This window comes from Enhydra lutris, unplaced genomic scaffold, assembly GCF_002288905.1.
Source record: "Enhydra lutris kenyoni isolate GAN:26980312 unplaced genomic scaffold, ASM228890v2 scaffoldscaffold93, whole genome shotgun sequence".
NCBI lineage: Eukaryota > Metazoa > Chordata > Mammalia > Carnivora > Mustelidae > Enhydra > Enhydra lutris.
In genome coordinates, this window is record NW_019154177.1 from 3,943,160 (window position 1) to 4,065,055 (window position 121,896).

Genomic DNA, 121,896 nt, shown 5'->3' on the forward strand with positions numbered 1-121,896 from the left:
GAACATGACACCGAAGCAGCGTGAGAAAGTTACGGCTCCCAGCTGCACTTCCCAGCACGAGAGCTCACCTTTCCCACGGGACAGTTTCTGCAGCCGGTTATGATCTCACTGCTGACCTGAGCAACAAATGCCAACTACTCCGAGAACAAACATTACAACAACATTAAAGATGTAATTTAGATTATAGACCAGTCAATAGCCTCCAGACAAACAGAAGAAAAACCGAACTCTGGACCCTCAAGAATAGGAGGTGTTAATTCATTTAAATGCTTGCTGCTAAATAATGGCCACAGAAGCCAGATAAATCACTGCCACACACACAGAAATGACCATTTCAAGATCAACTTTCATGCGTGTAAGCTTGAAGCACCCAGCCCCCACGAGGGAATATGGCTATTATCATTTTCTTTATATAGATCATGCGCTGGAAAAACAGACTCCTTAGAGCCAAGACGTTCAGGTTCTTTTTCTTTTTTTAAAGATTTTATTTATTTATTGGACAGACCGAGATCACAAGTAGGCAGAGAGCCAGGCAGAGAGAGAGGAGGAAGCAGGCTCCCCTCTGAGCAGAGAGCCCGATGCAGGGCTCGATCCCAAGACCCTGAGATTGTGACCTGAGCCGAAGGCAGAGGCTTTAACAAACTGAGCCACCCAGGTGCCCCAAGATGTTCAGGTTCTTAGATATTAATAGGTCTTAATCTTTTTAGAAAACCATAGAGGATTCCAGAAAAAAAAGATTAACACAAGAGCAGTACTCACACGGAATTTTGCATAATTGGTAGGAAATCCATAAACTCCTATAATTCACTCTTACAGATCTGGTTTTAGTCCCAATTCCTTCTTTTACAGAGACATAAGCTTAGGCTGGGATGCTCAATAATTCACCCAACATCACAGTTTTGGAGGTTAAATCAAGAACCACACAGAACCCAGTCCTTTTATATCCAAGATAGCTGTACTCTAGCTAAGTAAACATTAGATTTTTCTTCAGATATAAGGATCTGCTGAAATGATATAAACTGTCTGGGATCTGTCTCAATTAATTAGGCAACTTAAGGAGGAGTGAATGACAATGGAGATGAAACAAGATTAGCCATATACTTTTAACTGTTGAAAATTGGGAAGTTGAGATTATTATACTATTGACTATTTTTGAATATTTGAAAATTTTCCTAACAAAAAGTCTAAGCCACTACACAAAGATCAGTGGGAAGATAATATCATCCTAAATGGCAAGGGATGGACTCAAATTATCAATGCAGAGTGTTATTTAAGAAAAACAATGTAAGGACACCAAGGCAAGGTAAGCCATCTATCAGAAAGCAACTGCTATCACTTATCACTTTTATTTACTCTATTTAAATCTGAAAAATGATAGTTTTCCTGAAGATGTGGTCTCATTCCCTTACCCTCTAAATTGTGTGGCAGAACCTCATTAAGTTGTAAACTCACTTAGAACTTTAAGAGCAAAGTCAGTCAAAGTTACAAATTGAAAATTAAACTCTGTTATTATTATACAAATAAAGATTTCCAGTGATGGCATCACAATGGGATTCAAGAAGCACAGCAAACAAGCGGGTTCAATGGGAGTAAGTATGATGTTGTCTGGTCACACGTGCATTATGATGTAGAATGTGTCTCTGTGGACAAAGACACCAATTCTCAAGATACAGAGGATTTTAATAAAGTCATTTTATAAAATGGAGGAGTGGAAAGAAAGCAACCACAATCTTATTTACAGAGAATCCTAAGGAATCTCTAAAAAAAACTACCAGATCTAATAAACAAGTTCAGCAAGTTATAGGATTTAAGATCAAACTCAAAATGCAAAAATCAACTGTTTTCCATATACTAGCAATGAACACACAGAAAATTTAATTCATGAAACGACTCTATCTACAGTAGCATTAAAAATAAAATACTTAAGAAAAAATTAAACAAAAGGAGTATAAAACTCAATACTCTGAAAACTACCAAAACATTGTTGAAAGAAATTAAAGACCTAAACAAATAGAAAGAGATCGCATGTAATGGGATCACAAAACTCACTGTTCAACCATAATTAATTTTTTTAAAGTTTTCTACTGTTACCTGTCCTCCGGCCCAAAAGTTCGGCACTTCAAAGTTTATAGAAACGACGGCCAGATTAAATTTAGTTAAATTACGTTAAAATGCTTCTAAACCACATGCTCTAACAAATGACGGTGAATCTGTCACATACCTTTACATTCTCTTTGCTTCCCTCTTGTTTCTGCTTCATACTCGGATTCATTATGCACCTGGTAAAGTACAAAAAACTAGTAATTTATATCATAAACAGAAAGCGGTTTGCACCTGAAGGTGGAGTTTAGATTCTTCTGATGTTGAAAGTATTTACAATCACAGAAATCATTACTACTGTACAGTAGAACTACTATCTTCTCTCACTGTACCCACACTCAGCCCTATCAATGACTACAGCTGACTAAAGTCAGTGACTCTTACTATCCATACTCAACACACACACACCCCCACACACGTGCAGTAATTCTGGTTGGAAACACCCTGTCACAACAGGAAAAGTCGGTGTTCTAAACATTGTTATTTACAAAACACTGTGGGGTCCTGATTAAACAGAGGGTTCAAAAAAAAAATCTGAGAAATGGTCACCAGGTACGTGGGTATATTCAAGAATAACATTCTAGGGGCGCCTGTGGGACTCAGTCGGTTCAGCATCTGCCTTTGATTTAGGGTATGATCTCAGGGTTCTAGGATCCAGCCCCACAATGGGCTCCTGCTCAGCAGGGGGTCTACATCCACCCCCCCCCCCCCTTTCCCCCCTCTCCCCAATACATAAATAAAATCTTTTTTTTTTTTTTTAAAGAATAGCATCCTAACTTTGCTGGTTTTTTTTTTTTTTTTTAAGATTTTATTTATTTATTTGACAGTCAGAGATCACAGGCGGGCAGAAAGTAAAGAGAGAGGGAAGCAGGCTCCCTGCTGAGCAGAGAGCCCAACACAGGTCTTTATCCCAGGACCCTGGGACCATGACCTAAGCCAAAGGCAGAGGCTTTAACCCACTGAGCCACGCAGGCGCCCCTAACGTTGCCATTTCAAAGGCAGTTTTAAGCTATAATAAAATTGGCTCTGATAACCAGCAATACGTTAGTAGTGATTTAATATCCGATCTAATGAGATTATGTATTCACATTGGTAGGGAATGTTTAATCATCACTGTGAACTGAGGGCGGGAAGCAAGGCAGAGCGGGCAGAAGATAAAGGAATTATGCAATGTGGTTAACCAGACCGCAGGGCCAGACTCGCTGCAAACCCAAACTCGGAACCTCCCGGACAGGTCTGTGCCTGCCAAACCCACCTCCCTCATGGCTGTAGATTACACCTTTACTGGGTGCAGCGACTTTCAAACTCGGGACTATGACTCACCTCCTGTTCATGCATTTATACGGTACCTTAGCACAGGCACAGCCGAGAAAGCTTTAGTTAACCAAAAACCCCCTAACTGTCTGATGCATCCTATTTTCCCTTCTATCTCATGTTAAGCAAATGCTGGCGGGAACCCACTGAACTGAGCAATGTTTTCTCAAACTGCAGGTCGCAGGCCGGGATCCCCAAATCGTTTACTTGGGTCACGAACAGTATTTAGAAAAATTGAACTGAAGAGGTGAGAAAACACCGAGCGCATAGCATGCGAGGCGCCAGGACTGCTTCGTGAAACTTCTCCCCTCGCCCGGCTGCGTCCCGAACTGCGATGTACAGCGAGTTCCGTAAGCGTCACGGCCCAAACCGGTGCCAGCCCCGACCAAGGTTAGTCTTTCGTAGGTTTATCATACTCCGGTCGGCAGCCCTGCACCTTCCCTCTCTGCACAGGGCCGGGTCCCCAGGGAACGCAGACGAACGGGAGACACCAGGGTCACCAGCCCCGGGTCGTTTTCAACGGGCGACACAGGACCCAGCGACCTTCCCCCCGGGGCCCAGGCTACGGAACCCTCGGACCCCGGCCAGCTGGAGGCCCGGAGGGTGGAGGTTCCCCCTCACCGGGACAGCCGGGCACAGCCAGCCCCCCGAAGCCGCCGGCCGGAGCTCCCTCCCCAGGCCTGTGGTCCGCCGGGGGTCCGCCCGCTGCCGGGGGGTCCGCCCGCTGCCGGGAAGTCCGCCGGCTGCCGGGGAGTCCGCCGGCTGCCGGGGGGTCCGCCGGATACCGCCGCCGCGCACGAGTCTGGGACGCGCCCGCCAGCCAATCGGGAGCGCGGACGGGAGAGCGCGCCAAAACCGACCCAGCCAATGGGGCAACCCCTCGGCCGCGGGGCCCTGCCTCGCCCGCGCTCCCCGCAACGTCCACCCCAACCCAGGCCGCGGCCCGGCAGCCGTCCCGAGAGCGGCCCCCGCGGACCCACCTCCCTCACGCTTATCGGACGGGAGCGCTCAATCCTCGCAGCCGATGCAGGTCGTTGCGGCGGGAGAACCTCGCTCACGGCCCACAGCTCCTGGAAAAGCTTGCGGACTGCGCTCGCCTGGCGCGACGGCCACGTGACCAGGGGGACGCCCAACGGATCCCGCCAATCGCCTCCAGCCCCGCCCCTTCGGCCCCGCCTCCTTCCGCGCCTGCGCGGTGGGTGCTGCGCGAAGTTGGGCGGGGACGTCCGGGCGCGACTGCCGGCGGGGAGGTAGCTGGCTTCTGGCCTTTCGTCGGAATTCTCTCCTCAGTGCGGTGCTTTCTTCTGTCCTCGCCCTTTGCGAGGGCAGAGGGCGGGGCAAGCTCTCCCAGGAGGCGCCAAGTCGGGGAGAACAAACTGTTGTGTAAAAAGCCCCCGACGTACCTGTGGCAGAGCGGTGGTTGGGCGGATCCCCGACTGTGTCCCGGGTCCCGAGTGCGCTGCGGTTCGGGGGGAGCCACGCGGGCCTGCCCTGGCCCTCGGTCCGACCCGCAGCCGCGCCCCGAGAGCCGGGCAAGCACCCAGGACTGGGCTGGCGCCGGGAACACAGCGCTCACCGCAGTTTTAAGGAGCGGGGTCCCCTGCGAACACCCCTAGCTTTGCTTTCTCTTGACTCTGCAAAATCCTCAGCTCCGCTGCGGACAGGACGTTTGGAGTCACCGGAGTCTGGTCCTTTGTGTACACGGACCTTAACGCGAACCTGTCTTCCCATCCCGTAACTTCCCGAGCTGTCTCCCCTGTGCGCCCACCTGCTTACCTGCTGTCTCTCACCGGTTTCTCTCCCCACGACCTCACAATGTGCAGAGCACAGTCCCGTGGTCCTGGCTTTGTTTGGGCGAAACACGTAAAATCTAAATTCAAAAAAGAAACAACCCGATGACTGGGAAACTATCAGTAGACCGGATTTCCAAGGTGGGAATTCTGATTACCGGTGCCAAGTACAAGCACAGTGTCCTTTGGTTTTGAGACACCAGACTGTCAAAATAGTCCCTCCGACCTCCAATTTCTTCATTCAGCCCCGGGGTACAAAGGGATCATTGAAAAGATCCAAAATGGGTAAGTATATAAAAGTCCTATTCAGGGGCGCCTGGGTGGCTCAGTGGGTTAAAGCCTCTGCCTTCAGCTCAGGTCATGATCCCAGGGTCCTGGGATCGAGCCCCGCATCGGGCTCCCTGCTCAGCAGGGAGCCTGCATCCTCCTCTCTCTCTGACTGCCTCTCTGCCTACTTGTGATCTCTCTCTCTCTCTCTCTCTGTCAAATAAATAAATAAAATCTTAAAAAAAAAAAAGTCCTGTTCAGGTAGCCTGTACTAGGTAGGGTATAAGGCAAAGTTCATAACGTTGTTTCTTAACAGAACTAAAAAGCTGGAAAAGACAAATCTCTTCCATGTGAAAATGGTGAGCAAACCAACAAGGTAGAATCATGAGGTCACGGAGTTAAAAACTAAGGAGCAATAGGGGAATTGATGATTTTCCAGAAGTATCACAAACCCCACTTACCCAAATGTTACCTATAGTTGCTAATAGTATTGCTTAGTTTTGGAACGGCGTGGGGAAGATTTTACTTTATTTATTTCAGTATTGTTTGACTTTTTTCTTCCAATTCAACATACCAAAGGAGATGATGCCTGCTTTAGGAAAAATCATGAGGCTCCCAGAGTCTGAAACACCTGTTTTACCAGCTCAGGTTAGATCCTTTTTGCTTTGCCCGCTAGATGGTCAACTACTTACTGTGACTCAGATCTGTACCTGCGCTCTCCCAGTTCGGTGGCCACTAGTGACAGTGACTACTGAGTACTTGAGATGGGGTTAGTGTTCATTGAAATATGCTGTAATGTAACATACACACTGGATTTCAAAGATTTAGTGAGAAAAGAAGAATGTAAACCATTTCCATAATTGTATTGATCACATGTTGAAATGATACTTTGGATATACTGAGTTAAATGCAAGTGTTGTTAAAATTCATTTCACTGGTTTCCTTTTACTTTTTAAAATACGGCTACCTGAAAAAAAAATTAATGATAGATGTGGCTCACGTTTGTGGCTCACATTGTATTTCAGTGAGACACGACTGTGCTAAAATACCACACCATACGTTATCCCACGGAATTTCCTTAGTAGCCCTGTAGGTAGATGTTTTCTACTCGCTTCTTGACAAGACTGAGAGGCTAAATTACAAGCCCAAGATCTCAGACCACTAGCCATTGACAGACTGAGACTTCAGATCTTCTGACTCAAAATCCACAAAAGGAAAGAGGGAGGTTCTGAAAACATTCCTCTGTCCAGAAGCAGAAGATCCTCAAACCCTGGAACTACTGGGAATGTCTCTACCATGTACGCTTTCATACTGTTTTTGAAGAACAAATTTATAGGGAAAACAGTTTTGTAGGGATCTGGGAAAAAGGGACAAGTGGTTGTCGTCTTATCAGAATTTGGCTCTAGACATCCAAATATCCTGTAGTCTTATCTGCACTTAGGAAACCAAGGGTATTGAACGAATTAAGATTATGCAGTAACATTGGGTCATGTATAATCCTTCAGTTGATGGCAATGTTACGCTGCACAAGTTAAAGAAAAATCATGGATATTTTTCTGTAATCTTTCTATGAGCCACTTCTAGTCGAGCGCGGACTCCGTTGCTATGCATTATAGAGCTGTTTGTTCGTATCTTGCCTAAGAACATTTATAATCAGTTTGTGGGAAGAGAATGAGGGAAAGAAGAACAATAATGTACTGTGCTAGAAAAAACAAAACCAAGTCATCTAACATGGTATAAAGAAAAACGAAAAATTAAAACGTTACTGAAAGGCAGTAAGTCCAACCGAGATGTACGTACCTTTTTAAAATCTATCATTTATTTATTTATTTAAAGATTTTATTTATTTATTTGACAGAGAGAGACCACAAGTAGACAGAGAGGCAGGCAGAGAGAGAGAGAGTGAGAGAGAGGGAAGCAGGCTCCCTGCTGAGCAGAGAGCCCGACGCGGGACTCGATCCCAGGACCCTGAGATCATGACCTGAGCCGAAGGCAGCGGCTTAACCCACTGAGCCACCCAGGCGCCCTAAAATCTATCATTTATTAAGGCTTAACTAAATTGCCACGGTTTTCAGCCAGAGTTCAGAAATTGCTATTACATGATAATCCCTATTTTTCTGAAAGCTGCCCTCGGGGAAACACATAACAAGTTATTACATTCTTTTTAAAAAGCTCATATAGGATCATTTGGAGAGTGATTCAATTCCTCTACTCTGGATTACACAAATAGTTGTATTTATGTTTTAGGTTACCTGAAATGGGCACAAAGTTGAAAAAAAATGAGGGCAGAAAAGAAATTCAGACTCAAGCAGTTTATCAGAATTTGGGTTTTTATTTTTTAATTTTTAAATTTTTCTAAATAGGCTCTATGCCCGACATGGGGCTTGACTGAACTCACAACCTGGAGATCAAGAGTCACATCTTCTACCAACTGAGCCAATCAGGTACCCTAGTGTTTTTGTTTTTAAGGTAACATTTTAATAATAACATGAGATACGTACTAGTTTTAATGATGATAAATCAACTTTAAGATAAAAGGTAGTGGGGCGCCTGGGTGGCTCAGTGGGTTAAAGCCTCTGCCTTCGGCTCAGGTCATGATCCCAGGGTCCTGGGATCAAGCCCCACATGCGGCTCTCTGCTCAGCGGGGAGCCTGCTTCCTCCTCTCTCTCTATCTGCCTCTACTTGTGACTTCTGTTAAATAAATAAATAAATATATATTTAAAAAAAAAAGATAAAAGGTAGTAAACAAATGATTGTAAAGGACCAAGGAAATGAAAAAAACACATAGTAAATGCAGTCCACGATGAACATACACCTTGTAGTTAAGCCATTATATGTAATTTTTCTTCTCATTGTATTTGTATTTTATTTTTAAAAAATTTTTTAAAGCTTTTTTCTTTCTCACTTTCTCCCTTTCATTTTATTTAAGTAATCTCTACACCCAACATGGAGCTCAAACTCACGACCCTAAGATCAGGAGTCCTATGCTTCCCCAACTGAGGCAGACAGGTGCCCCATAAAATTTATTATTTCTTAGTAATCTCTACACCAGTATGGGGCTCAAACTCAGGACCCCAAGATCAAACGTTGCATGCTTTTCCTCCTGAGCCAGCCAGGCACCCCAGTGTCTTTGTATTTTCAAAGGGTTTTTTAATTTTCACTTTTCAGAACCAATATTGATTCTGAGAAGTTCATTATTTACAAAAGACATATCTGGGTCAGCTGGTTGTCGCTTGTGTAAGAAACTGCTGAAATTTCCAATGGGCTCTCAGTGTTCCCTTTTCAAAACAAGTGCATTCAAAGCAGAAATTTTCTTATTAATTTCTCTTTCCTTTGATATTTATTTATATTTTATTTTTTAAACCCAGGCCATGTCTGAAAGGATTTGGGCATGGAGAAAATTTTCACAAAATTCACAGAGTTAATTTTACAAAAGTTAACTTGTTGAGTCAGCTTATGTGTTGAGAATGACCTGCTAAGCTACATAAGGTGGGGACGGGTGTATTAGGTATTTGTTCAAGAGAAACAAAACCAATAGGATAGATATAGATTTGAGGAATTTGCCCACATGATTATGTCAGCCGGCAAGTCCAGAATCTGCAGGGCCAGTGTCCCAGTTTTGACTCTGAAGGCCTGAAGCTGCTGTAGAGCCTGCGTCCCAGTTCAGCTGTCGGGCAGGAGAATTCGTGCTCATTGAGGGGAAGAGGGGATTGAGGGCATGGGGTTGGGGGAGGGTCGGTCTTTCGTTTGATTGAGTGAGGCCCACTCACATTACAGAAGACTATTTGCTTTACTTGGTTTACTTATTTAAACATTAGTCTCATCCAAAAACACCCTCAGAGAAACACCTAGAATAGTGTTTGACCAAGTATCAGGACACACCATGGCTCAGTCAAGTTGACCTAAAATTGGGCATCACAATGGGAAAGAAAGCCTTGCCTGTACCTTGACCTAGGGTGTCCTTCAAGTTCCCTTTGGACTGGGAAGGTCTGGAAGTGCACTACAGCCCATGCTCAGCTGATGGGTTAGTAGGACATCTATGAAGCAGCGAGCAAATTATGCCTTTTGTCTTACTAGTTTCAAAGGAACCAAAAACCATGAAGCGTTGTGTCCAGTCTGCCGCTCTGTTCTCTAGTGGCAGACGTTGGTTCCTTGTGAGGTCTATAAAGGGAGGATCTGTTCCAAGCCTGTCTCCTGGTGTTGGAGATGGTTGCCTTCTCCCTGCTCTTCCTCCCATCCTCCTCCCCCTGCATGGGTCTCTGTGTCCAAATTTCCCCATTTGTAAGGACATCAGTTATATTGGGTTAGGATCTGCTATAGACTGAATGTTCGTGTCCCTCTAAAGTTTTGAAGCCTAATCCCCGACCTGATACTATGGGGAACTGGGGGCCTTTGGGCAGTAGTTATAAGTGGAATCAGCACCCTTATGAAAGAGACCCCAAGGAACTCCCTCAGTCCTTCCACCATGTAAGGACACAGTGAAAAGTGGCCAAGAAGCACAAGGAAGCAGGCCCTCCCCAGACACCACCTGCAGGCACCTTGATCTTGGACTTCCCAGCCTCCAGAACTGTGAGAAATCAGTGTTTATTGTATAAGTCACCCATTCTCTGGTATTTTTGCCATAATAGCCCAAACGAGTAGGGTTGTACCCTATCGTGTTCACTTGATTGCCTCTGTAAAGACCCTATCTTCAAATAAGGTCACGTTGTGAGATACTGTGAGTTAGGACTTCAACCTATGAGGGGGTGGGGCACACAGTTTAACCCATAACAGAAAGCATTCAGCTTTCCCAGTCTGCCCTACTCTGCGGCTTGTCCTCACGTCAAAGCGGGAATACCCAGCACACACTCCAGGACTGTTTGGAGCAAGTACCAGAGCAGTCCGGCGGTATGTGTGCGCTTTTCCTTTTTTGTGCTCATGTTGTTTCAACTGTATTGCATTAGAAGCAGAGCTAAGCGGTTCCTACATTTCAAAAGGGCTCTCATGCGGCTCTCGATCCTAAGGTCCCAAGTTCTAGCCCCATATTGGGCACAGAGCTTACTTCCAAAAAGTTTGAAAAGGCTCTCAAGAGGAGAAAAACCCTTTTCCTTGAAAATCTGTTCATCTTGTTCTTAATGAAAGCAATACATTCTTTTAGTTTTTTTACTGTAATATTTATTTTTTAATTGTTATGATTATTTCTTTTTTAAAATTAACATATAATGTATGATTGGTTTCAAAGGTAGAGGTCAGTGATTCATCCATCTTATATAATGTCCAGTGCTCATTACATCACACACCCTCCTTAATGCCCATCCCCCAGTTGCCCCATCCCCCCATCCCCCCACCCCCCCCCCCCCCGCAACCCCCCGTTTGGTTCCCTATGATTAGAGTCTCATAGTTTATCTCCCTCTCTGATTTCATCTTGTTTTATTCTTTTTCTCTCTTCCCCTATGCTCCTCTGTTTTGTTTCTTAAATTCCACATATCAGTGAAATCATTTGATAATTGTCCTTCTCTAACTTATTTTACTTAGCATAATACCCTCTAATTCCATCTACGTTATTGAAAATGGGAAGATTTCATTTTTGACGGCTGAGTAGTATTCTATTGTATATCTATACCACATCTTTTTTTTTTTTTTAAAGATTTTATTTATTTGAGAGAAAGAGAAAGAGAGAAAGCATGGGGGTGCGGGGAGGTCAGAGGGAGAAGCAGACCGCTGAGCAAGAAGCCAGATACGGGACTCAATTCTGGGATCATGACCTGAGCCAACGGAAGACCTGAGCCACTCAGACACCCTATACCACATCTTATTTATCCATTCATCTGTTGATGGATATCTGGGCTCTTTCCATAGTTTGGCTATTGTGGACATTGCTGCTATGAACATTGGGGCGTGTGTGCCCCTTCAGATCACTACGTTTGTATCTTTGGGGTAAATACCCAGTAGTGCGATTGCTGGGTCATAGGTTAGCTCTCTTTTCAACTTAAGGGTTGAAATAAGGAATAAGGAGCCTCCATAGTTTCCCAGAGTGGTTACACCAGTTTGCTTTTCCACCAACAGTGTAGGAGGGTTCCCCTTTCTCCACATCCTTGCCAACATCTGTGGTTTCTTGACTTGTTAATTTTAGCCATTCAGACTGGTGTGAGGTGGGATCTCATTGTGGTTTTGATTTGTATTTCCCTGATGCCACATGATGTGGAGCATTTTTTCATGTCTCTGTTGACCATTTTATGTCTTCTTTGGAGAAACGTCTCTTCATGCCTTTGCCCATTTCTTGACTGAATTTTTTTGGTTTTGGGTGTTGATATTTGCAAATATCTTCTCCCATTCTGTTGGTTGTCTTTTGGTTTTGTCTACTGTTTCCTTAGTGGTGCAAAAGCTTTCTATCTTGATGAAATCCCAATAGTTCATTTTTGCCTTTGTTTCCCTTGCCTTTGGAGACGTGTCTAGCAAGAAGTTGCTACAGCCAAGGTGGAAGAGGTTGCTGCCTGTGTGCTCCTCTAGGGTTTTGATGGATTCCTATCTCATATTTAGCTCTTTCATCCATTTTGAGTCTGTCTTTGTGTGTGGTGTAAGATAGTGGTTCAGTTTCATTCTTCTGCAGGTGGCTGTCCAATTTTTACACCACCATTTGTTGAAGAGACTGTCCTTCTTTTTTTAAATATTTGGAAGAATTCCCCTGGGAAGGCATCTGGCCCTGGACTGTTGTTTGTTGGGACATTTTTGATTACTGCTTCGATTTCCTTGCTGGTGATGGGTCTGTTCAGGTTTTCTATTTTGGTATTTTCTTGTTTTGGTAGTTTATATGTCCCTAGGAATGTGTCCATTTCTTCCAGATTGTCAAATTTGTTAGCATATAGTTACTCATTATATGTTCTTATAATTGTATTTCTTTGGTGTTGGCCGTGATCTCTCCACTTTCATTCATGATTTTATTTATTTGGGTCCTTTCTCTTTTATTTTTGATAAGTCTGGCCAGGGGTTTATCAGTCTTACTAATTTTTTCAAAGAACTATTGCCTGGTTTTGTTAATCTGTTCTACTGCCCTTTTGATTTCTGTTTCATTGATATCTGCTCTGATGTTTGTTATTTCTCTTCTCCTCCTTGGTGTAGGCTTTATTTGCTATTCTTTTTCCAGTTCCTATAGTGCAAGATTAGGTTGTGAATTTGAGACCCTTGTTGTTTCTTGAGAAGAGCTTGTATTGCTATACACTTCCCTTTTAGGATTACCTTTGTTGCATTGCAAAGGTTTTGAACAGTTGTGTTTTCATTTTCATTTGTTTCCATAAATTTTTAAAATTCTTCCTTAATTTCCTGGTTGACCCATTCATTCTTTAGTAGGATGCTCTTTAGTCTCCATGTATTTGAGTTCTTTCCAAATTTCCTCTTGTGATTGAGTTCTAGTTTCAAAGCGTCATGGTCTGAAAATATGCAGGGAATAATCTCAGACTTTTGGTACCAGTTGAGACCTGATTTGTGACCCAGCATGTGATCTATTCTGGAGAATAGTTCCGTGTAAGAAGGATAATAGTTCCAACAGAGAAGAATATATATATACAAAAATAAAATTAAAGACAATGAAAGGATAGATTGTAATGGTAAAAATGAAAATTGAAAGACAAGAAAAACCAAAGAGGAAAAAAACAACAACAAAAGGGAAGGGATATAAACAGACAGGTGACTAGAACAGAGCAATACACTAATTCCTGAGTGTATTTGGGTCAGCTTCTTAGAGAAGACTACATCTCAAAATTGTAAAGAAAGAAAAACTTACATACATACGAAAATAAAACTAAACCCATTGAAAAAGTAGGATGTAACTCTAAAGATGAAAATTAAAAGACTTTAACCAAAAAAAAAGGAAGAAGAAAAAAGAAAAAAAGAATATGATCAGACAGGTGAATAGAACAGAGCCATAGATTTTGGGTGTATTTTGGTCTGCTAGAAGAAACTGTATCCCAAAATCGTAAAGAACGAAAAGCTTTTGTATATACAAAAATAAAATCAAATACAATGAAGGGATAGAATGTAACTATAAAAATGAAAATTAAAAAGGATTTTAAAAAAGAGTTGATAAGAAATTGGTTGAAAAAGAAAAGAGAAAAAAAGTTTTGAAAATTAACTTGGAAAGACAAAAATCATGGGAAAAAAACCATGAATTCTATGTATTGCTTTCCTCTAGCTCTGGAGTTCTGCAGTTCTCATTAATCAGTGAACTTGATCTTGGTTGTTCTTGCTGATCTTCTGGGGGAGGGGCCTGTTGCAGTGATTCTCAAATGTCTTTGCCCGAGGCAGAATTACGCTGCCCTCGCCAGGGGCTAGGCTGGGAGCTTTTGTTCCCTGAACGCTTTCTGTAGAGCTTTGGAGGACGGGAATGAAAATGGTGGCCTCCCAGTCTCCAGTCCAGAGGAGCTGAGAACTCGGGGCCCCACTCCCCCGTGTGCCCTTGGAGAAAGGCCGTCAATCCCTCCCATCTTCCTGGTCTCCAGCTACATTCTGAGCTCACCCGGCCTGTGACTAAGCGTTTCTGTCTCTGGCACTCGGCCCCATTTGGAGTCTCCAAACCCAGCAGATTCCTGCTGTGTGTTCCCATGCCACTCCTCCCAGAGGCGGAAGGTGAGTCTCCCGGATCTGCCACTTGTGGGGTCCCTGCTCTTCGAGCAGGGACCCTCCTATGCCGGGGATCATGGTTTAAGGTAACCCTGAGCGGAGAGCCCCTGCCTCAGCTCCCTGATTACAGCCGGCTTCCCCCTGCTGCAATCAGGCACCCCCAGTCTTCCTGTGACCCTGGGGATCCTGAGACTACCCTGAACCACCTAGGATTCCACCCAGCTTCGCCCCCTGAGCAATATCCCTCACTGGAGCAGGCTTCTAAGAGTTCTGGTTTTGTGCTCCGCAGCTCTCTCACCTGCTGGGAGCCGGCTGACAGAGCCCCCCGCCACCTCCCTGTGATTTATCTTCCCATATACGGCCTCCGATTCACTTCTCCGCACGCCCTAGCTTACAGAAAGTGGTCACTTGTCTGTTCGCAGAGTCGAAGCTGTTCTTTCTTCGATCTCCGGTTGAGCTCACAGGTGTTCAGAATGATCCGGCAGTGATCTAGTGGAATTCCTGGGACCCGGCGAAACTAAGGTCTCCTCCTCCCCCACCATCTTGGACTCTTCCGTCAATGTTTATTTATTTGCTTATTTTAGCAATCTCTGCACCCAACATGGGGCATGAACTCTCGACCCCGAGATCAAGAGTTGCATGCCCTTCTAAGTGAGCCAGCCAGTGCCCCAAAAGAATAATTTTTGAGCGAGTTTTGAAGATGAGGTCAGAATTTCAGCTTTTGACATCCTACCTCACCAGTCTCAGGAAGTTCTGACTCCTTGGTAACATGTTTATGAACACACAACACGTGTCTCCATAACAGACCTGTCAGGAAATTTGGGGTAAATAAATGTAAACATAATACAGGAGGTACAGGATTTATTCATGGACACTAGGAACAAGTGGGAGGCTTATGAAAATAATAGCATATATGAAAAAAAAAAGCAATAAAAATTTTGAGGGAAAGCTTAGGACTAGCTCAAAGGGAAATGGCCATACTTGAGTTTGGAAGAGGGAAGGAGACCTTCTGGGTGTACAGCTTTCCCAGTGCAGGAACAGGTGTGGTCAGTAAACCAGATTACATTTCCCAGTTTCCGTAGCTCTTGGGAATAGGCTTCCAGCAGCAGTGAGAGAACAATTCTAGTCTGTTTGGAGAATTACATCTGTTATTATAGGTTTTAACTTAGAAGAACATCTCAGGCTGCACGTAGCAGACATAAACTGGTTAACTTCAGGATAAGGGGGAGGTGCCTGAGATGAGAAGGGAAGAAACTATGGCGGGGGGGGGGGACAACTTTAGGGACTGGACAGCAGGAGTCCTTACCTGTGTCTCCAGGATCCTGCCGTCCATGTGGTGATAGACTCTGCGTCCCGGTGAGGGCTGCTTCAGGTGTTAAGAAATAAAGCACGATCACGAAACCTCACCACCCTTATGGGCCGGAGGGGAAATGGCTATGAATAAACTTAGAGTGCACCTTTTAGTTGAGCCAGGGAAAGGTTCTTCAGTCACTGAGCACTAAACCTGCCCATTCCTTCTCGTCTGCAAAGTAGGATGAGAATAGAGCTGTTTCTCAGGAAGGTGAAACATGGTGACCAGCCCAGAAAGTGAGCCCAGAGTACTGAAAGCGGAAAATGCAGGGATATAATTCAGGTTCTCAAAAGTAGTTGAGGCCAAGGACACTTTTTGAGGGTCAAGGAAACGTTCTGTGTCTTGACCGTGGTGGTGGTTACGCAACTCTGTGTAATTACCCAAACTCATAAACTGTGCACTTGAAAAGGTGATTCTATCGTATGTAAGTTATATTGCAGTAAAGCCAGAAGATGAAGACGCTGCGGTAATGTAGGCAGGTCCCTAGAGACCCCGCCTGGATGCTGGGGAGAGTGTGGATAGAAGGCCCGCACCCAGGGAAGGTTAGGGCCCACCTTGTCCGCCGCTGAGTGTCCGTGCGTCGGAGGATAACAGCCTGGAAGGCAAACAGAGCTTGGCTGAAGGGACGGTCAGGTGGCCCAGAGCCCGGGAAAAGTCAGCAAAGTTGATGTCAGAACAGCTGAAATCCTTAAAGGCGTCCTTAAAGCCATGTCATCTCATTCCGCGGCCGTATAACTTCAATCCTATCTTAACGTCTGTCTCTTATGACACATTCCACATATGCCATTTCACAAAACCTGCGAGGTGAACAGTGCACCTGCGACCAGAGGGACCGAGAGCAGGGGGGCTGCTGTCAGGACACGTGCCGGGCACCAACCGATCACCTCGTGGCTCCAGATTCACTGACGGTCCCGGAGGGAAGATTTCCAAGTTCCTCGGTGACTTTTGCTAATGTCACTCCCCTGCCGGTGAGGTCTGGATCCCAGAGAGGAGGAAATTCCGGAGGCGCTCTTCCTCGGCACCCACGGAAGCAAAGAGAACGCCAGGGCTGCAGCAGGAGCGGCTCTCGTCCCGCTCGCCGAAACACGTTCAGGGCAGACCCGCCTGTGCTGAGATCTGGACCTTGCTGGAGAGGGCATGCCAGAGGCGGGGAAGTCCTGTGGTGCTTCGCCCAAGGAACTTGCTGGAAATCTCTGTGGGCTTGCCTGAAAGCCACCCTCAAGGGCACCACATGAAGCTGCCCACTGGAAGGTGTCTCCCCGAGGCCAGAGCCATTGTATTGCAATAGTGCCCTGGGGGCGGCCGGGAGGGGACAGGGAACCTTTGGCTGCTGGGTGCCGAGCAGCTCTGTCTGCAGCCGTCCCTCACCAGCACCACCGGTTTTAGCAGGAAAACTGGGAATGTAGTATGTAGTTTACTCAGCAAAATTTCCTTCTACTTATCAACTACCAGGACCACTGCTGTGCTGATGAGTTACCTCTTCCAGTGACCTCGGGGAGTGCCGGAGTCTGTGCACCTGTGCGCTCATGCAGAGATACTTTATCTCCTTTAGATCTCGGTTCTGACCAAGCCCTTCCCTCCAAGAAGTAGGATGAGTAGCTCGTTTTAAATCAGATTGTCTTTTCGGTCTCCCTAGAGTGGAGTTTATTGTGTATTACTTATTATGCCCGAGAGACTAGATCCACATGGCCCAGAGGCTGTCAGGAAACTAGAATTCCTTCGTCTCAGTGCCCAGTCATCTCACTTAGGCACTGGGCAGCTAGTAGGGAAACTGCGTGCGACTCCCTAGGCTTGGGGAAGCTCCCAAAGGTCATCACCCTCGGTGAAACTGCCATCTGAGAAAACGGTGGGGAGTGTGGACTCGTCACACTCTCTCTGCTCCTAAATTTCCTAATATGAGAATGTCAGGAGTTCAGAGTTCATTTTCCAGATCGCCAGGGTTATACTTTAGAAATGAAGACTCACTGGGTTGGTCCTGGAAATCTCTTTAAAGGTAAAGGTACCACCTATGAAGTATTCTTGTTCTGAAATTGAATCTGAATTGGAAATCTATTGCCAGTTTAAGGAAATACTGAAGATAGAGAATTATGTTAAACACCACGGGGATGCCATCCACAAAATCCAAAGTGTAGGAAATTCTACAGGACACATAACCTATGTTTTCCCAACAATTAAATAGCAAGATTAAAAAAAAAAAGTAGCAGGAAGGATTTGTAGAGTATAAGAAAAAATATTAACAAATGCAACTTGTGGATCTTGTTTGAATTAACCAACTATAAAAAAATAATAAGGGAAATCGGAACTCTCTGATGACGTTAAGATATTAGGTATAACAGTGGTATTGTGGGGTATCACTCTAATGGTTTTTTATCTGTAAATAGTACTTAGAGATTAATGGTCTGATACTTGCTTTGACATAAATCAATGTAGGCAGGAAGGATAAATGTATAAATCAGGTATTCTTAACATGGATACCATGGACATTTGGGGCCAGATAACCCTTACTGTGGAGCGGCTCTGGCCTCTACCCACTTGATGCCAGGAGCTCCCCTCAGTGGCGAGGGGCAGAAATGCAGACACTGAGCGGCACCTCGCCGGCTCCCTCTATGGAGTGTGCGACTCTTGATCTCGGGTCTGTAAGTTCTAGCCTGTGTTGAGTATAGAGATTACTTAAAAATTTAAAAAAAAAATCTTTATTTTTTAAAAGATTTTGTTTATTTTGGGGCACCCGGGTGGCTCAGTCGTTAAGCATCTGCCTTCGGCTCAGGTCATGATCCCAGGGTCCTGGGATCGAGCCCTGCATCGGGCTCCCTGCTTAGCATGAAGCCTGCTTCTCCCTCTCCCTCTCCCCCTGCTTGTGTTCCCTCTCTCGCTTTCTGTCTCTTTGTTAAATAAATAAATAAAATCTTTAAAAATTTTATATTTTTATTTGAGAGAGAGAGCACAAGGTGGGGGGAGAGGGAGAAGGAGAAGCAGGCTCCCTCCTGACCCCACCTCAGGGCTCAATCCCAGGACCCCAAGATCATGACCTGAGCTGAAGGCAGATGCTCAGCCAGCTGAGTCACCCAGGCAGGCCCAAAATAAAAAATCTTAAAAAAAAAAATGCAGACATTGACAAATAACCCCTATGGGGAAAATCACAGTTAAGAGCCGTCAGTCTAAATAAAACAGTATTGACCTTGTGTTGATAACCATTGAGTAAATTATGGTTTATCTACACAATATTACACACAAAGAATTAGGGAGATCTCTGAAATGGAGAATTCCCATGATATGCCATTAAATGAAAAGAGTGGAATGAGAGTATATATAGCATTCTACCTTTATTGAAGAAAGCAATGAGAATATACGTCTGTACTTTTATCTTCATAAAAAAGAAACACAGAGAAGCTCAATCAGAAGCTAATGGAAATGGAATATGGTTATTTAATGGGAGCAGGAAGGGATGTCTGGGTGGCTCAGTCATGTTAAGTGTCTGCCTTGGCTCAGGTCATGATCCCAGGGTCCTGGGATCAAGTCCCACGTCGGGCTCAGTGGGGAGCCAGCTTCTTCTGCCTGCCACTCCCTCCGCTTGGGCACTCGAGCTCTCTCTCTATCTGACAGATAAAAATAAAATGTTAAAAAAAAAATAATAATGGGGGAGCGGGGGAGGAGTGAGACTTTTGAACATCTATTTCTGTACTCTTGAACTATGTAAATATTTCACAAATGGAAAAAATAAACAAAAACTGTATTAATGATATGGATATTGAAGCTTTTAGAGGGAAATAAGCCAATATCTGCAGTTTATTTAAAAAATTCTCTCTGCTCAGTGGGGAGCCTGCTTCTCCCTCTCTTTCTCCGCATGCCGGCTGCTCTGCCTGCTGTTTGTGCTCTCTCTCTCTCTCTCTGTCAAATAAATAAAATATTTTAAAAATGCTTCAAAAACATAAAATAGGTGGATGGATATGGGGATGTTTAGATGAATGTGGTGAAGCAAATAGAGTAAAATGCTAATGGTGGACTCTAGGGAATGGGTGTACAGATGCTTCCTGTAAACCCTTTTTCAGCTTACCTGTTTGAAAATTTTATAATAAAATGTTGGAAAAAATTAAGTGAAAAAGAAGGAACAAAAGCAAACCCTGAAACAATCCTGTGTATTAAGTTGGTAACTTAACCACAGAAAAAAGAATTAATTCAATTACATTTTGAACACAGTATTCTGTGGACTCAATGTTTTGTTTTGTTTTGTTTTGTTTTGTTTTGTTTTGTTTTGTTTGAGAGAGAATGAGCAGTGGGGAGGGGCCGAGGGAGAGAGAGAAGCAAACACCCTGAGCAGGGAGTCCAGTGTGGAGCGTGATCCCAGGACCCAGAGAACATGAGCCAAAGGCAGTCGCTTTGAGCCACCCAGATACCCGAGTGGAATGTATTTTAAAGACAAAAAGTTTCAAAAAAGTCTTGAACTTTCTGTATTAGAAATTTCCATTGACTTCATGATAATCAGATCAGTCAGCTCTCCTGAGTCACGACAAATACCAGGCCAACGGAATTCTTCCTGAAAGAGCGGTTTGGGTTCAGTTTCACAATGTTAATAACCTTATTCTCAATAATTTACTCAGTAGTCCTGGCATGTAGTTCTGGAAAGAATTCTTATATTGCCCACTAGGTGGCAGTACTGTCTAACATAACTGAAGGAGAAACACTCCTTCTGACAAGCTGAATACTGTATTGTAATTTTCTCACCTATTGACGAACTATACTTTCATTAATATCTCTGTACTGTTCTTTAGAATTTGAGCAACAAAAGTAATAGATCCTACTTCCGAATTCAGAATCACTGGATGGGTAGGGACCTCCAGAGTTCAGCCCATCCTTTTATCTACCTCCAAATTTACCCTCCTACTCTATTTTTTCTCTGCCCCAGAAATAGGACGTTTCTCAAAGTTCTGTTCCAACATTTAGCATAAAGTCAAGTGGTTCATTCAGTGATGTTTCCATTCATTCTTCAAAGAGCAAACACTTTCAGAGTAATGACCGTATGCTCGTAGCACTCAATGTCAAGGCTGTGACGGCTCCTGCAGACACAGTCCTGCTGGCCTCGAGGAGCTTATTGTCCCTCGCCCAAAACAGGAGTTGCTGTGGCTCCTATAGCATGGCTCGCTCTGTTCTGCTCCGCTCAAGCAGAGGAACGACCTTACAACCATTAGACGTGGAGGCCCCAGTTGGGGAGAAAAGACAAGGGAGCATCACGAGGCGTAGTGAGAAATGCATGGTAGTCAGTAGAGGGCGCTGTGAGGCCCACTACTAGCCGGTCAGAGTAGTCCAGGAAGATGTCTCAGATGAAGGGACACTGTAAACTGAGACCTGAAGCTCAGGGAACCAGTGGAATGGGGCAGCGGAGGGGATGGAGTGGGGTGAGAAGGGAGGGACTCTGCAGGTTGCACAAGTTGGAGGGGGAGGGATACCATCCTACTCTGATCCGTGTCACCAACACACTCTGGCACAGTTGACTTAGATTACACCTCCCTCAATCTAATGTTGTCACACGATGTGGCCTTGAATCTTCCCACTTCTTTGAGTCTAGGTGTCCTCACTCTGAAGGTAACTGAGATCCCTCAGGGACATTGTGGGGCGGGAGATGTAAGGGTCTCAGTGTCTCAGTCTGAGGACCTCTGATTTGTAAGACACAGACCAAGAAGAGAGCAACCCAAGAGGCAGGATAAAGCAGGCGAGCACGGGCTCTTAGAGATGGGTACAGCGGTCACGCTGCAGTGGCTTGAGGACAGAGGAGCAGGTGAACCTGTGGAACCAGCAAGCACAGAAAACTCTAGAGGAATCTGGCAGGGGAGGGAAGACAAGACAGGGAGAGGCCTGAGCATGTTTACCTGCTGCTAGAGAGGAGCGAGGAGACAGGGAGAGGGTGCAGGGGTCAAAGAAGCCAGTGCGGCAGCTGGGACGGCCGGAGAGCCTGGGAGCTGAACACAGGGACTGGTAGGGGGATGCCCAAAGGTGCACTGAGCTCATTAAACACCCAGACTGGATTTTTTTTTAAGTTTTTTTGTTTTTTGTTTTGTTTTGTTTTTTGAGAGAGAGAGAAAGAACAGAGGGAGAGGGAGAAGCACACTTCTCCCTGAACACAGATCCAGATGCAGGGCTCGATCCCAGGATCCTGAGATCGTGACCTGAGCCGAAGGCAGACACTCAACCAAATGAGCCACCCAGATGCCCTTGGATTTTTTTTTTTTTAAGACTTTATTTTTTTAGAGCAATTTTGAGTTCACAGCAAAATTGGCCACAGGTACAGACTTTTCCCAAATGCCCTCTGCCCCCATCCCCCGTTGTCAGCATCCAGGGTGGGAGTGGTACGTTTGTTACGATTCATGAGTCTACTTTGGTGCATCTTTATCACCCAAAGTCCATAGTTTGTTCACCTGGGGCTTTCCTCTTGGTGGCGCACATTCTCGGATTTGGACCAGTGGGCAGTGATGTGTGTACGTCACACCAGACAGAGTATTTTCACTGCCCTAAAAGGCGTCTGTGCCCCGCCTGTTCATCACTCCCTTTCCACACCCCCTGGCAACCACTCATCCTTTTGCTGTCTCCATAGTTTGGCCTTTTCCACAGCGTCATTCAGTTGGAAGCAAACAATACGTAGCCTTTTCAGATTGGCTTCTTTCAGTTAGTAATAAACATTTAAGTTTCCTCCCTGTCTTTCCATGACTCATTTCTTCTCAGTCCTGAATAATATTCCATTGTCTGGATGTACCAGTTTACTTAGAGTGGATCTTTTCTAACGAATGTTATTTTTAGGAATCATGAAATGAAGCAAATAGTAAAATGACCAGAAAGTAAATGCAGAAACTGCAAATTTTCTGCTTTGAAATTTGTACATACCTGAGTAAGAAAAAAAATTTTGATAAAAAAATTACAGAACGGAAAAGTAATACTTTGATACTTTTGTATTGCATGCAAAACATACAATTTAGGGGAAAATATTAAATGGTGCGACTGGGTATGTTCTTTTTTTTTTTTTTTTAAAGGAGGGGCAGGGCAGGGAGGGAGAGAAAGAATCTTGAGGAGCCTACACAGCCAGCGAGGAGCCCTGTGGGGCTTAATCTCAGGATCTGAGATCACAGCCTAAGCTGAAACCAAGAGCCTGATGCTCAACCTGAGCCCCCCCCCAGGTGCCCCAGACTGGTTATGAGTCACTTTCCAGTTTTAATCAATTAATTAAAAAAGAGGAAAGGCCAACTTTATTTTTCTTTTTTAGGAAATGTCCACTTTAAAGATTTTACTCAAATTCAGTAAAATGTTGCAAGTATGAACTAAAATTTGTACTTACCAAACACATTTATCACACTTCTCCATTTGCACTGTTTGACAGTTTTGAGTTTGAGACACAGATAAAAAATCCAGGTAGTCCCAAAAAAATGGCAGAATTGAAGTTCCTCAAATTCTGTCTATCTATCTATCTATCTATATATATATTTTTTTTTTTAAGATTTTTATTTTTTTGAGAGTACAAGCAAGGGGAGTGGCCGGCAGAGGGAGAAGCAGGCTCCTCACTGAGCAGGGAGTCTGATGCGGGACTCGATCCCAGGACCCGGGATCATGACCTGAGCCAAAGGCAGACACTTAACTAACTGAGCCACCCAGGTGCCTATATTTATAATTACTGTGCTATCACTTTTTTTTCTCAATTTAGTATTTAAAAGCAAAAATACAATACAGCAGGGCTGGAGACAGGCACTGTACCCAAAGTGAACTGTGATTCCCCTGGGCACGTGCTCTCCAAACCAGCTGTGTGTGGCTTCGGTGGGTGTGTGTGATGCCAGCCACTGGGAGGTTCTCTGAATAGAGAGGACAGTGGTTATTAAAGGAATAGTAAGAAGTGCTCATTTCAAGTTTATACATCTGTATTAGGAAAACCCAAGGGTAACTGCCACAGTTGTTTGGAACTAACCAGCTAAAGATTGTTCAGGGGGGGTGGTATTTTATGTGATGCTGTTTAGAATCGCCGGCCCGCGGTGAGGTTTGAAGACCAGCAACTCGGTTTGGACAGCTATGCAGTCCGCTCAGGTGCAGGCACGAGGGTGTCCTGTAACACCGTCCTGTCCCCCCAGGTCAGCCAGGTGGACATGCTTCCCTGGGGCAGAAGGAAAGGCTGAAACGAGGCTTAGCAAGGCGCACGCTTGCTATGGAGGAGAGGTGGGTAGGAGCAATACCCCCTGGGAGAGAGGGGAAACTGATGCAGACTTGTCCCCGTGGGGGACTATTAAGACTCACAGACACTGCGAGGAAAGACACATGTGGCGGTACGTGGCACAGAGGTGCAGGGCCTGGAAACGGTATAGGAGCCCCCCTCAGCTGCTGACCAGCCGCTCTGGGCCTCAGCACTTCCAAAGCTGAGATTAGCAACAGGCCTCTGAGAACTGAGTGAATAACCCGAGGGGTTTTATTTTTTAATTTTAGTTTTAAGTGATCTCTACCCGCAATGTTGAGTTCGAACTCATGACCCTGAGATCAAGAGTTGCACATTCCACCGACTGAGCCAGCCAGGTGGCCCAAATAAGCTGAGTTTCTGAGGCTCCTCTGAGTACACCTAAGCAGTGGTGGGCCCTAGAGAGGGGAGCGCCTGACGGGGTGGGTCTACCAGTGTTCCCCGGCATGAGCCTCCCCACTGGGAAGAGAGTCACCGTACCCTCCTCTTGGAGGTTCTTCTTCTGCCCCAGCTGCGTTGGGCTCCTGCCCGGACAGCAGGGCTGGCTTCTGGCAGAGAGCACAAACCACAGACATTTTATGTAGAAACTCTGTGTTTGGGATGACTTTCCTCAGAAAGGTCTAGGGACTTGCCAAGAGCCTAGAGCCCCATGAAAATGCTCTTAGGGACAATAGAAATGGTTAGAGTTGTTGTGCAGAGAAGAGAGAGGAAGCACGGGATTCAGGACCCAGTGGAGGTTGAAGACTGCTTTTGCCAAAGCTTCGAGTTGCTTTTCTGTTGACTTCCGTGGAGAAGGAGGACACATTGTTACCCTTCTCTAAGTCCAGGTTGGGAACGTTTTTTCTCTACAGGGATAGAGATTAAACATTTTAGGCTTTCTTTATTGCATCCCGTTTGTTTGTTTTTACAACCCTTAAGAAAAGGAAAATCATTCTAAGTCTCAGGCAAGTCAAAAACAGGCCATGACCATGTTTTGCTGACCTTCAGAGAGTTGGCACATTCTTAAACTGAAGAGAAATCACAAGGAATGAATCTATCAGAGAGAGCAAAGTTGCTTTCTAACCTCCTGAGAAAGGCAGTTTTCTTGCAGGAAACTTGATGAAAATTTGAAAAGGGTGTGTGCAGGAATAACTTTCTTCCTACCAGAGTGAAAAAGAAAAGAGAGTTGTTGTGGCAAGCAAGGTACATCTGAGCAGGCGTAGGAGACACGAGAAGAGCCACGGCCGGGCTACCCTCCGTGGAAAGGAGAAGCGGGGGACGTTACAGGGTGTCTTGTTTGTCTTAGAGATTTGCTAATGCAACTTTTTTCCTTTGGGGAATGTATGGGTTAGATATGAAATAGATGTATGGAAAATAGACTGAAAAAGAAATTCAGTAAAAAGAAACCGCATATATCCCCAACTATGTTTATGTTGGGCTCAAGACCTCGGAGTGTTTAAGAAAATGAGGAACATAAGCTCCAGTCCCAATCGTCTATGAAGTTGGAAAGAGGAGGAAGGCATCTAAAGGACCAGTGTTGAGTACAGAGTTTTCTCAGCTCAGGATTTTAAAAGGTGTGTAGAAAAGAGGAAAGGGGGAGTACCTTCCTCAGAATGAATTCAGTGTGAGCGGAAACCGGCACTGTGTTGTGAGAGGAGAACAGAGGGTTCTCTCCTCCTGCTCAGAAGCTGAAGCTCGCTGACGTGAGCAGCGAGGGCTGGGTCAGGACTGGCGGCATCCTGTGGGCCAGTCCAGGGCAAGATGCTCACAAGAGTCCTCGTGTTACAGAACATTGCTCCTAACTTCAGGATGGTACGAGCAGTGTAAAAACCAAGCACAGGGCCACTCCGAGCAGCTGCTGGGGCCTCGCTCATGAAGCAGGTCCTGGAGGAGGCCCCCAGGACAACCATCTCTGCTCCTTGTAGGTTCTCAGCACAAGTCAACTGCATATAGAAACTAGTACCAGCTCCGTTTCATCTGCACGCGGTTCCCGTAATGGCCTTTTCAGCTCTCTGCTCAGGGTTGCAGGACACAGTTCAGGCTCAGGACCTACATCTTTCTGCCAAGCGGGAGCTGAGATGGCCTGAGGTTCTCTGCAAACAGAGAAGAGAGAAATAGCAATGTCAGACCTGCCTGGAGGGTACCCGGGCAGCGGGAGCAGAGGCGTGCCCCGGTGAGCTGTCCGACGAGCAGAGTACCCCAGGCCGCTAGTCTCAGCTCCTCTAGGTAGACAGCAGGGTGGAGGTGACAGCAGGGAGACTCCGTCCAGGCCTCCCACCCCACCCGGAGCGAAAGGGCTGGTAAAAGCATATTTGGCTTTAAAAAGAAACAGGAGGAGCAGTATTCTCTGCTGCTCTGATGGTATTAGCCTAAATGCTGAGAGACAGCACTAAGCCAGGGAAACAGCCCAGTATGTCTCTCTACCTCCCTGGTAAAGCAATATTTATAGTAATCTGCAAAGTTTTAACAAAGGAAAGAACTGAAGCCCGGTAAGAGTGTGTAAGAGCATCGGATGGTAACACCGGGGTTTAAAATGCATCCAAGTGTCTAGAACTATACAAAATAGGATAATATGGCAATCGGCCCAAATCCTCTGAGTCATCGTGATTAGTCCTTGAGAAATCAGAGGCCACGCGAGGAGAAACAAAGACTGGGCAAAGAAACAGATCTCAAATTTTGGGGGGGGGAAAAGAGAAAGTTTAATTCTCAAAATAGGAACTCGTAAATTTGAAATTTAAGTTGTTGGTCATATTGTGAGCACAGCACTCCACGAATGGTTCCCAGAGTCGTCTGTAAGAATGACATGGGGACGGAAGGCCACCGTGTCCTGTAAAACAGGTCCCTTCAAGCCAGACCCTCTTTAAAAAGGGGGTTGTGACAGAGACGCAATTAGAGTGCGACATCAGTGGAATAAAACCAGTAATTCCAGCAAAGTGATGAGCAAAACCTAGCGTGTTGTCCTTGGGGACAGGATAAAGAAACGGGGACAGATGAGTCAGCAGTCGAAACCATACAAACTGCGTTGTTAATGTATCCGAGTCGGCCTGTCCTGGTGGTGTCTCGTCTCGCAGATCTGCCCATCACGCACAGCGCGGCGTAGCAGCTTCGTCAGGAATTTCCACGTCGGCACAGGAGATGTGCTCATCAGACTTAAAGATCAGCCTCGTGCTGGGAAGGGATTCCAGCCCGTGTAGACTCACCGCTGTCCCTACAGGCTGCAGTCCTGATGCTGGACCAACAGGTTGATATTTTAGCTAGAATACATGTGGAGAGATGTTTTTAGGTTTGGGGTTGTTGTTGTTGTTGTTGTTGTTTTAAGATTTTTATTTATTTATTTGACAGAGAGACAGCGAGAGAGGGAACACAAGCAGGGGGAGTGGGAGAGGGAGAAGCAGGCTTCCCGCTGAGCAGGGAGTCGATGCAGAGCTTGATCCCAGGATCCTGGGATCATGACCTGAGGAGAAGGCAGATGCTTAACAGCTGAGCCAACAGGTGCCCCCAAGATGTTTTTAGGTTAAAAAATTTTTTGTTGTTGTTGTTGGAGTGGCTGGGTGGTTCAGTGGGTAGAGCGTGTGACTCTTAATTTCAGGGTTGTGGGTTTGAGCCCCAGGTTGGGTGTAGAGATTACTTAAGAATAAATATCTTTTTAAAAAATCACTGAGATTAAAAATAAATAAAAAAGATTTTGTACAAATACAAGAAGGAGGAGACCAGCCTTGGTAGCAACCCATGAAGCAAACAGAAAATGTAGAAGATTGCTTATGCACTAAATGAACTAGTTCTGTAGCTCTACAGTATAATTTTTTTTAAAGATTTTATTTATTTATTTGACAGAGAGAGATCACAAGTAGGCAGAGAGGCAGGCAGAGAGAGATGGAGAAGCAGGCTCCCTGCTGAGCAGAGAGCCCGGTGCAGGACTCGATCCCAGGACGCGGGGATCCTGACCTGAGCCGAAGGCAGAGGCTTTAACCCACTGAGCCACCCAGGCGCCCCTACAGTGTAATTGTTAAAAAGCTAATGTGTTAAGCCAAATTATCAGAAACAAAAGTGATCGTTTATTAAGAAGTTAGAATGAGAGCCCTGGCTCTTGAGCTCGATGGTGAACTAGTGTACAAATCCTAGCTCTGCTGCTTTGGGTGACCTTGGACAAATACCTTAATCTCTTTGTATCCATGTTCCTCTGTTCCTCCCTTTTTAAAAATGAAGGTAATAGTAATATCCATTTAATAGGGTTCTTTTGAATATTCAGAGATGATATGTATAAAACCTTTAGATTAGGGGCGCCTTTAGATTAGTGGCTCAGTCAGTTAAGCATCTGCATTTGTCTCAGGCTGTGATCCCAGGGTCCTGGGATGGAGCCCCAGGTAGGGCTCCCTGCTCAGTGGAGACTCTGCTTGTCCCTCTGCTCTTGTCCCCCCTCCAACCCCCCGCCCCATACTCTCTCTCTCTCTCGTTCACTCACTCTACTCTGCTCTTTCTCAAATAAATAAATAAAACCTTAAAAAAATTTAGATTAGTGTTCTATTAATGTTCCCCGTCATTGTTCAGTTTGGGACACTGTACATGTTTCCCTGTGTGTGTGTTTTTTTATTCAATCACATATTTATTGAAAAATAACACCTATATTAAAATCACATATTTATTAAAAAATCATATGTATATGAAAATACAGAACTAAAAGACTGGTAACCAGAAGATAACCCTTGTTCAGTTTCCTTCATAACTTCCATGTGTATGTACCAGTGGGCACAATGTTCTGCACGTTTGGTTTTCCCCCCACATAAGATGTATCTTTCCATAGCAGCACCTGTAGATGTGCTCTCTTCATCTTTAAGCCACATGGTATTTTGTTGTGTAGATGTACCCTAATTGATGAGCTTGTCTCCACATCCCACTGAGGTTGTATTCAGGCTTTTGTTTTAGCAGACAATGCTGTCCTGGTTTTCCTTAGCGCTCGGACTCCCAGGTTGGACTGACTGCGGTTAAGTCCGGGTACTGTCACCGATTAACTCTGTGGCCCTGTCTTAGCTTCTCGGAACTGTAATCTCCTTAAGTGTAAAATGGCAGTAGTAATCGTGCGGAACTGGTGGGGTTCTTGGGAGGATGAGATGAAAAACGTCTGGGTCGGTCCCTCATACGCGGCAAGCTCTCGACAAAGACAAAATACTGGTATTTTTAAATTTTCCAGCTTGATTTACATTTGAGATTTTCTGCAAGGTGAGTTCTCGGAAGTAAAATTGCTAGATCCAAAGGTGTTCATTTAAGTGCTCGCTTCGGCAGCACATATACCAAAGGTGTTCATTTAAAACCAGTAGATGCGGGGCTCCTGGGTGGCTCAGTCGGGTAAGGGTCACGATCTGGGGTCCCAGGATCGAGCCCCGCATTGGGCTCTCATCTGAGCTGGGAGCCTGCTTCTCCATGATGTCCCACTCCCCCTGCTTGTGTGCTCTCTCGCTCTCCATCAAGTAAATGAATGGAATCTTTAAAAATTAATGAATAAAAATAAAACTGGTAGATAGCACTGATTTGCCTCCGTGTCGGGTCCTCCGCTTGCCCCTCTAGACAGATACACACACCGGTCTCTGCTCTGCTCTGTGCCTTTGGAGGCCGACCTCTGCAGAGCTGTGTCGGTGTCTTCACCCACTGACTTCCAGTCCGGCTCCCTGTGGGAAACAGGAGCGGGATGGCAGGGTCCGGGGAAGGAGCCCCAGGCTTGCTCCCGACCCCTCGCGCCTTGTTTCAGTCAGACCCCCTCCCCCGGCCCCGCGCTGCCACTTCCGCTGCGGCTCGGCCTTGGAGCTTCACCACCCCTGGTAGGGACCCCAGCTCTGAGCACGTCTATAAACCATCCTTCCCTCGGACTTCCTTCAGTTACTCTGTCAATGTGCCATCCGGCTGGCGTGCTAACCGATCTGCATGCCCGCGAATAAGCTATGACAATACTTGTTTTACCATTCTTTTGCCAATATTGTCACATATTTTTTAAGATTTTACCTAAAACTCTCCCTTGTTTATTCTCTTCTGCGCACCAGTGCTATTATTTATCTTTTATCGCAACCCTTCCTGTTGAACTTAAGTGTTTTTTTTGAGGAGTACAGATAAAGATTTATTTGTTTATTGGACTGGGAGAGGAGAGAGCACACGCAGGTGGGCGGGGCAGGGAGAGGGAGAGAGAATCCCAAGCGGACCCCATGCCGAGCGTGGAGCCGGGCTCAGTCCCACAACCCGGAAATCATGACACGAGCCAAAACCGCGCCAGACACTCAACCGACTTTGTCACCCAGCCACCCCTAAAGATTGCATTTTTTTTTAAAGATTTTATTTATTTATTTGACAGAGAGATCACAAGCAGGCAGAGAGGCAGGCAGAGAGAGAGGAGGAAGCAGGTTCCCTGCTGAGCAGAGAGCCCCACGCGGGGCTCGATCCCAGGACCCTGAGATCATGACCCGAGCCGAAGGCAGCAGCCCAACCCACTGAGCCACTCAGGCGCCCCAAGATTGCAGTTTTTAAAAGTAATCTCTACACCCATCATGGGGCTTGAATTTTCAACAATGAGATCAAGAGTCACGCACTCTACGCACGGAGCCAGGGAGGGGCCCTTGAACTCCAGTTTCTTAAAGGCCGTTGGTGAGTCTTACCTCACTGTACTTCAGACCGCTGCAGCAGAACGTCACAGACTGGGGGGCTTATAAAAGATGGAAATTTACTTCTCACGGACTCGGAGGGTGGCAAGCCCAAGATCAAGTGCAGGCAGATTTGGTATCTGCTGAGAACCTGCTTCCTAATTCATGTGCATCTTCACAAGCTGGAGGGGCCAAGGGAGCTCTCCGGGGCCGCTGTGGCTGTGGCTGTTGTGATTTAGTCTGGGGGCCTGGCTGACTCCGTCAGAAGAGCCTGTGACTCTTGATCTTGGCGTCGTCAATTTGGGCCTTGCGTTGGGTGTGAATATTACTAAAAATAAATACTTTACCAAAAAAAGGTATTCAGGGATGCCTAGGTGGCTTGGTCAGTTAGGTGTCTGCCTTCAGCCCAGGTCATGGTCCCTGGGTCCTGGGATGGAGCCCCGTGTCAGGCTCCCTGCTCAGTGGGGAGTCTCCTTCTTCCTCTGCCTCTGCCCTTCCCCGGCTTGTGTTCTCTTACTCATTCTTTCTCTCAAAAAATAAATAAATAAATAAATAAATACATACATACATACATACATACATAAGTATTCATAGATCATTAAAAAAAAAAAAGTAAGTTCTATACCCAACATGGGCTCAAACATGACCCCAAAATCAAGAGTCCCAACTGGGACTACCAACTGGGCCAACTACCAACATCAACTGGGCCAACCAGGTGCTCCTCTGGGATCTTTTATAAGGCATCAATCACATTCATGGGGACTCCACCCTCATGACCTCATCACCTCCCAAAAGCTACACCTCCAGATACCATCACTTGGGGGATTAGGTTTCAACATATGAATTTCTGGGGATGCAAGCATTCACCCCATAGCAAATATAGACATTTATTTCTTCAGTATTTTATTAGTTCAGTCTTTAGAAGGCCAATTAAGAATATAAGAAAATTCAACCAAAACTGTATTGAGAATTATTGGGAACTTAATACTTTACTCCAAAATATATGCTATTAAGGAGTCACTATATAAATTTAGTTAGGATTGATGATGACACTGTTGGCATATTTTAAAAAAGAAAAAAGTAGGGGCGCCTGGGTGGCTCAGTGGGTTAAAGCCTCTGCCTTCAGCTCAGGTCATGATCCCAGGGTCCTGGGATCGAGCCCCGCATCGGGCTCTCTGCTCAGCAGGGAGACTGCTTCCTCCTCTCTCTCTGCCTGCCTCTATGCCTACCTGTGATCTCTGTCTGCCAAATAAATAAATAAAATCTTTAAAAAAAAAAAATAAATAAATAAAATAAAAAAGAAAAAGTCCTTATCTTTAGAAAGTATCCTTATACTTATAAGTGAGATGATACGATGTGTATCTAGATTTACTTTAAAATGCTCCGGAAGAAGAAATAACACAATGTGGGGAGCACATGGAACAGGCCCGGGAAATGTTGGTAATTGTTCAAAAGCGGATGAGGGGTAGGTGGTGTTTTATTTTACCCATTCTTTTCCCTTCTTTACCCATTCATGATCTCTGCTGTCCTGTTTCTTTGAAGATTTCCAAAATAAGTAAACAAACAAAATCAATGGCAACCACAAACAAACAGCTAAAAATTCAAGTAGGGAGAGGAGGGCTAACGAGATGCACAGTGGGGCAGGGGCGGCTCTCTTGCCTGCCCCTGGTATTTTAGATCTAATCGAGGTATTCTTAGAAACATTTGACAAGTATTTTTGGAAATGTCTGAGCTGGATTTAATTCTCCTTGTAGACAAGGTTGACACTATTTTGCAGAAATGGTAAGGGGTGGAGGGGATGGTTTTGGCAACCAACAGGAGTGAAACTGTTACATACCTTGATGCACGAAATACTGAGAAGAAATCTGAGGTTGACCTGCAGGGCTCCAGCCTCTGCTGGATCAGCTGTAAAGAATATGAGTCTTGGGGCACTTGGGTGGCTCAGTTCAGTGTCTGCCTTTAGCTCAGGTCATGGTCTCAGGGTCCTGGGATGGAGTCCCCCATCGGGTTCCTTGCTCAGCAGAGAGTCTGCTTCTCTCTGTCCCTCTGCCCCTCCTCCCTTCTTGTGCATACTCTTTCTCTCTCTCTCGACAAATAAATAAAATCTTAAAGAATATGAATCTTCCTGAAATTCCAAGAAATACTACATCGATGACATATGTATAAAAGTGCTAAGCCCGCCTTCTCTTAGATAAAAAATTAGAAAGGCTAAAAAAAAAAAAATTAGACTATTCTCAGGTAAAACCCAGAGGGAAAGATCATTTAAGGGTTGCATGTGTTGTTCACCCAAAATAGGGGAGTGTGTTAATTTTTCTTCTTGGATTTAAGTCAAGGTGCCATAGAGAAGTTGTGTAACATTGAGTAGTTCTTTGTGTTTCTGTTTTTCTTCTAATCTGCACTCCTGTGCCCACCAAAGGCCTCCTCTCCATACTGGCTACTACATTATTTCAGAAAGTGATTTAGACATTTCTTTAATTATGTACAACCCAAAATGTTGGTGTTTCAAAGGGATTACACATGTAGCATTCTTTAATTCTTTCTGCTACTTGTCACAGTTATTATTTGAAGAACGAAGTATGTATTGCTTGAAAACATTATGACCTTTTTCTCTTGGCTAATAGAAGCACCAAAGCAACTGGGACAAAACCCATCAATGATCTGCTTTCCCTTTAGTATGACTATGAACATTTAGTCATGACGTTTCAATTGTGGTTTTATGTTCACATCGTATTTGGAAATCTCCCAATATTTATTTATTTATTTAGAGAATTGGGGGAGGGGCAGAGGGGGAGAGAATGAATCTGAAGCAGACTCCACGCCCAGTGAGGAGCTCACCGCGGGGCTCGATCCCACCAGCCTGAACCCATGACCTGAGTCAAAATCAAGTCAGACACTTAGCCGACTGAACCACCCAGGCGCCCCCTCCCAATATTTTTAAAAGAAAAATGTCAAACATATATGGCCTACCCACATATTTCTCACATCATTTTTATTTTGAAAAATTATGTATGTACACGAAGATTAAAAGCATAATACTATGAAAGCCTGTGTGCCCGTTACCTAGATGCAGCAACTGTCAACATCTTGCCATGTCTGTCCCTGTGCGGGTACTTTTTCTTTTTAACGACCCATGTGTAAGTGTTCGTGAGACTTTTGCTCTTTCTGTGCCTTCCTCCTCTGCCTGGCCCTGCTCAGAACCCTTCACCAACTACCCCCCCTATTTTTTAAAAGACTTCTTTTTAGGGGCGCCTGGGTGGCTCAGTGGGTTAAAGCCTCTGCCTTTGGCTCAGGTCATGGTCCCGGGGTCCTGGGATCAAGCCCCGCATGGGGCTCTCTGCTCAGCGGGGAGCCTGCTTCCCTTCCTCTCTCTGCCTGCCTCTCTGCCTACTTGTCATCTCTGTCTGTTGAGTAAATGAATAGAATCTTAAAAAAAAAAGATTTTAAAAAAATTTATTCGAGAGAGAGAGAGATCACAAGTAGGCAGAGAGTCAGGCAGAGAAAGTGGGGGAAGCAGGCTCCCCGCTGAGCAGGGAGCCCAATGTAGGGCTCGATCCCAGGACCCTGAGATTATGACCTGAGCCGAAGGCAGAGGCTTAACCCACTGAGCCACCCAGGTGCCCCCAACTCCCCTTTCTGCTTGGCCCTTGAACATGGGCATTCTAAATGGCCCCAGTTCCATCCTTCATCTCAAACTAAGAACCAGGACATTTTGTCTCTTGTTAAAGGCCTATCAGGCACCAGAAGATGGAGAGAAATTGCTTCCTGTGGGAGAACCCATGAGACTGTCTGGCTCATTAACTACTCACTGCTCCTTCCTTTTGTCCTTCCAATCTTATGTCTTCCGGCCTTCGCATGTTTACTGAGAAACTGTACCCAGAACTATACAGAGGAAGGAATGCAGGTAAAAAGCAAAAATTCCTTTGTGTGTTCGAGGCCTAGGGGAAAGATTTGGTGGCGATTACAGCAGAACAAATACCGTCTTTCTCGATTGCAAAGTTGCAGGATGTCATTGGTCCATGATAAAGTTCTGTCTCCCCGTCACCCCCAACAGATAATTCAAAGTTGACGATTCGAAACCCCATTAACAGGTTAAATACACACAGTGCGCATGGATTTTGGTCTTAACGCTTCACAGAGCTAATGAATCTGTTTTGCTCAAAAGGACCGCACCTAATCCCCTTAGCATCAAAAGGGAAAAGCTTGTTCGACTAACTCCCTGTTTCCCTGAATGAGAGGCCAATGCTCCCTTCTGAACTTCTTTGCCGTTGAGGACTGAGGCTGCAGTTGTGCTGAGAAGGAAACCCTGCAGAGGTGACGTGGCCTTGAGAGTGGGGGAGAGGCAGCGGAATAAGGCACTGATGCCTCCGATAAGGAACAAGAGAGGAGGCGCGCTGAGCCCTGCACTGGGGCGTTTTATTTTATTTTATTTTTTTTAAGTGGAATAAGAAATTTAGATGTTTAAATCAACAAAATGCAGAATATAAACTAGCGTGTAAGATGACCCCTAATAAGCAATATATGTTAATTATTGGAAAAGACAAGCTTAAAAAAAGGAACTAGCTTAAAAAGCAAGTTTCCTTTTTAATTTTCTGTTATTTCCCAGATATGGCAAAACTGTGGCCGCTGCAGATTTAACAGAAGTAAAACAGCTGATGTTAATAGGAAGTCACAAATGCATTGGTTTTGGTCTTCGTTGGCTTTTTAAAATAAAACCGTTGCCTTTTTAACTTTCCATTCCCTTTTACGTATAGAATACTCTCAAATATCTAGCTTAAGGATCCCATTCGGACCTTTTTAATAATAAAATAATCTTGACCAGGCCGCTTTCTTTTGAATTCACTAAAACAGTTAAGAGGAAGGAATAGTTTAAAAAGGTATATATTCTGGGAATATAATATACTTTTAGTCTAACTAAAGACTAAACTAGTTATTAACCTGTTGTTATAAAATGGTAGCACTATCGTAGTAATTTACTTCAGTTTGATTATCAAAAGTGTAGCACACAGACGCCTGGGTGGCTCAGTCGGCTCAGTGTTTGTCTTCAGCTGAGGTCATGATCCCGGAGTCCTGGGATCCATTCTCATATTGGGCCCCATGCTTGGTGGAGAGTCTGCTTCTCCCTCTGCCTGACACTCCCCTGCTTGTACTCTCTCTGACAAATAAATAAATAAAATCTTTAAAAAAAAAAAAAGTCTAGCACAGGTGAAGTCTGAAAAGAAGCCTAGAGTTGAGTTAATGATAATATACCGGAGTTGGTTTCTCATATTGGCAGCTGTAGTGCAGTAATGTGAAATGTTAACATTGGGGGAAAGTGGATGAGAATTAGTAGGAATTCTGTAATCTTTGTGACTTTTTGTAACTATAAAAGTATGCTAAAATAAGTTTATTTAAAAAAAAAAAAAGCCTGATGTGTGATGTTGAATAAAACAATGGATGTATGGCTAATGATCTGCTCGATATCATCCCAGTGATTACTATAATCATGAAAATTATACCTTAAAAAAGCTTGTTAATTAAAGATTTGACATTTTCCAAGTAAAATCCATGTTAAAATATTCAGCTCAGTTTTTGATTCTAAACTAGCAAGGAACAAATCAAACACAATCAGACTAAGAACAATTCTCTAATATTTTGGGTACTTAGGACACCAGAAATACTGTCTTTCTTCAACCTAAAATAAGTTAGATGAGGCCATTTGAACAAAAGAAGGCTGTTATCTGCCAGTCTCTCCTGTGTTTCTGGTTAATTTGGAAAGAAAAACAAAGAACTGTGGGGAATTGGATGTCCACGTGTTCCTTCTTTTTCCTTTTTCCAGTGTTTAGATATTACTGAACTTAGGGCAGTGGTAAGATCCCATTGAGATACAGGACTCTTTCAATAAATAATTCTGTAGCTAGAGCTCTTTGAGGATATCACATGCCTTCTCATTAAATAAACAGAGCCACAGAACCCATGTCCGTTAGGATTCTCATTGGTCCCAGCTCTGTGTTTGACATTCAGTCTCATAGACCAGACAGTGGCAAAGAATGGCCCGTGGGCCACGTCTGGCCTGTTGTCTTTTTTTTTTTTTTAATAGTCCTCGAGTTCAGAATGGTTTTTACATTTTTTTTAACCTTTTTTATTTTTTTTTAAAGATTTTATTTATTTATTTGAGAGAGAGACAGTGAGAGAGAGCATGAGCAAGGAGAAGGTCAGAGGGAGAAGCAGACTCCCCATGGAGCTGGGAGCCCGAGGCGGGACTCGATCCCCGGACTCCAGGATCATGACCTGAGCCGAAGGCAGTCGTCCAACCAACTGAGCCACCCAGGCGTCCCTTTTTTAACCTTTTTTAAATGATGGAAGAAAAAATGACCAAAAGGACAATATTTCATGACACACGAAATGAAATTCAAACTTCAGCGTCTGTAAATGAAGTTTTATTGGAAGCTACCATAGCAGGATGGCTGCTTTCCTCCTGCAAAGCAGAACTGAGTGCCTCTGACAGAGACCACATGGCTTGCAAAGTTTCAACTATTTACTCTCTGAGCCTTTCAAGAAAAAGTGTGTCCGTTAGTTGTAGACAACTTCCCCCATGCACACACTCTTCCTCCTTGGTTTTCTGAGCAGTGTTCCCATTTTTTGACTTTCCAACGGAGTGCCTGTGTGGGATCAAAGCAGCAATGGAGCAGGATTGGTCCAGTGAGGAGAGGTCAGAGAGGGTGGCTATCCAGGAGGGGGCTGGTAGACACAAACAGGCAGGAAGGTAAGAGGTCAAGTACCAGAAGGGCTAATATATGGCCAAAGAGGCTAGGCAGGTCCTGGTGATGTGACAGAAAGGAGATACCATGGTAGGAAGTCAACTAAGGAAGAGGAGACATGAGGTATGAGTGGTCTGGGCAAGTCCAGAAGGTCAGAGTTTGCAGGAGCTGCATGAACAAGATCCCAACCCAAGATCTAATCTTAGCGCCAAGGGACTGCCCCATTTTACATAGCTCTCTGGGGTTGGACAGCCTTAGGTCCTAAACTACTAGAGACCTTCAGAAGAAAGTCTGTGTTTAAAAACACAGACCTGAGGAGTGCCTGGGTGGCTCAGTTGGTTGAGCATCTGACTCTTGATCTCAGCTCAGGTCTCGATCACAGGGTGGTGAGTTCAAGCCCCATGTTGGGCTCCACACTGAGTGTGGGCCTACTTACAGACACAGATCTGAGGGCAACTGCGTGTTCATACAGATGAAGTCCTTTGATGGATGCTGGATACTAGACTCTGCTACTAGACTTTCCTTAATATTTAGTCCCACACACTACTGACTGGAAGATGCTGACACTTGTGTGTGCCAGCAGGATAACCTTGAGCGGGAGGCTAGTCCTTCCTTCACGACTAGGCCATGTATCTAGTTCTGTATCAAAGTGAAAAGCCATCTTCTTACCAATCTCCCAGGCAAGAAAATCTCCCTCGTACGTCACTGCAAGTTCCAAGTGCCTATATTCCAATTCCCATTTGACTAGACAGAAAGTATGTAGTGAACAATTCCAGGGAGAGGAAAAGTGACAGAAAGAGGAAGGTCATTTAAGTTGTGCTGATTCAATCATTCTTAATAGCCAGTGATAACAATAGATCATTTAAAACTGACAAATCAAGTATTATAGAATAAGTATATTTTAAAAATATAAAGATAAATACTAAAAAGAACAGAAGGAGGGAAGTCATGTTAATATACTAATTTCACTAGTAAGGAGTCATTCGTCCTGTCTTAAGGAATAGAGGAGGGTCACCTGGGTGGCTCAGTCAGTAAAGCCTCTGCCTTCAGCTCAGGTCATAATCCCACGGTCCTGGGATCAAGCCCCACATTGGTCTCCTTGCTCTGCAGGGCAGAGCCTCTCTCTCTCTCTCCCTCTGCCTCTGCCCCTGATCATGCTCTTTCTTGTCATCTCTCTTTCTCTCAAATAAATAAAATCTTTTTTTTTTTAAGATTTTGTTTATTTATTTGACAGACAGAGATCACAAGCAGGCAGAGAGACAGGCAGAGAGAGAGAGCGGGAAGCAGGCTCCCTGCTGAGCAGAGAGTCCGATATAGGTCTCGATCCCAGGACCCTGGGATCATGACCTGAGCTGAAGGCAGAGACTTAACCCACTGAGCCATCCAGGCAGCCCTCAAATAAATAAAATCTTAAAAAATAAAAAATAAAAAGAAATGGAGGAGTACATGTAATGTATGTAAATATGTATGTATGTAAATGTATGTAAAATATGAATTCATATTTATAAAAGTAATGACTAGAACGAAAATACAGATGGGTATTTCCTCATACTTTAATAGGAAAAACACCCACCTACACTACACTCACACCCATACAAGAAAATAAAGTCCATGGAGTGAAAGATTAAAAAAGTTATAAAAAAAACAAAGAAAAACACCCCAAACCCCAGAAAACATATACAAAATCTGATGCAGAATCAAGACCAACCGTTTATGTGTATGGGCTAGATTCTCTGTGACAGACAGTTACCTAACCCCCCGCTTTCGTGTGGGGGTTATCCCCACCCCTTGGGTCACTAGTCACTAGTCACTAGTGGGCAGGCCTTTGTCAGCCTCCCTTACCCTAAGAGTAGCCAGGCCTGTGGTCTGTCTGCATGGCCAGTGAGATCTGAGGGTACAGCCGCTGCAGGGCTACTGGGAAATAACATTTTTTCCCCTGATGAGAAGAGCGTCAGGAGGACAAAGGCTTTTACGCCAGCTGTTTTCTCCCTTTGAACATAGCTGAGAGGTTGGGCGCCACAGGAGCCATTTTGAGTTCATGAATCAGAGAGAACAGGACTGGCAGAGCAGAAGGAAGGAGCCCACGTGCTGAGGCCACAGCTGAGCCATGGAGGGCCTGCCAGCCGCCAAGATGCAGTGACTCATATCTTCACTTCCAACGCTCATCTCTTTCTGTGCCTGCCATGACGGAGGTCTCTGTTAATGTTGCTTAGCAGAATATTCCTCTACAAAGTTTTTAGCCGGTTGCCATTTGCAGACCACTTAGATCCTTCGCTTGGAGCAGAGGCTAGTTGATTTTGTACTAAAAATCTTCCCAGCAGAGCCTCTGCCAGGTGTTGGAGTATATAAATGGCCCTCCGCTTGTGGGATGGAATTCCAGAACACTGGAAATGGCAGTGCAGTCACAGAAAATGATTCAGGAAGGAGCTTCTTGAGGTCACAGGAAGATTACGTAAACTGCTCCGGACAGCTGAGAATTCTTGATTCTTAGAAGTGCGTAAGCTCCACAGTCACGGGGTGTTACAACGGCTAGAGGTCTCTTACTGATTTCTTATTGACTTCTATTAAATTCATAATCTCTCTAACAGATTTTCTTTCCTTCCCTCCCCACTCCCTGACCCTCACAGTTCTTGACTTCCTAATCAGTCTCAAGCTCCCGCAATTATCCTGACCCCTAATTCCTAAGATCTCCACACCCTCTCCCCTCCTAGTTCCCTGGGAGACTCACCCTCCCTCCTTTCTAAAATACATCCGTTCCTTCTGCTCCCGTCCTTCCTACACCACCTTGGGGACTTCCCTTCTTCCTCTCTCTTTCCAACCCTGTTGGTTCCTTCCCTGTTTAGCCGCAAGGGGTCCTTGGATAGTCCCCCATTACTCCCACCGTGCTGTTACTCCCCCCGGGGGCCTCTCTGACCTCAATGCTCCTTGCCTCCCTCTCTGTCCATAGCCTCAACCCACTGCATACTTGGCAATCCGGTTTCCTTCCCCACAGCTACACTGAAACTGTTCTCTTAAAGGTCAACAATGACTTCTTTTTAGCTAAATCCATTATTCTTTTCTGGTTTCTCAATCTCTTGACCTCTCTGGTGCATTAAAAAAAAAAAAAAGATTTTTTTTTTCCTACCTCAAATGCTCTGTTCTTGGCTTCCATCCTGCTAGCTCACCCGCCGTTCCTTCTCTTTGTATGGCTTCTCCCCACTTTGCCCTCCCTCTACCGGATACTCCCTTTCTGCCACCCGGGGTCCCGAGCCTCTCTTTGCTCTTTCACTCCAAAATCCCATCTTCCCTACAGCTGGTACCTCTGTGCCAGAAAGGCCTGTGCCCTTGCTCACTTAGGCATTAGCCCCTTGCTGCTTACTGTGGGTAAACTCGTGGCGAGATCACTTGTACTATAATTTGACGGTATCTCTCTTCCCAAACTCACTCCTCCTTCCCATCATCCTGCCTTAGGTCATGGCAAGGCCATTTTCTTAGTCTCTGTATTAGTTTGACAGGGCTTCCATAGCAAAAACCCACAGAAACAACAGAGGATGAAGGTAGCTTAAAGGACAGAAATGTGCTTCCTTACAGTTCTAGGGGCTGGAAATCCAAGATCAAGGTGCTGACAGGTTTGGTTTCTCCTGAGACCTCCTTAGTGTGCAGACGGCTGCCTTCTTGCTGTGTCCACACACATGCTGTAGAAGGACACCACTCACACTGGATTAGAGCCACCCCGGTGACCTCAGTTCACCTTAATTGTGCCTTTAGGGCCTTACCTCCAAATGCAGGCACAATCTGGAGTACTGGATGGAGGACTTTAACGCAGACATGGGGGCGCCAATCCCAACCATTACAGGGCCCCCAAGCCAAAAAATGTTACTGTCCTCTGTACTGACCTCTGTCATCTTCTACCCAGACATTTGGTCTAATGGGCTTTTTCTATGAAATGGTAAGTCCGTCTCTTTGCTACCAGTCACAGTGCTGTCATCAGGCATAAATCTAGTATAAATTTCCTTGCTTAGTCTTTATAAGGCGATCTATAATCGGATCTACCTCATCTTTGCTTTTGCATTTTTAAAAAAGGATTTATTTATTTATTCTAAGGAGAGCACACTAGCAAGGGGAGGGGCAGAGGGAGAAGGGGAGAGAGAAAGCATCCCCAAGCAGACTCCCCACTGAGTGTGGAGCCTGATGTGGGGCTTGATGGCTTGGTCTCAGGATCCCAAGACCACGACCTGAGCCGAAATCAAGAGTCAGATGCTCAATCGACTGAGCCACTCAGGTGCCCCTCTTTTGGCCTTTTTATCAAAGCCATTCAGGTACATAAAAAATAGAAATGATAATATTTAAAAAAAGAAAGAAAGAAAGAAAGAAAGAAAGAAAGAAAGAAACTCCTCCCCTAACCCCAGGCCCATTGCCCAGATGTAGGCTTCATGCAGTTTCCTTGATCTAGAATATGCTTGAGGAAATCACTCTCCACCGTATCTCTTTTTTCTTGCCTTGCTGGGTACTCCATAGTTCTAAATAATAATATTATACACGTGTTTTTAAGTGGCATGTATGTATTCATTTATCATACATTTAGACATCCTGCTCTTTATGAAACGTAAGAGTTAGGCTCAGAAACACTGCCCCCATATCACCTTGCCTCATTCTGCCTCCCAGTTTTTGATTGCTACAAATTATTTTTAGGCCTGAACTTTTTTGCTTGCTATCAACATTTGGGAGTATTTCTTAATTCCTTACAAAGTAAAATGAGATTACTAGTCCCCTTGCTCTTCCATTTCTCTTTCTCCTTCTGCTTTTTCACTTTTGTTTAAAGAATTCTTTTGGGGCACCTGGGTAGTTCCGTTGGTTGGGCGTCTGACTCTTGATCTCAGCTTGGGGCTTGATCTTGGGGTCATGAGCTCAGGCCCCGCAGTAGGCTCCACACTGGGCATGGAGCCTACTTTTAAAAAAAAGAAGAAATTTTTTAAAATGATGGTAATTTTATAATTTATTATTATTTTTTAAAGTAAACTCTATACCAACACGGGGCTCAAACTCATGGCCCTGGGATCAAGAGTCACGTGCTCCAACGACAGTTTCTATCAGGTAGATCTTTAGCTTCACGTTGTCAAGGATGATGACATTTATAATCTGTGTGTGACAGTGTTTAAGAGCTACATGTTTATGGGTTTATTCTGAAAGTGTGATGTCAATATGCAGGCCTTACGATATTATGACTATGTAGGTATTTGTCCACAATAGAGCCAATATTGTGCCAGGACTGGATTTTTCCCCCTAAGATGTTAACCATCCTGGGACCATTCAAAACACTGTGCTCTTTTTTTTTTTTTTAAGATTTTATTTATTTGACAGAGACACAGGAAGAGAGGGAACACAAGCAGGAGGATGTGGGAGAGGGAGATGCAGGCTTCCCGCTGAGCAGGGAGCCTGATGCAGGGCTCCATCTCAGGACACTGGGATCGTGACCTGAGCTGAAGGCAGACGCTTAACGACTGAGCCACCCAGGTGCCCCAAAACATTATGCTCTTAATGTCTGCACAAATACATCCTCTTTTCTTTCGTTCTACCGATTGCTCAAAAATCTTGCCACATTTTAGTTTGTTTCACATTTGGACATTTTGCTCTTAGCGTTTCTAATTTTTTTTTTTCCTTGTTGAGAGGTATGTTTATTTCCTGATGATAACAGAGTAGGTGGTTTAAGGCAACATAAGTTTATTTTCCTACAGTTCTGGAAGCCTGAAGTCACAGCATGGGCAGGGCCAGGCTCTGTCTGGGCTCTGGGAAGAATCCTTCCTTCTTTCTGGCCTCCAGTGGCTCCGGCAGTCCTGGCATTCCTTGTCTTGCAGCTTCAATGCCCTAGTCCCTGCCTCCCTCTTCACATGGCCTTCTTCCCTGTGACTCTGTGTGTGTCCTCTCTTCTTCATAGAAGGACCACCCTAAATCCAAGATGCCTTCATCTCCAGGTCCTTAACTAGTTCTATCTGCCAAGACACCATGCCCAAATACTGTCACATTTTGAGGTTCCACGTGGACATGAATTTTACAGGGATACTGTTCAACTCACAACAAAGGGAAAATAAAATTTTCTCACTATATTATTAATATTTTTGGAGCTCCTGGATGGCTCAGTCATTTGGATGTCTCACTCTTGGTTTCGGATCAGGTCATGATTTCATAGGTGGTGGTGGAATCAGTCCCGCCTTGGACTCTGCACTCAGTGAGGAGTCTGCTTGAGATTCTCTCCATCTGCCCCTCTCCCTGCTCATGCATGTGTGCTCTCTCTCCAAAGCAAATAGATATTTAAAAAAAAAAATAAATAGTAACCAAAATATGGGAAGAGCCCAGGTGTCCATTGACTGATGAATGGATAAAGAAGATGTAATATATATAGAGAGATTATATATATACTACACACACACACACACACACACATATGCACACGCACAATGGACTATTACTCAGCCACCAAAAAGAATGAAATCTTGCCATTTGCAACAACATGGATGGAGCTAGAGTATTATGCTAAGTGAAATAAGTCAGTCAGAGAAAGGCAAATACCATATGATCTCCCTCATATGTGAAATTTAAGAAACAAAACAGATGAACGTAAGGGAAGGGAAGAAAAAATAAGTTAAGATAAAAATACAAAGGGAGGCAAACCATAAGAGACTCTTAACTGTAGGGAAGTAGACTGAGGGTTGCTGGAGGGGCGGTGGGTAGGGGATGGGGTGACTGGGGGATGGGCATTAAGGAGAGCACTTGAATAGAATGAGCATGGGTGTTCTATGCAACTGATGAATCACTAAATTCTACCTCTGATAAACTAATAATACACTATATGTTAACTAATTTGAATTTAAATAAAATCTATAAATAAATAAATAAAAGATATTTTTTGCACCATAATTTAAGGAAAGAGAGAATTTTGATCCAAAATGAATCCAGGACTTCAAACACAGTCATCACCGCCTTGTTTCTTCCTCTACGTGCTTTGCCTTTGTTTCCTTCCAGACCAGCTTCATGTCAAGCAAGCTGACATCTCATGCTGGCAAGGATGGGTCCCAGCATCTCTCCACATTCATGTCCTCTTCACAGGCTGTGATTCTAGCAGAAATAAAACTACTTTATTGACAGTTCCAATAAAATACCTGAGGAAGTCTCTTAACAGACCTTGCTTGGTTCATGTCTGAACAATCACTGTGGCCCAAAGCATGAAGTGAGCTTACTTGGCTAAACCTGGCTCACCTGCCCATCCCTAAAGCTGAGAGGTAGGATGGCCCTACCCCATGGATGAGGAAAGGATAGTGTCCTAAGAGATTCTGGGTAGGCACAAAAAAACACGTAATCCCTTGCAAAGCGGAGAATAGCTTTATCAATAACTTGATTGATAGTTCAGCTGTACATAAAATTCTAGGTTTATAATTTTCTTCCAAAAGGTTGAAAGTAATATTTCATTGTTTTCTTTTATCCCTACATTATGAAAAAATTTGAAAGTGCAGAAAAATTGAAAGAATTCTATATTGAACGCCCATATATCTAATCATCGAGATTCTACCATTGACATTGTATTTGCTTTATTAAATATCCTTTTATCCATCCCTCTGTTTATCTGTTGATCCATCTTATTTTGTCAGAATTTCAAAATAAGTCACAGACCCTCCCCTTGACTCCCAGACCCTTCAGCATGCATGCACATCATTACCTAGCATTTAATATTTGTTTACAATTTTTTTTAAATATTTTATTATTTATTTGACAGAGAGAGATCACAAGCAGGCAGAGAGGCAGGTAGAGAGAGAGGAGGAAGCAGGCTCCCTGCCGAGCAGAGAGCCCGATGCGGGGCTCGATGCCAGGACCCTGAGATCATGACCTGAGCCGAAGGCAGCGGCTTAACCCACTGAGCCACCCAGGCGCCCCTGTTTACAATTTTTTTCATTTGCGCTAAAATGTATAGACGACAAAATGCAAATATTTGAAGTGTACCATTCATTGAGTTTTGACAAACCCATATCAAGCTGAAGAACATGACAACTTCCCTCCTGGCCCTTCCCAGTAAATCCCTGCACCTGCCCCCCCACCAGCCCTGTAGAGGTAACCATTGTTCTGATTTTTTTCAACATGGATTCACTATGCTTTCATGCAGATGGACTCATACAGTAGTCACACTTTTGTGTAAGGATTCTTTCATTCAGCATCATGTTTTTGATACTCATCCATGTTGTAGTCTCTATCCATCCCACTATATGAATGCACAACCATTTATCCATTTTTATAATGATAGACACATGGGGACTGTTTCCAGTTTTCAGCTATTGTGAAAAGCTGCTACACACATTCTTGCACACATCTTTTGGTAGGCATAGTTCCCATTTTTCTTGGACAGATCGCTGGGAGTGGACTTGTAAAGTCAGAGTGCTTTCATTTTATGAGGACCTTCAGATCTTCTGCCAAAACAGTCTTCCCATTTTATAGCTCTGCCAGCAAAGTATGAGACTTCTGGTAGCCCCACAACCTTTGCCAACATTCGTTGTCCGTCTTCCCAATTTTGGCCATATTGGGTATTTCATCTTGATTTTAGTTTTTAGTTCCTAATTTCTAACCATTTTGATCAGTTTTTCATGTGTGATGTGCTTATTTACCTTTAGGTAGTATCTAATCAAATCTTTCACTCATTTAAAAATGTAGATTATCTGAGGCACCTGGGTGGCTCAGTCAGTTAAGCATCAGACTCTTGGTTTTGGCTCAAGTCATGATATCAGGATTGTGAATTTGAGCCCTGCAGAGTCTGCTTGGGATTCTTTCCCCCTTCCTCTCCCTCTCCCTCTGCTCTTCCCCCCTAATCTCTCTCTCTCTCTCTCTCTCTCTCATACACACACACTCACACTAAATAAATTAATAAATAAAATCTTTAAAGATAAATAAAAAATGAAAACATGGATTATCTTTTTTGAATTGTAGGTCTCTTTTACTTTTTCTTTCTTTCTTTTTAAAATATTGTATTTATTTATTTGACACAGAGAGATCACAAGGAGGCAGAGAGGCAGGCAGAGAGAGAGGAGGAAGCAGGCAGTGAGCAGAGAGCCTGATGCAGGACTTGTTCCCAGGACCCTGGGATCATGACCTGAGCTGACCCACTGAGCCACCCAACACCCCTCTTTAATTTTTTCTTGCAGGGTTCTTTATATATTATGGATTTTAGAACTTGGTCAAGTATGTTTTGGAAATTTTTTTTTCCCAATCTGTGATTTGACTACTCATTTTCTTAACAATATCTTTTGATGAACAGAAGTTTTAAAACTGACGAATTTTTCAATTCGTCCTTTTACGGCTTTTGCTTTCCGTGTCCTTCCTACCCCCAAGTCATGAAGATATATATTCTTCCATGTTTTCATCCATCTTTTTGTTGTAGTTATTATGTTTAGTCAAGAATTCATTCCAGTTTACATGTATGGTTTGAGGCAGGGCTCAGGTTTCTTCTTTTTCATCTATACGGATATCCAGTTGTTTTAATATATCTTAAACATTTTTTTAGTGTTTTCTGATGTCTAATAATTGCAGATAGCCTGTTACTGGTCTGATTTTTATTCCTTTGAAGGTGACTGATTTCTTCCCTCTTTCAGTGTTCTCTGGATCTTCTTTTTTCCTTAGTACTTCTAATATTACCCTGCCAATCTTTCAGTATCCTCTTTCGATCTGAAGATTCATGGTATCTTAGCTTTGGTAGATTTTCTTCAGTGATTTCTATAATAACTTCTATCCTTGCATTTTCTCCAGGCTCTCTTTCTGAAACATATATTGGTTGTGTTGAGGACTTGGATCAGGCCTCCAGGTCTTTTATATATATATATATTTTTTTTCCCCACACTTTTTGTCTTTCTCTTTTTTTCTCATGTTGTATTTCCAACTTTCTAGAAAAAAATTAAAGTTTGGCAAGCCAATTTTTAATTTCCAAGTACTCTTTCTTGTTCCCTAATTGTTCCTTATTTATGGCATCTTGTTTTTACTTTAGGTATTGTATCTAGAATATCTCCAAAAATATTAATTAGAGGTTTGGAAAATTATTTTTCGGTTACTCAGATTGGTCGCTGTGAGGTCAGCCTTCACTTTTGCTCTTCTGTTTTGTTTTGCTTCTTTTTTATGTAGCTGATTTCCCTCCTGTGCCCAGTGACGTGGGGGTGTTTTTTATTTTAAAAAAAGAGAAAATAGGGGCGCCTGGATGGCTCAGTGGGTTAGGCCGCTGCCTTCGGCTCAGGTCATGATCTCAGAGTCCTGGGATCGAGCCCCACGTCAGGCTCCCCGCTGAGCAGAGAGCCTGACGCCTCCTCTCTCTCTGCCTGCCTCTCTGCCTGCTTGTGATCTCTCTGTCAAATAAATAAATAAAATCTTTAAAAAAAAAAAAAAAGAAAATAAGCTGATTTTTTTAGATGTGTTTCCTGTACTATGGCATATAGAGCTGTTTTCCTGCTAGCTAATTACCCAGAAAGCAGAAGAACCTGACAGGAAGTTCTGTGATCATGAGTAGAGCTTGCTACACAGGGAGGCTTCCTGTTGCAGTGAAAAAAGTGGGGAGCCAGAGAGGGTTTTGCTGGGCTGCTGTGCTCACGCCCCCACATCAGTCCATCAGTATTATATAAAAGCTATTGTCTCCTGATTGCCCTTTTCTCATTTCTTACAGCTGTTATGGCTTTTTTCATTAAAAAAATTATTTTCTATTCTTTTTAATTGTGTATTGTAAGGCAGAGGAGACAGATGGCTGCCTTAGAACTAGCGCTTCATTCTGTGGTGACTAAATTATTTCCTGCTCTTTCTAAGTTGGCATCTTTCATTGGATTTGGATGGATATCTTTACTCTCCCATGGCTATGCCAGACTCGCATCCACTTTCATGCCTTCACTCAATGTGTTCCTTTATTATTTTTTTTAAAGATTTTATTTATTTGACAGACAGAGATCACAAGTAGGCAGAAGCAGGCAGAGAGGGAGGAGGAAGCAGGCTCCCCGCTGAGCAGAGAGCCTGATGTGGGGCTCGATCCCAGGACCCTGAGATCATGACCTGAGCTGAAGGCAGACGCTTAACCCACTGAGCCACCCAGGCGCCCCCAATGTGTTCCTTTATCCAGAAACTTCCTTCTTCTCTCCCTTTCTCTCCCACCTTCACCTAGTGAAATTATTCCCATCTTTTGAAGCGAACTTGAGCATATTCTTCCATAATCCCATCTATTTAATTCATCTTTCATTTGCCTCCCTTTTATCTTGTACTATTATCCATGAAATGCCTATTGTTCACAATTCAGCTCTTAATTATACAGTCCAGTATTGCATACTCTCATGTCAAATGTTTATTATTATGTTGGTAACTATTAAAAAGTCTTTGGGGACAAGAATTTATTTTTCTCTGTCCTTCAAAACACATAACACAGTATGCATATATAATAGGTATTCAGTAAGTATTTGTAAGTGGTTAAATTCCCTGGTATTTGCAAAAAGAAATTACCTAATAGCTTATATTTCTTTCTGCTGGTAACTGTAAAACACATCTTTTAATTGAAAGCTGAATTACAGATACTCCATTTCAGGCAAAAGAAATACTGATTTTTCTCCACTATGGAAAAAAATTTATAAAGCATAAATGTCTGCTGAAATCCATGGCAATAGACAGATCCACTAGAATTGAAGCATTTGACCTAAGAGTGGTTTGGGGAAAGCAAAATAGCAAAATGTGATTTAAAAATAGACTTTATAGTTTTAAAATTTCCATAATATTGCTAACAGTGTCATCTTCAGGTGAAAAGGAAAGCGGTCTAGTGGTAGAACAAGAACAAATAATAAACAATAATATGCTTCTGGGGGGCGCCTGGGGGGCGGGGTTGGTTGAGCGTCCAACTCTTGGTTTCGACTCAGGTCGTGATCTCAGGGCTGTGACATTGAGCCCTGTTTTGGACTCTGTGCTCAGTGGGAGTCTGCTTGGGTTTCTCTCTTTCTCCCCCTCTGCTCCCCCCGCCCCGCCCCCAACCTGCAAACTCACTCTCTCTCTCAAATAAATAAACCTTTAAAAAAAAAGAAGGAAGGAAGGAAGGAAAGAAAGAAAGAAAGAAAGAAAAAAAAGAATCTAAGAGCAAGTTTCTGATAGTAATTACTGCCGTTCACCAAATATATCAGCTTCCCTCTCTGCTGGGCACATGGGCACATGGTATGGTCATACTGCCTTGATCCAGGGAAGTGAGGGGGAGCCATGTGACTTGCTTTGACCAAAGAAATGAGAATGGGAGTGATGTTACTTTCAGGTGGAAGACTTCAAAGCCTGTGAGGGAGTCGCCATATTCCTGTTTTCTGCTTCTGTGGCTGTGGAAGCATGTGGTATTCCATAATTCTGAATTCCCCAAAGTCCATAATGAACAGTCTCCCCACAGACCTGTTTTGGAAATAGTGTGACTGATAAACCTTTGTGGTTTAAGCCACAGAGTATAAATTATTATTGCTGTTCAGGGTCAGTAAACTCCCGCCTGTGGGCCCGCTGCCTGTTTTGGTGAGATTTGATTGGAACCCAGACATGAGTATTTGCTTATGTCTTGTCTCTGGGTGCTTTCTTGCTGCCCCTGAATTGTCTAATTATGAGACCATACAGCCTGCCAGTTGCAAATAGTTACTACTGCTCTTTAAGAAAAAGTGTGTTGACCTCTGGCTTAGTCTATCCTAACTATGGTAGAACTGGAGGTCTTTGGTAAGTTCTCTCATCTGTTTCGTACACAATACAAAAGGTATTGATAGTAGCCAGCCTCCAAGATGGCACCAGTGATCCCCAACTCTGAACACAAGGGTATTCATGTGTACTTCCTTCCCACCCAATAGAGCTGACTTATGGAAGCGATGTGGGAGTCATGGAGGGTGACTTCCAAGTCTGGGTCATAAAAGATAGTGTGGCTTTCATCTCTCTCTCTCTGAGATGACTCACTCTGGGACAAGCCACTCCCATGTGCTGAGGGCACTCAAGAAGTCCTGTGGAAAACCCCACGTGGTGAGAACCTGAGCCTCCTGCCAACAGTTCATGAGTCAAGCCCTCAGATGATTGCAGCCTTGGCCAGCGTCTTGACAGCAACCTCAAGTGTGACCCTGAGCCCAGATCACCCAATGAAGGTACTCCTGAATTCCTGACTCACAGAAATTATGAGATCATAAATGTTTGTTGTTTTAAACCACGAAGTTTGGGAGTGATTTGTTATGCAGAAATAGATCATTAATGCGCTGTTCAAATGAAAAAGGGTACTAGTCCTCCATGCTTATACATAGTATATATTTGCATGTGGAATTTTACACACACACACATGCATTATTTATTATTTTATTACTGGACAAAGAATTTGTGGACTTCCGTAATTAGGGTCTGCTTGTGTGAATACAGATAAGGTTCCCTTACCTGTGGAAGAAACTATTACACATGTATATATCTTTTCCATTTCCTTCTCAACACCTGATCTTTGTGGAATAGAAAGTGAAATGTATTCTGAGAAGGAAGGAAAAAGAACTCCTAGGGGCACCTGGGTGGCTCAGTGGGTTATGCCTCTGCCTTTGGTTCAGGTCATGCAGGATCCCAGGGTCCTGTGATCGAGCCCCACATCGGGCTCTCTGCTCAGCAGGGGGCTTGCTTCCCCCTCTCTCTCCCTGCCTCTCTGTGTACTTGTGATCTCTCTTTCTCTCTGCCAGGTAAATAAGTAAACTGTTAAAAAAAAAAACCCAAACTCCTAAAACTACATATTTCTTGATATAGTAACTGCTCAGATTTGCCTTAAGTTCTTTGTATGTAAGAATAGAGTGCGATAAATGGAGCAAGCTCTTCATAGTATTTTACCATTTTATTTCTAAGGTGATGATACAGAAGTATCAGAAGCCACATTTTTCCAGTTAACTACTATTACTTTATATATGCTCTAAATGTAATAGTTCATAATAACACCTGGAATTGTAGGAGTGACATATGGAATCCAGAAAGATCTCTGAGATGCATTTAAATGATAGTCAAGGGGCAAAAGTCAGTAGGAATAAGGGTTAAAGGAAAACTAAATAAATTTCTTCTCAAATGGTATCAGCAGATTTGTTTGGATATCAGTTTGCATATTTTTAAGCCAACATATAAACAAGCGAGCTAAGTAGTATCTTTGGGTAATACTGGTAGGCATAAAGCACAAGAAGTAGAAAATAAAAAACAAAAGCTAGAGAGAGAGAGAAAGGGAGTGGGGAAAGAAAAACGGGTAAAAGATAAAGAAAATCTGCGGTGTGGTGTGAGTACTTACATGCATATTCCTTGGAGTCTCAACCATGGCCCAAATTTGGCAACAACGCTGGTAACCTGGCCTCATCTCGTTTTCCAAGCCTCTGTCTCACTCTGTCCTTCAGGAAACGAACAGTGCACTCCCAGCCTGCAAACCAGTACTGAGCTCCACAGCTTGGCCTGCGGAGAAATTAGGCTCAGGCTAGAGGAGAAATTAAAAGACTTCCGGCTCCCCCAACCCTGCCCCAGCAAAGACCTCAAAACATAGTTTCTTTTTCCTTTTTATATCATTTTTGTTTAGTAACCTTGTGACTCTGTTGTGGATGGGAAGGCTGTATGTGCTAGAGGGTTCGCTGCGACTAAGCCCTGTTGGACTGTGCGGTTTTGTTAGTTCATATTATTGTAGTTGTCTTAAGTGATAAACCTGTACAGTTGAAATTGGGAGACCAGGTCGCTGGTGCTGCTGCTTCAAGTCACACTGTGGAGTATCAGAGAGAGTTCTCAAGGCCTGCCTCGTTTAAGCATCAACTTGTCCTGTATCGTGCTTATTCATCTTTGTATCATACATATGGCCAAAAGTCAAGACCATGTCTCATAAACTTAATAGCACTAATGAAGGGACAGAATATCTGAGAAGTCCTGAAAAATCTAGCATGTTTGCTGGTTGTAAATACGAGAGATGTTGAGAAAACCAGATCTTTTTCTAAGACAAAGGAAGGTGGCGTGCAGACAACGTGTATTTTAAGGGTAAATCCTCTGGTTCTTTTTAGAAGAGTGAAGAACAGCTGTTAAATTCTTCATCGGCTTTCTTATTGTCCTGTATGTAGGCTACATAAGCATACGCTTGAGTAATCACTTCCTGACTTGGAATGAACCCAGGAGGTGAACCCTTGCCTAGAGGTCAGGAGGTTAGCCTTGGAGCACTCTGGATGCAGGGCGGAAGCCAGCACATAATCTTCATAAACTGTGGTCTTATTCAAAATGTAACCTGCGGTGGTGCCTACTTTTCAACTAAAAAAAATGTTACACAGTATATCTAACAGTCCAATGCAAACCCTCCATGGGGAAAATGGGGAAGATATTTTTATCAAGTTGCCACCGTCATCATCCCACAAATCCCACTCTTTGAAGCAGCCTGACTCAAAGAAGCCATTTCTAACATGATTGAGTGGTTTTTCCATCGTTAACGAAGCTAAATTTTAACTGAGTTCTCCTTGACTTTTATCTGAATTTCATCAGAACATTACAGTCATGGCTTTTTAAAAATTTATTTCCTTTGATTATCCTTCCCATTTTACGGCCCTTCTAAATCATAGAGAAGATTGAGCTAGAAGTGTTTTCTTCCTCTGGGACACATTGCTGATATGATGTGGCTCATCTCACTGAGACCTGACACAGACCCCCAGCACACAGTGTCATAGGAGTCGTTCAACTGTGACCGAGAACCTCCAGTTGTGTCTCATAGTAGCTGACATGGAAAACCTCAATTTTTACCTCGATGTCTGCTCCATCCTGTGTTTTCATGATTCATGATTACAGCAGCGCAAAAACCTTTCAGTGGTTTCTTAGATGAGACACCACAGGCATAAGCAACGACAAAAGAATAAGTAGATAAATTGGACTTCGTCAAACTTTAAAACTTTTGTGCTCCAAAGAACAGCACCGAGAAAGTGAAACAGAGCCCACAGAATGGGAGCAGGTACTTGAAATCATATATCTGATAAGGGCCTTATATGTAGAATGACGAACTCTTGTACTTCAATAATAAAAAGACAACCCAACTAAAAAAAAAAATGGGCAAAAATCTCTGAATAGAGGAAAGGACAGATGTTGGAGAGGATGTGGAGAAAGGGGAACCTCCTACACTGTTGGTGGGAACACAAGCTGGTGCAGCCACTCTGGAAAACAGTGTGGAGATTCCTCAAAAAGTTAAAAATATAGAGCTACTGTATGACCCAACAATTGCACTGCTAGGAATTTACCCAACATTCATAGCAGCATTATCAACAATGGCCAAATTATGGAAAGAGCCCAGATGTCCATCAACACATGAATAGATAAAGATGTGGTGTATATAAACAATGGAATATTACTCAGCCATCAAAAATGAAATCTTGCCATTTACAAGGAGGTGGATGGAACCTGGAGGGTATTATGCTAAGTAAAATAAGTTGGAGAAAGACAATTACCATATGATCTCACTGATATGTGGAATTTGAGAAACAAAAGAGGATCATAGGGGAAGAGAGGAAAAAATAAAACAAGATGAAACCAGAGAGGGAGACAAATCATAAGAGACTGTCAATTATAGGAAACAAACTGAGGGTTGCTGGAGGGGAACAGGGTGTGGGGAGGGGGTAACTGGGCATGGACATTAGGGAGGGCACGTGATGGAATGAGTACTGGGTGTTATGTAAGATGGATCACTGACCTCTACCTCTGAAACCAGTAATACATTATATGTTAATTAATTGAATTTAAATTAAAAAATAAATTAAAAAAAGAAGAAATTTCTCCAAAGAAAATAGAAAAATGGCCAAGAGCACATGAAAGGATACTTCTCATCCTCAATCTTTAGGGAAAGGCAAATCAAAACCACCATGAAATACCACTTCGCATATCCTAGGATAGCTAGAATCAAAAAGAGGGATAATAACAAGGATGTGGAGAAATTGGAGTCCCATACACTGCTGGTAGGAATGTAAAATGGTGCCATCACTTTGGAAAACGGTCTGGCAGTTTCTCAAATGGTTAAAGATAGAGTTAACATTTGCCCCAGTAATTTCACTGCTGGTCAATTCATTTCTCCCTGAAGAGAACTGGAAACATATGTCTCCACAAAAACTTTTATACAAATATTCACAGCAATATCATTCTTCGTAGCCAAAAAGCAGAGGGAAAAAAGCCTTAAATATCCATCAGCTGGTGAATGGGCAAATGAAAGATGATTTATCTGAAGAATATGAAAGCACTACTTGGAAAAGATATACGCACCCTATGTTCATGGCAGCTTTGTGTGTGGTAGCCAGGCTAGGGAGGCAGCCCCAAGCCTCCATCCGCAGGTGGATGGACACAGAGGATGTGGTGTCTGGGGTGCCGGGGTGGCTCAGTCGGCTGAGTGTCTGCCTTCAGCTTGGGTCATGATCTCAGGGTCCTGGGATGGAGCCCTATGTCAAGTTCCCTGCTTAGCAGGGAGCCTGCTTCTCCCTCTACCCCTCCCTCTGCATGTGACTTTTCCCTCTCTGTCTCTTTCTCTCTCAAATAAATTAATTAAAAGATAAAAGATGTAGTGTATAGATACAGTAGAATACGATTCGGCCTTAATAAAAAGAGAGGTAATCTACCATTGCAACGATGTGGGTCGACCTTGAGGGTGTTACGTTAAGTAAAGTGCTCAGATGGAGAAGGACAAATTCTGTATGATTTCACTTATAGGTGAAACAAAGGAACCAACAAAAGGGAAACAAACTTATAGATACAGAGAACAGAGTGGTGGTTGCCAGAAAGGAAGAGGGTTGGGGGCTGGGCGAAATGGGTGGAGGGGCTCAGCTGTATGGTGATGGGTAGACTAGACTCATGGTGGTGATCACGTTGTAGTGTACACAAATATCGAATCACAGTGTTGTACACCTGATTACGTAATGTCGTACACCAGTTTACCTCAACAAAAAAATACGAACTATTCCGTGGACTACTACTGGGCATTACAGAGGAATCAAGTACTGACGTATGCTACAGCACTACATGCAGGAACCATTATGCTTAGACGCCAGTCACAAAAGAACAAACACTGTGTGATTCCATTTATATGAAATGTGGGAGAAAGCCAGTCTATAGGGACAGAACATGGACTAGTGGTTGCCTAAGACCGAGGGAGAGGAAGAAGGGCAGTACCTGCTGATGGGTACAGGGCTCTATGTTTGGGTGATGAAATGTCCTAAAATTGCGGTGATGATTGGACTACTCTGAAAATACTAAAAACCACTGCATTGTACACTTTAAATAGATAAAGTTTATGGTGTGTAAATTATGCTTGTAATGTAGCTGTTATTAAAAAAACAAAACAAAACAAAACGTGGGGCGCCTGGGTGGCTCAGTGGGTTAAAGCCTCTGCCTTTGGCTCAGGTAATGATCTCAGAGTCCTGGGATCAAGCCCCACATCCAGCTCTCTGCTCAGCAGGGAGCCTGCTTCCTCCTCTCTCTCTGCCTGCCGCTCTGCCTACTTGTGATCTCTGTCTGTCAAATAAATAAAATCTTTAAAAAACAAAACAAAACTCTTGTATGGAGATGACATGGGTCCAAATCAGGGCCAGATCAAGAGGCATGAACCAGGGGCCAGTTGTCATGGGGGAGGTGGTGGCACCTGGTGATGATTGGGGGCCAAGGAGTGGCATTGGCTCTGGAGTTGGTTGCGGGGGGCAGACTTGGGGCTTCAGCAGCTTTCCAGAGAGGAGGTCCAGCACAGCTGCTGTCGTGACCCAAGATCCTGCTTCACATCCCTAGATCGGAATATGGCGTACCAGCCATCCTCAGACACCTCACTGAGGACTGAAGAGGAACCTGAGGCTTGGGGACATTATGAAACTTGTCCAGAGTCACACAGCCTGTAAAAGGGCACAGCCAAGACTCAGAGCCAGCTTGGAGAAATGAAAATGAACAAACTATGGCAAAGTTTTAGGAGAAAGAAAGACGTTTCAGTTCCAGATGCCAGTCATCCACGTCAGGGGCAGACAGACGCAGAAGGGGTTCGTACCGGAAAATGTCCCTTCCCAGTGAAGGACCGTGGCCCGCAGAAGTCAATGAGTCAAGAGGAATGCACATGGGTGACGATACTGTGGCAAGACTGAAAGCTGAAAGGCGGTTCTTCCAGGGCTTCTTCAGAACAACCGGAAAGAGAGCAAGGAAGGCGGTCGCACGGGTATGAGCAGGAGGACTCAGAGTTGTGAATGAAGAAACTACAGGCCTCACAGTTGAGCAGACAATAGAAACATTTTCTCCTGTGTCCCAGATGGGACCTCTGAGAGAGCCTTTGCTGACATAAATCGAGACAGTACTGCTGGGCGCTGGCTCTGTCCTCGCTTCCTGGCCGTCAAGGACTGGGCAGAGGGCTGAGCCCGGCAGTCGGCTCTGCCTTTGCAGACTGTTTAGGACTGAAGCAGAAGTGGGAGAAGGAATATGGAGTGACTGCTACTTTTGATGCCAGTTACAAGAGAAGGGTCATTCCGTGTCACAGCAGCCACTGAGCAAGTGGTAAGAGAGGAGATTATGAAACAAATCCAAGATGCCAAGAAAGTGCCAGAAGTAGGAGGGGAAGCAGAGAGTACCAGCTCCCCGTGCTCATGGATCCCTATGGCCTTCAGCATGCCCTCCGAGGAGCCCTTCTCTGCCCCAAGGACAGAACCTGTCACAGTGGTAGCATCGCAATCTCTTGCCTTTCAAGCCAGGACACTGACCCAGCCTCCACGTGCCTGATGCTAAGCTAATCCAAGCAGCATACTAACCCCTAACCCCTCCCACCAACCCTTTCTCTAGGGATTTAGAGAGGACGTTTGAAATTGAGCTTTAAGTAGTCTCTATGGTTTCTGTATTTTGTCTGCACTTAGGCAAGGGCAGGGGCAGAGGTCAAAGGAGCAAAAGGAACTTTGTGTTCCCAATTGTTATACTTTTCACTAATCCCAAAGGTCCCAAAGAGCATGTCCAGGCAGAATTCTTTGGGAGGTGATTTTGAGAAGAATGGGGAAAAAAAAAAAACATTCCTAGACAAGAGCTGTTTTGCAGTTAGGCTAAAGAAGTCAAGGAAATGTTGCCCTCTGTTCCCTTCTGACTCCCGTAGCCCGTTAGAAATCTCTGACAACAGAGAGGCAGAAGTATCTGAACCGGAATCTGTATTCGAAGCATATTTACTGGAATGTAAAACAGTATGGGAAGCAAAATGATCTCCCTTTGTTTTTCAAGCCATTGACCTGCCACTTCTCAGTACTGGCCTGTCTTAGAGGTCAAGAACATGGTGGCCTGTGCTTGGGTTGGGGACAAGGTGCAAGCTATGCAAAATTCCCAGGAGGGCAAACCGTAGCCCAGCAGAGCTACATTTGAGGGGTAAAGTTGAGCTTCCACTTTGAGTAAGAATAAATATTAAAAATATTTATAAAAAAAGCCAAAATCCTTATTTTTATGCATTAAGAATATTTTAAATAGTTTGCAATATTAAAAAGTTGTAGGAGTTGTAAGTACTCTTACTAAAGGTAAAAGGGTTAGCCATAAGGAATTGTCCATAAGATTGATTTATCAGAGATGCCTACTGAAGTTGGAAAGGCTGGGACTTGGAGATGGGATTCCTAGCTTATTTGGAATCATTCATTTTAAGTAGCACATTGCAGCAACAATCATGCCTATGACCAAAAGAGCCACGAGGTTGGAGTTTCAAAGAAAATCAGGGGCGCCTGTTTGGCGAAGTAGGTTGACCAGCTGCCTCTTGGTTTCTGTTCAGGTTGTGACCTCAGGGTGGTGAGGTTGAGCCCCATGTTAGGCTCCATGTTGGGTGTGGAGTCCGCTTGATATTCTTTCTCATTCTTCCTCTGCCCCTCCCACTCATGTACTCTCTAAAATCTTAAAAAGAAGAAGAAAAACAAAAAAAAAAAAGAAAGAAAATCAAAGAGCAGTATTATCCTGGTTTTAAAACCTGGGATGAAATTCTGATATCGTTATTTGAACAGAATCAATCCGTAGAGAATATATATTTTCCTTATATACTGCTGCAGTTTCCTTCTGTTAATCCTCTAACACTGAGATGACAAGGACAATCAGTAGACTGGAGAGCAGATTACTGTTGGATTGTCATGTGAGTCTTGGTAGGTTTTTGCTTTCCCCTTCGGATTTTGTCCCCACAAGTTTTGTGAGGATGGAGATTCTAGTTTTATTAGCTGTGTGTGCATCCATCCCCCGACTTGTGGAGAACAGAACATCGTCTTGCCAGTTGCAGCCCCTGGACCTCTGCTAACTGGAGATCCCATCTCGTTTTTACTTTTGAATATTGGTCTTAAAAGCAAATGTAACCTATATTTATTTTTACTGATGAGAATTTATAATCTGCTAGGACAGAAACAAATGTTTGTGGTAGAAAAAAAAGACATGAACCAGTGTTAATTTTTTAAAAATCATTTTTGGGGGTAACCAAATGTTAAAAACTACCCTAAATCTTCAATTGTGATAATCTACAATTATCATCAGGATCTGACTGCGAAAGTTGACTAGGGAGGCACTAGCAAAATGTTAGCTTCATCTTTTCAAGGTTAGCCATAATTTGGAAACCGCAGGAATTTCATCCTTCAATTCGGGACAAGAATTTATATCGAAGAGTGGCTCCCAATTATTCTTTTGGCTCACGGGTGAAAAAAAAAAAGGTTATTGCAGGTAATCTATTTTGATCTTTCCGAGTGAAGGGCAGTAATTTGAGGACCCAATAGACTTCTAAATTTGACCGCCGTGAGTAGTTCGTAGCGGAGCATAGCTTTGCTTCTGTCAAGTATTGACCTTTGCTGGTCACTGACATATAACTGCCTTATCAGCACATCAGGGCTCCAGGGCCTTCCGAACCAAGGACGTGTGATTCAGCGAGCGGCAAACGTGCAGAGGTACCCTGTCCGTATTTTCCTAAAGCGGTGAGCCATAGAGGGGGCCAGGTCTGAGGTCCCGGCGGATCCCAACAGAAACCGCCTCCCGACACAGGGGGACGAATTGGCGGGTCACAGCGGCCACGCGCGCTCCAACGGCCTCTGTGACCTTCCCCAGAGCTTGCGGCCAGCCCGCCCTGCCAGCGCACGTGGCGAGGTGGGGACAGAGCCACGTGGGACCAGCGCAAGACCCTCTCGGCAGCAGCACCCTGCTGACACTCCAGGTGCCGGAGGTCACTCGTCAGCTGGTCGCTGCAAGATCCTGCGGGAGATTAAACATCTAGCGCAGAGGGTGACGCGGGGATCTTCCCCCGACTTTCCAACGTGCACTCTCTCTCCCCCCGCCCCCGCCCCCGCCTTCGCCTACTCCCCGCCGGCAACCTGAGCGCGGTCTGCACCGCAGACCTATCGGAGGGGCCGGCTCAGACCCCGGAAGAGCGATTCCATCCGGGTGCTTTGTCCGAGAGCGAGGAGGGCGTGGCTTTATGACGACAGCGCGGGGAGGAGCGAGGAGCCAACTCCGGAGCTGGGACAGCCAGCGGGAGGGGGCGGTGGGCGTATGGGCTGTCCCTTGCCACGCCTCGTGGGCGCTCCATACTGCCCGAGAGGGGAGTCTGTAGCTTCAAACTGCCTTCTGAGGCGGGAGTTTCAACTAAGAAGTCTGGTGTCTAAGTCTCCCCCTTTTCTAAGTCTCTTCATATGCTCTCCCCCTGCCCGTCTCTCCTCTCTGCTTGACTGGCACGAAACACTCTCCGCCTCCAGCCTTCCCTCCCCCTCGCTGGGCGCAGGTGGTGGCGGCCCGCGCGCCGCGCAGCCGCAGAGAGCACTGGGCGGTGCCGCGGAGGGGCGTGTGACGCAGCGGCCGTCGCTGCCATTTTAAGTTGTTTGTTCTTGCTTCCCTTCCCAAACACGCCTCTGCCCCGGACCCGGGAGGCGCCCGAGGCCGCCGCCGTTTCCGCAGCCAGCGGTTGGTGGGAACGAGGCTGTGCCACCGCGGACGCTCCCCCTCCGCTTCGGCTTTTGCCTCTCCGGGTCTCCTCGACCTTCCTTCTTGAGAGCCGGAACCCGACCGTGGGGGGGAAGAAAGACTCGAGAGCAGATGCTTGAACTGAAATAACTTTATTTTGGGGGGTTTGCTTCGCTGACAGACCCCTTAGCGCAGGGCTCCCCTCCCCTTCCTCCCCTCCCCCTCCGCCGCCAGTACCAATCCTACCCCTCTTTCTCCTCATTTCTCCTCCTCCTCTCTCTCTCGCCTCCGCCGCCGCCTCCGCGTCCTTCCCTCCGCCGCCGCCCGGGGCGCCGAGCCAGACTATGGGTCCCAGGTGGGGGCTGAGCGGCGGCAGCAGCGCGGGCGGCCCGGTCACAGTGCGCACTGCAGCGGGGATGGAGGGGCTCAGTTGGCTGGTGGTTTTCTCTTGACATGGCTCCTGCCCGTGCTGCGAGCAGCGCCCCCGCCGCCGCCTCCTTTTCTGCCGCCGCCACCGCTCCGCCCGCAGGCTGCGGCTAGAGGGCCCGAACCCCGCCCGAGAGTCGGTCAGTGAGTCCCGGTCTCCGCGGGGACAGGGAGGGGATTTCCCCGTCACCCGCCCCCGCCCCAGCTGCCTCAGTTCCATCCCCTGCCCCCCCGGGAAGCACACTAATGACCCCACCCTAAACTATCCAAACTCGGGAAACATGGTCTGTTCAACGTGAGAGCGAGCTAATCCGGAATCCGGGAATTTAAGGGTTTTTTTTGGGGGGGGTGGGCTGGGCATACTTTCAAAAAGTAATTAATATTAACACAACTATTTTCTTTTCTTCCTACTGGTCCTTCCCATTTACCCTCTCCCGCCTACTCTACCCGGGCGGGAATTGTTTCCACGATGAAATGAGTGAAAACCCGAGTGATCCTGTGTCTCCCGTGGTGCGAGTGAGTCGCTGCCGCTGAAGGCAAAGGGTGGGGGTGGGACCTGGGGGGTGGAAGGCAGGTGGTCCCTGGGCACTGCCTGGGATCCGGGAGAAGAACCCGCCACCTTTGCCTCAGCAATGCTCGCAGGAAGATAAGTCGCACTCCCCACGATCTTGAACGGGGGCAGATTCCTAGGGAAGGCTCCCTTGGGGAATGTAGGACTCACTGCAGGGCTGAGGGTGTTGGGATCCCGGGCATTAATCAGGTCTAACCACAGAGCCGGAATAATAATTATATCGTATTATATACCCCCTTTCTCTCTGCCATCATGATTTTCCATGGCAGCAGCATTAGCAGCCGCCTGAGGGTGAAAATGTGGGTGATGGGGAAGTTGGTAATGACTCCGCTGTTTTTTCTCATGGCTCCTTTGGGCAACAGCTGTCCGCCCCCGGTATACACTGTAGTTGATTGCAGGGAAACCCTGTACCTCTCCCCTTCCTTCTCTACCGATTTTGCACTTTTCTCTTTGCTCACCACCAAGTGTAATCAATAACAAGCACTGACAGTACATAGCAATAGTGAAATCTGAAATAACTTAAGAATTAATTAGGTACTACGGCCATGGATCTGGCTGGGTAAAATCCAATTGGATATTTCAGTTTCATTCACCTACCCTGTTTTGGTGTTTTGGGGGGTTTGGGGGTTTTTCTTTTTTCCTTTTTCTTTGTAATTTTTTTTTTTTTTTAAATTTTGGTATTTGGAAAGCAGGGATCATCACGCTTCCCCTTCCCCGTTCCTTCTCATAATCCCTTCTCTAAAGAGGGGTGGGGGGGATAAATCCATATGGATTTTAAGGATTGGACTGGTGTTAGCTGTGTTTTATTGCACACCTAAATCCTGATAATAGGCTTTTCATTTCCCCCCAAAGCCTTTATTTTGGCATTTAAGCCAGATGTGTTTTCCAAAAAGTTAGTTCCAAGTATTTTCTCCACTCTTTCTTTCCTTCCTCCCCTTCCTTTTTCCCATAACCCCAAACGTTATTGTCCAAACATGACTGGACAGCAGCTTTTGTTTCTTGACCCTGTAATATGACAGTCTGCTAATATTGCCTGGAGGTGCAGTTTTTGGGTTACAGTCGTGATTTTTAGCTATTCAATCATATTAGCAGGAAAAAAAATGACTTGTTTCTGTTGTACTTGAGTCTTAAGAAAAAGTGCCCATAGTTTAGTGACAATTTCCAAAGGCTTTAGTACCACCTGTATTTCAAAATGGGGGACCCAAACTCCCGGAAGAAACAAGCTCTGAACAGACTACGTGCTCAGCTTAGAAAGAAAAAAGAATCTCTAGCTGACCAGTTTGACTTCAAGATGTATATTGCCTTTGTATTCAAGGAGAAGGTAATTTAAAATTCTTAATGTGAATTAGCACAAGTGATTTTTGTAAGTGTATATTAAGTTATTTGTTGCCCGTAAAATAACTGTTCATTAGGTTAAAGAGTGGTTGACAGAAGTCTACATGTGTGCTTTAACCTGAACCCTCCCTGGTAGTTCTCTGCATGTGTAGTTGTGGTAGGACTACGAAGGGAAGGCTCGAGTGCTCCTTGGTTTGGAAATACTCTGTAAAGCTCGATAGGGTCCTTTTTTTAGGTGACCTGGGGTGAGCAACATTGTAAAACTCCCACGTAGTGTTTCACAAGAAATTTCATTTATGTGGAGTTACATAGAGAACATATAGCTGAATTTAAAGACTGTCTATAAAGTGAGATATTTGAAAGTGGTGAATTGGAATCAAAATGTTCACATGCTAAAAGTAAATAGTCTGTTCAGCTTCATGCTAAAAGTCCCTTTTCTCGTGGTACATTAGATGAACTACAGTACTGTCAATTTTTAGGAACAGTTACATACTGAAATGGTTTATTTGTGTTTAGAAGTACAATTTATTAAAATTCAAAAGGACCTGAAGAGGAAATTTAAATTTTGAGGGGGGCTGGCGAACATAATCAGAATTAATTCCACAATTAAATAGCAAGTAATGAGTTGTGAGTAGTCACAGAGGACATGATAAAAGCAGTATATTTCAACGATCTCTCTTTGACGTGAGATTAGGTTATGAATATAAGGAAATACTACTTTGATTTTTGAACCCAAGTTGTGAGCTAATTTCAGGTTAGACATATATTCTTGGTGTGGTATGTACTTAATGTTTGGGAGTTTCCCAAGTATTTATCCCACTCAACTCTTTTGGAGGTTATTAGTACAGGCATACCTCGGTTTTACTGTGTGTGCTCCGTGGATATTTTGGTTTTTACAAATTGAAGGTTTGTGGCAACCCTGGGTTGACTAAGTCCATCTGTCATTTTCCAACAGCATTTGCTCCGTTTATGTCTCTCTGCCACATTTTGGTAATTCTTGAAATGTGTTAGACTTTTTATTAATGTATTTGTTACAGTGACCCATGATCAGTTATTACAACTTACTGAAATCATGGTGGTTAACAGTTTTTAGCATTACTTTTCAATTAAGATACGTATATCATTTTTTTGGACATAATGCTTATTGCACACTTAATAAACTACAGTGTAGGGTAAACATACTTTCTATATGCACTGGGAAACCAAAAAATTAATTCAGCTCCCTATGAGACTTGCTTTATTGCTGTGGTCTGGAACTGAACTTGTGATATCTCCAGGGTATGCCTGTATCTAAGAATGCTCTTAGCAGCTTGAGTAGAGCATTGTAAAGGGTTTCAGGCTGGTTTGTTTTAAAGTCATTGTTCCAAGATTGGATAGTACAGGGAATTTATTTCTCCATTTTGTCGTCTTGTTAATATGTTAACTGCAGGATTGATACGATCAGGTTTTAATTGAAGATATTATAATGTAAGTTCACTAGAAATCCAAGACCGAGGTGGTGAGATGAGTTCTTTATATTTATATTAAATACCCCAAGTTGTACTGTTTAGTTCTTTAACACTGTAAAACCCGGTTTTTACTCCATGAATAGACAGTATGCAGGCAATTGTCCTGAGTAGTTCATGAGCTTTATAACCTAAATTGATGAGCACTTGGTCACAAGTAAATTTGAAACTCAATTTGGTAGACTTTTTTTTTCTTGTTTCATATATTGACAGTTGTTATATAGTATCTAAAAGGAGTAATGGAACTTGACCCTTTTAAGGAGTTAAAAAACGTTTAATTTATAAAGCTTTGTTTTTTAACTGCTGAGATTTTAATTTAGTTGTATGTAGAATCAGTTAAATGAAAGTACATCAAGAGTAAATCCCTTTTTTTTAAACATTAGGTATGCCTAGTGTTTGTTTCTCATAGTGTTTAAGAAACATTGTTCATAATAAGTTACCTGTTATGGATCCCGTAATACTATAAAACCATGCAGTAAAACATTCTGATATAGCCTGTTTGTGTGTGGTTGGGGTAATGGGGCTCAGGGAAGTAAGAGGATCCACTTATTTGAAAATCTATACAAAAATTAACTTAGTTAATAATTTTGCTGAGTTAGTATAAAAGTACCTGATGTTGTAATATGAAACTGGGTGTTAAAAGACAATGTGCTGTTGGTGGGTTAATACACCTTTTCCCCCCCTTTTAGAAGAAAAAATCAGCACTTTTTGAAGTGTCTGAGGTTATACCAGTTATGACAAATAATTACGAAGAAAATATCCTGAAAGGTGTGCGAGACTCCAGCTACTCCTTGGAAAGTTCCGTAGAGCTTTTACAGAAGGACGTGGTACAGCTTCATGCTCCTCGATACCAGTCTATGAGAAGGGTAAGTTCCGTTTTTCAGTCTTGATTTGGTAAGTTTTTGTGAGTTAAACTTGCTCCTCCCCCCCCCCCCCCCCAAGTATGGATAGTTACTATGGTCACAAGTCTCTTTAAAAGTTGACTTCAAAATCTTGGGGCGCCTGGGTGTCCCAGCAGTTTAAGCCTCTGTCTTTGGCTCAGGTCATGATCTCAGGGTCCTGGGATTGAGCCCCACATAGGGCTCTCTGCTCAGCGGGGAGCCTGCTTCCCCCTCTCTCTCAGCTTGCCTCTCTGCCTGCTTGTGATCTCTGTCTGTCAAATAAAAAATTAAAAATCTTAAAAAAAAAAAAAAGTTGACTTCAAAATCTTAAAAAAAAAAAAGTTGGCTTCAGGGGCACCTGGTGGCTCAGTCTGTTAAGCAGCTGCCTTCAGCTGAGGTCTAAAATCTTTTTTCTAAAAAAAAAAGTTGACTTCAGATAAAACATGGATAACTTTTCCTCTGTGGTATTATGCTGATAATGGTGTTTGTTATTGCTGGGAATAATATTTTATATTACTGTTCATTAGATTTTTTTTTGAGGGGGAGAGAACTAACATCATGCTTCTTACAAATAAGAAGCTTAAAGTGGAAGGAATTATTGTTCCCAGCTTTATAAACTTCTGTAACTTATTGAAAGTTAAAATGAACATACTTGAACAAGACATCCCCATAATTACTGGGATTGGGGAAGGCTGGAGATAACCATGTACTGGTCTGAAAGAGGTTTATTAACCTTTGAAAATTAATACACTGGACTAGGGTAATAATAAGTGGAAAAATAGTTTTCTGTATTAATAAAAATAGCAATTCAGCTGTAATAAGAATGTGAGTAATATTAGAAGACCCCTTTGCTTCAATATTAACTAGGTTCTGACTTCGAAGAATGGAAATAAAAATACAGGGACTTCACAAGAAAAAAAAATCAGCTTTAGTTGTAGTTTTCACCATGTGCTGATTAATTTAGGTCTTAGTGTGAGGAATATTGGACTGGGTGACTATAGGTGGACCCTACAGGATAAAAATTAGACCATGAGCTATTCAGATTTATATATATATGTATATTTATATATATATGTATATATATATATATATATATATATATATACTGTCCTATTACCTTTTGGTATATAAAATGATACGTAGTGGACCTTTTGTACTTTTGAAATGTTTCTATAGTCCGACCTATAATTCGTGACATGTCTTGTTACAGCTTTGTTTCTTTGAAAGTAAAAAAAATTTTTTTTTTTTAATCTTCTTGTAGGATGTAATTGGCTGTACTCAGGAGATGGATTTCATTCTTTGGCCTCGGAATGATATTGAAAAAATTGTCTGTCTCCTGTTTTCTAGGTGGAAGGAATCTGATGAGCCTTTTAGGCCTGTCCAGGTATTTTATTCTAAGTGTGGTACGCACTAAGTGAGTAAAAACTCCTGGGATAAGAAGCAAACAAAAAACTCCTGGGATAGGGCCTAACTTAAGAAAAATTTTGGGAATATGCATTATTCTAATCAGTTTTACTTCATGTGTTGCTCCCATCTGTTTGACTATTGTGCTGCAAGAGGAGAAGGCATTGGGGGACAGAATCTCTTGAGAATGAGTGTGTCTTTAAAATAATGGCCAGAGAAAATATTTCAGGGTAGATGTTTGTTGATTTGTAGAGGAGCCTGTGAATGAAACTGAGAAGATCTCTCCCCTGTACCATACACACTCCCGAAATAATACACGTAACCATCCGGCTCTCAGAGGAGTCTAGTCTAAGGAATGGCTTAAGAAACCCTTTTCTGGGGGCACCAGGGTGGCGCAGTCACTTAAGGTTGTGATCCTCCGGGGTCCTGGGATCGAGTTCTGCATGGGACTCCCTGTTTAGCAAGGAGTATGCTTCACACCCTCCCCCCATTCGTGTTCATTCTCTCTCGGCTCTCAAATAAAATCTTTAAAAAAGAAAGAAATAAGGAAAGAAACCCTTTTCCAGGGGTGCCTGTGTGGCTTAGTCGGTTAAGTGTCTGCTTCTTCCTCTCCTTCTGCCCCTCCCCCATTCATTCTCCACCCCCCCAAATAAATAAAATCTTTTAAAAAATAATTTTCCAAAAGTAGATTTGTGTATAAAACTATACAGGAGAGAAGTAAATCTGGTAGTGGTTCTTAAGTAATCTTCCTTGACATTGACTTCTGACTTACCATTTGATGTATTAGACAGTTTCCAGTTTTTAAGTGTATGGGCGTATGCTCTTAAAATGATCTTAAATTTATTTATAATACTTTATTTGTATAGGAGAAAGTACTGTAATATCCACCAAAATGTTAGTTATGGTTAGTTCTAGGTCAGGTGTAGCTAATTTTTCTTTTTGTTCTGTGCGTATGTAGATATGTACATCTGTATTTCATAATTCTACACTGATGATATTTTTGTTTATAATCGGAAACCTAAATAAAGACATTTAAAGATTAACTTTAAGCATACTATACTACATATTAGAATGCCTGTTTTAGGCTAATTGCTTAGAAACACGAAAGTTATTGAAAAAATTTTGTGTTCATGTGTTACCGTGAACCATCTTTATGGTGTTTTTGTGTATGATAGACAAGTTGGTATACTCCCCATGGTAATGTTCCTACACATCGCTCAAATTAGTGTTCCTCCTCCTAAGACTCACTTGACAGAAATAAGTTCTAAAGATAACATATAGCCTGAATAGAGGTGAAAGTATTCTATATTTATATCTGTCTTCAGTGGGCACTATCTGGCTCACGTGAACTTGCTGGAGAATGGAAGTTAGATATAAAAAGCAAGAAGGCAGGAACGGTAAGGAATGTTTATGGCTGCCGGCGCACGTATTGCATCGCAACTGTAACTGCTCTCCAGAGGCACTCTTAGGATTTTTATTATTATTATTTTTTAATTCTGAAATCTCCATTGGAAAGATTTTGGTCCATTACTCATTGTATTTTTTAAAATTTCTAATACTCTATCTATCCTTCTGAGACATTTGGGATAGTATAATAGTATAATAGTCTTGTCTCAAGTTAAGTTCTAACTTTTGAAATCATGGCTGCTTATTGAGTGTTGCCTGTGCTAGGCTATCTCCTGAATACTTTATATACATTTAATCTTAATCCTTATAAGAATTATGTAGATAGGAACCTCCTTTTCCAAAGGAAAAAACTGAGGCAGTTAGAGTTTAGGTAAATAGCCCAAAGTCATGCAGGTAAGTGGCGGTCAAGACATAAATCCTGTAAAGCTTGTGCTCTTAATTTGCTACTCTCTACTGTGGGAAGTGCTTTGTATTATGAAAGCCTTAAATTACGGGTGGAATGTAAGCACTATGTAGGATAGAGGTAATATGGTGTAATTTTAGAGTTCAGCTATAGGAAACAAGTTCAGTGTAAAAGATGAATTTACTTCCCCAGTAATTTAAAATAAATGAGTATCCTGAATGAGAGGCTTGAAATATAAATAATTTAGTTCTTAAGGCAAGTGAGAAAAGGAAAAGTAAACTTTAACTTGAAAACTTTTTTTTTGGTCTTGAAGCACCTGAAATGAGATTTAGTAGGAACCACAGTAAAGGTTGTTTTTCAATAATGAGTTCGTGCTATATTCAAGGTTATTAGGGAGTACTGGGAGGTGGTATTAAAATATCTCTTATTTCTTCTGTATCCCTAAGTGCTCTTGGCTACAAATTAGTTTTTCATCACACTATCACACTATTCAAATATTTTGTTATTCTGGGTGTTGCTTTCATGCCACTTGAATTAAGAGTTTTCTTTCTGGTGTACTATTCCTTCCCGAATCTCTGTATATTCACTAGGGAGACAGAGCAGGAGCCAGGCGAAGAGTGACGGACAAGTAGATTCACCGATGAGCACAGAGCAGAGCCCAACGCTGGGGCTGGATCCCAGGACCCTGAGATCGTGATCTGAGCCAAAGTCAGATGCTTAACCAGCAGAGCCGCCCGGGACCCCTGCAGTATTTGACTTTGACACAGTAGTGTTATGTTGGTTCTGTTCCAGGAATGGCGTTTCCCAAATTACCTTTTCTTAGTGTTTTCCCCAGGGAAAATTACTGTCTTCTTTCAAGGCCTAATCCAAAATCACCTGCTAATACTGCCCATAGTGTCCGCTGTGTTTGTTATTTCTCCCTTCTTCACATAGCACTTTGAAGATAACCGCATTTCAGGGTTTTACAAATAATGACATCTAACTCTAGGAAAGATCCGAAGCAAGTTAGGTTTTATATTTGCATGTGCTTGTCCTTTTGGCCAATGTAAGAGCCCCTTAAGGGTGGGATAACCTTATTCATATTTTTTATTATTTAATAACATTCCTTTCATATACTAAGAGTGCAATAAATATTTGTGCAAAGGTACAATTGAATATCGTATTTACACAGTTGTATGTAGGGATAGTGTATCTTACCTTATGGCTTAAAAGAAAAGTTGGGTGTTAAAATTCTAGATAGCAGGAACTGATGATTTTTCTATATTAGTATTTACTGTGGTCTTTGAAATAATGGGAGAATAAAAATGGAATCAAATGGACAGTCTTTTTTTTTTTTTTTAATGATTCAACAATTCTTAAAGAATTGTTGATTCTTTAAGAGTTCTTTAAGAGTTGTTTCTTGAATTCCCCAGTAGTCTAGTCATTTCACCCAGCATTTGGTCTCCGTAGACATTTTGTGGGAGGATAGAGTTGATCTTCTTTATGTTAAAAGAGTAAAAGAGTGTTCTGATTTGGTAATAGTTCTTCATAACTTAATTTTTTTCACCTGAAAAATGTGCATAACATTTTTAAAAAATTCGAGGGGTTCATATATCCTCAACCCCATCTCTGTGAGGACTGGAACTGTATTTCAGGTGTGGGCTTTAAAACCCACTGTTGCTTTCCATTAACTGTTCTGATGGGTTATAACCCATTTATTTTACAGGAGAGGAAGCTGAAGTTGAGAAAAGTTAGGGGATATGTACAAGGTCACATAAGTAGTAAGATGGACAGCTAAGATCTATAGTGGGTGTTCTTTGTAAATAGAAAGGAAGCGGATGTTACTGGCTTAATTAAAGTACTGAGTTGGGAGTGTTGAGCCAAATAGGCTTGAAAAGTGGTTTTAGGGACGTCTGTGTGGCTCAGTTGGTTAATCATCCAACCCTTTATTTCAGCTCAAGTCTCAGTGGAGTCTGCTTGAAATATTCTCTCCCTCCCTCCCTCCCCATCCCCCCGACCTCCCTCCCCCACCTCCATATGTGCACTCTGTCTCCTTCTCTAAAACAAACACATTTTATAGAATGGCGTAAAATCATTGAGAATTAGGATCTAGTCACTCTGATGGAGTTTTTCTTGGTCAAATTCTATAATGAAGTGGTATCCAGTAGAACTTTCTGTGATGAAGGAATACATCTCAATAGACTGTTCAGAATGGTGGCCACTGGCCACATGGGATTATTGAGCATTTGAAATGTGGCTAGAGTTACTGAAGAATTCAATTTTAATTTATGTTTAGTGAATTAAATTTCTGTAGGCACAGCTGGCTGCCATGTTGGACAACATATGGATGCAAGATGTTTCAGGTGGGATGAGGTTTTTGTAGTTACATGTAAATGTATTTCTGCCTTAGGCCAAATTTGAGTTTCATCACGGGGACTATGAAAAACAGTTTCTGCATGTACTGAGCCGCAAGGACAAGACTGGAATTGTTGTCAACAACCCTAACCAGTCGGTGTTTCTCTTCATTGACAGACAGCACTTGCAGGTAAGCCTTGTTTAACTACTTAACAACTTGTTTGAAAAGCTTATTTGTTAGCAAACTATTTTCTGTATATGTTAATTCTGTTTTGCCACTTCAGCACTGCATTAATTTAGAAGTTATTTAAAAATCAAATAGATATCCTGGGCGTCACCCTAGAAGAGTGGTTCCCAAGTTTTGCTGCATAGTAGAACTACCCGGGAGCTTCTAAATGTCATGATTCTGATGAGCAGTAGAGTTTAAAAAACACCCCTGTAGAGCTTTTCTGATGTACACAGATTCTTAAATAGCTAGACTCTCATGCCCTACTCCAGTCCTGCTCGGTCAGAGAATCGGTGTTTTGAACAAAATCCTTAGATGGGTAGTAGCACATTGTATTTTGAGAAGGTTTGGCTCTAGACCTTTTAAATATGAAAATCTAAAGGAACGAAGTATGTCTGTGTTTAGAAGATCCACATGTGTTTTAAGTAAGCACTTCCAGTTTAAGCAACCCAGGCATTGCAGATTATTTTTTATTCTCAAGAACGTTTTTTCATTATTATAAACCTGAATATCCTCACTTGGAATTTATAACAGATACCTTGTTATTTAACCTTAAAAATAGCATTTTAATTATCATTCATTCAACAAAGGAGTGCCTACTTACTGTGCCTGGCACTGTATAGCAGTGAAGAAGACAGAAATCCTGTCCATGTGGATTCCTACTCCATTGTGGGGGAGGCAGTAGGGCAGAACAGTATGTAATCGGTGAGCGCTCAGAGGAAATGGGTGCGGGGGGTGTAAGCTGTTGTGTGTGAACCCTGATGGTGCCACCAGAGGAGGCCTCTATGAAGAGGAGTTGAAGTAAAGGCTTTTAGAAGAGTATTTGTGATGCTAATTTTGCCCCCCCCCCTTTTTGAAGATTTTATTTATTTGTTTGAAAGAGAGCAGGAACAGGGAGAAGGGCAGAGGGAGAGGGAGAAACAAAATCCCCATTGAGGCGGGAGCCTGACATGGGGGTTGATCCCAGGACCCTGAGATCATGAGCTGAGTCAAAGGCAGATAGATGCTTAACCAACGGAGCCACCCAGGTGTCCCTAATTTTGCATTTTAGAACATGGGTTTATTTTTACTTAGAGAATGCAAGGTAGTAAGAAAATACAAAGGTGAATCATACTGTTGTGTTCAAGGGGCTAAGGACCACTGGGCAAGATTACACACTGACTTTATCTTGTATCTTACAAGACTGTATCTTGTAAGAAAATGTTAAGTAAATATGATGTTATTAGGTACAAATAAGAGCTGTGGGAATTACAGAAGAAAGTTGACTTCAGTTGGGGGCATTTCATAAAACAGAAAAACCATGACTTGGTTGGGTTTGGGGGTTCTCTTTTCCATTTCTTCTTTACCTTAGCTTTCTTAATGGTGGATATTTTTAAGTGGCTTTGTTTTTCATTTGTAACTACTTGAGTAATTTGAGTAATTTATTGAGATAATACTGTATAGCCAGCTATTGACTTAAATTATGGAATCCATAGCGCAAAGACTTTGAGTCTTAGAAGATTTAATAATGACTGTATACTAATGTAGAGACTTCATTTTCCTACAGATACATAGATCAATAATATATAGAAATGACTGGTGACATGAAGGAGTTACTTTGTTTAAATAAGTAGTAAGTTGTCTTCTGTTTATACCTAGGTCAGATGTTTTCTGTGCTTTATGAAGCAAATAGCTTCAGTCCTTTTAATGAAAAGAAAATTGTAAGCTCATAAACTAAATTTGCATTGTAGGTAGGGTGACCAGCAGTCTGTCTGTCTGGAATGCCCTGGTTTTTGCACTGATGTCCCAAGTCCTAAAAACCTCAATCCCCAGGGCAAAGTGGGATGGCTGGTGTCACTTTTATTGTAGATGCATTTGGTCTTCAGTGCTCTTAGGTCCCCCTTTCTGGTTCTTCTCTTGATCTTCATAAACTGGAGATGTTGCTGTTCTCATGCTATATAGAAGGAGGGAACTGATAGAGTAGCCAGCCCAGAGCCTGCTCCGTACCTGAGGCAGAGAGCTTTACAAGTAGGAGCTCACTTAATCCTCACAACATGTGAGCTGTAGGTTTTATTACTCCCTGTTTCATAGGTGAGGAAATCAGGAAACTAAAGAACCTGATCTAGATCATCTAGCAGAGATCTTGTGCCCTTTATCATAACACAAGATGAGTGAAGAGAGCTAGACCAGATAATTTTGGTGGGCACCTGGGTAGACAGGCACATTGCTGGAGTCTGCATTCTAATCCACGTGCAGCCTTCTACTGGCTCTGAAATCTAGGACCAGTAACTTCTGTGAGCATGTTCTTTGTTGAGTAAATGATATGTAAGGTTGTCAGAACATTGAAAATGAAAAAAAAATATGTGCATAATATATCAGTTCATTACATATATAGACTGCTTTTGCCTTTTTTTAAAGAGGTGCTGTGGTGGAAAGAAGTACCTTGAAGGCGGATCTGGGGATAGCTTCCATTTACTAGCATGCTGTGCCATAAGTCAGATGTGAAATAGTAATGTAATATCTTCGCTTTCTTCCAGTCCTTTACTCCAGGTTATGCTTCAGTTTTTTTCTTTGCTGCCTGTTTCATACTGTTTCGTTCACTTCTACCCCGACCACATTTGTTGTCTTTTCTGTAAATAAACATCACTTCACGCCTCTGTTTGGATCAGTCTCTGTGAAATGCCTTTAAACCTTTCTTTCCATTAGCAAGTTGTCCATGGTTGACTTTCCGGACCTTAAATTTTTTGTTTAGAATAAATTCTCTAAACATTTATTTAGTTTATAATGTTTATTCTTTCTGTATTTTATATGGCAAGGTTTTGTCTTCCTGACCAGATTGAGATCCCAGTGGGAACAGACCATAATTTATTTCCTTACTCTATATGCTTTGTTACTGTATCCTTAAGTGCTTAATATAATTGTGGGAGATTGATTTATGTGACAATTGATCACTTATGTTAAAGCCTTATTAAGATTAAAATTATTCCCCTTTCAGACTCCAAAAAACAAAGCTACAATCTTCAAGTTATGCAGCATCTGCCTCTACCTGCCACAGGAACAGCTTACCCACTGGGCAGTTGGCACCATAGAGGACCACCTCCATCCTTATATGCCAGAATAGAGTGCTGACCAGCAAAATGGACAAGATCACAGAGTGCAGCAGCATTTTTTTTTCTTGTTTTCTTACACTTTATTCTTTCAGAGTTTAAAGAAAATGGACTCATGCACAGAATACTATGCATTTTGAAACTTGTTCATCCTGGATTTTTTTTTTTTTTTAATTATTTGTGTCTCAGAACTTAAAAAAAATTAGGTGTCTTCTGCACGGACTGTGTGAAAGAAGATGCATTGCGTATTTGCTGCACTGCATCAGCATCTTACTAAAATGTGAAATGAAAGGACTATTGTACACTGAAATGCTTAAATGTATCTGAAAGCACAAGGTGATACTCGTTTTTGATGGTCTTTCCATTTGTGCTGGTTTTTGCCTCTTTGACATCTGTCCTCAGTATTTAGAGGGTGAGAAGTGATGGTAAAAGGTATAAATAACATTTTAAAAATCTTAGCTTTGCTGTAATTACCGTCGTTCCAGAGCACTGTCAGATTCATTCTAATGACCAGAAGTGGTTGTTTAAAAAAAAAATACGTATAGATACACAACCATGGGAAAGAAATCTGTTAAAAAAAAAAAAAAAAAAAAGCAAGCATCTCATTGTAGGCATTCTTGCCTCATGTTTTACTGGGCCATGTTTGTTTCCTGGTACTCATAAATGTATGTATTTTATTTCCGGATCTCTTTCCCCAAGTTGCTGTTACAAGAGTATTCTGCTGAATGTGGATACAGTTGATGCACATTGAGGCAGGTCTGGAGTCTGAAGTAGCTAAAGCAGCTATGAAAGTGAGAAACACACATTCATAGCTGCAGACACCGTGATAGGTAGAGGACTTTTCCTTTTTTTGGTTGTTTTGTTTTGTTTTGTTTTAAAGAGGAGATTTTTTATTACAAAGAAAATCCAGTGAATTGTGCAGAAATACTGGTTTCTACACCATCCTAAAGGAAAACTTATGAGGGTTTTTTGGAGTAGAAAAAAGTTACTAAAGTTGGGATCTTAAATTGTTTAAAAACCATTGAGTGTCAAAGCTCTAAAAGCAGAACTCATATTGTGCAATGAACATAAGGAAAGACTACTGTATAGTTTTTTTGGTTTTTTTCTTTTTAATGAAGAAAAGCTTTGCTTAAGGGTTGCATACTTTTATGGAGTAAATCTGAATGATCCTACTCCTTTGGAGTAAAACTTAGTGCTTACTGGTTTCCAATTGTATTTAGCTTCTGGTTGGAATTTGAAAAAATGAAAACCTAAATAAAATAGGTGAAAGTTCCCTGACTATTCAGGTGAATACACAAAACTTGCAGTGGTAACTTTTTTTTCCCCAAGTCAATGGGTAGGTGTTACTGATGACCTTGGGGATTATTTTAGAGTCCATAGTTAAATGGCAAATTCAGAAGGACAGAAGTGGCAGGTGGGTTTGTAATTTCAGGACTGAGAATCAAAGACATTTTGTCAGCTTTAACAGTTAGCGGGTTGGCCTTGTTTCTTGCCTCACTGAAGAGAAAATTAGATTTTAAAGTAGGCTCCACACCCAACGTGGGGCTCGAACTCATGACCCCAAAATCAAGAATCACAGGCTTCACCGACTGAGCCAGCTAGGAGCCCTAGAAAAAAATATTATTTCCAAAGACTCTCACATGTTTTCTCAATTGAAAATTAGAATCTGTTTGAAGTAGTGTCTCTGAATGTTTTATTATGGGCAGGTCCTGTTCAAAGCTCTGTTCTTAACAACAGTGTGTGGAAAGAGCCACAGAGGTTTTGTAACTTGCCCAAGCTCACATCCAGGGTAGGGAAGGATTTAGGACCAGGTGGGCTGGCTCTGTAGAATGCAGGCTTTTAACTGATCTACTGTATTGACTTATACATGCTGTAAGTCAGGCACGTAAGCAGCCCTTGGTTTTTAAGTTTTTTAGAATAAATTTAGAAAAGATGTAATAGAAAGCTCCTGTATAACCTTTACCCAAGTCTTAGCCACATTTTTTCCACACTGTTTTTCTACATATATTTATATATTGCTTCTGAATCATTTGAGAATTTGGTACATACATCATGCATACATCTTTGCTCCTTACCCTCTAGTACTTAGCATATGTCCCAAGTACAAGGATATTCTTGCATAACCACAGTAAAGTTACCAAATTCAGGTAGTTTAATTCTGATGTACCTTTATCTGTTGTCCATATTCCAGTTCTGTTAATTGTCCTAATACACTCAGGTCATATCATTCACTATGGGACCCTTGCAGTTAGCTGTCAGATCTCTAATGTATAATGACCTTGACATTTTTGAAGAGTAGGCTAATGTTTTAAAATAGAAAGTGTTCCTCATTTTGCATTTGAATGTTTCTTCAGGGTTAAATTTGGGATTACGCAGTCTGGCCAGTACCCAATTCAAGTGACCTCACTCCCTTCTCCAGTTAATATCCAGAAATGCACGGTCACTTTGCTCTTGGTTGATGTTAATTTTGATTGGTCAAGGTCGTGTCCTGTTTCTGCATTGTATAGTTACTATTTTTCTGCTTGTGACTAGAAGGAATCTGGGCAACAACATGGACGTGCCCTGCTCTTTTTCAGGAACACCACTGATGATTTTTGATTTTTGCTGTAACCAGTCTTTACCATGATAGCTGCAAAATCGTAATTATCTACCCCTCCCCTCCACATTGAGCAGCATTCTGTCATAAGGAGCTCTCCTGTCTCTACCACACATTATCTACCTAAATGATATTTCCTTTGGTTACAATTACAAATTACAAAAAAATTTTTTTTCCTTTAATGCTCAGTTTGTTTTCTTGAACACATGCTTACTTTTAAGCACAAGATACGTTAAGGTCAATTTCCCTATCTCATTCTCCCAGTCCTGAAATCAGCTATTTTCTCCAAGCCGCCCAGGTTCCTTTTAGAGGGAAATACTAGAAGTTAAGAACTGGGTGTCCACCTTGTGTGCTCACTGCTTCTCGGAAGTCTACTCTGTCCTTTGAGCAGACAGCAGCATGACAAAGGATAAGTCAGCCTTTAACTGTGGATAGTGTTTCCAAATTCAAGTTGCTTCCTATATTTCTACCAGGCTTTAGTTTTAAAGTAATCTCATCTCAAAATGGCTTTGCTGTCGTCTTTGCTTTACCTAAGTTTTCAGAAACCCTTTCAGCTAAGAATTTTTTTTGTCCAAGTATCATCTATGTAAGATTACAAATAAACCAAAGAGGTTTAAAATGAAAAATAGAGACAGTCCCGTCCTAGGTTCCACTTGGTTCCTATGTCATTTTCCCCAAAGAAAAGAACTGTTTCTGGTTGTGCTAATTTATTTCGAAAGTTATATTTGTTACAAGTCAGCTTTACACTTGGTCTTCATTGTTTGCTGTCTTTGAAGTCAGCCTGCAGGCCTTGGTTTCCCAGGTGTTTGGTGTGTCTGCCTTGTGCCACTAGTTTCCCCGTGGTCTTGTTCATCAGCTCCACAGAGGCAAATGCAAGTGTTTTGCCTTGCTTCAGAACGTGCGCCGTTATCACGATGTCTTCTCCTATTTTAGCAGGCGACATGAACCTTGAAGGGAAACAAATTTAAATACAGTTAACAGCAAATAATTTTTTACTTTTTGAATTTTAAAAAATTTTTAGCAGCAATTTTTTATGAGGGGAAGTTGTGTGCATCTCTTACACAGCCTTCTTAGGTGTTATTTTCCTCTTCCAAGTAGTTTAGGAATAGTATCAGTAAGCTTTCTGTCCTATCAAATTTGGATGGCTGGTCCTAACCAAATTCATCTTCCCCATTCCATATCCACACAAGTTTTCTTTTTCCATAAATAGGGAAGGCATTCCCCCCCACCCCCGGCCAAGTTTCCCATCTCATATTTATTTGGGGCTGGTGAAAGATTTTCTCCAGCTTTTATTTAGTCTACTTAACTTCCCCAGGTGAAGTATTGCCTGGGCCCTGTACTGTAGGTTCCCCCTTACCTGTGGTCCAGAAGGAAGCAGATGGTCCTCCTGATCTATTGTCAGAAGGTCAACAGTAACCTAACACTGCACCCCTGCCTGTCTCTCTCCTCACTTCATCACGTGGGCATTGCATGTCCCGTCCTCACTAGAAGGCTGTGCACAGTACAAGGGAGTTTGAGAGACCGCACTCATACAGAATCACAATATATAACGCTTGTTCTATTTTATTATCGTTAATCTGTGCCTGGCTTATAAACTTTATCATAGGTATGTATGTATAGGGAAGAACATATGTATGTATATGTTTTGTATATATATTATATAAATATATATAACAGGTTTGGTAGTATCTGTGGTTTTGGGCATCCACAGGGGTCTTGGGATGTAGCCCTGTGGGTAAGAAGGGGACTATTGTATCTCGTCATATCCGTATTTAGGATTCACTCAACTGTACTGGAGTAAATTCTGCACTTTACTGCACTCAAAAACGATCGAATGTAAGAACTATGAGAATTGATAGAGGCCCTTAAACCCTGGTGATGAGTTGTATATATTTTTAAGAGACACTTGCCTACCTACCTTAATTGTAAGTTGTCACTCATTTATTTTGGAAATATCAAGAGTAAATCTCTGAGACTGTTTCCCCATTCAAATGAGCCCATTTTTGAAGCTCAGGCAGTTCTTGACTGTGACCCCTATCTGACCACATGTACGTGGGAACTGTGCGTGACTTAATACAAATTCTCAGGCTCGCGAGAGCAGCAGTAGATCTCAGAAGATCGTGAGGTGCTGTGCTCGGCTGGGAGACCTCAGCGCTCAACAGAGGCTCCTGAGGCAAAGTGGAGTCTGCAGCGGGCCTCACCCCTCACCACCACGGGGACCACGGTAAGGACTGCAGACCGAGCTCACCCGCACAGCAAGCAGAACCTTTGCAGATCTTAGTTTCAAGAGTATTTGCCTCTTGCCCTGTGATCTGCTGTTGCACCTCAATTTATTCCTATGGTAAAGAAGGGCTGAATTTTCCTAAGGTAGCCTGGTGAAAGGCTGAGATTGTATAAAACTCTCATAACTGACGTTATTTCCGTTGCCCTCATGTTGTGTAACACTGGCTTTCCCACCCTGATCCCTGCCCTTCCCCCCAACAAAAGTCACTGTTCCGTTGTGTCCGTGGAAAAAGCCGTTGTCTTGAAAGTGAAGCCCTGGGCCTGTGCCCTCTATTGATGGGACCAGCAGTGGTACTAGTTAATGCTCAAAATGGGTTTTTTACACTTGAAAACAGGTGACCCCTGCAGGCATTTTCAGGGTGGTGAGTGACAGCCTGGCCTCTGGGGGCCTGCTTCCCGATCTCCTAGTTTATGTCTGCAGAGTGCGTTGGCGGTTGCAAGAAGACACAGGATTGCAAAACCGGACATTTGTGTTCACCTTGTTACAAGGCAGTGGCAATGTATACGTGATGAAAGTTTATCTGGCTTCCCTTTGAATTTTATTCAGGCTTTTTTCTAGGCACTCAGTACAACCCTCATGACGCCTGTACGAGTGGCAGTTGCAAGGCAGTTGTGGAACATTCTAGGCCGGGAGTCTGTGATGCCCCACCCCCACCCCGCCCCTCCGGTATACAGAATAGGAGCTGAGTGTTTGCTGTTCGGAGTGTTTAGGTCGTGACCCCTTTATTCCTGATGCGGCAGTTAGCTCCTCTAGTTCTAGATTCTCTGGCTGTGGGATCTTTCAGGGCACCTCTACAGCTACACTTCAGGGTGACCAGCTCAGGGCACCTCCAATTTTATGTTATAAAGGTATTTAGTCTCAGCTGTTTGAAGTGAGTTTTCACATTTAAAAAAGTGCCTTGTAGTACCGTCCGGATACGTACGTTATGTTCATATCCACACTGACTCCCGGCGCTCCCCTCTCCGTGCACAGCAGAGCTATTGTTGATATGTTATCCACTAAGGTGGCTGTCATGCCGCCGTGCAGAGTGCCTAATCTGTTGGTGTGGGCGTCTTCCACTTTCATTTCACAAATCACTTTCCCAGGGGCAGCAGAGACAAGAGTCACCTAAGTGTAAAAAAAAAATTTTTTTTTCAACATTCTTTGGTATTAAGAAACCCAAACAGCCCATGAAGAATTATCACTGGATTAAACGGAGTCACTCCAGGGGCGCCTGGCGTGTCTCTTGATCTCTTGGGGTTGTAAGTTCAAGCCCCATGCTGGGTGTAGAAATTGCTTAAAAATAAAATCTTAAATCATCCCAAAAAAGTTAATTAGGAATTCAAGTAAGTTACAAATATCTCTGATAGACATGAACCCGTATAGAAATTGTTCTTAAAAAAAAGGAATACTGGGATGCCTGGATGGCTCAGTCGTTGAGCGTCTGCCTTCAGCTCAGGTCATGATCACAGGGTCCTGGGACTGAGCCCTGCATTGGGGGCTCCCTGCTCAGCAGGAAGCCTGCTTCTCCTTCTCCCACTCCCCCTGCTGTGTTCCTCTACTCACTGTATTTCTCTCTGTCAAATAAATCTTCAAAAAAAAAAAAAGACAAGAAAAAGAAATATTTAGGGAAAGAGTAGTTCTGGTTAATCTCCACTCTGCAGAAATAGTCAGAGCTTTTCAGCCTTGCGTATGACAGCCTGGCATCTCTTAATATTGCCACAGAAATTTTGGACCCACAAAGCTGGTGGGTCCCTGTGATCTATTAACCCATGATAGGTTTAACTTGGGTGTTCCCTAGTTTTTGCAGAGAGTAATTTTTATAATGATTTTGTAATGAATGGTTTTAACAATTTAAAAAACAGACTGGAAGAAATTCAGTAATTCAGTGAGTTACTAGAATCAACAAACTTACACCATAAACCCATTTTAATATAAGAAGCTCAACAATAGAATCCGACAGAGTTGAACTGCAGCTTTCAAGGTCCTGCCCATTTATAGTATTGTAAGGAAAAAGAATTACATGAGTGTCTCGAGCACTAAATGGTTCGATTCTACCTAACTGCTACCTCAGCATCTTCCTACGCTAGGTGCTGAGCCAGGCCCTAACGTACACTACACAATAAGGAAGGGATAATTTCCATCTCGTAAGTAACTTAAATTCAGAGTGGTTTGTTGTCAGGGTCACCTATGGTGTGGCAGAACTGACTGAGCTCTAGGTCTGTCTTCGAGTCTCCCTCAGCAGTAACTGTGAAGTGTCTGGATATGCAGTGTTCTCTAGGCTCCCACCAGGAAGACACCCGAGTTTCACAAGCCACAACTTCAGCGGTTTTGCTGTGGTTTATCCCCGAGAAGTAGGCCCTGAAGTAAAACAGAACAGAGCCATACAATAGAAGTCATCCTGAACAATTTTATGTCCTGTTTTGCTTAACAGGTACATCAGTGCCAAGTAAATATTAGAACAGGATCAAGTGTATTCATACAACGAATGATCTAACCACAAGATGTCCTCATAAACTAACGGACATATCAAGCAGCACCAAGGTGTAAGCTCCCCGTACTTGGGCACTGACTGAGTACGGCAAGCGCTGGCCATGTGAAGATGAATGAAGTCCAATCCCTGCTCGTCAGGGCTTCACAACCTGAAGGGAGAGGCGAGTACACGGAGCAGGGACTTCCTAGAGACAGAACAGATCCAAGTCACTAGAAGGGTTTCTAAAGGAAGTATGTCTTCAGAGAACAGACATTAGGAAGGGCTTCTTGGGGAAAGGCAACCAAATCGTGACAGACTGAGAAGAGTGAGTCAAGTGAAAATGGGGAAGGCAGCCAGGCAGGGCAGGGGAGAGAACTAAATCGAGCCCCACAGACACCAGAGGTAGTTTGGTGCTATGTAAGCGTGGGGTGTGTTTAGTAGAGGTTAAAGTCCCATTGGATTCTCTGACTTCAGCTGGGATGGATGACAGGAGGTAATACAAATGTTGACTTTCCACTGCAGAATACAGTTTTTAATTCTTTTTCTTTCTCCCAACTTGAAAGGCCAAAGGACACACAAGTATACAAGAGTGGTTTAAAATATACATTGGAAGAGAGAGCGTTTTGACAGTCAGCCTGACATTGCAAGAGAAATGCTTTTATGTGTGGCCGTTTTCTCATCTCCCTAGATGAAGGGATTCAGCCAGTGGGAGCTAACAAAGGAATGTCCTAGTCAACCGCCCAAAGCTAGTAAGTGATCTTATTGGGGAAGAAGCCAATGGAGAGCTGACCTCTGTTTGATGAAGAATGGGGGTATGAGTAGAACACTGTTAAAAAAAAAAAACCAAAAAACCCTCAGTTTCCATTAAGATATGGGCTGTAGGGGATACAGTTGTTTAAAGGTCATTAACTATGGCTGACTGGGAGTTAGGGACTGCACTCAGCCGCCCTGCGTGCGCGGTCTCCATCCTACCTCTCAGACGTGGACACTTGGATCCTCCTTCAACTCCGACGTCTCCGATTTAACCCCTGTGCAAAATCACCTCCCTTCACACCTCGCCTGGACTGCTGCAGACAACTAGGTCCTGCTGCGTTCCGTGTCTTGTGGGAGGATGTCTGGAAAGCCTTTTGTGATGCAGTGGGGTCAGGAATATATTTGCTGTGGCCCCAATAATACAGAGAATTAACTGCCCAGATACTTGCATTCCCGGGATCGCGTGGGTCGGGCAGCTGCAGGAGGCTGGCAAGAACCTTTATGGCTCAGCCCAGTCTGATGCACGGGCTCCGTGGTTTATCACAGAAATTAGATATGTGCACATACAATCATCTATCCCTTTTCTATATGGCTTGCAGTGAACTGTGTCTTTCCCGTTCCTCGTGCAGTCAGGTGAGCCTGTGTGACTCGTGCGGCATGGCGCCCTCCTCCCCTCACCCAAACACCTAAATGCCATCACACGGAACGTACTTGAGGTGAGAGTCTCCCCCTTCCTCCCTTACCTTTTCAGTAAAGACAGAAGGGGAGCCCAGAACCAACAGCAGTGAAGGAGATGGTCCCTAGCAGGAGGTCTGAATGTGCCTGGCACAGAGTAGGTGCTCAAATGTTTGCTCAGTGAGTGAATACGTTCCGACCCGAAGGGAACTACGGGAGCAGTCCGTGACAAAATGCACGACGCTGAGCAGCACCGGCACCTGACTGACCGGGCTGCGGGGAGGAGTCTCTTCCAGAAGAGCCACCCTGCTGGGCCCCTGGCGGGAGGCACTGACAAAGGCTTCCCGAGCCTCTACTAGGGACTTGCCCCCAAGCAGCGCTCTCCGTGCGGACATCGAAGTAGGGAAATCAACAGAGCTCTCGCATGATAGCGGTCGCCCGACGGCAAACAGTGTACACAGTGGAGCTGAGAAAGACAGCGAGCGATGCTGGGGACAGAGGTGGTGGAGGAGCCAAACTAAGATGTTGTCCAAGTCCTCAGGAAGGTAACAAAGCAGCAGAGCTTGTAAGAGCAGGCCAGAAATAAGAGACGTTAGCAAACGACTGCCACAAGAGGCACAACAAGCCCAAGGAAGAGCTAAGTGGACTTGAACGAAACAGTGAACGGAATTTAGCCAGCGGAAGTAACATCAGTTCCCTGGAGTGGTGGGGACAGTGACCGATGGGCTGTGAAGGAACGTGAACCACCACTAGTTTTTCACAATGGTAAATGGCAGGTTTTACTGAATCATTCTAAAATAACCTATAAATACAGACACTATGAAGGCCTCACGTTAGTAAGCTTTCTGCCCTATACGTGTTCTCTGCCGCCTTGAGCCTGGAAAAGGGGCTAATGGAGAAGGACCATCCCTATCCCATATACATTGAGGACTGGGGCAATGTCTGTTCACATCTCCTGATCTCCTCTCCAGGGGGTACAAACAAACTATGTAGAATTGTTGCACGTGATCTAGTTTGGAATCTAGCATTTGAATATGGAGCCATTTGCAGGAAGGGATTGTGCCTTGCAGGTAAGTAAATATGGTGAGTCAAGGCCCAGCACACAGCTTCGTTGTCCTATGACCGTGCCCTGAATCAAATAGCAACAAAGAAGTTTTAAGTAACCTCTCTCCACTGAGGAACAGCATTCCAGAAATTCCTGCAAGTCCTAGACTGGTTGAGTAAATATTATACTGCCTTTCTTTTTTAGTGTTCTGTGCTGAATTTTAAAAATATATATATTTAACTTCTATCAAAGCTCTCAGAATCACTTTCAGAGATCTTCAGAAAACAGAGGACTTGAATAAAAGGGCTTCTTAGACAAGTGGCAGAACATTTCAGCAGCACGCCATTTCCAAGTGTGCACGGAGTACTAATTAAACCTTGACTGTCTTCCATGGTGGAAGAAATGTAAATTCACCATTTCCTTCAACTGGGCCTCCATTCACCACTGCTAAAAGTACTAATGTTCCAGAATATTTATAGTTGCTCTGAAATGATGCCAAATCCCTTTCCCCTATAGTATCAGCAACTTCTGACTTGAGTCCATAATTTCACCAATTATATCTTGACTCCTTAAATCTTAGCATCTAAACCGCCATGTTCCTTCTCTTCATTACATTAGATTTTTTTTTAAAGATTTTATTTATTTGACAGACAGAGATCACAAGTAGGCAGAGAGGCAGACAGATAGAGAGGTGGAAGCAGGCTCCCTGCAGAGCAGAGAGCCCGATGTGGGGCTCGATCCCAGGACACTGGGATCATGACGTGAGCCGAAGGCAGAGGCTTTAACCCACTGAGCCACCCAGGTGCCCCGATTACATTAGATTTTTAATGACAACAATCATTCATTTTATATGAATTCATTATAATAAACAGTGTAGGGTTGCATTTCCTACCTACCACTCCTTCATTACTCTATATCATTCACTATCATTCTCCAGGCCTATTCAAACATGTATACATATATAGGGTTTCCCCCCTTTCTTTTTATAAAATTACAAAAACGGGATCACATTCTACATATTACTTTGCAGCTTCCGTTTTTTTCTTCCTAGTAAATCACAGCCATACCTGTAGTTCCAGTCACAGAACTCTCTTAATGGCTTTGTGCTATGCCCTACTATTGAATATATTAGATTTATTAAACTCTTGCTTGACGTGTGTGTTCTTGCCATATTTTTTACCATTACAAAGTTACTTTTATTTGTAGAACACTGATCACCAGAATTAGATAGCTGGGTAAAAGGTATGTAAATTTTTAACAAATCTGCCAGATTCCTTTTCAAAAGTGGTAAGAGTGCTTCATTCCCTAATTCCTCATCAATAACGTATATTATTACTCTGAGTTACTCTTTTTACAATGTGATAGGCAAAATAATATGTTATCTCACAGTTTAAATGTGTATTAGCCAGATTACAAGCCAGGAAGCGTGCTTAGTGACTGACTTTTGTGCTTATTGGCTGACTCCATCTCTCATGTAAACAGCCTGCTGATACTCTGGCCCACTTACGAAACTTTTTATAGCTCTTCTTACCGTATCTGATTTTTAGCTCCTATTCATAGAGAAATCCTTTTCCAGATTATTCTATTTTGACTTTTATTGGGTTTTTCTTTTCCATGAAGAGTTCATATTAGTAAAGTGTAAAGTGCCTGACACACAGTACATGCTATGAAAATTTCAAGATAAAAATTTCCAATTTTATAAGGTCATCCACATCATTTTGTGACATGCTTCTATGATAATACGTCATTTTTTAAACTGACTCCTTTACATGGAGCTATGAGTGATTTCTTTTACCCGTTCCTCTGTGGCTGAACATTTAAGTTATTTCACATGTCTGATATCACAAATAATGTTACAACCAGTATTTCTGTATCTAAGTCTTTGAACAAAGCTTGCTTTATTATTTTCTTGTGCATTTCTTAGACCTAGATGATTTTAATGGCCAATAATGAATCTGGAAATAATCTGTTGTTCTGTCATGTTGACAAATTTTCTAAATAATAGAAATACTTGTGCTTTTGTGGTCAGTTCAAAGCCTCACGGTTCTTCTAGTAAGCATAAGGTTTGTTTTAGATTTTATTTATTTGACAGAGAGAAAGCAAGAGGGGGAGGAGAGTACAAGCAGGGGGAGGGGCAGAGAGAGAGAGGGAGAAGCAGGCTCCCTGATGAGCAGGGAGCAGGGAGCCCGATGCAGGACTCGATCCCAGGACCCCAGGATCATAACCTGAGCCAAAGGCAGTCACTTAGCCAACTGAGCCACCCAGTATAAGGTTTGTTCTTACCTTCTTACCCACTCCTGTAGTCTCTGAGGTTCTAAACCTTAATGAAGGTTTAACTAAAATTAAATCCTAAACCTTAATGCTTCTCTCTAGTCTGTGTTCTTCCTCTTGGGACATCTCATTTCCTTATACATCTTCATCTCGTTTCCGTAAGGATGACTACGCAATTTTACCTCGCTTCGCAACTCCACTCCCTTATTTCTGCGTCGGACTCTACATAGCCTTTCCAGACCCTCGCACGGTGCCTCTCACTTGAGATTCCCAAGATATGTTCCTCCACATGTGTTACTGTGGGACTTAAACATGATTAAGTGAAGCATGTTTACTTACGGCAGAACTAGTCAATGTTTTAATGTATAAAAAGACTAGATCATCTGCACTTACATGAAGTACGTAGAGTACTCAAATTCAGAGAGACAGACTGTACATGGTGTTGCCATGGCTGGAGGAAAAGGGAATGGAGTTATTGCTTAATGAAGACAGAGTTCCAGTTTTGCAAACCCAAGAGTTCTGGAGGTGGATGGTAGTGATGGTCACACGACAGTGTGAATGCAGTTAATACTGAATCATATACTTTAACATGGTTAAAACAGCAAATTTAATGTTATGTATATTTTGTCGCAATTTTTGTTTTAAAAGGGGGGATACGACATCAATGTTTCCTGAACTTTTTTATTCATGGGACTCTTTTTCTCAGGGAACATCTGATGGCACTATGTTCCCTGGATCCCACCTTCCTTCTCTCCTAGATAATAAACTCCTAGAAGGCAAGGGACTGTGGCTGGTATTTCTTCATTATCTCACAGTACTTGGTTTGTTGATTGATTTTAAGGCGATCTAATAGTAAGAGCAGGACATTTGACTGTTCTAATATATTAGTGTTCTATAAAAGATAGGTTTTGTGGGTGTTTATAAACACTGAGAAACCGGAAGTTTTTTGTTTTGTTTTTTTGTTTTACAAAGGACAGCCTTAAAATAATAAAGATGTTCTAAGGTAAGATCTTGTGCATTAATTTGACACCCGAAGCAGGACTGAGTGCAAAGTGCCTTCTTCAACAGACCGGTTTTGGAGGAATAGAAAGTCATCATCATTTAGCAGATTTTATATGCTGGTTCTAAACATCTGTCCAAGACCCAAAACTCTATGGGAATATTATAAAAATTTCAAGTGTTATCTTAATTCATTGACTAAAAAAAAAAACAACATTTAAAATGGGGCGCCTGTGTGGCTCAGTCAGCTGAGTGTCTGACTCCTGGTTTTGGTTCAGGTTGTGATCTTGGGGTTGTGGGATCGCGTCCCAGGTCGGGCTCCACGTCTCAGTGTGGAGTCTGCTTAGACTCTCTCCTCTCCCTCTGCCCCTCCCTGCTCCTCAAAAGACAAAAACAAAACAGAACAAAAAGACCTTCAAAAGAATCAGAGGTTAGCACTCAGGACAGAATTGTCTTTTGTATGTAATCAAGAAAAAAACACACCTCTCTTTTGGCGAGCTGGTTGTCTCTACTGGGGTAGTTAGTAAGGCCACTGTAGGCCTGGATAATGGGGCAGATTTAAAGTAATAGTACTGCACAGCTCATTTGCTTCTTACACTCAGTAATAAGAAGAGGGGCGCCTAGGTGGCCCAGTCCGTGGAGTGTCTGACTTTTGATCTCAGTCCAGGTCTTGACCTCTAGGTCTTGAATTCAGGCCCTACATGTGCTCCACACTAGCCATGGAGCCTACTTAAAAAGAAGAAAAAGAAGAAACATTATTGCTTCTGATCTTTGCAAAAGTAGTGATAAGAGCACAGGTGTGTCTGAAAAAGATCATATATACCCTTATTCCAATTTAGTTTTAACAATATGCTTGCATTAAATGCTTAAAAATGAACATTCTTATCTTGAAAAATCTCTAGTTTCCTGTTTAAATAAGCAAAGGGACAACTATTTGACATAAAATAATTTGGTCAATCAAGGACCGGTAAGGCAACAAACAACACGCTAGTTATTTTAACAAAGAGAATATAAATAATTGTTAAGTAGAGATTTAGAAAAAAACACATTTTATCCCATACCAAGACGAAGGGGATAAAAGGAAGTTCCATGATCTGAACAGCCGAAGTTCAGCACAAAGACATGGTTTATACTTTGCTATTTACTTAGTTTTCACCCAGGACAGAGAGAATGATTAAGAAGGTTTTTCAATGTCCGCACTGTTGACATGTGCACTGGATGACTCATTATTGTGGGGAGTTGGGGGGAAGGAGCCTGTGCACTGGAGGACAGTATCTGTGGCCTCCACCTAGTAGATGCCCCCCATAGTGCCCTTTCCATCCCACTCCAATCGTCCGCAAACAGATGTCCCACAGGGAACAAAATTACCCCTAGTTGAGAAACACTGGTTTAGATCATGTTACATTTAAGTTTACAATAGTAGGAAAGGAACCAAATTCACAACTAGCTTTATGTATCACCATAAATATATACTCTAGCCCAAGCAACTGTGCCCACACAAGACACAAACACAGATCCTATTTTAGATCAAATTAATACAGAGCACCTACAGGGGTACTGACCTGTGCAGTTAGTACGGTAGCCACTAGCCTGATGTCAGTATTGAACACTTGACACGGCCAGGATGACTCGGATGTGCTGTTAACTTTAAAATTCACACTGGGGGACGCCTGGGTGGCTCAGTTGGTTAACAGCTGCCTTCGGCTCAGGTCATGATCCCAGCGTCCTGGGATCGAGTCCCGCATCGGGCTCCTTGCTCATCAGGGAGCCTGCTTCTTCCTCTGCCTCTGCCTGCCATTCTGTCTGCCTGTGCTTGCTCTCTCTCCCTCTCTCTCTCTGACAAATAAATAAAATCTTTAAAAAAAAAAAAAATTCACACTGGATTTCAAGGATGAAGTCCTCCAAACAGGATACTCATGTGTGGATTTCATGCTAAAATAATATAATTTCGAATATAATGAGTTGCTTAAAATGTATTAGTAAAATTAATTTTACTTATTTCTTTTTGCTTTTTTATAGTTATATATATGTGTATATATATACATATATAAATAAAATGATATGTGTGGCTTGCATTTGTAGCTTGTGCTACATCTCTACTGGACAGTGCTGGGTCTAGAATCACAGGTACCTCTATTCAATCTTACTACAACTTTTGAGAAACTGTACATCAGGTTTAACAGGCATATCCTCTTGGAAGACTTGGACCACCAAGGCCAACTCAGGCATAAGTGAAGTTTATGATTGTTACAGTGTGACTGTTCAAGGTATGAGATTTTTCTCAGACTACTCAAAGGCAAATCCAACCCACAGCAAGATTATCAGGGGAGGACACACCCAAAATTTGGTTGTTGAAAGTTTAATAATGAAAATGGCTATTGATGTTTTTAGGGAATTCAGTCTTCCCCTTAGTCCAATACTTCTTTTGTTGCATGTATCTCTCTCAAAAAGTTACTGTTAGGGACACCTGGGTGGCTCAGTTGGTTAAGCAGCTGCCTTCGGCTCAGGTCATGATCCCAGAGTCCTGGGATCAAGTCCCACATCGGGCTCCTTGCTCGGCAGGGAGCCTGCTTCTCCCTCTCCCTCTGCCTCTGCCTGACACTCTGTCTGCCTGTGCTCCCACATGCTCTCTCTCTCTCCCTAACAAATAAATAAAATCTTTAAAAAAAAAAAAAAAGTTACTGTTAAAAAGTAGCATATCCTTGGATTTTATAGTGTTTGCTATTTGAAAACACTGAATACATTTGAGTATGATTTCCTATGTTTTTCACAAAAGCCCTTGGCTATAATGATTGAAATACTGAAAATGTAGCCCAAATGTTGTTTCCAGGAGGAAGACTTTGGTCTAACGGCCTACATTCTTCCTACAAGTGACAGCAGTTGGTCTGTTTAAACTCCACTTTTAAATTATGTATTTGCAAAGTTCCCAATCCTCTTTCCTAATCAGAAGGAAAACAGGCAAGAGTGCCTGGGTGGCTCCGTCGGTTAAGCATCTGACTCTTGATTTCAAGTCAGGTCATGATCCCGGGGCTGTTAGGTCAAATCCCACATCCGGCTCTGCACTGGACATGGAGCCTGCTAAATTAAGATTCTCTCTCTCTCCTTCAGTCTCTCCCTGACCCACCTGCCTCTCTAAAAGGAAAACAGGCATGCATACTTAAAATATTTAGGAAAAAGCCTAGAAGTTCTTTGGCTGTCAAATGTCTTCCAAATCTGACATAACCAAGGGCTTCTGTTATTCATGTTTATTTATAAATGATTCCTAGGTAAGACGATTTCTACAAAGACACCGAAAACTAGGAATCTGGGCTAGTCTGTTCATGTGCCAAGGAGACAGAGGCTATCCCTGCCTGACTCCAAAGCATCCCTCAACCCGGAATCTGGTTTTCCCACCTTACTGCAATTATTTATTTCTAATCCTCTAGGCTGCAAGTGCATCTTAAGTGCAGACATTGTCCTTACTCGTTTCCTCAGAGCACTCCTGGCATCTGTATGTTGAAGGCCAAGCTTTAAAGTCCTTTCCTGCTCTGAAATCAAGAAATTGTCTCCACAAGTGAGAATCACTTAAACATTCCCCGACTGACGACGGTTTGACTTAAGATTTCTCAACTTTATAATGGTGTGACAGCGTTACATATTCAGTAGAAACTTCGAATTTTGAATTTCCATCTTAACCCAAGCTAGTCACATGCAGTACTTGCTCGCCAGATGCGGGGCAGTGGCAGTGAGCGGCAGCTCCCAGTCAGCCCCGACAGCTGGAGGGCTAGCAACTCTGCTTAAAATTATACCGTAGCTAGGGGTGCCTGCGTGCCTCCGTAGGTTAAGCCCGGGACTCCTGATTTCTACTCAGGTCATGACCACAGATCTCATGTGAGATCGAGCCCTGCCTGGGCTCTGTGCCCGGCCTGGAGCCTGCGTAAGATTCTCTCTCTCTCCCTCTCCCCCTCCCCCTCCTCGCTGGCGTTCTCTAGGAAGGAAGGAAATTATTCTATACCTAAACAACCATTCCGTTTTCCCCTTTCAGTACAGTATTCAATAAACTAAAGAGATATTCAACACCTTCTACAGAATTGGCTTTGCGTTCGATGATTTTGCCCAACTGCAGGCTAAGAAGTGATCTGAGCCCATCGGACAGGCGAGGCTAAGCGACGAGGCTAGGTGTATCGCACGCACTTTCCATCTATCGTGTTTCCACCCGGCAGGGGTTTAATCTGGAAGGAACCCAATCCTAAATCGAGGCAGATCTGAACTTCGTAGCACACATTGCCGTGAAATAAACCAAGCGCCTGACCTCACACAGAGGGCGCTCCAGGACAGCAGTCATCGCCGCTATCAAGTGACGTTCCCGGGCAGTCCAGCGGGATCTAGCGAGAGATACCCCAAGCATCGCGCTTTCTCTAGAAGCCCGCGCTCCCACGCAGTACCTTTTCCAAAACTCTGTCAAAACCGGGGACACGGGCCATCGACTTCATCACCTCCAGCACGTTCTGGTTCAAGCGGCTCATCGTGGACCGCTCCGGCTTCGGGACACAACGCAAGAAGGAAGCTTGCGTTGAGCCGGGGGGGACCCCGGAGTCAGCGAAGGGGTAAGGACAGGCAAGGTAAAGACAGCCACGTCCTCTCCGCCCGCTGGGAGGTCGGCGTCTGGGGCCTCTCGTACTCACTGCCAGCCGCCCACCCGCTCGCGCGCTCACGTTCCGCCCCCACCTGCGTTGTGGCCGCGCACGCGCCGTGGCACCCGGCCCTGCCCCGGCCTGCACGCCCGCGGCGCAATCCCGCCTATCGCACTTCGAGGGAGGAGTGCGTTTCCGCCCGGGTGGTTGAGGTGGGTGCGCCGGGCCGGCGGGCGCCTGCGCAGATCCGGGCGTCAGCTCTCCGTCGCTGTGGGGGGGCGCGGGGGCCCCGAGCGAGCCCATGGAGCGGCAGAGCGGCTCGGAGGCGGAGCGGGCAGAGGGGGAGGCGGAGCGGGCAGAGGGCGAGCCCGAGGTGAAGAAGCGGCGGCTTCTGTGCGTGGAGTTTGCCTCGGTCGCGAAGTGCGACCCCGCCGTGGCTCAGTGCTACCTGGCGGAGAACGACTGGGAGATGGAAGTAAGCTTCGTTGCTCTCTCTTCCTCCTCTTCGCCTCGGGCCGGGGCGCGCCTAGGTCTCACCGCTGTGTGTGTTTTCCAGAGAGCGCTGAACTCCTTCTTCGAGCCGCCCGCGGAGGAGATCGCCGCGGAGAGCCCCCCTGGCACGGCGGCGGGGCCCGAGTGCTGGTGAGGGGGCGCGCGGCCGGGCGGAGGCGGGGCGCTGGGGGCTTTCCCCACGTGGGCTGCGGGCGGGGCGGGGCCCCTCCTCGAGCTGGTCGGGGTCGGTACCTGAGCACTTCGGAGTGGGTGGGGGAGGCAGAGTTCTGTGCTCCCGAGCGGGAGCTTGGAAGTCTCCCAGCTTCCTGGGAGCGGCGGGAGCGGGAGCTTCCGCGCTGCTCCGAAGTCGGGATGCGTCCACCTCCCCGCGGTTCGACCGCTGCCCATCTTTCCCGGTTCGTCTTCTCCCACCCTCTTTCCTGCCCCACAAGTTGTTACCGGGCATCCACCTTTCGCTTTCTCCAGTGGGCGTTCTCTCTTGCCTTGCGTCCCTCGTGAAGATACTTAATGGTGTAGGAAAGGTTTGGGGTTTGGAGCCCACGGCTGGGAAAGATTTTTTTTTTTAAAGATTTGATTTATCTCAGAGACAGCGAGAGCGCGCCCGCCTGAGCGGTGGGAGGGCAAAGGGAGAAGCCGACTCTGCTAAGCAGAGAGTTAGGTGCGGGGACGGATCCCAGGACCGTGAGATCATGACCTGAACCGAAGGCAGCCCCGTAACTGAGCCACACAGGCGCCCCAGAAAGAATTCTTGAGACCTCTTTGGTGCAAATAAGGTGGTTTTATTAAAGCACGGGGACAGGACCCCTGGGCTGTAAGAGCTGTACTGGGAGGGGTGGTCCATTACAGGCTTTCAAGTTGGGAGGGGGTTAGAGTCTCTAAGGTACTTTGGAAGCAGGGTTTCCAGGGCCTTGAGGGGGCTCGCTGTTGTTAGGAAAAGGTCACTCATTACTGTTCAGTAAAAACTCCGTCATGAGACCCTTCAGATGGATATCGGTGGGTCACAGGCTTGGGGGATGATTGCCAACATGTACCTTGGGAGAGAGTGGTAGGTAGAGATGGAGGAAGTTTCCAAGGGCGTTTTTAGGTGTTGAAGTAGACTCACAGGATCCTGGGTAGCTGGGCTAAGACTGACTTTTGCCCTTAGCAAAGTATTAACATTAAGGCAGCTGAGTCCCCAGGGGAAGGGCACTCTGTTTGTTTCAGGAACTTGTCAGTGGACTGTAGGTAGTAAGGGAATTTAATTTTTCTTTCGCCTTTGTTTCCCACATTTATTACCTTTGCCTAGAACCTTTTTTTCGACTCTTTCCATGTTAAGTAGTATTTACCTTAAGGCCCAGCTTAGTCATGACTTATCTCCAAGAAGCTTTCCCTGATCTCTCAAGTCTGGGTAGGTTTTCCCTTGTGGGTAATCTTGCAGCATCCTGCATGAGCGGCTCACAGTAACTAAGTTTATATTGTAATTGCTGTTTAATGTTTTCTGTCTCCCACTAAACTACCATTTGGGAAAGTTAGTATGTGTTTTGTACATTGTTAAGTCCCCAAAGTCTAGAACGATATTTGGCGTGTAATAAGCTCTTAATAAATGTATATAAAGTTCTCCCGGATATATGGGCAGCCTGCAGAGTTAACTTCATAGTGAAGACACTTGTCCCTTTGATCTCTTCAGCTGCACCACCTTACAGATGTAATAAGATCATTTCTTTAGGCTCCTTTCCCTGACTAGCCTGTTATTGGGGGAGTTGTCCCTTCATCCACGGTGACAGAGCTCTGCCTCACCTGTTGAGGTATTCGCCTTGCTCAAGCTGGCCTGTCAGATCCTCTCTCCTGGGATTTCCAGATCGGGAGGAAGTGAGTTCAGTCTGAATCTTCCTGTGGAGCTGGAACAGTAACGTGAACCTAGTATTTGTGGGGAAGCTGAGAATGGTGCTCTGCAGAAGGAGAATGAAGCCCAGGGAAGTTGAGTCAGTGGAGTCCGATCAAGAGAAAGCCTCAATTGCATTTCCTCCGGAATAGCCGCATTCCCATACCTGGCTCTGTGACATGTTTCTGTTGCCTTCTAAATGCTTCTATTTTGCTCATAGGAGCCTGAGTTAATTTCCATCACTTGCAACCTAAATTGTAACCAGTAAAGAAATTGGAACAGAGGCTCTTGATCTCAGGGTGGTGAGTTTAAGCCCTCCCTATTTTGGGCGTGGGGCCTACTTAAAAAAAAAAAAAGTATGTGCTGGGAGTGCCTGGCTAGCTCAGTTGGTAGAGCATGCAACTTTTGATGGTAGAGCATGTGACCTTTGATCTTGGGGTTGTAAGTTAAGCCCCATGTTGGGTATAGAGCCTGTTTAAAAATAAAATCTTAAAAAAGAAAGAAATAGAAGACATTGAGACAGAGGAAGTCGATTCCTTGAAATAGACCCACAGAAAAAATGTGAATCCAGCTGAGTAATGGTTAAAGGGAGGAGTTCCCTAGCTCAGAACTATAAACTGGAACGTTAGTGGCACAATTGGCAAAATTTGAATAAGTCTTAAAATTATATGATAATGTTGTATAAGTGATAACTTTCTAATGCGCAATAATGCTAGGTATACATGTAAGCCTGTCCTTGTTTCTAGGAGGTACATACAAAGGTATTTCTGCAAACATCTCAGAATAAAAAGAGCAAAGCAGGTAAACGTTAAGGAAGTGAGATGTTAACATTTATGTGGGTGAATGGTGAAGAGAATTCTTAATACTGTTTTACTGAAAGCCTGTTATTATTTCCAAATAAGAAGTTAAAATAATAAGTTAACCAGATTGATCATGGTGGTCACTTTACAACGTATACAAATACGAAATCATTATGTTGTGCACCTGGAATGAATATAATGTTATATGTCAGATATATCTCAATAAGCTTTTTAATTAAAAAGTTAAATTATTTACATTAAATTTATTAACGTTATAAGTATAAAAACCTATTTCTTAAATTTATGTATTGTGTATAACTGCTTGTCAGTCACCTTTTAATGATGGTTTGTCCCTCCCCTCAAATACCTGCCTTGGTGGGGATAGTGCGAGGTGGCGTCAGGACCTTGGACTGAGGCTTGTGCGTGTGGCCTCTCCAGCATGGTAGTGTCAGGCAGTCAGACTTCCGTGATCTCTCGGGAGAGAGTGGTCAAAAACGCTTGAGGGAAAGCTGCTAAGTTTCATATGACCAAGCCTCAGAAGTGCCAGGATTACCTTTCCACCGTATTCTGTTAGTCAAGTGAATCAGTAAAGCCCAGAGTCCGGGGGGAGAGGCGTTAGATCTCACCTTCCAGTGAGGGGACTGGTAAAGAATTCGCAGCTGTTACTCACAATGAGATCTTATTTCACATGTTTCATACATTTCACATAGGATTTAAAGTGAATCCAGATTTGGAAATCTTACACTATGTAGTCTAATTTCAGGTCATAGTTTACAGAATTTCTTTCTACACAAGATGAGGGCTACTAATAGAAAATAATAATTTAAAATTAATCAGTTCAGAGATAATTTGCAGAGTTGTGTTTCATTGTGATCCTGCCAGTGTTGACCTAACAAATGAAGAGACAACTGATTCCGTTAGTTCTAAAGCCAGTACATCTGAAGGGATTCAGCAAGAAGACGGCAGCGTGTTCTCTTTCATTACCTGGAATATTGATGGATTGGATCTAAACAGTCTGCAAGAGAGGGCTCGAGGGGTGTGTTCCTATTTAACTTTGTAAGTATTATTGCTTAGGTTCAATGGTGGCATGATTACGTGGCTTACCTATCTATAAATAGGTTAATGGTCAAGATTATGGGTTTTGGAATCTGATCTGAGTTCCAGAAGAAACGTAAAGAATGGAGAGTGATTGCCTCTGAGAGCAAGAGTATGGACGAGGTGGGGAGGGAGCACTAACTTTTGTTAGAAGGCTTCTAATACTGTTTTACTTAATAAACTTTGTATATAATTACTGCTCTGAAAATTAAATTACCAAAATGGTCTGTATCTGCTACACACTAGCTGTATGACCTTCTGTAGTCCCCTGTGAACCACCGGTGTTCTCTGCAGCTCGGTGTCCTTATGGATAATTGTTTCATGAGGATTCGTAACTTGGAAGGCATCTACTGTAGTATAGGACCCTCGTAGCCTCTCCATACACTGATTCCTGTTCTCAGGGATTCCAGTTCTTCTCACTTTAAAGTGTTAGGACGTATGTTTTTCTAACTTAATTTGTTTGTACGGTATTTGTTAAATAGCACAGATCTTTCGCATTTTATAGTTACCAAGTATCAGTATAAACATTGAGTGTTAAGGTGCCCTAAGGGGCAGTAGCTTTGTGTTTATGTTGTGGTGTTCTGCTAATCTAGGTGTCAGCAAATGAAATAGTATACTTGGTATTTATTATAAATTGATGTTTTGAAGGTACAGCCCAGATGTGATATTTCTACAGGAAGTTATTCCCCCGTATTGTAGCTACCTAAAGAAGAGAGCAAGTAGTTATGAGATGATTACAGGTAACAATTTTCCTGTTACTCTCTTTGTCTTTGAAAAACAGTCAATGAAAGAGATAAATCAAGGTTAGCCCGTACGAGTACACACAAGAAAAAGCAAAAATAAAAAAAGTTTGAGAAAAGTAAGCCAGATACAGGATACTAGAAAAACCATAAGAGAATATGTTATGCAGCTTGCTATATGGGAAAAGTATTGGGAATGGATGGTTTTTCAGGAAAATATAAGTTGCCAAAATTTGAGACCTGGAGTAGTTTTTTGGTAAAATTAATTTATTAAAAATTTAAGTGTGATAATTGCATTTTGGTTATACTTTTTCAGAAAGTCTGTCTTTATATCTTTTAATTGATTTTGGGTTTTTCCTAGCTTTTTGCCCTGGATAGTTATTTAAAAGGCTCTTCCATCTATTTTGTTTTTACCGAGTGCATTTAATGTACCACACCCTGGCTGCATTCCATAATCGTTGGCTAAATCTTGTGTTTTCTTTGACTTCCACTTTTGCGTAGTACGTGATTTTAATTTTGATTTATTAATAAAGCCTCAGTTGCTAAGGAGAAGGTAATCTCTCTTTGTAGGACAACTTTTCTGCATTCTCTTGGGGATTCTTTTTGACTCTTTGCTGTTTTAGATTTGTTTTCTGAATACCATGCTATTCCTCCTACTTGGTTTCCTTCCTCATTTTAGTGTGTGTGTGTGTGTGTGTGAGTGTGAGTGTGTCAGGTTTTTTTGTTTGTTTTGTTTTTCCCTCCCGTTTATTGTGCTGAACATGTGGTAGGAACTTCACTGGAGGATTGTGACCTTCAGTTCTGGAAAATTCTTTCCCTTTCTCCTTTCCTCCTTCTCTGTCCCCCTCCCCCACCTGCTTGCAGACTATCATTTTTGTAGCCACCTGCAGTCCTCCTTGGCCCTCCCTTTCCTTCCCTTGTTTCCTTCCTTCTCCTCCTTTCCTCTTTTCCTGGTTTCCCTCTGCTCCAGTAAACCACTTTCCACTTCTTCAGCTATTTTGTTTTCTGGAAAACAGCTGGAAGCTTTTATTCACTGCCCCTCTACTTCTGTTCTTTTCTCTAATTATGATTTTATACCTTTCTAAATTTTTTGTTCATTTACTATAGTTTTTCTGATGCTTGCAGGGTGAGAAGTGAATGCATGTTAGCTTGGCTCAGTGTCTCGGGCATTTCTCAGATTTTCTTACTTGATATTGGCATCATTAACTATTTTTGGCACTTATGTGAATTCTTTTTTTTTTTTTTTTTGTATTTCTTTGATACATCCAGCTACATTTTGGGAGGGGGAGGTAAACATAGGGACTCAGTTGGCTATCTTCACCTATTTTGAAGATTCAGATCCATTTAAGTATCTGTACCTATTATAAAACCTTCAGTAGGGGAACTTTGTGATAAACTACACTCTTGACTTCTCAGCCTAAATTCTTTCCCACAAACATTTGAAGGTAATGAAGAAGGATATTTCACAGCTATAATGTTGAAGAAATCGAGAGTGAAATTTAAAAGCCAAGAGATTATCCCTTTTCCAAATACAAAAATGATGAGAAACCTTTTGTGTGTGTATGTAAGTAATTTTTTAGAATTTACTTTTTTTTTTTTTTTTTTTAACAATGAGTTGTTTCTTATAGTTCCATTGTGGTGTCTTTTTCTTTTTTTTCCCTAATTGCCATTAGAGAAAATTTTATCTCTTCTACATTCTTTTAAATAGTCTTAAAGGACATTGTAAATTAAGTTTTTACACAAATACAAATATGTAAACATATAATCCTGATCTGTTAGATACCTTCCTAAGAATACTCAAAAATCTACCAACAGTTCACATTTGCTTCCTAAAGTGGTTTTTTTTTTCCCCCTGAATGTATTGCATATGGTACTCTGTTATACTCTGTAAGGCTTACAAGAATCAATCAAAAGATCTTACTCTCCTAGAGTTTATAGATTAGCAAGGGAGAGATTGTAGTATATAGTAACTAAAATAAAGGAAAAGCATAAAATGCCCCTGGAGGAGGTGTGATGATGTGCCATGGAAGTTTAGAGATAACTTTTAGCTAGATTGTTTTTTGTTTTGTTACTTTTAATTGAGGCATATTTCGCACAACAGTATATACTTTCAGGTGTACAATGCAATGATCGGATATCTGTATATGTTGAAAAATGATCACACAGTAGTCCAGTTAGCAGCTGTTGCCATACATGGTCACATAATTTTTTTCTTGTGATGAGATTAGCTAGGTTGCTTAGTGAAAGTTTCATGAGGGAATTTATATTTGAGTTGAGCCCTGAAAAATATGCAAGATGTAGGCATTAAGAACAGAACAGTCCATGCGGTAGAACCACCATGAGCAAACTTTGGCAAATTGCATATTGCGCAATGTGTGTGTATAATATAAAAATATGTGAGAAAGGACATATACAAGTATAAATAAACATCACATTTAGTTGGGTGTAGCAGGCAAGAAAAGGAGTAGTGTGACAAGAAGTTGGTAAAATAGGTAGGATCCACATTATAGAAGGTCATGAATCCCCAGTGTGAAGGAATTTGGATTTGCTTCTGCAGGCAGTTTAAATAATTAACAGATCCTGCATTGTTAGTATCTTAACTGCAAAATGGTAAATAATTCTCAGTTATTCATTTAACTGACTTTTCTTAAGTACCTGTGTGCCAGGCTCTTGATAATAGCAGAAAATAAAAGAGCCGTCTTCTCTTTCAAATGACTCATGACTTTGTAGGAGAGAAATAATTATGCTATAGTTCAGTGTAGGGGACTTTAAAGGTAGTCTTTCCAGTATGCTGTAGGGATATTGTGGAGGGAGCCACTGATTGCCTGGGGACACTGGGGAAGGACGCGAGTGAAGGTGACATTTGAGGTAGGTCTTGCAGTATTAGTGGGTGCTTGCTACATAGTCTTCTTCGGGGAGCAGGATTAGCATGTTCCAGCTTGACCTAGAAATACGAGCACAGTGCTGATTATATAGTGCTGCCTTGGTAAATATATCCCAATTAATTGAACAATTTGGTTGATTCTGTTATCAAATTTCCGCATTGGTGGTAGTAAACTTTAACAGCTATAATTATTTATCCTGTTGCAGGCAAGTGTGTCGGGAAATGAACTTTGCCTTATGACTTCTCATTTGGAGAGCACCAGAGGGCATGCTAAGGAACGAATGAATCAGTTAAAACTGGTTTTAAAGAAAATGCAAGAGGCTCCAGAGTCAGCTACAGTTATATTTGCGGGAGATACAAATTTAAGGGATCACGAAGTAAGTGACAAAGCCAGTTTTGTGCTTGTGGGCAGATTATTGCTGTGGAAACTAATTTAGGTTTCTTTTGACCAAAGCTGTTATAATGTGTAAGCGATCTTGTGGATGCAATTCAGTAAGTATTTGGCCTGTACAGTAGGCTTGGCACTGGGGAAGTGGAAGCAGGAGGAGCTCTGACACTACTGGGGGAGAACAGAATTATTATATCTGAAACAGACAACACAAAATATTATGTGTTGATTAAAAAGAGGGGTATAGAGAAAACAATAGAGAGTTAAGAAAAGATTTAAGTTTTTTTGCAGTACCTCGAGTTGGAAGGTGAGAACAGAAAGGTTTGGGTATCATAATTTTTCCTACCTCTCTTCTGAGTTTTCTTTTATCTACTTTTTTTTAAACCCCTTTTTCCTGGTACTACCATCTCCAGGACTGAAACAAAGTCTCTTTCCCCTTAGTTCATTTGAGACATACTGGGATTTTTTTAGGACCTCTGTAGACTTAGATCATATTAAATGGTAAGCTGGCCTTGCTTTTCCCCCCATCTCTGGTTGAACTCAAATCAGATTAGAAGGGAATTGAAACATTCATTTCATTGCCTTGAACTCCAGGAGTAGAGGAAGAAGTGAAATGAGAAATGGAAGCCTGTTGGGACTTCCGAAGTGAAGGCAGCATCCTAAATGCTTCTCTTCGTGATCTTGTGCTCTTGCACACAGATCATTTCTAAAAAAGTCTGACTCTTGGACTGTTTGCAAATCAGTGACTTCATGGTAGCTGTTTTGTGGTACCTGGTTGACTAACTGACCTGCTTCAAAGAAAAATCCTGTTTTTCAACACATGACTGGGAAAATTCGATATCCACAGGCAAAAAACAAACAAACAAAAAAACCAAAGGTGCATCCTTGCCTTATATCCTATATAAAAATGTATTCAGGGGCGCCTGGGTGGCTCAGTGGTTTAAAGCCTCTGCCTTTGGCTCAGGTCATGATCCCAGGGTCCTGGGATCGAGCCCCACATCCGGCTTTCTGTTCAGCAGGGAGCCTGCTTCCCCCTCTCTCTCTGCCTGCCTCTCTGCCTACTTGTGATCTCTGTCTGTCAAATAAATAAATAAAATCTTAAAAAAAAAATGTATTCAGTATAGATCAGTGACCTGTAAGTAAGAGCTAAAACTGTAAAACTCTTAGAAGAAAACAAAGGGGAAAAGCTTCATGACCTGGGATTTGTCAACTTCTTGGATGTGACACCAAAAGCACGGCAACAAAAGAAAAGAGATGAACTTTATCACAATGAAAAACTTTCGTGCATCAGAGGACATGATCACAGAATGAAAAGGCAGCCCATGGGATGGAAGAAATATTTGTAAATCCTACAGATGACAAGTGAGTAATAATGATATAATTAATATGATATTGATGTTATATGAAGAATTTCTACAAAAAAGAAACAACCTGATTTAAAAATGAGGAAAAGACTTAAACAGACATTTTTCCAAAGAAGATATACAGATGGCCAACAAGCACAAGAGAAGACGCTCAACGTCACTAGTCATTAGAGACGTGGAAATGAGAGCCATCATGAGGTATTACATCGGTTAGCCTGAGTATTAGCAGAATGCTGGAAAAGAACAAGCGTTGGCGAGGATTTGGATTGGAGCCCTTGTGCGGTGCTGATGGGACTATCAGGTGGCATTGCTGCCATGGAAAATGATGTGATTCCTCCAAAAACAGTTTCCATATGGTCCAACAGTTCCACTGTGGGTGTGTACCCAAAACAAAAGCAGGGTCTCGGAGAGGTGTCTGCACGCCTGTGTTCAAAGCAGCAGCATTATTCACAGTAGCTAAAACATGGTAGCGACCAAAGGGACCATTGACGGATGGATAAACAAACTGTGTGTTCATGCGATTGAATATCATTCAGCCTTAAACCGGAAGGAAACACTGACAACACGCTCCCGTGTGGACAGACCCTGGACAGTACACTAAATGAAATAAGCCAGTTACAAAAGGACAAATTTTTTATGACTTCTCCTGTGAGTTTCCTAAAGTAGTCAAATTCATACAAACAGAGTATAATTGTGGTTACCAGGGGCTGGGGAGGATAGAATGGGTAGTTAGCATTTATTGGGTACAGTTTGAGTTTGGGAAAATGGAAAGGTTCTAGAGATGGATGGTGGTGATAGTTGCACAGTTACGTGGATGTACTTAGTGCCATAGAACTGTGCTAACTTTTATGTTTAGGAAGGATTGCAGGTTCGGTTCTAGACTACCGTAATGAAGTGCATACCATAATAAAACAAACGAATTTTTTCGTTTCCTGTTGCATATAAAATTATGCTCATACTATAGGAGTCTATTATAAAGTATTCATGGGCATTATGTCTAAAAAGCAGTTTATGTACCTTAATAAAAATACTTTATTGCTAAAAATGATAACCATCATCTGAGTTGTCAGCGAGTCATGAACTTTTTTGCTGGTAGAGGGTCTTGCCTTGATGTTGATGGCTGCTGGCTGATCAGGGTGGTGGTTGCTGAAGAGTGGGAGGGCTGTAGCCATTTCTGGAAATAAGGCAATGAAGTTTGCTTCATTCAATCAATTCATTCAATCAGTGACTCTTGCTTTCATTACTTCTCTGTGCAGGGTAATGCCTTTTGATACCATTTTAGCCACAGTAGAACTCCTTTCAAAATTGGAGTCAATCCTTGCAAACCCTGCCCTGCTTTATCAACTAAGTCTACATAATATTCCAAATCCTTTGTTGTCATTTCAGCAGTTTTCACCAGGAGTAGATTCCATCTCAAGAAACCACTTTCTTTGCTCATCTGTAAGAATCAACTCTTGGGGCGCCTGGGTGGCTCAGTGGGTTAAAGCCTCTGCCTTTGGCGCAGGTCATGATTCCAGGGTCCTGGGATTGAGCCCCACATTAGGCGCTCTGCTTAACGGGGAGCCTGCTTCCCTTCCTCTCTCTCTGCCTGCCTCTCTGCCTACTTGTGATCCCTGTCTGTCAAATAAATAAATCTTCAAAAAAAAAAAAAAAAAAAGAATCAACTCTTAATCATTTCAAGTTTTACCATCAGATTGTAGCTCTACTTTTAATTTTCTTGCTGTTTCTACCACACGTGCAGTGACTTCCTCCGCTGAAGTCCTGAACCCCTCAAAGTCATCCTTGAGGGTTGGGATTCACCTTCCAAGCTCCTGCTAATGTGGTATTTTGACCACTTCCCATGAATCATGAATGTTCTGAATGACATCTAGTATGTTGAATCCTTTCCAGGTTTTTTAACATTTTGCCCAGATCCAGCAGAAGAATCACTATATATGGCGGCTGTATTATGAAATGTGCTTCTTAAATAGTAAGACTTGAAAGTGGAAATGACTCCTTGCTTCATGGGCTGCGTAGTGGATGCTTTGTCAGCGGGCGCAAAGACAACATCTCCTTGTCCATCTACACTAGCTTGTGGGTGCATTGACCAGGTACATTGACCAGGTGCATAGTCAGTGAGCAGTAACATTTTGAAAGGAGTTTTTTGTTTTGTTTTGTTTTGTCTTCCTGAGCAGTAGGTCTGAACAGTGGTCCTAAAATAATCAGTCATATTTTAAACAGATGAGCTGTCATCAGACTTTGTTGTTCCACATATAGAACACGGTAGACTTAGGGGCACCTGGGTGGTTCAGTTGGTTAAGTGTCTGCCTTCAGCTCAGGTCATGATCTCAGGGTCCTGGGATTGAGCCCCGCATCAAGCTCTGTGCTCAGTGGGGAGTCTGTTTCTCCCTCAGCCTCTCTCCCTGTGCTCGTTCTGTCTTGCTCATTCTCTCAGATAAATCTTAAAAAAAAAAAAAAAAAAAAGATTTAGCATCATTCTTTTTTATTATTAAGCTTTTATTTTAATTCCTGTATAATTAACATAACAGTGTTACATGAGTTTCAGGTATAAAAGACAGTGGTTCAACAATTCCATACAGAGTTAGCATCATTCTTAAGGGCCCTAAGAGTTTTAGAATGGGGAATGTGCATTGGCTTCAACTTGAAAGTCAGCAGCTGCATTGGCCCCTAACGAGAGAGCCAGCCTGTCCTTTGAAGCTCTAAAGCCAGGCACTGACTTCTCTCTGGCTGTAAAGCCTTAAATGGCATCTTCCAAGAGAAGGCTGCCTCATCTACATTGGAAACCAGTTGTTTCCTGCAGCCACCTTTGTGAACCCCGTCAGCTACATCTTCTGGAGAACTTGCTGCGGCTTCTCCTTCCGCACCTGCTGCTTTGCCTTGTACTTCGTGTTATAGGGATGGTTTCTTACACCTCATGAACCAACCTCTCCTGGCTTCAGATTTTCCTTCTGTGGCTTCCTCACCTCTCTCAACCTTCATAGAATTGAGTTAGAGCCTAGTTCTGGATTAGGCTTTGACCTAAGGGAATGTGTGGCTGGTGTGATCCCGTATCTAGGCCCTTCTGACTCTCCATATCAACAGTAATGCTGTTTCACTATCATTCATGTGTTCACCGGAGTGACACTTAATTTCCTTCCAGAACTTTGCCTTTGTATTCACAATTTGGCCTATCTTGGTTTTAGATACATGTTCCTCTCTAAGCTTGATCATTTCCAGCTTTCGATTTAAAGTGGGAGACAAGTGACTCAATTTCAATATTGTGTCTTGGGTTAGGGAGACCTGTGGAGGGGAAGAGAGGAGGGAAAGGCTGGTCCGTGGAGCAGTCAGAACATACAACATTTATTAAGTTCATTATCATGTAGGCACAAGTACAATAGTAGCATCAAAGATCCTGATCACAGATCACTGTAACAAATATAGAAATAGTAAGAGAGTTTGAAATGTAAGGATTACCGAAATGGGACACAGAGACACAAAGTGAGCAGATCCTGTCAGAGCTATGGCACCAGTAGACTTGCTCAGTGCAGCGTTGTCACAGACCTTCAGCTTGTGAAAAACACAATGTCTGTGGAGTGCAGTAAGAGGAGGTATGCCTGTATTGTACCACAATAAAATGGTGTTAAAATCCTGGAGTGTTGTAAAGAGGGAGAAGGAAGATTTAATAGTAAATTTCAAATGAAACTATGAAGGCAGTTAACCTTATTCGATCATATAAATGCTGTACGTCTACATTTCTAGACTAAAGTAGAGTAACAGTTTTGCCTACCTTTCACTTGGATTCATTTTTAAAAAACTAATAGCAATAATAGAGGCTGCGGATTTTCAGTCTTCTAAGTTTTATCTGCTACCCAGAGTTAGGAATCTGTTTATGGCAGAAGAGGACAAATTCCAGACCTCTCTGGCTGTTTAGATACTTTTATATTTCCTACTTATATTACTTTTATATTACCTACCATACAGCAAAATGCTTTTTATAATATACTTAATATTAATACATAATCTCGCATTGGTACATTAATTTGTGACATTCTGATTTGAAATGTTGCACTTAGACATAATACTGAAAACTTTTTTTGGTTAGGAGAAAAAGGACTAAAAGTTTTCTTTATCTTTTCAGGTCACCCAGTGTGGTGGTTTACCCAGCAACATTTTGGATGTCTGGGAGTTCTTGGGCAAACCTAAGCATTGCCAGTATACATGGGATACACAAATGAACTCTAACCTTGGAATATCTGCTGCCTGTAAGCTTCGTTTCGATCGAATATTTTTCAGGACAGCAGCCAAAAGTGGCCATATTGTTCCCCAAAGTTTGGACCTCCTTGGATTGGAAAAACTGGACTGTGGTAGATTCCCTAGTGATCACTGGGGGCTTCTGTGCAACTTAGATGTGATCTTGTGAAATGCTTTCCAAATAAGAGTTTTCTGCCTTCTGAGTAATTTTGTTCTGGATTTTTGCAAATGTAATTTCTACCTGTCTGGAAAGGTGGGTTATATGGAGGAATTAATATACTACGTCATTGTAACAGAAGAAAATACTACTGTGATTCTTATTTTGTGGATTGCATCCTCAAATTTCAGAGCTAAATATTGATGTTGATTTAAACTCAAGTGTACAGAGTATGAGACTAATTCATAAAGGCCGCCAAGACCGTCAGAGCTTCTGATACTGCTCAGAGCTGCCAGCTGGTTCTCAAGCTGGGCCACATTGTCTCTGGGCTAGCCTTTATATTATATTTTTAAAATCAGCCACCAAATAGTTTATATCTAAGTAAATCTTTAAAAATAAGACATTATTGTGCTTGGAGGATTGGATCTTCCAATTCAGATAATCTTAAGTGAAAAAGCCATGATTATGTGCATCTAAGTAGGTGGCAACTATCCTATAGCAGACCTCATTTTTGTCAGCTAACAGTACATGAGCGGTAAGCTGTAAATGAAATCTTCTGATTGGAAATGCCTTTACTATTTAAAATTCATGTGTGTCAACATGTTGCTCTTCATTTTGCCAAAATCAGGCTTGATAATGATTAAAGTTGGTGTTATAGCTGCATTGGACTTTTTTCCTAACAGAAAATAAATGTTTAAAGAGGAATAGCCTTTTAGATTTACTTCTTATACAGTTGAATTATTTTACAGGAGAGGGATAAGGAGCACATTTCAGTGTGCTTTAAAGAAATTTTTCCCCCCATAAAAGGAATGTACTTTAAATAAAGAATTTTACTTGTTTATGGTTGGTTTTAGTATGCTTTTGTGCCCATGATGGGATTGAAGTTTTTACCTGCTTCTTGTTTCTGGTCCACTGCTCTGACTCACTTTTGTGTGGAAGAAAACAGCTTCTATGAAGCTTCTCAACCCACCAAGAACTACCAAGCATACATTGATACCCTCAGTATAAAAAAAGGAAAGCTGGGAAGAATAATTAGAATGAGAAGTGACAGAGCCTCATTTTCATCAGATATGTCAAAATTAACAGCTAAGACACTAAAAAAAAAAGACAAGCTGAATTTATATATAATCCCTTTGTAGTCACAATGGAAAGGAGATTTGCATATACTTATTTAATCATTTCAAATGAGAATGCTAATATCTTAGCATACATTATGGAGGCAATAGTTAATTTATATAGGAAAAAGGATGTTTTGGGCATAAATTATTTATTCACTTGGAAGAATAATTGTTGAAAGAGCTATACCTTACATCATATTACAAAAAAAATTGAGTGAAAGGCTAATTATAAAAAATAGAATAATAGTACTGTGTATTAGATTGATTATTGTTTGAAAACTTTGAAAGGAGCATCATTTCTTTTTTAAGATTTTATTTATTTGAGAGAGAGAGATAGTGAGAGAGAGCGCAAGTAGGGAGGAGAGGGAGAAGCAGGCTCCCACTAAGCAGGGAACCTGATGCGGGGCTTGATTCCAGGACCCTAGGATTATGACCTGAGCTGAAGGCAGACGCTTAACTCATTGAGCCACCCAGGTACACCAAAAGCATCATTTCTTTTCTATGACTCAAAGCATTCAAGTGAAGTAACTTCCTGTTTACTGTTTATAATGGCAAAATCTAAGAAATCAGGTTTGGTTTTTTATTTAAGATTTTATTTGAGAGAGCAAGCTCGAGCAGTGGGGAGCAGTAGAGGGAGAAGCAGGCTCCCCACTGAGTGGGGTGCACGATCCAGGACTCAATCCCAGGACCCTGGGATGATGACCCGAGTGGAAAGCAGATGCCGGAGTGGAAGGCAACCAACTGAGAGACCCAGACCCCTTAAGAATCAGTTTTAATTGATGTGAACAGGAACAATTAAATCACTTTCTTAAAAAGTTTACTTATTTATTTTTAAACAATCTCTACACCCAGTGTGGAGCTTGAACTCACAATCCCAAGATCAAGAGTCGCATATTCCTCTGACTGAGCCTGCCGGGGGACCCACAAGTTAATTTGCTTTTTTAAGTAGGCTCCACGCCCAGCATGGAGTTGCATGAGGGACTTGAATTCCCAGCCCTGAGATGGAGACCTGGCCTGAGAGCAAGAGTGGGACACTCAACAGACTGAGCCACCCAGGCACCCCTAAACAATTCCCAACGAATGCAAAAATTAAGAACCTACTAATTAGGGGCGCCTGGGTGGCTCAGTGGGTTAAAGCCTCTGCCTTTGGCTCAGGTCATGATCCCAGGGTCCTGGGATCGAGCCCCGCATCAGGCTCTCTGTTCAGCAGGGAGCCTGCTTCCTCCTCTCTGCCTGCCTCTCTGCCTGCTTGTGATCTCTGTCTGTCAAAAAAAAACAAAAACAAACAAACAAAAAAAAACCCTACTAATTAGCAATATCTTGAATTTTTTTTTTTACTTTGGCTCTCGAATTTTTCCAGAATACTAGTTCCGAGTACCTTACTTCCCTTGGGGAAATGCCAACTCAGAATCTTGTATTTATTTCAATAGACTGAACACCATCATTGCCACTGATGTGGAATATACTTGAAGCTTGCTAGACCTTGGTAATTCCGGTCTTTGTACAGTCTGTGAGACAAATGTTCCATCCAACAGCATATAAACAAGAGCAGATGCAGTAGAAGAGCTATACTAAGGAAACATACTTTTACCCTTAATATTTATTATAGTCTCTGACATGTAGCCAGACCTCAATAGATGCCCATTAAATGCTGAAGAGAAGTGAAGGGTAGTATCCTAACATTAGTGTCCTAGGGAGGCCGACTAACGTTTTCATGCAGTGCCAAATAGATTCTAAATTTATATATGTATCAAAACAGGTATTCATTGTAATGGCACTGACTTAAAAGATGTTAAAAGTTGAACGTTCTGGGCTAAGCCCATGCATATTAAAGATCTTTGGGAACAAGCCTGTTGGCTCAATCAGGTTATTGGTACAGTGAGAAGGCACTCGGGGTATTGTGGAATGTCAGGTGAGAGGAGAAAGGGCGTGAGGTGTGGGTTCCCATTGAAGTGGGTTCCCAGGTGTGGATTCTGTGAAGGTCTTGGTATCAGAAATCGGTCCCTGTTGGTTACTGTTTCAGAGGCAGATTGGAAAAGAAAGGGGGTTAAGTAGAGAGTGGGTTCTTTCGTGAGCAGAAGAGAGTGTAGTAGCCCGGCATCACCCGTGTGCGTGGGTTGCAAAGCAAAGACAGGATTGTTGTGTCATCTATGGGGTGAGTTTAGGAGGTGAGTTTCTTAAGGTTCTTCTGACATCTGGGGAAGTCATCCTGATTGCAGGACTTTCGGAGAGATGTATTTCCTCTTAACTTTGTTCTGGCTTTGTCTGTGTCTTCCCAGCCTGATCAATGGCACGATTGCTTTTTTTCTTTTTGGTCCAGTCTGATTTCCATTCTTTCAGTCCTGGATAGCTTCCTCTTGCAGCGTTCATTATTGAATTCCCACAGTGGTCCTAAATGAGTGCTATTATCTCCACTGGGTAACTGAGGAAACCGAAGTTTAGCAGGGTTATGTAAGTCGTCCAAGGCCTATCCACCCCCATCGAGAAGCCTAGTAAGGGCTTGCTCGTGGGGTCTGCGTGACTCAGTGCGGTATGTCCCCCCGCCTTGGAAATGTGCTAGGAATGAATGATCGAGGAACGCCCTGGCTTCTTTTTCCACTCTCTAGTTAACCCTCCTTCTTTCCAATCTGCCTCTGAAACAGGGACCAATTTCTGATCCCAAGACCTTCACAGAATCCAGTGTTACCCTACCTAGACGTTTGAGCATCTTTATTGTACAAAAACAGAATAAATGCAAGAAAGGGTCTTCTTCCTCGTGAATTTTCTGCGATTCAGATCATCACCTTCCCATAAACGCAAATGTAGCCTAAACACGGTGGGCACCTAATTAACTTAGAATGAATGGAGTTGACCGGGCCCCTCCCAGCACCCGCGAACCTAAATCAGAAAGTATCACGTGCTCAAGACATAGTAGGGCCCAAAGAGGCTCCCGCCGGAAGAGTGGGACCTGTGCACGTGGGGTACCTTCCCTTCAGGGGACACATTCGCAAAGGGTCTTTAACCCAGGTGGTGCGCTCTTGGCTTCCTTGAACCACTCTGACCCGGGCCTATGAAAGGGGGCTCATCCCCCGGGCCGTCTAGGGTCATGGCGACAGGGAAGGGGTTGGCGAAGGAGAGGAGGTGGGCATACAGGCCGCCTTCCCGTCCGAAAGCCGTGTGCAAAGTCGCGGGCGCCTGTGTGCCGGCAGCTGGGCAGGGACCGCGGCCCGCCCCTCCTAGGGGCGCGTGCGCGCGCGTCGCCGTGGTAACCGCGCCACGAAAAGGCGCTGAATCACGGGCGCGCGCGGCCCCAGCTCCCGCGGAAGCTGCTGCAGGGGGCCGGGCGGGGGTCCGTCCCGGGCCGAGCGTCCTCGTCGGACAGCGGCAGAGCCCCGCGGACCCTGGGCTGGGCGTAGACGGGGCGCCAGAGCGGCGGCCGGGCTCGCGTTCGCCGCTGGAGGTAAGCGCGCCGCGGTCGCCTCTGCGGGTCCCGGGTTCAGACCAGAGTCGCTCCGGCGGGGCTCTGTCCGGGGGAGAGCGGGTGGGGTCTTCCTTCGGCGGGGCGGCCCCTCCCGTGAGGCGGCAGCAGCGCGCGCCTGCGTGCGCGGTGGAGCGCGTGGGAGCGCGTGGGCGCGCGCCCGGCAGCGGATGATGCCGACGAGGAGCAGGTGCGACGGCAGGGGATGCTCCCCGCGAGCGCGCCGCCCGGGCCGGGAATGCCTGGCGTCCGTGGGGCCTGCAGCCCGCGGGCGGAGCGACGCGAAGCGGGGGCGGCGGGGAGCGGGTCCCGCCCGAGGCACAGAGCCCGGGCGCCCTGAGTTTCGGAGGTGAGTTGCTCGGGGCTCTCACGGGGGAGCGGGACGAGCGTCCAAGGCGCCCCGGGGCCGCGGCCGGGTCGGGCGGCGGCGGGAGCCCTCACGTCTTTCCCGGCCTCGCGAACTGCGTTCCGTAGCCTGTGGAACCGCGTTCTCTAAACTTCGTTTAGTCCTGTTGGTGTGACCTTCGCCGGCCTCTGCTGCCTCGCCGGAACCTGAAGCTTAAAACCGCTTCACGGCTTCTCTCGCTTCCCTTGGCGCTTGCTCCGCGGAACGGGGATTAATCGCGGCATTGCGGACCGAGCGCGTCGGCCGGGTGGTCGGGGGTCCTCGCTCTCCGCGGTGCCCCGCTCACGTGCGAGCGGAAACGAGCGCGAGGGACCCAGTCGCGGCCGGCTTCACTGCCGGCTTCGTCAACCGTGGTGATGCGGGCTGCCCGTTAGCGGCTTAAAGAGCGCCGGCGTAAGTTGAAGAATTTTATGGTCATAGTAAAAGCGAATTGTACACAGCCCCCCTTCTCAAAAACAAAACAGAACAAAGAAAACCAAAACAACAACAACAAAAACCCCAAAAAACAAAAAAACCAAGGATTTCTGAGACAAACGTCAGTACTGTTTCCTTTATTCCTGAAATGCATGTTCCGTGTCTGAACACTCCACACTGTTCAGACAGGAAGACCGCAGTCATGGAGACCCCTGAAGTTGTGGCAAATACGGTATTTTGTTTTGTGTTTAATATCTTACATCACTTTTCATATAAACGAGGAAAACTGGAGATAATCCAGTCACAGATGTAAGAGTCCTAGAGAAAGCGGAATTCTTCTGTCACTGAGACACAGAAATGGAAACATATATCAAGGCTTTTTGGAGCCGCAGAAGACTAGTCACACTTTGCCGTGTATAATGCCCGTGCGGGAACGTAATTTTCTTCCAGAAAAACAAAAATAATTCAGCCAAAATCTTTAAGTATTAAAAATAGTCAAAAGAGTTTCAGTAAATTCTCAACGTGAAAGAATGGATTTGCTATCAGATTTTCTTGACTTAATTTTTTTGTAGCCAAGCAGAGAAAACGCGTGCTCTTTAAATAAATATGCAGGACCAGGCGTGACTCTTTCACGTTGGGGAGCAGTTGATGTAGATTTCCAGGTCAGGTGACTTGGGTTTGGTCCTGGTCCTGCCACTCTTGTGGCTCTGTCACATTTGGCAGATTCCCTAGTCTCTCTAAGCCTCAGTTTCTTTATCTGTAAAATAAGGATAATAATAGGACTGACTGATAGAATTCCTCTAAGAATTAAATGAAGTTCTATGTATAAGGCACTTTGCTCACTGCCTGACATGCAGTAACCCTTCAATAAAAGTTATGGTCATTCTTGAAATAAGTTTTCTTTTCAGGAAATACGTTCTGTCTTCAAAATAACTTGGCAGTAAAAAGAGAATTATTGTGATGTGGCAAAACCTTGTCTGATTTATAATGTCAAACCATCATAAAGTACATATAATTTTTCCTTGTAGTATTATTAAAACAACATAACAACAATGCTAAATATAATCACAATCTTAAAGGCATGTAATTCCAGATAAGTATATTTAATACCACAAGGAAGAGTTTTGCTTTAGTAGGCCTAGAGTAATTAGTAATTTCTTGTTCTGTTTGTTGTTGTTGTTTTTTTTTTAAAGATTTTATTTATTTATTTGACAGACGGAGATCACAAGTAGACAGAGAAGCAGGCAGAGAGAGAGGAGGAAGCAGGCTCCCTGTTGATCAGAGAGCCCGATGTGGGGCTCGATCCCAGGACCCTGGGATCATGATCTGAGCCGAAGGCAGAGGCTTTAACCCACTGAGCCACCCAGGTGCCCCTGGTTTTTTTTTTTGTGTGTGTGTCTGTATTTTTAGACACTCTTCATGTGAATTCAGTAGTGAGAAATTATTTCTACTAAGTGGTAAAAAGGGTTAGGCCAACATAACACCTACTTTTGCATCATTTTTCAGAATCTTTCAACAATAGATGTTTGAGTTTCAGAGCAAAGCTTCTTACAGAAATAAAAGGCAGGTAGATAAAGATACAGTATTGGAGTTTTAGCTCTGTTCCCTTCCAAATGATGTTGGTAGAATTACATTAGCAGTTGGAAAGCTTTCTGTGTCCAAACAGCTGCACATTCTTTTCCTGAAGTTCAAAAAAAAAGGGGGGGGGATTCTAGTAAACATCTATTTAATTTAAGCAGTGTAGCTAGAGTAAGGGCATAATTCAGACCTCAACATGAATTTTTAAAGGTGGGGTCTTTCCATGCCATAATTGAAAGTACAAGAATTATGAGAATGGAGGAGAAATTAACAAATTAACTCCAGTTAACTTGTGGGGTTAATTTGTTACATTTGTTAATTTGTTAATTTGTTGTTGAATTTGTTAATTTGTTAAATCTGTTGCCACCCTCAGGTTTGATGTATTCCATTTTGCAGTGTGTTTCTTCACGAGGTGAGGAGGCACACATTGTTCCTTTCTAGGATGAGGAGGACCCTACTGTTCTAGGATTGTGATACCTTAGCATTTTCTTTGGCTTTTGTCCTACCTTCTGGTCATTGTAACATACTTGTCTTTTAAAAGAACTGTCATCTTCACCATCTCTCTCAAGTGTATTTGTATTTATCAGGAAGTTGAAATATCTTCTGTTAGTTCAGTATCTTCAACCTTCTTGTCCTAAAGACTTGAAACCTCCAAATTCTAGGTGCCCATGCTTCATATTTTGCTGGAGTAAAAGACTTCTCTAGTCATAGGACTGAGATCCTCACTCCCTGTCACTCCCTCACATATGAGTCTGATGACTAACTAGTCTTCACCCTTTTGCATTGGACCTACCTACCTGCCTCCTTCCTTCCTTTTTAAAAAGATTTTATTTATTTGACAGAGAGAGATGCAGCGAGAGAGGGAACACAAGCGGGGGGAGTGGGAGAGGGAGAAGCAGGCTTCCCGCTGAGCAAGGAGCCCAATGCGGGGCTTGATCCCAGGACCCTGGGATCATGACCTGAGCCGAAGGTGTGACTTGAGATCATGACTCGTGGTCATGACTGAGCCACCCAGGCACCCCTGCATTGGACTACTTTATCCATGGCCACACTGCACCCGCTCTTCCAAATCTGGAGAAATTTTTTGACCTTATTATTCTAGTCTTCTTCCACTCAGTTGACCAGTCACACCTTTTTTTTTAAGATTTATTTATTTATTTTAGAGAGAAAGAGATAGAGATAGATTTTGCATTGCTTCTTCCTAAAAGTTTAGCCATGCGTTAATAAAAGATCTGTTGTTGCTCTGTATGCATGTGCTCCACTTAGCCTGGGTTTGGAAGGTCTGGGTTGTCCAAGCAGAGTCCCTGTGAGGAGGCATGCCTTGGCAGGCCAGGTTGCTTTCTAGCTCACCATGGCATGCCTCGGACTTCTTGTAGCCCCTGTGCATTAGTCTTTCTAAGCTGCAGTGACACGTGTGAGGGGCTCCGTAATATTTCTTGATGTCAGTAGACGTCCACTGTCTTTCCTGTCATACCAGTTTGCTGTTGCTGCAGAACAGAATAGCGCAAACTCGGGCTTAAAACACTACTTGTTTATTAGCATGAATTAGGGTCTCCCTAGACCCACATCAGGTTATCAGCGGAGCTCATTCTCATCTGGAGGCTGTGGGGAGGACCCTGCTGCCCAGCTCATTCAGGCTGTTGGCAGAAGCCAACAGGACTGAGATCCCCCTTTCCTGCCAGCCATCCCTGTGGTTGCTCTCAGCTTCTGGAGGAGCTCTCGGGTTCTTTCTAGACGCTCCCTTCATCATCAGAGCCAGCAACAGAATGTTTCTGTCATGCTCAGTGTCTTCTCTCTGACTTCCCTTTCTGTTAGCGGAGGGAGATAACTGTTTTAAAGGCTCTAATGATAGGTTCGGATTACTCCAATGGGCTCCCTGTCTTCAAGCCAACCGATGAGTAACCTTCATTATATCTGCAAAATTATCCTTGCCGGGAATCCTCATGTCATCATGGGAGTAACACCCAGGGATGAGTGTCATGAGGCCACCTTAGAATTTTCCTGTCACCCTTGCAGATTACTGTTTGCCTGTTTTCCTGATGGCACACGGAGCCACAGTCAGCCTTCTGTTTCGGTCTTCACTGTGATGCTCCTTCTTTGGTTTTGGTAGGTCTGGTAAGATCATTTGTACTTCTTTAATCATCCTCTGTGGATTACCATTTCTCTGGAATATAGGTTATACCCCAGAAGAAGAGACTGCAGCAGATACAATAAGACCTCATGTTCTAGAACTCACTTGGAGTGGAGCAGTGTGTGTTACAGGGAGTGTGTGTGTGTGTGTGTGTGTGTGTGTGTGTGTGTGTGTGTGGTGTCCTGCCTGGCCATTCGTCTGTTGGAAGGAGGGTCCCCATGCTGGTCTGCCAGGCTCATCCTTGGCAAACCCGCCTTGTTCGTTTGTATATTCCCAACATTAAGTGCTGATTCATTCATAACAGGCATTAAATTAAGCTTTTTGGAGAACACTTTTCAATTCCATGAAACTTGAATATTTTGTGTTTATCTACCTTGTATTTCATAGTATCTAATTCCTTAATTGTCCCAACTTACTTTTGGCTCTGCATTTGGAACCAAATTGTGTTCCCTCCTTCTCCTTCATTTTTTTCCCTATTGACATTATTTTGTTTGTCTTTTGAACATTCAGGTAAATCTTCCACTCGTGTGTAACGTAGAGTTGCCACAATAGCATTTATTACATCATAATTCCCATCCCATTGTGTTTGGGTTGTGTTGTTGTTGTTGTTCCTAGTTAGTTACGGAGTGAGCCATAATAAAATGTCATTTTAGTTCCTATATTTTAGACGGCTTTTGCCTTATAATGAGTACTGGAATCTACCTTTGCTTTTTCTTCTAATTCCCCAAATATCCTTATATAGTTTTTCCTGTTTATTTTTTGCAAATGAATCTTATTTAGTACTCGAAAGCATTATGCGGAGTTTTAATTCATACTCCATTCCTTTGCGAACGTCTTTGACATCTGTTACCCTCCTAGGGCGAACCACGTCTCACCCCCCACTCACTCTTCCATCATCTCTGTCAGTACGGTCTGTGTAATTCTGCTAAAAAAGAGATGGATTCTCTGTCACATCTTTGTCATGCTGCTGGCCACGCCTGGGAATGGGATCTCTCACATTCGTGCCCGTCAAGCTGTGTATCTGTCTGCTCTGCGCAGAGATGCTGCTGCTTCGAGGAACTTTGTTGGTCGTCAGCAGCCTGGTCGTACTAACCCTGATGTCGGTGTTTCTTGCATTAATGCGGTGGATTTAATAATGCGGAAACATCTCCTGTTCCTCTCCACCATTTCACCAGTATGATTCTTAGAAAGCTGACAGATGGTGGGGGGTGGGGGGGTTGGTCCTTGCTCTCTGCCTGTATTTTCTCCACCTTGTTCCCTGATCTGCCCTCGGAGGGCCCCACAGAATCTGCTCTTTCCCCATTCCACACCAGTGCCCTTTCTGTGTTTAAAACCCAACGCTGGCTGGATCGTGTTTCCCTTAAATCTGTTTGATCTCCTAATAGGGCGTCATTTATCCTGTAATTGTAAGGCATTATCTCAGTTGCCAGTAAAATCCTGGGTAATCCTCTGTGTTGATTGGCACAGGTTTTCTAGAACTTATTTTACCTTATCAGCTTCCAGTGGAGAAAGTTAGGGTGTAGACTGTGGTACTGAAACGCTGCCCAGTTTTACGGTCTCGACTTAGCCCCTAGCTGAGTGTATTGTCTAGATCTCCTTCCGTCTCCCTTGTTTGCCTGTGAGGATGCCCCCCGGAGACGCAGCAGCAGCACCCTGACTGTCCTGCAGGGGTTCCCTGAGTGGCATCTTCTCCACCCCTCTCTCCAGGCCTGCGCAGGTCCGGGGTGAAGGGGTGTGACTCCGGGACTGTTCCTCACCTGCTGGGTCCAGGCAGACTGCTGGGAGTGGGAAAGGTCAGGGCTTGCTTTTATCTTCTGTGTTCCTGACCCGTTGAAAACTTAAAGACTCGTTTTGGAAACTGGAAACTAACTTCTTTAGCCAATTCATCCAAAATGTTCGTATACCTGTTGAGGGTCAGAATCTCTTACCTCTCAGATGGTTATGGGGAGGCTCGGCTCGGATGCTATGAAGTATATAAAATTACCTTGTGACTGTAAGCACTATTATCAATGGCTATTCTGTTAATGATGGTGACGATAAATATTATAAACCATTTATTTCCTTGTTAGAAGGATAGACTGATAGCTGACAGTACTTTCTTTCTTTTGCTATCATAGGGAATAAGTGAACAATTATTTGCTTAATGCCAGAAAGTTAAATTTTTATTTTTTAATTTTTTTTAGAGTTTGTATTTCTAAGTAATCTCTACACACAATGTGGGGCTTAAGCTCATGACTGTGAGATCAAGAGTCACACCCTCCACCGACTGAGCCAGCCAGGTGCCCCCAGAAAGTTAAATTCCTTTTTTTTTTCTCAGATTTTTTTTTTTTTTTTAATTTACTTGACAGCGAGAGAGTGCACATGCGCACAAGCAGGGGAGCCGCAGAGGGTGAGGGAGAAGCAGGCTCCCCGCTGAGCAGAGAGCCCAAGGAAGGACTCGATCCCAGGACCCTGAGACCATGACCCAAGCTGAGGGCAGATGCCCAACCCACTGAGCCACCCAGGTGCCCCAGAAAGTTAAATTCTAAAGGAAAACCTTTTGGCTCGCTGGTCACAGGCCTGCTGATAAATAGAATTAAAAAACTGAACAGCCTCCAAATGGATGAATGGTTTGCCAGATTCAGAAGTTTAGTAACGAAGAGAAGGAAAAATTCTTCTCTACCCTTCAAGATCTTACACCTAGACTAAAAATTAAATTGACAAGAGACAGATTAACAGCAGAAAAAAAATCCAGGTTTTATTACATGTGCACATGGAAGCCCAGTGATAAAACTGAGACCTGAGGAAGTGACCAAAGCTGGTAGCTTTTATATTTTTTAGACGAAGAGACAATAAATCTTTGAGAAATTGATAGGAGAAAGAAAAAACTTAACTTTGGAAGCTTTGATTAGTAAGGAATTCTAAGCAGAATTCGGGCTGAGATAGTCAACTAGTCAGCAGTAACAAGAGGGGTTCATACAGCCTTCTAAGGCTCTGAATTTCCTGTCTCTGGTGCTGAGGATGTCTCCTTACCTCCCGGTTCAGAGGTGTGCCTTTCTCGTGGGAGATCTGTTTCCTGCTTTCTGGGGGATGGAGAAACGTCTGAGTGTCCTGATTATACAGGCTGTCTCTTAAGTAACTTTTATTTAAAATAATAAACATGACAGCCCACCCTTGGACCCTACAGTAATCACCAGCTGTGTTCAGATTTTGACACAAAGCAGATCTGCTTTCACTGACACACAAAGCACTGAGCCCCGGGCCCCAGCTGTCACCTAGGACTGATGGGGCTGTCCTGTACGCCTGTTGGCCCGCTCTTGCTAGGTGCTCGGAAGGTGCTGGTTTAATTATCATAGTGCAGGACAAAACATTTACTTGGGTAGCAGTGATGGCCCCATTAGGTAGGGATTGAATTCAGGGAGAAATAAAAGTGCTGAACAATTGAAAACTAAGCTAGTTCCATAATTAAGGGAGATTATCTAAAGCCCTATAATGTACACTCAAGGTCTTATGTGCTGGAATTTTTCTTTTTAATGTAGGAGCAGAGTCTGCAGGAATACAAAACTGGTGTTATTTACGGTGTGAGGGCTGGGAGGCAATGTCTTAACTTAGCAGAGTTTAGGAAAGATGGTAAAATACTCTAGCAGCTGGCCAATGGATGCATAAATAAATATGAATATAAATGTCTTTATACGTTTTACTTTTTACCTTTCACCTTGGCTCTGTGCTGGCATGCGGACATGACAGAAAGCCCCTGGCATCTGAAGGCCAGAGTTCCTCTCTCTTCTCGCCGTGAGGAATTTGGCTTTTTTCACCCCTACACTTAGAAAATGCTCTCTGCTCTTGGTACTCCGTGGGTTAGGATAAGGGGGCAAATTCCAGAAAGCCTGTCTTTTGAAAAGTACAAAGGATGGTGTTCCAGGTTGGACTGTGTCCCCCCAAAAGATAGGGTGAAGAGTTAACCTCTCTCCCTGTGGAATGCGACCTTATTTGCAAACAGAGCCTTTGCAGAGGTCATGGAGTTCAGATGAGGTCAGCAGGGTGGGCCCTTAATCCCTCACACTGATGTGCCTATAAGGGAGATGTGGATGTAAGTGCGTAGAGGCACACAGGGAGGACACCATGGGACAACAGAGGCAGAGCCAGGAGTGATGTCACTGTAAGCCAAGGGATGGGAGGGACTGCCATCAAGCACCGGGAGCTGGCGGGAAGCAAGGGAGGGTTCTGCCCGGGCTCCGATTTCAGACTGCTGTCCTCTAGAATGGCGATGGGATGGATTTCTCTTGCTTTGAGGCACCTAGTTGTGTGCATGTTATTACAGCAGCCCCCGGAAACTGACACAGACGGTAAAATGCAAGGATCGTATTAAAGAAGCACGTACTTTCTTGAGTACCTAATGGGGACATAGAAATAAGAAGTGTTCTGGACCTTGGCTTTTAATAACAGCCTGTGGGGTGATTTTACATTTCGTAAGTTCTGTATGAATCATATATGACGTATTAGAATTAAACAATTTAAAGAAGAGAACTCGAGGCTAGGAGACAGGAAAAGAGAGGGTTACTCTGAAAAATTATTGCTTTGAAAGCAAAAAAATAAAAAATGAAAATGCATGACATTTGCAACCAGTGCTTCCTGTAGAACAAGTTAGATTTTATAAAGGCAAAAATCTGCTAATTTATCTACGTAGGAAGTTTAGGTTTTTAGGAAGCTGGATGCCACTGTTCTCATTGCTTATGTTACCGATGCCTTCTAGCACTGCCTGCTCCCCCCTCCCCACTATTCTGGTGAACTTTTATGCTGTTTTTTGTGGTCTTTAAGACATTTTTTTTTAAAGATTTTTATTTATTTATTTGACAGAGATCACAAGTAGGCAGAGATCACAAGAGAGAGGAAGGGAAGCAGGCTCCCCGCTGAGCACAGAGCCCGATTTGAGGCTCGATCCCAGGACCCTGAGATCATGACCTGAGCCGAAGGCAGAGGCTTTAACCCACTGAGCCACCCAGGCGCCCCTATTTAAGAAATTTGAATAGTGAGTATAAATGACCCACCCAATTAAATGTTCCTCTTCCACGTCATCTGTGGGTTTTAAGTAATAGTTTGTCAGATAATTTTATGGATTTTTAAAAATTTGACAGAGAGCAAGCACAAGCAGGGGGAGCGATAGGCAGAGGCAGAGGGAGAAGCAGATTCCCCCCTGAGCAGGGAGCCCAATGCAGGACTTGATCCCAGGACCGTGGGATCATGACCTGAGTTGAAGGCAGACGCTTAACTGACTGAGCCATCCAGGCACCCCGGTTTTATGTATTTTAAGACCATGACGTTGGTCCCTGAACTGGAATGAGCAGATAACATTGCTGGAAGTAGTGGCCTTTTTCTCTAGTCACAGAGTAGCCAGAATTACCATGGTCCTGGATGGAAACCCCAGTTTTCAGGCTATACATCCTGTTGGTTTCTTAGTTCTGCCAGGACCACAGCTCTTGACTTAGGAAGGCCCTTTGCTGTGGATCCCTCCCTGTATCATTCATTCCTTCATCCTGATCTGTTTATCAGGCAATGATCATGTCTGCAGGAAGGTGGGAGGGAAGGAAATATGTTCACGCAGACCTGACCACCCTCCCTCCTAATTTATCCTCACTATCGTTCCGTCTATGGCTATGACTGAGCTCTAAATCCCCAGCAGACATTTTGAGCAGGAAGTCACTACGGCCAGCCGGCAGTGGCCTCTCACGGTGCATTTCTCCACCGCGCACGTAGGGTATCCTGTCATAGCTTGTCAGCCTGTCATGCCTACAGCATTCTTTCCATCTAGCAGCCTCCTAACAATAGCCAGCTAAAGAGAAGAGAAAGTCCTCTTTTGTCACTGAAGATATATCACTGTTATATTATAGAAAATTTAGAAAACAGAAAAGTAGAAAGAAGAGAGAGACAATTGCATTCTGCTCTCCTGCCCTGCGCTTATGAATTGGTCATTGCTTCCTTTCTGAAGTGCTCTCAATCTGTAATTTCTAGAAATCCCCTTTATTGCCTTCCTGAAAAATCAGAACTTTTATCTTAGAAGCCTCCTAGAGCCTCTTTTTTTTTCTTTCTCTGGAACCTCTCTTTTTCTCTATAAGTTTGTGTGGTTTGCCAAGACTAATTGTACCGTCAAACCTGCAGACTCTTTGTGTATCTTGGGACGTACTCTATCTGGGCCTCCCACTGGAATATAAGCTCCTTGAGGGAACCGGATTGGCAGAGCCTAGAATACTGCCTTGTGTATGGAGGTGCACAATACACTTTTAAAAAAAATTATATTTTTACAGACTTTTTATTTGACAGAGAGAAAGAGAGCACAAGCTGGGGGCGTGGCAGAGGGAGAGAAGCAGGCTCCTCACTGAGCAGAGAGCCTGATACGGGGCTCGATCCCAGGAGCCTGAGATCATGACCTGAGCTGAAGGCAGACGCTTAACCAACTGCTCACCCACGTGCCCCGATACACTTTCATAACAGCTGCATTGAGATATAATTTACATACCACGAAATTCACTCTTTCAAAGTATATAATTCAGTAGTTTCTGTATGTTCCCAGATATATATACCTCACCCTGTCTAATTTCAGAAATCTTCATCACCTCATTAAAAAAAACCTCGGACCCAGTAAGCAGTCCCTCCTGTCAGTCCCTGGTCCCACTGATTTACTATCTATTTTTATGGATTTGCCTGTTCTGGACACTTGATACAAATGAGATCACATGATATGTGTGAGACCTTTTGTGACTGGCTGTTTTCACTTGACACAGTGTTGTCAGTATTCATCCTCACCTCTCTTTATTGCCTATAACATTCCCTTGTCTGGATATATCACTAGATACCACATTCTGTTTACCCATTCTTTCTTTTAAGATTTTATTTGTCTAAGAGAGTGCGCGTGTGAGGGGGGTGGGGGACAGAGGGAGAGACAGAGAGAATCTTGAGCCGACTCCCTGCTGAGTGCAGAGCGCCCCCCCCCACCGCGGTGGGACTCGATCTCCTGACCCTGAGATCATGACCAGAGCCAAAACCAGGAGTGACCCGCTTAACCAACTGCCCCTGTTTATCCATTCTTAGTTGGTGCACACTTGGGTGATTTCTACCTTCTGGTGACTGTGAATAATGCTACTATGAACATTCCTGCACAGGTTTTTGTGTGGGCGTATATTTCCAATTCCATACCTAGGGATGGAGTTAGTAACTGCCTAACCATTTGAGGAAGCGCCCAAAGTGTTCTCCAGAGAGGCTGTACCATTTTACATCCCCACCAGCAATGTACAAGGGCTCTCATCTCTCCACATCTTCCTGACCCGTTTGTTAGAGGTATTGGATGATTCCATCTTGGTGGGTGTGAAAGGGTATCTCATGGTAGTTTGGGTTTGCATTTCTCTAATGACCGATAATGTTGAGCATCTTTTCATGTGCTCTTTGGTCAGTATGTATCTTCTTTGGAGGAATGTCTGCTCGGATCCTGTGCCCATTTTTTTTTTTTTTAACTGGACTATTTGTCTTTGAACTGTCGAGTTGTAATTCTGAGTAGAAGTCCTTCATTAAATATATGGTCTGTAAATATTTCCTGCCATCTTTCAGTTGTGTGTTGATGTTCTCGATAGTATGGTTTGAAACATAAATGTTTAAAATTTTGGTGAAATCTATTTT

At 43.4% G+C, this 121,896-nt stretch overlaps 4 protein-coding genes across 6 annotated transcripts in view; 2 read left to right on the forward strand and 2 right to left on the reverse strand.

The window, feature by feature from the left end:
* LOC111138615 (geminin, DNA replication inhibitor) overlaps positions 1-4,527 on the reverse strand; it is a 9,191-nt gene extending 4,664 nt beyond the window's left edge. The window contains exons 1-2 of one of the 2 annotated variants that reach the window (XM_022490638.1): positions 4,395-4,527; positions 2,222-2,279 (exon numbers count right to left, since the gene is read on the reverse strand). In XM_022490638.1, coding sequence (XP_022346346.1) covers positions 2,222-2,272 — 51 coding nt within the window. In that variant the 5' untranslated portion in view covers positions 2,273-2,279; positions 4,395-4,527. Of the gene's footprint in view, positions 1-2,221; positions 2,280-4,035; positions 4,056-4,394 lie in introns of those variants that run through there. The other variant, XM_022490637.1, reaches the window with a different exon arrangement.
* Positions 4,528-60,632: 56,105 nt separating this feature from the next.
* LOC111138576 (chromosome unknown C6orf62 homolog) lies at positions 60,633-74,018 on the forward strand. Of its 2 annotated transcripts, XM_022490596.1 has the most exons (5): positions 60,633-62,165; positions 64,374-64,550; positions 65,827-65,949; positions 70,169-70,303; positions 73,314-74,018. In XM_022490596.1, the coding sequence occupies exons 1-5, from the start codon at positions 62,037-62,039 to the stop codon at positions 73,437-73,439; spliced, it is 690 nt and encodes a 229-aa protein (XP_022346304.1). In that variant the 5' UTR covers positions 60,633-62,036; the 3' UTR covers positions 73,440-74,018. The 2 variants fall into 2 exon arrangements, with proteins under 2 accessions (XP_022346304.1, XP_022346305.1); XM_022490597.1 differs by lacking the exon at positions 65,827-65,949.
* Positions 74,019-76,711: 2,693 nt separating this feature from the next.
* On the reverse strand, positions 76,712-91,434 carry LOC111138568 (acyl-CoA thioesterase 13). Its single transcript, XM_022490586.1, has 3 exons — positions 90,925-91,434; positions 79,228-79,412; positions 76,712-76,968 (listed from the first exon to the last, which is right to left on the reverse strand). Exons 1-3 carry the CDS (start codon positions 91,414-91,416, stop codon positions 76,776-76,778), a joined length of 870 nt encoding a protein of 289 aa, XP_022346294.1. The 5' UTR covers positions 91,417-91,434; the 3' UTR covers positions 76,712-76,775.
* On the forward strand, positions 91,395-105,984 carry LOC111138567 (tyrosyl-DNA phosphodiesterase 2). The gene is made up of 7 exons (XM_022490585.1): positions 91,395-91,588; positions 91,670-91,755; positions 95,170-95,343; positions 96,031-96,122; positions 97,568-97,686; positions 99,213-99,383; positions 104,876-105,984. Exons 1-7 carry the CDS (start codon positions 91,415-91,417, stop codon positions 105,155-105,157), a joined length of 1,098 nt encoding a protein of 365 aa, XP_022346293.1. The 5' UTR covers positions 91,395-91,414; the 3' UTR covers positions 105,158-105,984.
* Positions 105,985-121,896: the final 15,912 nt, after the last annotated feature.

Excerpts from the sequence above, each read along its gene's own strand:
- LOC111138576 (XM_022490596.1), top strand. The coding sequence starts at position 62,037 with ATGGGGGACCCAAACTCCCGGAAGAAACAAGCTCTGAACAGACTACGT. Across the intron at positions 62,166-64,373 it reads CCTTTGTATTCAAGGAGAAG|AAGAAAAAATCAGCACTTTT; the intron begins GTAATTTAAAAT and ends CCCCCCTTTTAG. Across the intron at positions 70,304-73,313 it reads TTGACAGACAGCACTTGCAG|ACTCCAAAAAACAAAGCTAC; the intron begins GTAAGCCTTGTT and ends TTCCCCTTTCAG.
- LOC111138567 (XM_022490585.1), top strand. The coding sequence starts at position 91,415 with ATGGAGCGGCAGAGCGGCTCGGAGGCGGAGCGGGCAGAGGGGGAGGCG. Across the intron at positions 95,344-96,030 it reads GTGTGTTCCTATTTAACTTT|GTACAGCCCAGATGTGATAT; the intron begins GTAAGTATTATT and ends GATGTTTTGAAG. Across the intron at positions 99,384-104,875 it reads CAAATTTAAGGGATCACGAA|GTCACCCAGTGTGGTGGTTT; the intron begins GTAAGTGACAAA and ends TTATCTTTTCAG.
- LOC111138568 (XM_022490586.1), bottom strand. The coding sequence starts at position 91,416 with ATGGGCTCGCTCGGGGCCCCCGCGCCCCCCCACAGCGACGGAGAGCTG. Across the intron at positions 79,413-90,924 it reads TTGACAGAGTTTTGGAAAAG|GTGACTCTTGTCTCTGCTGC; the intron begins GTACTGCGTGGG and ends TTTTACACTTAG. Across the intron at positions 76,969-79,227 it reads AGTGTGGATATGAACATAAC|GTTCATGTCGCCTGCTAAAA; the intron begins GTACGTATCCGG and ends TTTCCCTTCAAG.